A 144,179-nucleotide genomic window follows, 5' to 3' on the forward strand; every position below is an offset into this window, starting at 1 on the left:
GGATTTAAAGTATCTGTCTTTTAATCAAAAACTAGGAGTATTTTTCTCTATAAATAAAGGGGTTTTGTTCATTGTATTCTCAATAATCTGATGATCTCTCATCCTCAAGAGAAATAAAGAAGTCTCTCATTTTCTCTCTATTTATTCTTATTCTCACTTTATATTTTGTTGTTCTTTCTTTTATGTTTTATAACAACTTTTCAATAATTGACTATTTAGAATATGTTTACGATAATTATTAAATTTGAGCTATATCTTCTTATTCAGTTACTCTTCCCTTAAATATAAACAATTAATGTCTGGACAAAATAAAATTATTGAAGTATTATATAATATATATCATACAAAATGTTACTATGTATTAAGAATGAATAAAAAAATAGAACAAAATATTTATAATATAAAACAAAATGTTTCTACACACAAATTATCAATTATTATTTCTCATCATTCTTTTTACTTTCAGTTAGCTAAAGAGAATTAGAATTATATTTAGCAAGAATTTCACTCTATTTTTGGCTGTTAGTTTCATTTATCAATATTATTAACAATTATTATTTCTCATCACTTTTTAACAATTATTTCACACATATTAACAATTATTATTTCTCATCGCTCTTTCTACTTGGAGTAAGAAATATATTTAACAAGAAGTTCACTTTATTTTGCTATCAATTTGGTTAAGGATTGGTTTGGGGTGGACGAGGAAAATTTCATTGAGAAATAATGTGGTAATAACACTTATTTAATAACTAATATGTTTTAACATACTTAAATAATGCATTATAATTTGATTTAACATACCTAAATAATTTTCAAATTTTCTCATTATTATGAATGACACACTCATATTTTGAGAAGTAATAACTTTTTGAGGTGAAAATAAATCAGGAGTGCCACAAATTTAGAGTTGAAATAAAAGTACAGATCTTTTGAAAATATTTTTAAACAAAAATTTTATTATCTGTCTGAAATTCTTAGTTTGTTGAAATCCAAGAATGAATTTGGACAAAACTGCTTTTATGTGTCTTTCTGTTTGTTGCTACTACTTGAAGATGTAAGATGCCTGCTTCATGTTTCTTTGTTAAATATTTGTGTAGTATATGCTAATTAATTTTATTCTTCAAAATTAAAAATATAATTTATAGTCCAACATAATTATGTGACCTGTTAACACCATATACATGGAGATGAAAATATATGGAAGGAACAATTGCTTTCATATATTTGTGTAGTATATGCTAATTAGTTTTATTCTTTAAAATTAAAGAAATAATTTATAATCCAACCTAATTATATGACCTGTTAACACTATATACACGGAGATGAACATATACGGAAGGAGCAATTACTTGAGGCAGTGGAACGTGATTGTAAGAATTATACACTTGGTTGTCTTGAACGATAACTGCTAGCATGTTGCATTTACTTTTTATTTTTTTTATTTTTTCTAATAGAGTCGAATTGTGAAGATCAATTTGTTTTGTCAAGATCCGGAGAGAAATCTTTTAAGAGAATTTCAGTTATCAGCAACGTGACACAATAACCTACAAGACCTGATGCCCAAATAAGTTGCTTTTGATTTTTGATGCCTATAGAACAAGAATTTTACCTACTGGAGTAAAGTTGCTTTTCAGAGAAATCATATCACTTTCACATTGTGTGCATCTATAAATTGTGTTTGATTCTATGCATTTTTTATATTTTAATTTTTTTTTTCTGAATTGGATATATTCACTAGAAATCTTTTTATTGAAATTTTATCAAAAAATAAAATAGTAGACATGTAAAAAAATAATGGGAGCCAACAAATAGCATTTATATATTAAATAAACTAAAATTTCTACCTAGCTAATTAGTGTTACTTTTTAATGAAAGGGTGTCAATTGACACCCCTTAGCATAACGTGACACTGTCACTGTTTTCCTTACCCATGTCCTATTAATCTTGGTGTCAAATGTTCTGAGCTCGATATTGAAGTATAAATCATCTTTTGATTTTTATTTGCTATTTCAAATACAGATATGTAGCATATTTATTGTAATCTTACATATCTAATGTTACTTTAGTTTTCTAACTATAAATGTAATTCATTGACAGGTTTACAAGATGTATATTCATGTAACAGCTCTCCAACACAATTACAAATTGTTGTCAGTGTGATAAACCATAGAAATGGATAGTAAAATTTTAGAAAAAATCACCCATATTACAAAAAAATTACAAGAATTTTTCAAGAAATAAATAATTTTTGCAACTATTTTGAAAGAAAAGCTCATGTATTACCAATGAAACAAATTCATTTAGTTTTTAAGTGAGGCATGTGCTATGAGAAAACCTTATCCGGATTACATATTCCAACAAATGTCTAACACTATTTTCTCGATAAATGAATGTATAATTCTTTACTTTAATACTTTCAAAAAAATATGCAATTTTCATAATTTATGCTAACAATAAAGCATTAAATTTATCGGCAAGGGACACATTTTTTTTTTCTTTTTGCTCTTATATTTGCTGCAAATGAATAAGCTCCAATTTGGTCACTTATGTTGGAAAGAAGTTCAGGGATTATATCTTCTGACAAACGTTTAACGTCATAAGATGTCATTTATTGTTACACAATGCTTTTGTGTCTAATATTATTTATCTTGGTACTATGGTGACTCGGCTAATTATATTCTCAAGCAGAACTTGCTAAAAACTTTATTTCTTTTATATGGACTATATTCACAAGTTGATAGATATCATACATTTAAAAAGGCTTTTCATGAGCATATTAACTAGACAATAAATAATATTCCTTACATGGACAATAATACAGTAACTACAGTTATATATATCATAAAAAATGTTAGTACGAGATTTTAATTAAAAAATGAGGATATAAAATCTACAGTATATCACATATGATTCATATTAACCTACTTATAATCTCTTTCAACACTTTCCACGCATCGCGTGGGTACGTATACTAGTATTATATAATAATTATACTCTATGTACACAATGTAAATATTGTATAATCATATTACCCAATGTATAATTAGTGTCTAATATACACACACTAGTTATATACCTATTGTATACTGATACATTTTAAATAATCAAACATTACACGTTCAAGATACGTGCAATTAAACTAGTTAAATAAATAGAGTGACTTAGAAGAATCTAGAATGAATAAATTTGATGTAATCAAATAATAAAAATCCAAGAATATACAAGATTTTTTGCAAAGAAAAGAGCCATATTTATCTCTTGATTGCTAACCTAATGATTGTTAGACGTAAAAGGAGATCCATGAAATTAAGTTGGACATCACAACAATAATAAAGTCAATTTATACACAAATAAGGTCTATAATATCAAATAATGTCCCCACACTGGCATCACAATAATAATAATATTTCTAATCAAGAATAATATGCATATAAGCCCCACGCGGGCAACACAGTTATTCTAATAATCTAGAAATTCAAATTTCACAAAAAATCCCCAACCCATAGAATGTTGTACATGAATTGTTAGTTGTCCATCTCAATCTTAAGAAAGTTAAGTCATAACCTACGTTGAATTATCGCAAATATAGCCCAGACCCTTCAACGTGGAGCCTTTTCTCCACGAGCGGTCTTGAAATTGATTAAATCTATCATAAACATAATCTTCATGTAAAAAGGAGTCCAACAATAACTATATTGGCTATATTTATTTCAGATCCAAAAATAGTTTGTAAATCGATTTAGAATTGAAAAGGGAAAATCTAAAATTTTATATAAGAATCATGTTTCCATATAAAGAGGAGTTTAAATATGAAAACCAACTAAAAGGAGTTGAAATCGTACTTTAAATTAAAACAAAGTTAATTTTATAATTTATCAGGTTAAAGCCCTAAAATTCCTGTTTGGAATCAAAGATATGAAGTTGTTTTGAAGATGAAATCTATAAAAATGGATGAAAATAGGATCTTAGAGATTACCCTCGGAAGATTGAAGAAAACTCTCTTCAAAATTGTCAAAAATTGAGCCCTCAGAGTCTAATAATGGTGAAAATGGGATTTTGAATGAGAAAAAAAAATTTAAATTCTGCATAGATATAACATTGGAAAAAAACACATGTAGCCAATCCCACTAATGTTAAAAACTTTTTATAGCTTGATACATGTTTATAAAAAATAGCTATAGATTATTCAAATAAGAAGATTACTTTTTTTTTTTTCCAAAACAAAATCCTTAAAAAGAGGGAACGATATTCAATTTGTTATTTCCCAACAATCATCCGTAAACATTCTGTAGCTATTATATCATTTATCATTATCTCTGAAAAAATTCAAAAACCCTGAACGAAAATGGTAAAAAAAAAATCACAAAAGTTTCAACAAGACTTTAAAAAATTTATACATGTATAATAAATGAATAAATCAGTGAATAAATGTTAAATAACGTATACACACTAATGGTATTCATTTATTATAACAGCTTAAAACTTGGGAGCAAATGACAAAAAAATATTATTAGATTTTCACCAAAATTTTTAGAAAGTATACAAAAGTATATATCTTATAATTAGTATGCAAGGTATACTCATTAATTATATTATATAATAATTATACACTAAGTACATAACGTAAATATTCTATAATCATATTACACAGTGTATAGTTAGTGTGTAACATATACACACTAGCTATATACTTATTGCACTAATTAATTTTGAATAATCAAACATTACACGACGAGGCACATGTGATTAAACTAGTTGAATAAATACAGTGGCCCAGAACAATTCAGAATGAAGAATTTTAATGTAATCTAATAATAAAAATCCAAAAATATACAAGGTATTTTTACAAAGAAAAGAGTCATAATTATCTCATGGTTGCTAGCCTAATGATTGTTATCCATAAAAGGAGATCCATGAAATTAGGTCGGACATCAACAATAATAAAGGAAATTAATATACAAATAAGACCTATAATATCAAATAAAGCCTACACACTCACATCACAATAATAATAATATCTCAAATCAATAATAATATGCATGTAAGCCCCACATGGGAAACACAAAAATTCTAATAATCTCGAAATTCAAATTTCACAATAAATCCCCAACCCATAGCATCTTGTAAATGAATTTTTAACTGTCCACCCCAATCTGAAGAAAGTAAAGTCATAATCTACCTCGAATTATAGAAACTCTAGCCCAGACCATTCAACGTGGAGCCCTTTCTTCATGAGCGGTCTTGAAATGAATTTAATCTATCATAAACGTAAACTTCAAGTCAAAAGGAGTCCAACGATAACTATATTTGCTATATTTATGTCAGATCCAAAAATAGTCGAAAAGGGTAAATCTAAAATTATATTTAGAAATCATGTTTCCATATAAACTAAAAAGGAGTTGAAATCGGATTTTATATTAAAAAAAAAGTCTTACAATTTACCGGGTAAAAGTCTCAAAATTCAAATTTGAAATCAAAGATATGATGTTGATTTAAAGATAAAATCAATAGAAGTTGATGAAAATAGGAGCTTAGAGATTACCCTTGGAAGATTGATGAAAACTCCCTTTGCAATTGCCAAAAATCAAGCTCTCAAAGTCTAATAATGGTGAAAATAGGATTTTGGATGAGAAAATGATTTAAATTCTACCCAGATATAACATAGGTGTAAACCTCATGTAGCCAAGCCTACTAATGTTAAAAGCTTTTTGTAGCCTTATATTAGTTTATAAAAAATAGCTATAGATTATTAAAATAAGAATATTTTTTTTTTAAATAAGAGGGAAATATATTCAATTTATTATTTCCCAACAATCATCCCTTAATATTCTCTAGATATTCTATCATTTATTATTATCTCTAAAATAATTTAAATACATAATTTAAAAACCTTAGAAAAAAATGGTAAAAATAAAACATTACCAGAGTTTCACCAAAACTTTAAGAAATTTATTCGTGTAAAATAAGTAGATAAATAAGCGAATAAATACTATATAAAGTATACACACTAACTATAATTTTTTATAACATATTAAACTTGAGCGTAAATGACAAAAAAATATTATCATATTTTCACAAAAAAAATTTACAAAAATTTATAAATTTATATATCTTATAATTAGTATGTAAGGTGTACTCATTAATTATGTTATATAATAATTATACACTAAGTACACAATGTAAATATTGTATAATCATATTACACAATGTATAATTAGTGTGTAATATATACACACTAATTATATACCATTTGTACATTGATTAATTTTAAATAATCAAACATTACATGTGCGAGATACGTGCGATTAAACTAGTTAAATAAATAAAGTTACCTAGAACAATTCAGAATGAAGAATTTTAATGTAATCAAGTAATAAAAATCCAAGGATATACAAGGTATCTTTACAAAGAAAAGAGTCATAATTATCTTTTGGTTACTAGCCTAATGATTGTTAGCTGTAAAAGGAGATCCATGACATTTGGTCGGGCATCACAACAATAAGAAAAGCTATTAATATACAAATATGACATATAATATCAAACAAAGCCCCTACACTAGTATCACAATAATAATAATATCTCAAATTAAGAATAATTTGCATATAAGCCGCATGCGGGAAACACGGTAATTCTAATAATCTCAAAATTCAAATTTCACAATATATCTGTAACACCCTGCATTTTTGAACTAGAAGTTGAACTGTTGCTCCTACATGTGTAAAATCTAATAGAAATTATTTCAAGTGAGAATAAGTGTCATTATCTTTATCCTCGTGTTTAAGGTATTTCCGAGGTGAAAAATCTTCATAGAAATCACTTAGAGCGAAGTTGAGATAAGAACCTTTGATTCGGCTAAATCTTTGTATTCAATTTTACAAGGGTCTACTTTGAACGTGTATAACTTTCGATACAAGTAGAAATTTATAGCTCAAGACCCACCAAATTGTAGATAATTGAGTCAGATTTCCAACGATACCAACTTCGCTTTAATTCGATACCCGAGCAAAAGGTTAGAGCTATTTTTGTGAGAGAGGTAGTGAGGTTGCATGATTAGCCCGCGTCACATGATCCAATGCCCGCCCCTATTTTACAGTTGTTGGTTCCGCTTTTTTAAGGGTATTTTAGTCTTTTCCTTCCTTATAACTCCCATCCTACGACTTATAACCCTCAAGGGTGTTAATTTTCTCCTATTTCATCAATTAAACATCTCAAAATCCTCTTATACACTCTCAACAATAAGATTAGGGTTTCTTCACAAGATCATTCCCAAAGATCAAGAATCAAGTTCTTAAGTCAAGATTTCCAAGAAACACATCAAGATTCGAGTTCTATCCTTTGAACTAAGTAATCTAAGGCACGTTGCGCTTTCCTAAACTACATGGGAAAGGTGAAATCATTTCTAATAATATTTTAAATGTTGAAAAATCATGCACTTATGAAGGGCTTTGAATTACATTAGAAAAAAGAAGGCATTGTGAATGTTTTGGTCTTGAGGCCTTCCCTTGAACTTGAATTTTTACTTGTATATATATATGTATGTGTGTGTGTGTATGTATGTTTTTTTTTTGTGTGTGTGTTTTCAGTTTTGAAATATGAATTGAGTGCATGAATAATAAATTCCCCCTCTCATTGTGTTATTTCTTGATTTACAAGTTATGGATTACTCAATTGCATGTCTTAAAGCATGAACCAAGAGTTTTACTATCATTTATGAACTTGATTTTGGTGGTGAATCAAAGAGAGGGATATTTTCTTATTTGTAAATGCTAAATATGATAATCGAAAGAATTGCATGATTGTTTTGAGAAATGGACCATTATTTGTTGAAATATGAAGAGAGAGAAACTTTGCATAGTTTGACATATTTTTTAAAATAAGAAATCTCTTGTATTGTTAAATATTTTTTGTGGTCAACTGACTTGATTGGATTTAAAGAACTAAGCATATTATGATATGGCAATTTATATGACTTGGAAGGCATGGTATGAAGATACCAGAGCAGATAATGACATAATAGACTCAGAACAGAATATGATTAAGATTTTATTCAGATTTTTTAGAATTTCATTATTTAAAAATGCATGTTTAGAATAAACTAAAGTTGGGCTTAAAAAGGGTCAGGTAGTTACCCGAAGAAGGCACGAGTTCATCTAACTCATTCTCTGAAGCTGTGTTTTATTGATACGGGTTTATTATGTCCCAAAAGAGGGATTATATGCTGGCCTAGTGTCCTATGGCATATTAGAATCAGAAACTTCAACCTTTGCGGCAAACTTGGGTTGGGGGCTTGGCCACCGAATCAAGGGAGGATTCCATATAGCCCGTGAAACATTAGAATTGTAAGGTATACCACCTAGCGCAGAAGTAAGACAAAGATGTTGAGTTGAGATTTATAGAAACATTTTAAAATCCTATTGATTATGCCCATGGATCTTCAAATGTTTTATGATGACATACTTTTCATGAAATGCTTTCACTTTATATACCAATATTTTGTTTTGGATTGTTTTGTGTACAGGTACATATGGATTGACCCCTATATTTATGATATGAGACATAGTCCCGTGGTCTTGCTAAGTAGTAGATTGGGTTTTCCGAAGTTTGTAAATAGTGAGCGTCCCTTATTTCAAATGGCCTTGTTGATTTGACATTGTTATTTTATTTTTGTTAATGGTCCGACTAGAGGCCTTGTCTCAGTTTTAGATAGATGTTGATTTCATATTGTTAGAGATTTTATGAACTGGTTTCATGTATTTTCAAGTTCTTATGAACTAAATATTGTATTGTTCAGCTGAAGTCAGAAAATGACAATGATTTTATTTGTTTACCTTTTCAGCATTTCATTATAGTATATGAATAGTGTGCATAATTGTCAGATAGAAATGAGCGCTTGGGCCTTCGTGGTTTGGGATACCCGTCGCGGATAGGGCCTTGGTTTAGGTCATGAAAAACTTGGTATCAAAGCACGATCCATGGTCCCAGGGTGTTTGCAAAATCGCGTCAGGTAGAGTCCTATTTATAAGTGTGTAGGACATTTAGAATGTTTCACTTTAATTCAAGTTCTAAATCATGCCATTGTGTTGTTCATTTGGAAGTTATCCAGATTCCTTCTTTATTCTAACTTTATTAACTATGTCTAATTGTCGAGTCAATTAAAGTGCAAAATCTTAGAGTCCAAATGAGGTTGTCCCTTCTAATTGAGTCATAAAATATAATGAAATGGTATAAGGAATTGATAGGAGTTCATATGTTCTTTAGATTATATTGATTTAAGCGTATACTCTTATCTATATCAATCGTGCTTTTGAGCCTGAGGTATGAAGTGTATTCAGTCCCTTTCTAAAATTCTTGTTGCAGATGTCATGCTTAAGGGTAGTTACATATGTCAGAATGTTGGAAAAATATTTCCACCCGAGTAGTACTATGTGTTAAGGCGTCATACCTTATTAGTAGTAAGATAATCCCAAAGTCACAAGCTTAGAAGTCAGAATGAGGGTGATTTTTGAGTAAAACAGCTCGTTTCGTTGTATAACCGTTGATTAACGGATGATTTTCCATTTTATAGTGATAGACTAATATGGCAACAATATTTGTAGATTGTATGGTAGTCTGTGGAGGAAGTTTGTGGTTATGATATTTATCATTCAAAATAGTGAAGGAGTCTAGATTGAATAGTGATGATGGTTATAGAAATCTCTTATAGGCTGTAAATGGAAATGTTTAGATTAGCCAATAAGTTATAAGTATAGGCCCATTGTTGTATATTGAATATTGAAGGTAGTTGTGGTGTATGCAAGGGTAAGTAACTATGATGTGAGAAAGTGGAATATGTCAGTAAGATCGTAATGAGTTATAATATAAGACTAAGGTCGACTATGTCTATTATATGACTTTACCCCTTTGACTTTCCTTTCTTTAGTAGTTATATACTAGCACTACATGTGAGGAGGTGGGTAGTGGATTTTGAGGTGTAGTAGTAATGTCATAGAGGGGTTGTGCTTGTAGGTAGTAGTTAAGTGAAATGAAGTATTTGGGTTGGTTTCCCAATTTGATGGACTAGTGAAATACCCTGAAGTTTCCTAACTAATTTCTCCCCAAGAATGTCAAGTATTAGTTTCTAAATTGAATGATGTTTATTCTATGGGGAATTTTTAAGATTTTTAATTTTTGTTGTGTGTAAAATTCAATAAGCTTTCCATCGATACCAGATTTGCCTAAATCCGACAACCGGGAAAGAAGTTATGTCGATTTAAAGGTTCAGTCGTAAAACACCATCATCTCAGTCAGTGGCGCATCTCGCCATAAGCCAAAATGAGATTTATCAATATCCAGTATGACTCCATAATTTCACCACGTAGTGGAGGGCTCCTAATTCCTAATTTTCAAAATCCAGTGAAGCTCTGCGATGACTCCACATCGCGCCATCGTCCAATTTCCCAGCTGTCAAATTCAAGTGACATGGTTCGATAGCACCGCGTCGCGCTAGGGGTCTAGGTCGGAAAATTTTTCACAAAATTTAAAAATGCATCCAGGGTTAATTGGGTCTTTTCCCATGATTTTAGTTCAGCCTTAAACACGAAATTTAACCCTACATGACCTAAGGATATCATTATTCACTCTATTTTTCCCCAATTTCTTCATACACTCTCAAAGCCAAGAAACACTAATCTTAAAAATTCAAGGGCAAGGATCAAGAATCTCTCCAAGGATCTTTGCGGAGTTACATTCTAAAGTATGTCATGTATTGATTCATGGGTTTCTTTCACCCATGAAGTTCAAGAATCTCTTTTCAAAATCAAAGATTTGTATATTTTTGAATGTTCATGATTTGATTGAATTGAAAATTGATGTTCATGCTGTTGGTTGGTTTCGTTCCATGTTATAGATTATTTATTTTCAAGAATTGATTCTAATATATGATGATTTACGCGATATTCATCATAAACCCTTCAATTTACAAGTTGTTTTATGTATCCATGATTATTAGATATGTTGATAATTGTATAACCAGAGCATGCTCCCCATATGTTTGATTAAATGACTATGTGAAGAAAAAGTTCCATACTAGTATGATAATATGAAATCCCCAATCATGTAAAAGTTATGTATGTCAAGTGTTTGATGAAATGCCTTAGCCAATGGATTATGGATTGTTGATATTGGTCCTGTATTCGAGAAAGTCATTCTTTGTTAGTTTCCTTCAATCGAGTCCTGGGGGTACTTGTACCCAAAAAATATAGCTGTGTGCTTAGAGTCAGTGACATGTTTCACGATATCCTCAGTCAAGCTATGATCCATAGAACTCAGTCAGTAATATGACTCAGGAAAGCTCAGTAATTTAGTAATCTCAATAGTATTCCATCAGTTAACGAAACTCCATGAATTCGGTGTAGTCCAGTTTAGTTAATCATGTTTAGTGTTTATTCAGATGGGAGTAAGAATTAGCACCGAGTGAACCCAAAGATGGGAACACATACTATCAGATGAGGGTCTGATTCTTAGAAGTCATCCTTGCGTTCCAGAACTATGTAGCCAGCATAGATTGAGACATCAACACTGTGAGATGAGGGTTGATGAGGTGGATAAACACTGTCAGATAAGGTTTCCACCATTCTCTTTTGGGGACACTGTCAGATCAAGGTCACTTACAGCTTGTCCTTACCGGTGGTGAGGTTTTGACACCCTTCCAATTGGACCCCAACTCATCTATAATGTGTTATTTGGGATATGTCGGTTAGATGACTACTTCCCACAGTCTTAGTCTCAGTTTCAGTAATAGAACTCAGATAGTTTTTCAGCATTCAGGACTGTCAGATATTGTCAACTCAAAACAGTACGGAACTTAGCTAGTTCCATCAGAACCTAGACTGTCAGATGTAGTCGACCAGTCTCAGTTATTTTAGTTATACTATTATCAGTATCTCATGCTATCAGTACTCAGGTTCAGTAATCATGTTATCACAAATTTAGTTATAGTTATGATGTATTCATATATGTATTCTCATGTTTATGCTATATAGTCAGTTAGTTCAGTTCATGCATATGTACCCTTTGCACTTAGCCTACCTCACATGCATACCAGTACATTCAATTGTACTGACGCATTTGCACTATGGTGTTTTATGCTATAGGTTCAGAAGCACGAGCTTCAGAGCATAAGTAGCTGCCGAATTTCGCAGTGAGTCCTCATCATTTGAGGATGATATTGTTAATTATTTCATTATCGTTGTTAGCTTTCAGTAGATGGAGTTAGTTGGAGACATGTCCCATCAACTCCTCATTCAGACAGTTAGAGGCTTTTCAGACTACCATGTTCATACAGTTTATTTTAGTTGTTTTGGGTATTTCATACCCCATCCAGATGTTATGTTTTATCAGTTATGTTAAATTTTTGAACCTTATTGCCTTTCAGCCTTTATTTCCGCTCTATATAGTATATTTTGCAGTGTTTAGGTACAGATATCAATCATAGGTTAGCTTGTGGTCCTTCGGGGTCATGAGCACCGTGTATGATTCCGAGTACCAAATTTGGGGCATTACAAACTTAGTATTAGAGCCTAAGGTTCAATAGAGTCCTAGGAAGTCTGAAAGCCTCATTTAGTAGAGTCTTGTACATGGGTGTGTTGCGTGCCACATTTATGTGCAGGAGGCTATAAGATGTTTTAGGAACAGTTTCCCTTCTTTCAGTATTAACGTCGTGCCTGTGAGCATAATCTCCAATAAATCTCTCAGTCTGGTCTAATTCGTTTCCCTCTTTCTTCTATAGAATATGCCTCCCAAAAGAAGAAATGGGAATCAGCCAGCCCCTCAGCCCGAAGATCCTTTGGGCGAACATGTTTCTCATGTAGGGTTTAGAGCTGCATTCACTACTCTTTCTCAGCCAGTTACCGCTTAAAATAACCGACCAGCTGTCTTTTTGACCAACCCAATGGCCAATTCAGCTGCAGCCAGGATTTGAGACTTCACCTGAATGAATCCTCCATCTTTTTTCGTATTTAAGTCAGATGAGGACCCTCAGGAATTAATTGAGAAGGTTCAGAAGGTTAGAGACATCATGGGGGTTACTTCAAGTGAGAGTGCTGAGCTAGTTATATATCCGTTGCAGGATATTGCTCACACTTGGTACAAATAGTGAAAGTCAGAGAGGTTAGTTGATACAGGACCTATTGAGTGAGAGGAGTTTGTCACTGCATTCTTAGATAGATTCTTTCCCCAAGAGTTGAGATAGGCTAAGGTGTTAGAATTTATCAACCTCAGGTAGGGAAACATGACGGTAAAAGAGTATTTTCTTAAGTTTACTCAATTATCCAGATATGCCCCTCATATGGTTGTAGACAACAGGGCTAAGATAAGTAAGTTTGTTTTTGGGGTGAATGATAGTATGGGGTGAATGATAGTATGGTCAACGAGTGTTGGTCTGCGAAGTTGAAGAGTGACATAAACATAGCCAGGCTTATGACTTATGCTTAGCAGATAGAGGAGAAAATGATTAAGATGAGGGAGAAGCAGAATAAGAGAGAAAAGATAGGTAGTTTCAACTTTGCTCAGCCTAAGTCAGAGGGAGGAAACCGTTCTTAGTTTCATCCTAAGTCATCTGTTCCAGCTTTTTCCTCAGCCAGTGCTCCAGCTTCTAAGTTCAAGGAAAGTAATAGAGATAGAGCGCCAGGCTCTAAGTCTCAGGGCAGTGTTAGCAGTGCCCGTACCCATCTTCTTTGACAGACATGTGGTAAGTATCATCAGGTTACTTACAGAGCTAGTAGTGATGTTTGATTTGGATTTGGAAAGCCAGGCCATAGAGTTAGAGATTGTACCAAGCCAAGATAGGGTCAGCGTAAGCTTTCCCCAGCTCAGTCTGGTCGCTCGAATCAGTAGGGTGCCACTTTCAGTGCTACTAGTGGGCAATGCCCAAACACATTTTATGCTCTCCAGTCCCGACAGGATCAGGAAAATTCTCCTAATATAGTTAATGGTACATTACAGATCTTTCACTTGCATGTTTATTTTTTACTAGATCCATGAGATTCTTTGTTTTTTGTTACTCCCTATATAGCAGTTTATTTCAGAGTCAGTCCCAAAATTCTAGCAGAGCCCTTCTCAGTGTCTACTCCAGTAGGTAAAACCATCATAGCCCGATGGGTATATAGGAACAATTCAGTTATGGTATCTGAGAAAGTCACCTTAGTAGACTTAGTCGAATTAGAGATGACTGATTTTGATGTCATTCTCGGCATAGATTAGATTCATTCCTACTATGCCATAGTCGAATATAGAAATAGAGTTTTCCAATTTCAGTTTCTGAATGAACCTGACCTAAAGTGGAGGGGTAGCACTTTAGATTTCAGAGGTCAGCTTGTTTTCTACCTTCGGGCAAGGAAAATGGTATCTAGAGGATGTGTCTATGATCTTGTTGAACTTAAGGAAACTAGTTTTGAAACTCCCAATCTTGAATCAGTCCCAATCGTGAATGAATATTCAGATGTCTTTGCTGATGATCATTCAGGAATTCCCCCGAAAGGGAAATAGACTTCGGCATCGATCTTCTTCCAAATACTTAGCCTATATCTATTTTACCATACAAAATGGCACTAGCAGAACTCAAATAATTGAAAGAGCAGTTGAAGGTTCACTTAGATAAGGGATTCATCAGACCCAGTGTGTCCCTATGGGGCGCACCATTCTTATTCGTGCGAAAGAAATACGGTTCTCTCTGAATATGTATATACTACTATCAGCTCAATAAATTCATGGTCAAGAACAAGTATCCACTTCCTAGAATCAATGACTTAATCGATCAACTTTAGGGTACCAGCTATTTTTCTAAGATAGAACTCCAATCAGGCTATTATTAGCTCAGAGTAAGAGAATGTGACATTTCAAAAATAGCCTTTCGTACTCGGTATAGTCACTTCAAATTTTTTGTCATGTCCTTTGGTCTTACCAATTCCCCAACAGCTTTCATGGACTTGATGAACCGCGTGTTCAAGCAGTACTTGGACATGTTTGTCATAGTCTTCATTGATAATATCCTTGTTTATTCCCATAATGAGTAGAATCATGCAGACTATCTCAGAATTGTACTTCAGACCCTCAGAGATCATCAAATATTCGCCAAATTCAGTAAGTGCGAATTTTGGATAATGTCAGTGGCATTCCTTGGTCATTTTATTTCTGGTGATGGCATTAGGGTTGATCCTAAAAAGACAGAAGCAGTAAGAAAAGACCTGTCTCTCCATCAAATATCTGGAGTTTCTTGGGTTTGGCTGGCTAGTACAGACTATTTGTTAAGGGATTTTCTTCTATTGAATTCCCTATGTCCAGATTGACTCGTAAGAGAGTCAAATTTTAGTGGTTAGATCCTTGCAAGAAGAGGTTTCAGGAGTTGAAGACCCCACTCACCTCAACTCTAGTCTTAGCTCTTCCAGATGGTCCAGATGGGTTTGTAGTGTATTGTGATACATCCAAAGTATGTTCGGGTTGTGTACTCATGCATCATGGTAAGGTCATAGTCTATGCCTCCGAACAACTTAAACCCCATGAGAAGAATTATCCTACTCATGATCTCGATTTAGCAGCCATAGTTTTTTCCTTAAAGATCTGGCGGCATTATCTATATGAAGTTCATGTAGATGTGTTATAACATCCCGAAAATCAAGTTCTGAGATGCCACACGGTGCTTAGGGTCACAAGTGACCCCAAGCTAACCTTTTTCATCGGTATAACTCAAAAGCAACTGATTAAAACATAGTTCTGAGAGAATAAAGCTGAAAATGTCTCAATACAGAATCTATTCAGTACAATATTGGAATTACAAGTTGATAATTCTACTAACACATATACATATACAAGAAGGAGACTGAATACATCAACCACTACTACTGTCTTTGAAGCCTCTACTAGTATTGTCTGTACATAGTCGAGTCATGACTCCCAACTACCATACTCAATACGACCGACGAAAGAAGATACCATGCTCCAAACTGAAATCGACCTAAGTCCCTGAACTGTGAGGACTCTATACCTGCTGATCGGAAACTGCAACTGAATAGAATAGTAAATGGGGGTCAGCACAAAGAGAATGTACTGAGTATGTGGGGGTGCATGCAACACTTTAAATAACATCATCAATTTCATGAAAACATGCATGCAGACAATGATGACTCACTTGGCTTGAGTTATATCAAATCATACTCTTCATACTTTCATAATAAATAGTTCAAATGGTAAAATCTCATAATCCATGTAAATCATCAAAAATCATAAATTATGATAAATCATCATAAATCATCATAAATTATCATATCATCAAAATTCATCATAGGTAATCATAATTCCTCATAACATCTCAACTCTTTGACTTAAATCTCAGAGTGACTCGGTAATTCAAGATACATGACTTTTATGGACAGGGGGTTTCCTATAATCGACAACCCCATGTGAGCTACGTAGAATACCAACATTTGAAACCCCTGTTGGCGGAAGCATCATACTCTTTGCCAGGGAGTAAGACCTTAAAACTGCAATAATCACAATCGGGCTCTCTGGCCAATAATATCATCATCAAACAACCCTACGGTGGCACATAGGTTTGGGGAAATACCAAATTTCCCTCTCGGTGCTAAGTACTACTCCTCTACAAGCTCAAAATGCATTAGGAAATCCACCATCATCATCACAAGGGTATATCATAGAGACCAAAAAAATATCTCAATTTATAATTCATCAACAATTTGTGGATTCCTAACCCCAACTTCGACTTAAAATATTTCAATCTTTTTCAATATCAACAAGGTATCAATGCATTGAAACATAACCGAATCGACATTTGGACAAGAATATGAAGACTCAATATGTAATATTTTCAACAATTCAACTCATCAAAATCATCCGGAAAAAAAATACCAAAATTCATCTCAACATCTATATCAAAATCAATCTTTCTCATAGCCAAAATCATCTCGACTCTGCGAATTCAAGGTCAATGTACTCACATGATTATTCTTTCAATTCGACAATTAAATCATGACAATAGCTTTTGAAAAGCACTTGAGACCTTCAATTCATAATAAGAATACATATCCCGTAGAACAACTCAAATCATGACTTTTATCTCAAAAGCCATTAGAAATATCAATTCATTGTAGTAGTATGCAATTATAGCATAAATTCTCAATTTAAGAAGTAGAGTAATGAAGTAATCATGTATATCCATATTGGAAAAAAAATTTCAAAGTCTTATAAATCCTTCATAAAGTAATTTGAGTGTATACCCATTTTCGAATATCATGAAATTTCAATAATAGAACTCAACCTTTTTAAATGTCAAAATGTAACAGTTTATCAAGTCATGACAACATCAATATTTTTGAGAAAATATCAAGACTCATGGTAACATCTCAAACGTTATATCTCAATATGCTCAATGATTCAATTTCGTCATAAAGAAGCTTTAAGCTTATCATAAATCTCAAAATCATTCCAAGATACCATTTCAACATATATCTCGAAATCATTCCAAATAAAAATATGAAATATACAATTATAGATATCAAGGCATCTCATGTCTCAAAAATATATTCAATAATTCAAATCGTCATTGGAAAGCATAAAGCTTGACACATCTCAAAATATTATTCCAAAATACCATCTCGACATACGTCCCAAAATCATTCAAAATACCACCTCATGGTAAAAGTGTGTAATTCACAATGATAATTATTAAATCATATCATGAAAACATTGAGATAATCATATAAATCAAAGTTTATTCATTCAACCATCATAATCTCATAATCGAATTATTTAGACATAATCTCACATGCAAAATCATGTAAAACCATAATAAAATTAAAGCTTTGCGCACAAGAACGGAAGATTGCACTTGTTCAAAATCCCTCATACCTTGAAGTTAACTTCTTGATTACGAAATCCTGTTCGAACAAATAGTGGGTGCTCCTCGAAGGTCTTGAAATGAGGAGTTCATTTATCGGATTAATTTTGGATTTCTACGGTGAAATTGAAAGATATTTGGAGCTCAAAATGGACCTAGGGTTTAGTTCTCTCAATATTTTTGATGGAAGAACATGAATTTTATGGCTCAATATAGGTATAAATGGACAATTTTTGTCCATGAAGTGAAGGCATAATGACCAAAATGCCTTTAAAAATCAAATAATTTTTGAATCTGTCCTTTGGTGGACTGTTTTGATAGTCTGAAGTAGATCAACCATAACGTTTAATCCGATATCCAAATTGGATGAAACCAGTTTCATTAGAAAGAGGACTCTCATATATTTCCATTGATATATAGTATCTCACCCAGATCATTGTGTACGAGGAGTAATGATCGTTTAAAGTTGACCTAAAAATTCACTTTTGATAGGCTGAAGTAGATCGACCATAACTTTTTGCTCCGATAGAAAAATTGGATGAAACCAATTTCATCGGAAAGAGGACTCGTAGAGCTTTCTGTTGATATATATTAGATCACCCAGATCATTATGTACAAGGAGTTATGATCGGTTTAAAGTTTGATCAAACATACGTTAGGCCTCAGTACTTTTTTTCTGCACGTTTTACTGTTCATAGTTCGATCGGAATGGTCTTAACTCATCGCTCGAGTGTCCGTTTTTGATGATCTATATTTCATTGGAAAGATTATTTGATACTCTACGCAATGGTAGGTCAACATCTTAGAAATACTATACAGAAAATTTATGGATTGCTCTAAAGCATAGAACTCAAGACATTTCTCACAAAATCTTTACGAAGAAAATTTCCCGAGGTATTATATGTGTTCATAGATCATAAGAGCCTTCAGTATGTCTTTTATCAGAAATATCTCAATCTTCGTTAGAGGAGGTGGTTAGAGCACTTGAAAGATTACGACATGAGTGTCTTTTATCATCCGGGCAAGGACAGTGTAGTGGCCGATGCTCTCATAGACTATCTATGGGTAGTGTTGCTCATGTTAAGGACAATAAGAAGAAGCTAGTTTAGGAAGTCCATCAGCTTTCCAGACTAGGTGTTCGCTTAGTTAATATAGAAGAGGGTGACATATAGGTTCAGAGTAGTTCAGAATCATCTCTAGTTTCTGAGGTAAAAGACAAGAAAGATAGATATCCTAGTCTAATCAATTTGAAAGAGTCAGTCAAGGATTAGAAAGTAGAGGTTTTCTCCCAAGGAGGAGATGGTGTTCTGCGTTGTCTGGGTCATCTTTGTATTCCAGGTATAGCTGACTTAAGGCAATTAATTCTTGTAAAAGTGCATGGTGCACGCTACTCGATTCATCTAGGGGCCATTAAGATGTAACGCGACTTACGGGAGATTTATTGGTGGAGTGGGATGAAAAGAGATGTTCCAGAGTTTGTGACTAAGTGCTCTATATGTCAGCAGGTAAAGATAGAGCATTAAAAGCCTAGTGGGTCCATGCAGGAGTTCAATATTCCTACTTAGAAGTGAAAAGAAGTGAACATGGACTTTGTGATGGGTTTTCCTTGTACTCATCACCAACATGATTCAGTCTGGGTCATTGTAGACAGAATGACCAAGTTAGCTTATTTCTTTCCAGTCCATACCTCTTATTTAGCCAAGGATTATGCCAAACTCTATATCAGAGAGTTGGTCAAATTGCACGGTGTTCCGTTATCTATTATCTTAGACAGAGGTACCCAGTTCACCTGTTATTTATGGAAAGTGTTCCAAAAGGGTCTTGGTACCCAAGTTCATTTCAGTACAGCCTTTCATCCTCAAACAAATGGTCAAGTAGAAAGGACTATTTAGACCCTAGAAGATATGGTAAGGGCGTGTACAATTAATTTCAAAGGTAGTTATGATGAACACTTGCCTTTGATTGAGTTTGCATAGAGCAATATCTATCATTCCAGTATTAAGATGGCTCCATTCAAAGATCTCTATGGTAGGAGGTGTAGATATCTAGTCGGTTGCTTTAAAGTTAGTGAGGCTTTAGTTATTGGGCCTAACTTAGTATTCGATGCCTTAGAAAAAGTCCAGTTGATTAGAGAAAGACTCCGGGCTGCTCAGACCCGACAGAAGTCTTATGCAGATGTGCATAGAAAGGACCTCGAGTTGGAGGTTGGTGACTATGTCTATATTAAGATCTCTCCCATAAAGAGAGTGAAGAGATTCGGCAAAAAAGGGACAGCTCAGTCCCCGATATATTGTCCCTTTAAAATACTCAGTCACTTCGGCAAGGTAGCTTATGAGCTCGAATTGCCTTCAGATCTAGATTTAGTTCATTCAGTCTTCTATGTCTCTTTGCTCAAGAAGTGCATAGGTGACCCAACTGTTGTAGTCACTATTCTGAGCATAGATGTTTAGAATAGCCTCTCTTATAAAGAGATTCTTATTGAAATTCTTGACTATCAGACTGAGGAACAAAGAAGTCCCTCTAGTCAAAATTCTTTGGCAGAATCAGTCCATTGAGGGAGATACTTGGGAAGCAGAAGAAGACATGCATAATAAGTATCCTCACCCTTTCCCGGCTAACTCAGATCAAGCTCAAGGTAACAATTCTCCTTAAGCTTTTCAGTTTTCATGTCCAGATTTCAGTTACAAACTTGGTATCAATTTTATGTTCATAATTCTATTATAAACTTGGTACTAAGTACCATTGCATATAATCATATGCTAATGGATCAGATTAGTCATGTGTTCATGCATCAAATATGTATTCTCCTAGTGGGAAACTCAGTTATTAGAAATCTCAGACATGTGTTTATGAGTCAGTTAAGTCATGAAATCATGCATCAGATATGCATGCTCAATAAAAATCTTACTAATGTTAGTCATGTTTTATTTGTTCATGCTTAGTATATACTTTAGCTCATCATTTCTCCCATCTCATTTAGTCATATTCGAGGACGAACATTCCTAAGGGGGAGATATTGTAATACCCCAAAGTTTCCTAACTAATTTTGTCCCAAGAATGTCAAGTATTATCTTATAAATTGAATGATGTTTATTCTATGGGAAATTTTCAAGATTTTTAATTTTTGTTGCGTGTAAAATTCAATTAGCTTTCCATCGATACCAAATTTTCCAAAATCCGACAACCGGGTAAGAAGTTATGGCAATTTCAAGTTTCAGTCATAAAAAATCATCATCTCAGTCAGTGGCGCGTCGCACCATAAGAAAAAATGACATATGTTAATTTCTAGTAAGACTCCACGATTTCACCGCATCGTGGAGGGATCCTAATCCCAATTGTCAAAATCCAGTGAAGCTCCGCGATGAACCCGCGTCGTGCCATCATCCAATTTCCAAGTTGTTGAATTCCAGTGACACGGCACGATAGCACCGCATCACACCAGGGGTCCAGGTCGGGAAATTTTTCCCAAAATTTAAAAGACACGTCTAGGATTAAATGGGTCTTTTCCTATGATTTTAGTTCTACCTTAAACACGAAACTTAACCTTACTTAACCTAAGGATATCATTATTCACTCTATTTTTCCCCAATTTTTTCATACACTCTCAAAGCCAAGAAAACCTAATCTTAAAAATTCAAGGGCAAGGATCAAGAATCTCTCCAAGGATCTTTACGGAGTTACATTCTAAGGTATGTCATGTGTTGATTCATGGGTTTCTTTCACCTATGAAGCTCAAAAATCTCTTTTCAAAATTCAAGATTTGTATATTTTGAATGTTCATATTTGATTGTATTGAAAATTGATGTTCATGTTGTTGGTTGGTTTCGTTCCATGTTATAGACTATTTCTTTACAAGAATTGATTCTAATATGTGATGATTTATGCGATATTCATGATAAACCTTTCAATTTACAAGTTGGTTTATGTATCCATGATTATTAGATGTGTTGATGATTATATAACTGAAGCATTCTCCCCATATGTTTGATTAAATACCTATGTGAAGGAAAAGTGCCATACTAGTATGTTAATATATAATCCCCATTCATGTTCAAGTTATGTATGTCAAGTGTTTGATGAAATGCCTTAGCAAATGGATTATATATTGTTGATGTTGGTCCTGTATTCAAGAAGTTCATGTTTTGTCAGTTTCCTTCTATCGAGTCCTGGGGATACTTGTACCCAAAAAATATAGCTGTGTGCCTAGAGTCAGTGACATATTTCATGATATCCTCAGTCAAGCCATGATCCATAGAACTCAGTCGGTCATGTGACTCAGGAAAGCTCAGTAAGTCAGTAATCTCAATAGTATTCTATCAGTTAATAGAACTCTATGAATTCAGTGTAGTCCAGTTCAGTTAATCATGTTTAGTGTCTATTTAGATGGGAGTAGGAATTAGCACCGAGTGAACCCAAGGATGGGAACACACACTGTTAGATGAGGGTGTGATTCTTAAAAGTCATCCTTGTGTTCTAGAACTATGTAGCCATCAAAGGTTGCGACATCAACTCTGTCAGATGAGGGTTGATGAGGTAGATAAATAGTGTCAGATGAGGGTCCCATAATTTTTTTTTAGGGACACTGTCAGATGAGGGTCTCACTCACAGCTTGTCCTTATCAATGTTGCGGTATTGACCCCTTTCCAATTAGGGTTATAGATTGGACCCCAACTCTACTATAATGGAGTATTTGTGGCATGTCAGTTAGATGACTACTTCCCACAGTCTTAGTCTTAGTTTCAGTAATAGAACTCAAATAGTTCTGCAGCATTCAGGACTGTCACGTACAGTCAACTCAGAATAGTACAGAACTTAGCTAGTTCCATCAGAACCTAGACTGTCAGATATAGTTGCTCAGTATCAGTTATTTCAGTTATACAGTTATCATTATATCATGCTATCAGTACTCAGGTTCAGTAATCATGTTATTACCAATTAAGTTACAGTTATTATATATTAATACATGTATTCTCATATTTATGTTATATAGTTAGTTAGTTCAGTTCATGCATATGTACCATTTGGATTCAGCCTACCTCACATGCATACCAGTATATTCAATTGTACTGACGCATTTGCACTATGATGTTTTATACCATAGGTTTAGAAAGACGAGATCTAGAGCATTAGTAGCTGCCAAATTTAGTAGTGAGTCCTCATCATTCGAGGATGATATTATTAGTTATTTCATTATCTCAGTTAGCTTTCAGTAGATGGAGTTAGTTGGGGATATGTCCCATCAATTTCTTATTTAGACAGTTAGAGGCTTTTCAGACGACCATGTTGAGATAGTTTATTACAGTTGTTTTGGGTATTTCATACCCCATCCAGATGTTATGTTTTATCAGTTATGTTACAGTTTTGAACCTTATGGCCTTTCAGCCTTTATTTCTACATTATATAGTATATTTTGCAGTGTTCAGGTACAGATATCAGTCATGGGTTAGCTTGTGGTCCCTCGGGATCATGAGCACTGGATAGTGTTCCGAGTACCAGATTCGAGGCATTACAACTAGTATAGTATGTGTCATACATTATCGGTGGTCTGAAATTGATACTAGACTATAGGCTTTAACTTTAGATGTGGATTGTGGTTATAAGAATAGAAGCTTAAGAGTAATGCTGCGTATTTTATGGGAATAAATTTGTAGGCTTGATGTGAGTTTTGAAATAGCCTAGGTTGGAAACTTGTGGAATAATGAGTGGACAATTGTGATGTATATGTATACATGAGGACAAGATTAAAACGATAAATTATGGTTGAATCATAAAGTGGATAAAAGCGTAAGTGTACAAGAATAAGTTGAACTCCGAGGTAGCATGTTGTTAGATAATGTGTGATGTGTATGAGTGTCAAGTGTACCTAGATTTTATTCTCGAATTTCATAGTATGGAGAAGTCTGGGAGTTGTTGCATAGCGTTATTTAGAGAGTTGAGTTAATGAAATATGGGTAGACAATATGCACCTTTGGAATAGTTTTATAAATGTTGTTGAGTTGTAAGTTATGTGATTACAGGTGTAATTCTAGTATTCTAAGGAGTTGAAGATAGGGTATTAAGTGTATAGAAGAATTGATGTCCATACCCATGATAATATCAGTCATAAGTCGTCGCATTTAGGGGTTAGAGTAAATTACAATATATGTTCCTGAAGGGGGATATTCTAGAAAGCATTTAGTATCTTTATATTAATATTATTGAGGGGAGTTTATGTTCATGTGTATGTTGATATCCCCCATTGTGTTGAGTGTTGTGCTTGTAGACTTAATAAGAATCTATGTACAAAAGTTTAGGAGTGTGACTTTGCTCTAAGGGGGTGATGATGCATTAAAGTAGTTCCTGAATTTTCTTGTGGTGTCAAGTTTCAAGTAAGAATCATGATAAATCAATTCCTATTCAAGCAAACTCCTCCTACTTCTATTTGAATGGACATCTATAAATGTTTTATGCATTCAAGTCTTGCCTATGTATAAGGTTGAGCTCTCTATGCAAGTCATTTCATGTTTCGACCTCCAAACAAGAAGTAGTAATGTCCCTCAGTGATCCAATATTCCAAGAATCCAAGCTATATGTTATGTTGCTTATGATACATACAAAATCTATGTCTCACAGAATGCTTGGTTCGAAGAAACTATGCTTCTATATGTCACCGATTCATTATATGTCAGGTTAAGCCAACGTGATAAATTTTATGCTAACTCATGGAAAAATTTGAGTTCTTTAAATGATGATCAATCGCTTCAAGTGGAAATCCTTATCTTAGTTGTTAAGTACATAAATATCGGGTTTATAATTAATAGCTCATGATATGTGCACCCATGTTTGACACTATATTCTTTCCTAAGAAATCATGTTGTGTTGTGTTTATGCCGAACGACTCTTTACTTATGATCCAGACACTTGTTATATGAAGCATTTCATGTCTATTCTATCGTATCTTCACCTCATGTCCCTCCTTGAGTAGTGCAATAAGTATTGGTTATGGTTTAATAGTGTGACATCCATTCATGATGTTTATGCTCGGGTCCCTCAATGACCCTCCATATGCTAGTATAATGGTGGTGATGTTTTAGGTAGGGGAGTAGATGTTCTTAAAGGTGAGAATTTTGTATGTGATTTCTTCAGCTAAAATTTTAGGAGAAGGGGGAAGAAGGAGATGAACATTCGCTATGTGAAATAGTTAGGAAGGAGATATATGGAAAAAATCTTTGGGAGAATTATTTAATTTGCTGGTCTTAGTGGGGGGAGTCCATGAAGTGGGTGTAGTAATTACAGGCTTGAATGTTGTGATTGTTAAAAGAAATTGTAACACCCTACAAATGGGTCCGTAGACGTCACACGGTGCTCAAGACTACAAGTAGTTTCAAGCTAACCTTTTTAGCCTTCTACTAAAGTTGTAACTCATAATACAGGAATCTAAGCAGACAAAACAATACTGAACTACTGAATACTGTCTGAACTAAACTAGAATTAACTAAACACAATGTTTGAAAGTTTTTAACTAGAAAATATTAATAACCGACACTGTACATCTGAAATGTATCTAATAGTCGGATAAGACTCTAACACTACTAACTAGAGAGTCACTGGGACAGACCCCCAGCTGACTCGAGCTGACTGAAAATAACTAAATAAACTACTCTGAAAATCTAAATAACTGGATCCCCGAACTATAAGGACTCACCAACTATCGAGATGTAGATAAATATGCTCGTGGTCAATCACCCTGCTGGAACTGAGCACCTAAACCTACATTATTAAATAATGTAGCAAATAGACATATATTTGGATCAGTACATTTGTAATGTACTGAGCATATGAGGGTGAATGCATAAGTAAAATAGTGATGGAATGTATATCTTTCTCATAAATAATGCATGCTAAGTATAAATGGCTCACCTTGGCTTGAGTAATTAAAAGCTAAAATCATAAAGCATGAATGATAAAATATACTATATGAATATTGTGAGCCACCACCCTTAGTTCTCAGTCTGTACTTGAAAGCTGATTTCAAATCATGGATGCTAAGTGTAGGAAGGACTCACTTTTATCATATGAAAACTAAAAGCTGAAGTTCTGTAAGTAATGTCTTATGTAGGACTATATCTGAGTAAATTTGTGAGCCTTTACACTTAGTTTTATAAAAGCTGTTCTGTTATTTTATTTTTAAGACTTAGGTTTAGGGAGGTTCTTCTAATCGACATACACTATATGAGCTATCATAGTATCCAACGTCTAGTTCCCATAAGGGAAAGCCTCACGTTGGGGATAGGTTTCCTACTCTTGCCTAGGAGTATAACTTGAGCTAAGTGATCACAATCTGTATCTGTCATCCATATACATTGGAATAATCCGAATCTGTATCTATGTTGGCTCGTAGTTCTGGGGCATGTGAACTAGGACACATACCCAAATCGGTGCTAAATACTATTTCCTTTAATTTATATGCTCATTCTATAGGAAATCCACTTTAAGACTAACATAAGGGTTTACAATGAAAACCAGTTATGCATCTGTTTACTTTAAACTATAATAAAACAAACTTTGTGGATACCATATCTTAGCTGAGGATCAAAAGATCAAATTTTGTTCAAAATTTGAATATGAACTAGTCTTATGGTGCTTAAAGGCATAATCTTCTTGAAATATCAATACTTATACTTAGGGCTTAAAACCCACGCTTCAAACACATATCAAATCACCACAAAGTTCGTACTCAATAATAAAACATTGAAATTCTTTAATAATTCTAGTCAAGATAATGAAATTTAATTCTCAATCCATAAAATCATGCCACACACATAAAGGTGTGAAAGAAACATGGAACTCAACATTTAAATCACTTGTAACATAAACATCTTTAAACAATGATAATTTGGTATGAACCCTATGAAATTCATATAATTTTATGTAAAATTCAACTCTAAAACTAGTTTTGGGCGCCTAAACCCTAAACCCTAAACCTTAAACCCTAAACCCTAAACCCTAAACCCTAAACCCTGAACCCTGAATCCTGAACCCTAAACCCTGAACCCAAAGGTGTATCATTGTTCATAACCCCACATACCTTATTTGATTATTTGAATGCAAAAGCTTTAACTTTGAATTCTTAACGATGTTCTTGAAGCTTCTTCTTGAAGTTCTTGAACCCGGAAACTTGAATTCTTCGTTATCTTAAAAAAATGGTGAAACCTTTGATTTCTTAGACTCAATATTGAATCTTTAGGGTTTTCTTGGAGAGAAATTTGGTGAATAAAGACCGTAATATGCTTAGAATAAGGTTAAATCATCTGTTTTCATGAGTTAAGGCAACAATAATTGACTTAAATGCCCTTTTAAAATTTAAAATCGCGACTGGAGTCCAATTTCGCTCCTCAGTGCGATGCGGTGCTATTGTGATTCATTACTAGAAATGGACGAGTGAGAATTTGTACTTCACCATGACGCAACATTATCGCATTGCATCACTAGAAAAGGACTGTAATACCCCACATTTTTGGGCTAGTCTATGAACCGTCGTTCTTACGTGTATAAGCTATAATTCACGTTATTCCCATGTGAATATAAGTTCATGATATTTATCCTAGTGTGTGAAGTGCTCTTGAGGTTAAAAATGTTCATAGGAATCACTTAGAGCCAAGTTGAGCTAAGATCATTTGATTCATCCAAAATTTGATATTTGATTCTATAAGGGTCTACTTTAAATGTATATAACTTTTTATGTACATGGAATTTTACTTCTCATGAACCACCAAATTATAGATAATTGAATTATCTTTCCAATGATACCAAATTAGCCAAAATGCGATACCCTAGTAAAAATTTATGCCATTTTTCGTGTGAGGCAGTAATCCGACGTGGTCTGAACGCATCGCGTCGACTGCGCCCCGACACAAAAAACTGAAGTGGATCCAAAGTTGTTTTACATGTTAATTTAGTTCCTAAAAGGTTTAGGGACACTTTGGTCAATTCCCCTCACCCAAATACGACTCTATCACTTAATTTCATCCCCAAAAATATTAGATACATTATTAATCATCTTTTTCTCTTCAACAAAACCCAAGCCTCCTCAAGAACACCAAGAACTCCATGAAATTTTGTTTAAGAAAAGAATCAAGAATCAAGAATGCTTTTAAGATTGTGTTTCTCCTTCAAGATCAAAGATTTAAGGCATGTAGGAGTTTATCCATGGGTCCTCTTTCACCCGTGGAGCCCAAAACTCAAATTTCAAGATTAAAGTTATAATCTTTACATGTTCCCATGAATTTTGTTTATAAATTTTCATGAATCTTAAACTTTTATCATGTTTTCATGAAATTGTGGGTTATATGAAACCTTACATGTTTGAATGGTATTGTTTGCCAAATTTAAACTCCAATCGATGATTTTAGAGGTGAAATCATGCTATTAATACTATTTTTAACTACTCCCATTCTTAGCCTAAACTATGAATTACAAGTGTTTGATGAAATACCTACAAGAATGATTTTGAACAAAGGCTTACATATCATGTCCTTAGAGTTTTAATTGGATTCCATGGTGGATCCTATATTCAAGATATTTAGAAATAATTCCTTATTTTAAGTTCATGTTTTCCACATGTTGTGATGAAATGCCCATGTCCTATTTCATGTGAATTTTATGTAATTTCCCCAATTCACGGTGTTGGTTATGAACCCATGCTATGCTCTCATGTTTTAAAGATATTCCTATGTCTAAATATTAATCTCTATGTGCTTGATAGAATGCCTATGTGAATTGAATAGGGTAATTATGACATGTTACCATGTGTTCTCATCCATGTACAAGTCCATAACCTCCAAGTGTTTGACAAAATGTCTAAATGAAAGCATTGTTGACAATTGACTATTGTTATGGTATTATGATCATGCCATGCTTTACTTTTATTCTATCGAAACCTGGGGGTATTTAATACCCAACAATTTAGCTGTTTACCTTGAGCCAGTGTCAGTTATAGAATTGTATCAGTCACATCACGATAAGTAGTACTATCAGTCAGTTATAAAACTCAGTAGAACTTAGTCAGTTATAGACCTCAGAAAAGTCTTAGTAATCTAAGTATCAGTCCAGTCTAGTTCAGTATTTAGTTCATACCTCAGTTATATTCAGTATTCAGTTCAGACCTCAGTAGTATTCAGTATTCAGTTCAGACTTCAGTAGTATTCAGTATTCAGTTCAGACCTATATAGTATTCAGTCAATTAACAGAATTTAGTAGTATTTCTATCAATCAACAAAACTCAGTGAATACAGTTCAATTCAGTTAAAAAGTACAAATAGTAACAGTTCAGTCAAGCCTAGTACAAACTAGGAAATTAGTTCAGTGTCTATTTATATGGGAGTAGGATTCAGCACCGAGTGAACCCAAGGATGGGGAATCACCTATTAGTAGAGGGTTTGATCCTTAGAAGCAATCCTTGCATTCTAGAACTACGTAGCCAGCATAGGTTGAGACATCAAACCCGCCAGATGAGGGTTGATGAGGTGTTTTAACCTGTCATATAAGGGTACCACCATTCTCATTAGACTACCTTCCAGATGAAGGTACCTTTTTAGTGTCATTAACTATGGCATGGTACTAACACCCTTTCAACTGGGGTTATAGGTTGGACCCCAATTAGTTTAAGAGGGGAATCCCACAGTTACAGTTTCAGCTTCAGACTCAGGATGGAACTCAGTTCTATTCCATAAATCAGGAATGTCAAAAATAGTCACCCAGCTTGGTACAGAACTCAGTTCAGTTCTATAGATTCAGGACTATTAGATACAGTCAATCAACTTTGTACGGAACTCATCATAGTTCCACAAAAATAGGACTGTCAGATACAATATCCTATTTATCAATAATAAAGTATCAGTAAACTCAAATATCAGTTAATCATTTATCAAAACTCGGTATACATTCTCCGTTATAGTCTTAGTTACAGTCTCAGTCCCAGTTTCATTCTGATAATCATATCAGTAACTTAGTTCAGTTTCAAGTTTGCTCGACTATTGTGTACAGTTATTAATTATTCAGTTATTAGTATTCAGTACCTTAGTTTACAGACTATTTTAGAATCATGTTATGTGCTTGGTCTTACATTCTCAGATAATATAGTCTTTACAAATTCATGCTTAGTTACCTCAGGTTACTCAGTCAGTCCCTTTCTCATATGTATAATGCTCTATAGTTTTAGTCTAGTTATTCAGACTAAGTACAGTTCAGTTTTACATTCCCAGTATTTAGCTTCAGTTATACTTATATCATTGAATTAAAGTTTTACAGAACCTGAATGTAGAGAGTCACAATCTTATCAGAGTATGTTTGTCACTCATGCTTTGAGATATTTCAGTTTTCAATTTATTACAACGTATTGGTGAGTCTACTTAAACCTAGCATGCATGTTTTATGATTATGTATGAAATCAAATTTACTTATTTCATTAACCCTTCCATACTCAGTACATTCCAAAAGTACTGATCCATATATATGTCTGTGTGGCTACATTTTCTCATAATGTAGGCACCAGTTATAGCCTACGCATCCCGATCAGACAGTTGCAGATTCCAGCCTACAGATGATGAGTTCTCCTACTTCGGGAACTCCAGGCAATTTTAGTTCATTTACAGTTTATTTAATATCATATGTATTGATTAGTGGTAGTTGGAGACATGTCCCAACAATCTATACTCAATATAGTAGAGGCTTCATAGATGTCAGTCAGAGTCAGTTATGTAAATTTTAGTTTCATCCTTCAATTTTATCAGATTGTAAAGGTTTATCAGTATTGTATCTATTTTAGATCTTTAGTATGACTATGTTTCCGCATAGTAAACAATTATTTATTATGCCATAATTCAGTTGCTTAACAGTATGCCAGTTCATTGGTTAGGTTGGGATCACTTGTGGTTCCAGGCACTGTGTGACGTCTCGGGATAGATTTTTGGGGCGTTACAAGGATGAGTGAAAATTTGCTCTTCACCACGATTCGTTACCTGTTCCACTGTGATTTATGTAGCTACTGTCTCACATGAAAAATGACATAACTTCTCACCTGGGTATCAAATTAAGGAGAAATTGGTATCATTAGAAATATGACTCAATTATCAATAATTTAGTGGGTCTTAAGCTGGAAAATTCTACATACATCAATAATTATACATTTTCAAAGTTGAACCTTGTAGAATCGAACACCAAACTTTGGACGAATCTAAGGTTCTTGGCTCAACTTAGATCTAAGTGATTTCTATGAACATTCTTCACCTACTAAACACTTCACACACTAGGATATGAAATGAACTAGGAAAAGTATGAGGTATTACAGCAACCCATATACTATGTGGTTATATTCCCTAAATTAAAACTTGAGGGTGTTTGATGGTAGTAATAAGGTGAAGTAATCTTGTCAATGGGATAGCTTAAGCTAGTACCTCTTTTCTCCGAGTTAGGCTGCAACATAGAATTATTATGTAGTGGGACACAAAATTGTCGTTAGAAGTGCTATGGGAGTATTGTAAGTTGGAAATAATGCAGTATGTTATTTGTTGTTTGGGGCATAATTAAGTAATGTCTCTAAGTTTAAGTCTATTCGTTGTACCTTGTAATGAAGAGAATGCTTCTAATCCTATGTCTCATGAAAACTATTATGATTCATAGAACTCATGTGCAAGATCATCCCTGTGTAAATTCTTATTACCTCGTGCTTCATGCTTACATGTTTCACTAGGGGTTATCATGAAGCTCATTTGATGCCTTTGTATATTTCATTGAGGAAAAATGTTTAATGAGAGATTATGTTCTTTATTAAATACTTCTAGAACTTCAAAAAGTCCCTACCTATCATTCAAGATGAGTGATCCCAAGGGGGAGATAATGTAACACCCCGCATTTTTGAACTAGAAATTGAACTGTTGCTCCTACGTATGTAAGCTATAATAGAAATTATTCCAAGTGAGAATAAGTGTCATTATCTTTATCCTTGTGTTTTAAGTGCTTTTGAGGTGAAAAATCCTCATAGGAATCACTTGGAGCGAAGTTGAGCTAAGAACCTTTGCTTCGGCTAAATCTTTGTATTCAATTTTATAATGGTCTAATTTAAACGTGTACAACTTTCGATACAAGAAGAATTTTTCAGCTCAAGACCCACCAAATTATAAATAATTGAGTCTGCTTGCCAATGATACTAATGTCACCTTAATCCAATACCCGAGAAAAAAGTTAGAGCCATTTTCATAAGAGAGGCAGTGAGATTGCAAGATTAGCCTGCGTCGCACACTCCAATGCCCGCCCCTATTTTAAAACTGTTGGTTTCGCATTTTTAAGGGCTTTTTAGTCTTTTCTTTTCTTATAACTCCCAGCCCATGACTTATTATAACCCTTAAGGGCATTACTTTTTACCTATTTCATCAATTAAACATCTCAAAATCCACTCATACACTCTTAACGATAAGATTAGGGTTTCTTCACAAGATCATCCCCAAAGATCAAGAATCATGCTCTTAATTCATGATTTCTAAGAAATAAATCAAGATTTGAGTTCTATCATTTGAGTTCTATCATTTGAACTAAGTAAGCTAAGGTACGTGGATCTTTCCTAAACAACATGGGCATAGTGAAATCATTTTTAATAATGTTTTTAATGTTTAGAAATCATGTATTTATTAGGAGCTTTGAATTACATTAAAAAAAGGATGCATTGTGAATGTTTTGGTCTTGAGCCTTTCCATTGTACTTAAATTTTTACTCATGTGTATATATATATATATGTGTGTGTGTGTGTGTGAGTGTGTTTTCAGTTTTAAAATATGAAGTAAGAGCATGAATAATGAATTTCCCTCTCTCATTGTGTTATTTCTTGAATTACAAGACATGGGTTACTTAATTGCATGTCTTAAAGCATGAACCAAGAGTTTTAGAATAAACTTGATATTGGTTATGAATCGAAAAGAGGGATATTTTCTTGTTTGTAAATGCTAAATGTGATAATTGAAAGAATTGCATGATTGTTTTGAGAAATGGACCATTATTTGTTGAAATATGAAGAGAGAGAATCTTTGCATAGTTGGAGATATGTTTAAAATTAAGAACTCTCTTGTATTGTTAAATATTTTTGGTGGTCAACTAACTTGATTGGATTGAAAGAACTAAGCATATTATGATATGGCTATGTATGGACTTGCAAGTTTTGGTATGACGATACCAAAGCAGATAATGCTATAACAGACTCAAAACTAAATATGATTTGGATTTTATTCAGATTTTTCAAAATTTCATTATTTATAAAAAGATGTTTAGAACAAACTAAAATTGGTCTTAAATAGGGTTAGGTGGTTATTCGAAGAAGGCATGAGTTTAACTAACTCATTGCCTAGAATTGTGTTTTGCTAATACGGGTTTAATATGTCCCAAATGAGGGATTATACGCTAGCCTAGTGCCCTACGACATATCAGAATCAGAAACTCCAACCTTTGTGGCAAACATGGATTGGGGGCTTGGCCGCCGAGTCAAGGTCGGATTCCATATAGATCGTGGAATATCAGAATTATAAAGTGTACCACCGAGCGCAAAAGTAAGATAACGATGTTGAGTTGAGATTTACAGAATCTTTTTAAAAACCTATTGATTAGGCCCATGGATTTTTAAATGTTTTATAGTGACATACTTTTATGAAATACTCTCAGTTACTATATATACCAGTATTTTGTTAAGGATTGTTCTGCGTACCAATACATTTGTATTAACCCCCTATAGTTTAGGATCTGAGACTCAGTCTCGGGGTCCATATAAATAGTAGATTGGGATGTCGGAAGTTTGTAAATGGTGAGCCTCCCTTATTTCAAAAGGCCTTGTTGATTTGACATTATTATTTTATTTTGGTTTATGGTCCGACTGGGGGCTTGTCCCAGATTTAAACAGATGCTGGTTTTGTGTTGTTAGAGATTTCATAGACTGGTTTGTTATATTTTTGAGTGTTTATGAACTAAATTCTGTATTGTTCAGTTAAAGTCAGAAAATGACCATGATTCCATTTAATTACCTTTTCCGCATATCATTATAGTATATGAATGGCGTGCATGATTGCAAGATAGAAAAGGGCACTTAGGACTTCATGGTTCGAGATGCCCGTCGTGGCCAGGGCCTCGGTTTGGGTCATGAAAATATCCCCAACCCATAGCATGTCATAGATGAATGGTTAACTATAACATCCCGCAATCTTCAAGATAGAATTCAAACCTTCGTTCCTACGCATGTAGACTCGAACCCAATGATTCCTTGTTAATATATTTGTGATGATAAATTCTATAGTGTGGGAATACCTTTTAATATGAATTGAAGTCACAAATATCTCCTAACTCAAAGACGAGTTGAGAACGCTTCTATTGGTTATATTTCAGTAAACGTTTCAGCTTGGGTCAACTTTAAACAACTATTACTCCTTGTACATAATTAATTATGTGGCCTAATATATACCAAAAGAAAGATCTTTAGTCCTCTTTCCAAAGTAACTGGTTTAACCTTAATCCGATATTTTAGTGGAAAGTTATGCTTATTTTACCTCTACATGTTCATCTATCATTAAGGTGACGACTTGAGGTGATATGCCATCAACTAGTGAAAACTTATCAACCAAGTCCCCAGCCTTAACAAGAATATGATCAAACTAAGCTACAAAGCGACGACTTGAGGTGATAAGCCATTAACTAAGTGATGACTTATCAACCAAGTCGTCACCCTTAAAAAATAAGGGTAAAAATCAAACTATGAGTTGACGACTTAAGTTGATAAGCCATTAACAAGTTGATAAGCTATCAACTAAGACATCAACTAAAAATTGTAAGACTACGTAAGATGCTAGGTTCGTTAGAACTCATTCTTGCATGTAAAAAGGGGTCGAGGACTTAGAATATTTTACTAAGTGTTAGGGCTTAGTTATTTTTAGAGCCCTCGAATTTTAATTCAACATTCCCTATTTTAAAACACAAATTTCAAAGTTGATTCATGACCAGGGTCACTTGTAGGTCATCAGATGCGAGTTTTGGATTTTTCGGACTAGTGTATGGGTGAGTTTGGATGTACAAAACATCAAGGGGTCATGATAGGGCCACGCCAAATGGGCCAGTTGACCAGGCTCAGGGTCGCACCGTAAGGGCTACTGGACCCGAGCAAGGGTCACGCCTCCATCTTACATTTTTAATCTATGTTTCTGGGGGCAAATGGGTTATTTTCCCCTTACATTATTCAGCCTTAACACGATATCAAGCCTCCTAAAGGGCAATTTCACTCACTACATAAAAAATACTCTTAAGAACAAGCCCTAGTTTCATCAAGCTCAAGTCTAAGTTCAAGAAATCCTCTACAATTTCCATGAAATCAACAATCAAGGTATGTTAGGTGTTTATCCTTAGGTCTTTTTCCACCCTTGTAGTTTAAGAAACCTTTTTAAAAGCTTGAGTTATAATTCCCATGTTATGAATTGAATTACGCTCATGTTTGTGTTGTCGTATGAATTTCAAGTTAAGATATTTTGTGAGTTCCATGCAATAATGTTATCATATGTGTTGAATTATGAATCTCCTATGTTAAAACTCTTGAAATTGCAAGTTTTCATTGTATTCATGATGCTTATGTATTGATCATTACCATGTGAATTAATTATGTTCCTCAAGTGTTTGATAGAATGTCTATGTGAATTGAATAGTGTATTTATGACATGTTTTCATGTGTTCTCATTCATGTACAAGTTCATGACCTCCAAGTGTTTGAAAAAATGTCTCAGTGATTGAATTGTAAACAATTGACTGTTGCTATGTTTTCAAGATTGGTTATGTTTTATTAATGATGCTATCGAGTCATGGGGGGCATTTATTACCAGAAATCTAGCTGTTTGGTTGGTTGCAGTAGTTATAGAATAGCCCCAGTAAAGGTCAAGAATAGTAGTACTCAGTCACTAACAGAACTCAGTAATATCAGTCCAGTTCAGTCAGTCAACACGATCAGTGTTAGTTCAGTCAAGCCTAGTATAGTCTAGTAATCAGTTCAGTGTCGATTAAGTTAGGAGTAGGATTCAGTACTGAGGAAACCCAATGATGGGGGAATTCTTACCAGCAGAAGGTTTGGCCCTTAGTAGCAGTCCCTATATTATAGAACTACGTATCCAACATAGTGTAAGTTGTCCTCCTGCCAGACTAGGTTGACGCCACCATATTTATTTCATGAGTTTTCCTGCCAGATTAGGGTTGACCTAGCATTGTTAGTATCCCTTGGCAAGGTGATAAGACCCTTCCAACAGGGGTCATAGGTTGGACCCCAACTCAGTCTATATCAGTTAGATAAACACTCCATCAGTTACTATTTCAGTCTTAGTATTCAGTAAAGAACTCAGACAATTCTATAGAACTATGTTTATCAGTTACCAGTTACACAACCGTCAGAATTTTGTATCTCAGTATTAGTCTAAACTTTTAGTTACCAGTAGTTAGAACTCAGTACTTTAGTTTCAGTCTAATTCAGACAGACATTATATGCGCAGTATTAAATATTCAACATGTTCAGTAGTTACAGTTTTGCATGTACTCTTATCTAGTTACCTCATAATGTTTATTTATTCAAATATTATTTTATGCATATGAACCCATGTATAGCAGCCTTACATCACTTAGCATACCAGTATATTCTATGTACTGACATATACTCTCTCTTTTGCGCTATGATATCTCATATCATAGGTTCGGACGCTCAGGGTCCAGACCGTACTTAGCAACTTAGGATATCAGTGGCATATTTAGTAGTGAGTCCTCATCCATCAAGGACATTATTTTATTTTAGTATTTCAGCAGATTTAGTATGCTCAGTAGTTGGGGTTAGTTGGGGAGTTGTCCCATCAATCCTACATTCAGACAGTTAGAGGCTTTCACACTAGATTACTTTGACAGATGTTCAATATTTTCAGTATTATTATCAGTATTCAATATTTGTTTTTAGATTATGAAACTTATGGCATTTTTGGCCTAACTTCCACATATATTTTTAGTGCTCAATGCTGGTATCAGTCATGGGTTTTCTTGTGATCCTTTGGGGTCGTTAGTACCGTGTGACATCTAGGGTGTAGACTCAGGGCGTTACAAACTTGGCATCAGAGACTAAGGTTCTAAAGAGTACTACAGTGTCTGAAATCCACGTCAAGTAGAGTCTTGTAGATAGGTATGTAGCGTGCCACACTTATGAATAAAAGGCTATGAGGTGTTTTTAGAAAAGTTCTCTTCTTTCAGCATTCATATCGTATGAGTGAGCATGAGATCAAGCTAAACTCTCTGTCTAATCCAATTTTCCTTTCAATTTATAGAACATGCCTCCGAAAAAGAGCAATGAAAGATGAAATAGAAACTATCCAGCACCTCCGCCCGTTCAGAAAGATCCCCTGAATGAGCATGTCTCTCATAAAGAATTTAGAGGACCTAACCTAGCCCATTCTATAGTAGCACAAAATGAATTCCCAGTTATTGTTTAGGCCAACCCCGTGGCCAATACTACTGCAGCTAGAATTTGGGACTTCACCCAAATGAACCCTCCTATATTTTTAGGGTTTAAGTTAGAAGAGGACCCACAGGAATTTCTTGACATGTTTCAGAAGGTAACAAACATTATATGGGTAACCATAAGTGAGAGTGCTGAGTTAGCTGCCTATCTGTTATAAGATGTGGCTCATACGTTGTTTAAGTAGTGAAAGGTAGATAGGGCCGTAGATGCAGGGCCTATAGAATAAGAGGAGTTTTCTATTACCTTTCTTTATAGGTTCTTTTTGTTGGAATGGAGAGAGGCTAAGGTGTTAGAGTTTATCAACCTAAAGTAGGGCAACATGACAGTGAAGGAGTATTCTCTCAAGTTTAATAAGTTATCCAGATACACTCCTCATGTGGTAGCTGATAATAGGTCTAAGATAAGCAAGTTCATATTGGGTGTATCTGACAGTGTGGTCAAGGAGTGTAGGACTGCAATAATAATTAAGGAGATGGATTTGTGTAGGTTGATGGTCCATGCTATATAAATTAAGGAACTAAAGACTAAGGATAAAGAGAGGGAAATCAAGAGGGCTAGAATAGGTATCTTTAGTTTCGCTCAGCCTAAGTCAGAGGGTGGTAATTTTCCTTAGTTCTTCCTGAAATCTTCAGTCCCAACTCCGTCCTCAGCTATTGCTCTGGTGCCTAAATTCAAAAATGATAATAAGGATAGGACACCAGGCTCTAAATCTTAGGGGAGTTTTAACAGTGCTCGAACAAATCCTCTTTGCTAGAAATATGGAAGATTCCATTAGGGTATCTGTAGAGCTGGTAGTGATGTATGTTTTGGATGTGGCAAGCTAGTCCATAGGATCAGAGAGTGTCCTCAGGTGGGTTCATAGAGTCATCATAATCATTCCCTAGCTCAGTCCGGTCACCCATCTCAGTAGGGTGCCCCTTCCAGTGCCACCAGTAGGCAATGCCCAAATAGGCTTTATGCACTTCAATCCTGATAGGATTAGAAAATTTATCCTAATGTAGTTACCAGTACATTATAAGTTTACCATTTATATGTTTATGCTTTGCTAGATCCAGGAGATTCTTTGTCCTTTGTAACTCCTTATATAGCTATTGATTTTGGAATTAATGCCGAAATCCAATCAGAGCCCTTCTTAGTCTCTACCCCAATGGGTAAGTCTATCATAGCCCAGCGGGTATACAGGAACTATCCGGTTATGGTGTCTCAAAAAGTTACTTTAGCAAACTTCGTAGAGTTAGAGATTATGGATTTTGATGTCATTCTCTGCATGGATTAGCTCTATTTATGCTATGCCTCAGGTTATTGTAGAAATAGAGTTGCCCATTATCAGTTCCCGAATGACCCTATCCTAGAGTAGAGTGGTAGTACACAGCGCTTAAGGGACAACTTGTTTCATACCTTAGGGTGAGAAAAATAATATCCAAGGGGTCTGTCTATCATTTTGTGCAAGTCAGTGACTATAATTTTGAGACTTCTAGCCTTGAGTCAGTTCCAGTCACAAGTAAATTTCTAGATATGTTTCCTGAAGATCTTCCTTGAGTTCCTCTCGAAAGGGAAATTATCTTCCTTGAGTTCCTCTCGAAAGGGAAATTAACTTTGGAATATACCTTTTTCCTTATACTTAGCCATCTCTATTTCTCTATATAGAATGGTTCTAGTTGAACTTAAAGAGTTGAATGAATAGTTAAAGAATTTCTTAGATAAGGGATTCATCAGGCCTAGTGTCTCCCCATAGGGTGGACTAGTTCCATTCATGCATATGAAAGACTGTTCTCTCAAAATATGTATTGACTACGTCGGTTGAACAAATTCACCATTAAGAATAAGTATCCACTTCATAGAATCGATGACTTGTTTGACAAACTTCAGGGTGCCAGTTACTTCTCTAAGATAGACCTAAGATCAGGCTGTCATCATCTTAGACTTAGAGAATATGACATTCCGAAAATAGATTTTAGAACTCGTTATGGTCACTTTAAATTTCTAGCCATGTCATTTTTTCTTACCATTACCCCAACAGCTTAAATGGACTTGATGAACCAAGTGTTCAAGCAGTACTTGGACATGTCCGTCACAGTATTCATTGATGACATTCTTTTCTACTCCCAGAGTAAACAGGACCATGCAAACCATTTCAAAATAGTATTACAGACTCTCAGAGCCCATCAATTATTTTCCAAATTTAGTAAATTCAAATTTTTTCTAAGGTCAGTATCTTTCCTTGGTCATATAATTTCCGATGATGGCATTATAGTTGATCCTCAAAACACCAAAGCAGTGAGAAACTAGCCCAGACCCATATCTCTATTAGATATCAGGAGTTTCTTAGGTTTGTCTGGCTATTGCCGATGGTTTGTTGAAGAGTTTTCATCTATTGGATCTCCCTTATCCAGATTGACCCTGAAGAAAGTCAAGTTCCTGTGGTCAAATTCTTGTTATAAGATTTTTTAGGATTTGAAGACTCGACTCACTACAACCTTCATTTTGACTTTTCATGACGGTTTAGATGGATTTATTGTATGTTGTGATGCTTCCAGAGTTGTCTTGGGGGGGTTTTGATGCAGAAGGGTAAGGTTGTGGACTACACCTCTAGATAGCTTAAGCCCCTTGAAATGAATTATCCCACCTATAATCTTGAGTTGGAAGCTATTGTGGTTGCCTTAAAGATTTGGAGGCACAATTTTTATGGGGTACATGTTGATGTGTTCACACACCATAAAATGTATTTTCCAAAAAAGACCTGAACTTGCATCACAGAAGGTGGTTAGAGTTGTTGAAAGATTATGGCATAAGTGTTCTATATCATCCAGGAAAGGTCAATGAAGTGGAAGATGCCCTCAGTAGGTTTTTCATGGGTAGTGTAACTAACGTTGAGGATGTAAAGAAGAAGCTAGTTCAGGAAGTTCATCAGATTGCCAGACTAGGTGTTCATTAGGTTGATTTTGGTGAGGGTATTATTTTTGTGCAGAATAGTTTAGAGTCTTCTTTAGTTTCTGCGGTAAAGGAAAAGCAAGAAAGGGATCCTAGTTTAGTTAATCTAAAAGAGTCAGTCAGAGATCATAAGGTAGAAGTTTTCTTCCAAAGGGGTGATGGTGTGTTACGTTGCCAGGGTCAACTTTGCATGCCATGTGTAGCTAGATTGAGGAAGAAAATTCTCGCAAAAGCACATGGTGCACGTTACTTGATTCATCCAGGGACTATGAAGATGTACCCATGATCTGCGAGAAGTTTATTGGTGGAGTAGAATGAAGAGAGATATTGTAGAGTTGGTAGCTAAGTGCTCCACATGTCAGCAGGTTAAGATTGAGCATCAGAAGGCCAGTGGTTCCATGTAGGAGTTTAGTATTCCCACATGGAAGTGGAAGAAAGTGAACATGGACTTCATGATGGGTTTGGCTCGTACTCGTTATTAGCACGATTTGATTAGGGTCATTGTAGATAGGATGACCAAATCAGCCCATATCTTGCCAGTTCATACTTCCTATTTAATCGAGGAATATGCCGTGCTCTATATCAGAGAGTTGGTTAGGTTTCATGATGTCCTATTGTCCATCATTTTAGATAGAGGTATGCAGTTTATATGTCACTATTGGAAAGACATTCAAAAGGGTCTTGGTACTGAAGTTCACCTCATTACAACCTCCCACCCTCAGACAGATGCTCCAATAGAAAGGCTTATTCAGACTTTAGAAGATTTGTTAAGAGTATGTGTCATTGACTTTAAGGGAAGTTGGATGAAAACTTACCTTTAATTGAGTTAACGTTTAATAATAACTATCATTCCAGTATTTAGATGGATCCGTTTGAAGCCCTTTATGGGAGGAGATGTAGATCTCCCACTAGTTGGTTTGCGGTAGGTGAGGCCATGGTAGTGGGGCTTGACTTGGTGTTTTATGCTTTAAAGAAAGTACAGTTAATTATACAGAGGCTTAAGGTAGCCCAGAGTCAATAGAAATCCTATGCAGATGTTAGAAGGAAAGATCTCGAGTTTGAGATTGGTGACTTTGGGTATTTGAAAATCTCTTCCATGAAAGGAGTGAAGAGTTTGGAAAGAAGGTGAGGCTTAGTCCCCGATATATTGGTCCTTATAGAATCCTGAGTCATTTTGGAAAGGTATCTTATGAGCTTAAGTTACCTGCAGACTTAGCATCAGTACACCCAGTGTTTCATGTCTCCTTGCTAAAGAAGTGCATTTGTGACCCAATAGTTGTATTCCCCATAGAGAGTGTAGATGTTTAGGACAGTCTCTCTTATGAGGAAGTCCCAGTTGAAATCCTTGATCATCAAATTTGCAGACTATGGAACAAAGAAGTTCCTTTGGTCAATGTTCTTTGGCAAAATCAGTCTGTTGAGGGAGCTACATTGGAAGTAGAGGCAGACATGCGAACCAAGTATTCTCACCTTTTTTTGCAAACTCTGAGTCAGCCTAAGGCAACAATCTTTCTTAGATTTACTCCATTCCATGCTTAGTTACAGTTGAATAACATTCTCATTTCATTCATGAAACAGTTCAGTCATATGTCATGTCTTAAGAATTTAGTCATGCTTCAGTGATACATGTCAGTATGAGTACAGTTCCTCAGTTCTTCTTAGTATAGTTAGTCTCATTTCAGGACGAATGTTCCTAAGGGGGAGATATTATAAGACCCCGTAAGTTACTAGGTTTTTTTCAGCTTATTCTTTCGTGTTGAAAGCGGTCCAGGACTTAGAATAATTTACTTAGTGTTAGGACTTACTCATTTCTAGAGCCCTCAAATTTTGATGAATTTTAATTTGACTTTCCCGATCTTAAAACACCAATTTCCCTGTTGATTCATGATTAGGGTCACTTGTAGGTCATCTCAGGCGAGTTTTGGATTTTTCAAACTAGCGTAAGGGTGAGTTTGGATGTCCAAAATAGTAAGGAGTTGTGATTGGGCCGCACCGCAGGGGCCAGTTGACCAGGCTCAGGGTTGCGCCATGAGGGCTGCTTGACCCGAGCAGGGGTCACACCGTGAGGGCCGCTTGACCCAAGCAGGGGTCGTGACTTAATGGGGACCCCATCCAATATTTTTAATCCGGGTTTGTGAGGGAAAATGGAACATTGATATCGTTTTCTACGAAGTGCTATTTCGGTAACATTGTTTAATTAAGTCTTTGATTATCGATTTTTCAATTTATTTCATTTGAATTAACTTAATGAATAGGGATCCAGCACCATCTTTTGGTCTTGGAATCTCTCAATTACACAATATCAAACAATTTAAAGAAGTTGTAATGGTATTTTTGACAATGATTCTGATGATTTTAGTGAAAATAGATCCAAGCACAAAAATGATCCAACTATGATGAAGAATTTGCGTAAAAAGCATGCAAAAAAGACTAAGAAAAAAGAAGTGCATGTTCCTAAGAAAAGAGGATCTAACAGTTCTGGAGTTAAAGTTCCTAGTAAAAGCAGAAGAGTTATTGATGTTACTTATAGAGATGTTCTTCCAAATGTGTTTGCATGTTCATATCTTGATAATAACTAGACCGAGATACATATTTATGTGTATATAATACTTTTTTTGACATCATGTATCTCTGGTTTTCTATTTGTGTATATATATATATATATATATATATATATATATATATGTCTTTTAGTTTTAGTGAAATAAGCATACCAAAGATACATAATAATAAGATTAAAGATACATTTTGTGTATGAGAGTGTATTGTATGTATCTCTCATTATTTTTTTTCGATTCAATTATCTATACCAAAGATACATATTTTGTAAAATAATAAATACATTTTTTACATTTTGTATCTGTGGTTTTGTGTTAATGTAAATGTCCATATATCTTGTTAATTTATTATTTTGATGTTTGGAATTTTTTTCAGTGAATGAGTTACGTTATAAAGGATATTCCACATCATCCTCTAAGATTTGGAAGTTCTTGTAATTTAAAGTTTAAAGATGATATTAAAGAGGTTGTCAGTCAAGAAATGACTGACTTATTTACAAAGACAATTTTTGAATGTTATTTCAACAACCCACTGTCCAATTACATTGGATAAATTACCCAAGTGTCTACTAATGCTTCAGATTGACCATGAAAATAAAGATGTGATGCATGTATTTGTCATAGGCAATATTCTTAGATTTTCCATCTTTGAATTTGCCTTGATAACTAGTTTGAAGTGTAATGGTAATGTTGAAGATTTTAGATATGAAGATTCATCTCCAAGTAGGCTGATGTAAAGTTATATTCCCCAATCAACAAATGGTGTTGATAAGGAAACATAGGTTGAACATTTTCTTAGAGGAAATTTTGATAACATAGAGGATGCTCTCCAGATGGTAATATTATACTTCATCCACTCATTCATTTACTCACAGCAAAATGTTGCTCCCATTCCATATTCCGATTTTTAGATGGTGGATGATGGGAAGTATGAATTATTTTCGTAGGTTAAAGTCACTTCCTCCTAGTAGGTGGCATCACTTAGACAAGATCTTTTATGAAAAAGCAGATGTATAGGTTGGGTAGAATCTCTCAGGTTCTTAATGTGTGGATGTTTGTAATCTTCTCAAAAGTTAAAATCACCATTGCTGTCAAGCAGGGTAATCATATACCCTATATTTTCAATTGGAGGGTTGTCGCAGTCTGACAACAATATAATCAGTTTATGCCGGAATGTTCAGCAAGGTAAGATAGTGAATGTATGTATTTCATACATTGTGATAAATTATTTTTTGTTTTAATCATTATTCTTTTGTTATGGTAAATATTATGTGAGACAGTGTTCATATTCAAACATTGTTCCTATTGTGGAGGAGTTGGAACAACTTAATTTTCTACCAGAGAGTATTTCATCTGGTACATCTTCAATCCCATCATCAACTGGTATTCCAGTCTAAATGGATTACACAGTTAATGAACCCTGAGTCACCACAGAACATGACAGTTTTGAAGACTTCAGTACCACACCACTATAAAATTTGAAAAAGAATTCGATTCATGTATCTCGTATAGTTTCTGCACCTTAGTCCAAGAAGGAAAAAACTGCTGCTATAGGAAGAACCATAGACAATATAGAACATAGACAGAGTTGAAAACAGACTGTAGGTATTTCAAAATCACCATCTGATAAATTTGTCATACCAAAAAAGTATTCTCCATCGTGTTATTTTCATGCTAAACAAACATCGCCACATCCATCAGATCCAGAACAAAAGAAAAAAGATGTTGATGAATCTACCAGCACAACCAGTAAGGAGCACTTGGTTATAGTAAACTTAAATTCATTAAATTCGAAGGTAAAGAAAAATGTCAAGACATACGTAAGAATCGGTATATTTAAGCCTTATTAGTTTACTGTTTGTACATTTATTAACTAATCATCTATACTTGTTTATTAAATGTATCTTCAATTTAATGATTCAGAGCGACTTTTGAATGATAAATTATCTGAAGTTCTAAATCCTTCCAGTTGAAGAATGAGAATATGGAGAAGGTAACACTCTTTAAAACATAAAACAATTATTAACGACTATAATTGTGTTAACTTTGCTGATCATATATATTTGTAGGAGAACATTGGAAAATAGAGCCCGTAAGAAGGTGAACATTCAGATAATGTATGTGATGTTGCAGGCCCTAATAATGCAGACAATCCACAAATTAATTCGGACAAACCTGCTGATATGGAGAGAGCCAACGTCAACCAAGGACCATCACCTGTCAAAGATAGTCAATTACTGAAATGGTAATTTCTCATTATATTTATATACATATTTAAATTAATCATTCAATATAGTTTTTCTCCTTCACAAGATATTTTTACATGTTTTATATGAAAAAATTAATGAATACGAGATATATATAATATGATTGCGGTTGTATTATCATAGGTAATAAAGGGCAATTCGATGCACTAAAGATTCCGCTATGCGCAAGGTATGGGGAAGGGCCCCACTATAAGGGTGTATTGTACGCAGTCTTACCTTGTATATTGTCTTATCATAGGTAATATAAGATACATTTTTATTATTTCGTATGTTATATTTTTTTTATGTATCTCGTTTAATAACTGACTTTACATAAGTGTTTTTTCTTTTGTATCTCATATATTTTAGGTGATGTAGTAGTAAATAATCTTATTCCCCGAAAAAGATTTTATAGGAAAACATCAAAAAATAGAGCAGCAAGAAGGTGAGCATTCAAATGATATCGGTGATGTTGCTGCCCTAGTAATGCAAGTAGTCCACAGATTGACTGGACAAACCTATTGAAATAGCGAGGGCCACATCAACCAAGCACCATCAACTGTCAAAGATAGTCAACATGCTGAAAGGGTAATTTCTAATTTCATTTATATACATATTCAAATCAATTATTCAATATAGTTTTTCTCCTTGACATGATATTTTTGCATCTTTTATATTAAAAAATAATGAGTAGGAGATACATATAATATGATTGTGATTGTCTTATCATAGGCAATACGAGATTCATATTTATTATTTTGTATCTCATATTTTTTTTTTATCTTTCTCATTTAATAACTGACATTACATAAGTGTTTATTATTTTGTATCTCATATATTTTAGGTAATATAGTAGTAAAGAATCTCATTCATTGAAAAAAATTTCGGCCAGTTAATCAATTACACTTTTGAGTGTGAATTTAAATATTTGTAACTGTACCCTAGAATATTCCGGATGCAAGTATTGAGCAAATAAATGACATTGTTGTTAAAGAAATAGAATCGCTTGAAAATATTTCTCTAGTTTCAGTGACTGATATGACTTTGACAATTTATATGCCTCGACCAACAACTCCGAATAAGTATTTTATTAGAGATACCGCAATTTTATCTGAATTTTGTACTCCAAAAAAGGTCATGTCTGATGACAAAAAGACACCTGGAAAGCATAATAGGAAGCCATCTAAGATGTACTATTCTTTTATTTTGATATATTTTGGATCAAGTTCCAAAGGAAAGTAAAAACTGGTTTCTACAAAGCATAAAAAATATCCTTTTGAAGGCTATGATATTGCTGGAGAGTCTTCAATAGAACTGATAGAAATTTTCCAGAAATGGATAAAAGAAGGTCTTTACAAGTAACACTTGAACAAGTAAGTACACCAATTACTTATTCTAAATTCAAATGCAATCTACAGTTTTTTTTTGAAATACATGGTAATATCATGTTTCAAAAAGTGCGAGTCTTGGATTTTGACAACTTGATTTTGTAGTTGCATTTTCGAAATCGAAGAACTGGTTCTACCTTATGTATGAACCAAACAAATGCTGGAATGATGAGGTATACTCATATCTGATATCTTAAATTTTAAATAGTCACATCATCAAAGGACATTTTCTATAATATATGTATTGATGATTTTATGCTAATTTTGATGATTTATTGAAGTGTATAATATAAGGATGTTATATTGACAGTATAATATGGTTGAATTATTAAAACTAATGAGCATGCAAAGGAATTCTTTCCTATCAAATTTATTGTTTTATTGAAGTATAACACTTCAACTTTTTTTTTTTTAAATGAAATGTGGTTGAACTGTTATATGTGGTTTGTGGTTTTATAATGAAAAGAAAGAACATTATGGTGATGATAAAACAAGATAATGGAGCACCCAAATAGACATTGTTATGCATTTATGTTGTATGAGACACATACTAACAAAATTGTATCTAAGTCTTTTACAATGTATCTACTTTATTATTACTGTTTTCTTATCCTGCATTATTTCTTAAATTAATCCACATACATAAAAATATTTTTTTATATCTCTTATTAAATTATTACAGTATCATGCTCTAACATATAGTCCATTCGTTTAAACTTTGAACAATATGTGGATGCCATTTTCTACTACTTGAGGAAGAAGTACAAGCAGAAGAATTTTTTAACTAATAAATACACCACTGCTGACTATATTTTTAAAGTATACATTGATAAGGCATATATGAATTGCTATCATGCGGATGGTGGTATGAAACTTCCACTCAAGATACATTTTCATAAACTAATTAAGTTGCTCGAATTGAGAAGTCACTGATTAACACGATCAAGGGACTGAGTACACCCGTTGGTCAGCCTTGGTACCTGATTAATGAGATCTTTATCCCCATAAAATTTGATGTTCTACTGGGTACTGACAGTCATTGCTTTAAATGAGTGATGCATTCATTTGTATGATTAGATGTACTCAACACATAATAGGTCTCAATCAAGTGAGGTTCAAAAGTTGGCTATAATGCTTCCAACTTACTTTTAGTATAGTATTTTTTTGAGAAACAGCTAACCACTGATTGGGCTGCACTTGAATCTTACATGGAAACGACTGAAAATGATCCAGTCCAAGTGAAATATAATACTGGGATAGCACAGCAAGATAGTGGAAGTTTGTATGTATAACATTACTTTTTTCATTGCTTCATTTTCGTTTACAAGTATATATGTGTTTTTAATTTAATTAGTAACAAATATACAAGAATTGTGGTATTTTTGTAGCTGTATTTGCTGAGTATATGAGCGTGGGATTAGGCATACCATCTTCAAGTATTGATGCATAATACCATCGTTTGAGATACACAACACTTTATGCAAGTATGGGCCTCAAAAGGTGGAGAATGAATACTTTAGTGAGAGTAACGATCCTCCGAGGGAAAGGAGCAGCTTCATACCAATAGGAAAAGGCCATGTTCTGAATGTTGAGTAGTTGTTTATTTTTTGGATATTAAAAATTTTATAATGTTAGTAAATTCTTTAAGTGGGGTTATTTTGGAATGTTTAAAAAATCATACATTATCTGTTTTAATGATAAACTAGTTCTAGTTTATCAGTGTTATTTGCATATGGCTATTGTAGTTTCTGTTATATTATTGTTTTGCTATACATTTTAGCTACATCTGACAGAGACATGATTTTATAGTTGTATGTTACATTGTGTGAGATATATGTTTATTATTTTGTATCTCATACAATTTATTATGTATCTCTTTTACTAAATAGACTTGTATAAGTGATTCACGTAATGATAGTAACTAACACACAATATATATTGAATCATTATACCATGTTATGTTATTACATTAACCAAGCAACATTGAAGTTACTGTTTTTATAGAAGTTTGTTACGTTGAGATAATTTTAAACTTAAACATTTCGTAATATAGTACATACGCTTTGTAATGTGTTTTATTCTTTACAAAAGATATATATATATATATATATATATATATATATGCTTATATCTCTTGTTAAATCATAACTTAATTATGTATCACTTACCATTTTTTTCATTGAAACAAATTTGTTTCTAAACTCAATAATAATGATATATCTTTTATCAATATAGTACATAGGCTTTTTACTATGCACAATATATATATATCACAAGAGATACAATCTATATAAGCTTGTATCTCTTATTAAGTTTGTAACATAGGCTTGTACAATCTATAGTCCTTTTAACCATGCAACGTTCATCTAACTCTTTTTATATGATTTTGTTACTTTGAAATAGTTATTAAATACGCCGTTTTTTAAGAAAGTACCCAAGCTTTTTAATGTGCATAGTTTATCTTTTTCAAGGGATAAATACAATAATTTTGTATCTCTTTTCATCTACATACTGTACTAGAACTTTTCTTTTTCAACTCAATAAATACTCAAATATTATTTGCTACTTGTACCTATTATATTTGGAGAATTTATAAATAATAAGTTCTATACATAAATTAATATTATAAAACATGAAAAAATAGATTATAAAAACATGTCTGATGAATTAACTGCCGAAAGAAAATAAGTTATTTCGCAAATTGTTATTTATAAATGTCTGAAAAACAACAACAACATCATAAAAAATGAAGTTTAGAGATATGCAAGACATTAAATTGCTAGATATTATTCAAAATTATTCATTAGTGGACAATAAGGTCACTCCTCCATTGAAAAGAAATTACAAGTACGCCTGTTGTGACCTTCATAACCACATCTCCCGCAACAGTTACTGCTCGATGTCACAGTTTCACTTGATTTCTTGTGCCTTAATTTCTTTGGCCTTCTAGGTAGACGTCCATAACTTCTTGTGGCACAATCGAATCCTTTGGCCTTCTAGGTAGATGTACATAACTTCTTGTAGAACAATAGAATCCTTCTTATGTATCATTGAAAACATCGATACTTCGTACATCTTCCTTAATATTTTTAGATAGTAATACTCGGAGCAATAAGGCTTTGTATATGTTACATGCTTGCTTTTTGGAACTACTATAGCGTGTTGACATGTTATCTCGTCCAATTAAAATATTCCGCAACTGCAAGTCCACCGGTAAAGACATACTATGTATTTCCTCTCATCATAAAAAATAGAGTACACGTATGATAATAATGCACTAACCTACAAGATTAATCATAATATATTAATACGTAGATACATATAGATCTTCTTTATTATCTTTATGTATCTCTTGAAAAAACATAATTCATGAATTTATTAAAGAAAGTTTCAAACTAACTTTATTAATTAAACGGTGTCCTATAATATCAAAAAAACATTACATAATATTAAAAATAAAAGTAAACAACTTAACTAATCTTAAGCCGAGAAGATTTTAAAATATTTATCTGAAGAAAGCCTTTGAATCAATTACTTAGTGATGTGTTTGTAGACGATGCTCTTTCTCTATTTTTTCAATTCCACTTAATAAATAATTTCCTAGCCTGTTCTAGGAATTCTATTATCGGTAACTCACATGCTAGGTTTGGTTTTCAATTTATACACTCCGTTATATTTGAAGTCATCATTCGCCCTTGGTTAAAAGTTGCATACACGCGTGCCTATTTTTCAACTCCAACATTCTCAACATAAGACTTTACCCTCTGATCAATCTTGCCAACTTGATTGGAAAAAAATAAAAATCATCTTTTCTGTACGCCTAAGTTATAGCATAGAAAATATCACTAAGTCTATCTTTACTATTTCTGATGTTTGTGCACACATTCTTCTCCACATGCCAAATGCATGCAAGGTGCGACATATTTGGATATACTACACTGACGACCTTTATTATGATTTTGCTACGGTCATACATGACACACATACTGTCAAGCTCTCCAAAAGAAATTCTAATTTGCTAAAACAACCAAGTCCAAGAATTATCATTTTCAGTGTCCACAACACCATACGCAATCGGCAAAATGCATCTTACAATTTAAATATAAAAATTTTAATATCACTAATATTCTTAAACTTTTTATGAAATCTAACCCAGAAAAATCAACTAACACAAATTAAACTTTGAATTACATCACCAAAAAGTATACATAACAACTAATATTACATACCTGCGCCATTAAGAGTGTTTGTAGAAACAAATGTCCTTTCATATGCTCCACTCAAATGTGTCGCATCAACCACAACTACCAGCCTGGAAAAATGGAATCCACTCTTTAATGGTTGTAATGCTATGAACAGATACATAAATTTATTATCCTTATATTTATGCATTTATTATCCTTATATTTATGCATTCTAATATGGGATCCTGGATATAAAGAATTTTACATGTATATGTTTCTAGCCATTTGACGATAACCATCTGCAGGTTTCCCCCTTAAGATTTGAATTGCACATTCTTTGGACCTCAATGACTTGTGTTAATTAATATCTACACTGAATGTATTTTTAATATCTTTGATTATGTCATTCGACGTGTGTATTCTCTTGTAATTTACAAGTTTTGGAGAGGTAAAACCAGTAACAAACCCAACCATAGCTTGCAGTTGTGTAAAGACTCTATCTTTCAATGGGCATGTGTGATCATCTCAAAAAATTAAACTTTAAAGAGGTCGGTCCTTGTAACGCCCCAAAATCTCCTTTCGAAATGTCACACGGTGCTTAAGGCTACAAGTAGCCCCAAGCTAACCCTTTGAGCCTGTTACTACATATAATAACTAATTTTGAGAAGAAATAAATAAAACACTAGAACTGTCATATCAAATGATAGAAAATACAAAGAAAATACTTGGTCCAAATGACCACAATACTGAAAATCTCAACATACTAATAATCTGATAACTAGTCTAACAAAGCCTCTACTATTCAAGTCTACTAGAGAGGCATTGGGACAGGTCCCCAACTAACTCAAACTGAATTAAAAGGAATAATATGTCTACTAAAACACTAAAATGTCTGAAGATAGGTTTTCAAACCATGAGGACTCACCACTGTGGAGATGTAGACAAAGGTACTCAGAAATCACTGACGAGGCTGGGACTGAGCACCTGAACCTACAGTATTAGAAAATATAACACATAGATGTATATGTGGATCAGCACTTGGAAATGTACTAAGTATATGAAGGTGTATACATTTACAGATAATTTGGGTATGAACCCTAATATGAAATTCATGAAATCTTAACTTAAAAAATAGTTTTTGATCACAAGGATGAAAGGGTATCCTTGTTCATAAACTCCACATGCCTTAATAGGTTTGATTTGATGTAGAGAACTTGACTTCAAAATCTTAGGAATGTTCTTGAAAACTTTTCTTGGAATTCTTGAACTTAAGAACTAAAATTCTTTTTTATCTTGAAGATATTGTAATAAAGTTTTAAATATCTTTGATGGAGGAACCTTAATTAATTGATTATCTTGAAGAAAATTTGATGAGGTTCTTGGTGTTCTTAAGGGGGCTAGGGTTTTCTTAGAGAGAAAAAGATGAATAAGAATGTGTATAATGCTTTTCGGGGATGAAATTAAGTGTTATGGGTGAATTTCGGCGGGGAAAAGTGACTAAAGTACCCCTAGACCCTTTAGAAACTGAGTTAGTGTGTGAAACAGTTCTATAATGCGCTAGCCAATGCGTCACGTCTCTATCAAGTTGGCTTACTGCCTCACACGAAAAATATCATTACTTTTTGCTCGGGTATTGGATTTAGGAAAAATTAGTATCGTTGGAAAGCTAATTCAATTATATACAATTTGGTGGGTCTTGATATGCAAAATTGCACATATATAAAAATTTATAGATGCTTAAAGTAGACCTTATAGAATCGAATACCAAACATTGGACGAATCAAAGGCTCTTAGCTCAACTTTGTTCTAAGTGTTTCTTATAAACATTTTTAATCTCTAAAGCAAATCAAACACGAGGATAAAGTTCATAAAACTTATATTCACATGGAAACCATTTAAATTAGAGCTTACACTTGTAGGAATGATAGTTAGAATTCTAGCGCAAAGATGTGGGGTGTTACAAAGAATTTGTTTCAAAAGGTGGAATAATAAACAAATTATATTTTTTCGTAGGATATTATTGAGTTTTACCATTATTAATTAGGTTAATTACTAAATTAACTTTAGCCATTACATCTCTTAAATCAAGCAAATTAGTTTATTTACTAAATGTATTTGTAGGATGTATCTCACATTACTTATATGTATCTGCAATGAATAAAAAGTGCGATAATCTAAACTTTAATAAAAGCAAAAATTTTAGGTAAATAGTACTCCCTCCGTTTAAAAAAGAATGACCTACTTTGACTTGACACAAAGTTTAAGAAAATAAAAAAGACTTTTGAATCTAGAGGCCTTAAATTAAAGTTGTGTCAAATGTACCAAAATGCCCTTTAATCTTATGGTCCTAAACATGCCGTGTGAAAAGTTAAAATTAAAGTATTGCCAAAAAAAAAGGGGGTCATTTTTTTAAACAGACTAAAAAGGAAAGTAGTTCATTTTTTTTTAAATGGAGGGACTAGTAAACATGTCGGTATATAGGTACATATTACTAAATGCTTTTTCTACACTTATATAAGTTTATAAAAAATAGTCATAGATTATTCAAATAAGAAGATTAATTTTTTTTTACAAAAATCTTTAAAAATAGGGAACTATATTCAATTTGTTATTTTCCATCAATCAACCCTTAATATTCTATAGCTATTATATCATTTATTTATCTCTAAAAAACTTTAAATACATAATTTAAAAAACTTAGACGAAAATGGTAAAAAAAAAAAGATTACTAGAGTTTCAACAAAACTTTGAGAAATTTTTACGTGTATAATACATACATAAATCAGCGAACTAATTATATTCATTTTTTTATAACAGATTAAAGCTTGAGCATAAATGAGAAAAAACTATCATCAAATTTTTGCCAAAATTTTTGGAAAATTTATAAATGTATATATCTTATAATTAGTATGCAAGGTGTACTCATTAGTTATATTATATAATAATTATACACTAAGTACACAATGTAAATATTGTATAATAATATTACACAATGTATAATTAATGTGTAATATATAAACTCTAGTTATATACCTATTGTACACTTTTATCTTATGAGTCTTCTTGATAGTTTATGGTTAACAAGTTGTCTTCCTGCTAGTTTATGGTTAACACAACCTTTGTTAGTACCCGTGGCACGGTACTAGCACCCTTCCAACTAGGGATACATGGTGGACCTCGATCAGCTCAGCTTTAGGGCATGTCGGTAAGATGATATCTCCTACAGTTTTAGTTTCAGTACTTAGTTATAAATTTAGTTCAATCTTTCTTGACCATAGCATATAGTTTATCAGTCATTTAGTAGCCAGATTTCATTATTTTAGTTTACAAACTTTTTCTAAACATGTTTTATGCTTGGTCACGCATTCTCAATTTTTATAGTTTACATGCATTCTTACTTAGTTCCTCATGCTATATATTTATTCAGTTATTAATCATGCATATGGACCCATTCATATCAGCCTAACCTCATTTAGTATACCAGTACATTCAAAGTTCTGATCACATACTCATTTCTTGTGTTGTGATGTCTTTTATGATAGGTTCGGATGCTCGAATTCCTGATCATACTTACACTTTCCAGTGTATCATCATCATCACATCAGCAGCCATGGTGAGTCCTCATCCTTTGAGGATGAGTTATCTTATATTCAGTTATATTAGTAGTTCAACTATTTATTCAGAGTTAGTTGGGGACTTGTCCTATCAACTTCACCGTCAGATAGTCTAAAGGTTTTCAGACTAGTACAGACACTCAGTCAGTTTTCAGTTGTTATTATCAGCCATTTTTAGTTTTGTTTTACAGACATTATCATAACTATGATTTAAAACTTTATGGCATTTTTAAATTAAATTTTGCATATGATTTTTAGTTATTAATTTTTCCTAATGCTCATAGAAGGTACCAGTATTATGGGTTAGCTTCTGGTCACTTGTGATCGTAAGCACCGTGTGGTGTACAGGGTGTACTCTCAGGATGTTACAACCTTGGTATTAGAGCCTAAGGATTTAAAGTGTCCTAGGGAGTCTGAAAACCGCATTGAGTAGAGTCTTGTTCATAGGTGTGAAGCGTGCCACACTTATGGACAAGAGGCTACAAGATGTTTTAGGAAACATTTCCCTTTTGTTAGTATTCATGTCATTCAAATGAGCATGAGCTCTACTTAAAATCTCTTACTAATTCAATCTTCCTTCCGTTTACAAATCATGCCTCCTAGAAAGAACAATGGAATAAGAAATGGGAATTATCCCTTACCTTCAACCATTCAGGATTATCCCCTAAATGAGTGTGTCTCTTATGCCGAGTTCAGAGCTGCATTCACTAATTTGGATCACTTTGTAGTATCTCATAATAATCAGAAGGCTACAATCCTAGCCAATCTATTTGCTAATTTAGATGCATCTAGGATTCGGGACTACACTCGAATGGATCTTTCTTTGTTTTTGGGATTCGAGTCTGCTAAGGATCCGTAGGAGTTCCTTAATTTGGTTAATAAGGTTACTGGTATTATGGGTGTTACGTCTAGTGAGAGTGTAGAGTTGGCTACTTACCAGTTGTAGGATGTAGCTCACTCATGGTATAAGTAGTATAAAGAGGATAGGAGCACAAATACAGGGCTAGTAGAGTGGGAGGAGTTTTCCACAACCTTTTTAGATAGGTTCTTTCCATTAGTGTCGAGGGAAATATTATGGTGAAAGAGTATTCCTTTAAGTTTACGCAGCTAGCTAGGTATGCTCCTTATGTGGTGGCTGATAACACGTCTAGGTTGAGTAAGTTTGTCTCTGGTGTAGCTGATAGTATAGTCAAGGAGTGCAAGTCTGCTATCTTGATTAAGGAGATAGACTTGTCTAAGCTTATAGTCCATGCCCAGTAGATTGAGGAAGAGAAAGTTAAGAAAAAAGAAAGAGAGAGTATGCAGTCTAGGATAGGTAGTTTCAATTTTGGTCAGCCAAGGTCAGAGGGTGGTAATTATTCCCAGTTCCATCAAAAGTTTTAAGTCCCAACTCCATATTCATCTAGTGTACCAGTACAAAAGTTTAGTAATGATAGTCGGGATAGGGTACCAAGCCACAAGACCCAGGGTAGTGAGAACAATAGTCGTACAAATCCTCTTTATGGGATGTGTGGCAGGAATCATAAAGGTATGTGTATAGAAGGCAATTATATGTGTTTTGGATGTGGAAAATTAGGCCACAGAATTAAAGAATATCCTAAGGATGGTCCACAGAGTCAGCACAGTCATCCTCCAGTTCTATTTGGTTGTCCACCTCAGTAGGGCGCCTCTTCCAGTACCACCAGTGGTCAATATCAGAATAGACTTTATGCACTCCTATCTCAACATGATTAGGAAATTTCTCTTGATGCGGTTATGGGTACGTTACAGTCCTTTCATATTCTTGTGTATGTTTTACTAGACCACGGAGCTTCATTTTATCTTGCAACCCCTTGTATAGTTGTCAACTTCGGCGTCAGATCCAAAATATTAGCAGAGCCCTTCTTCATGTCTACCTCAGTGGGTAAATCTATCTTAGCTAGGCGGGTATACAAAAATTGCCCAGTTACACTATCCCAGCAAACCACTTCAGTTGATTTCAGAAATAGAGTCATTCAATTCCAGTTTATTGATAACTAGTTAATGAATGAAAAGGTAGTACCTCAGTTCTTAGTAGTCATACGTGATTTTAGATACCTTCTCAGAATCCTATGACATCATATGATCAACAATTAGAAGCATGAAACTAAGAGTATAGCAACAGTAGTAGAGTTGGGATAGTGCTATCTGAATTCGGGTAGATTATATTTCATGGGGCTTGTTGTATGAAAGATGAATCGGTAGGCTTGAAGCAGTGCATGCAAGAATTTAAGTTTGTGGATTTGAAACATATGTTGAGGATGTGATATTCGTAGGCTATGATGAAAGTAGTATAGTTTTTAAAGATTTGGGGATATCCATGTTATGTGTTAGAATCTAAGTTTGAATCTTTGAAGGTTGAGCTAATAGAAAGAGGAGTTGAAAATTCTAAGTTAGTCAATTTTAAGTTGTTACATAATAATTATTAGGGATATAGAGGGCTAAGAGTTGTATCTCAGAATGAATAACTAGTAGCAAGTTTTACATTATCAGGCATAGTCATTCAGGGTGAATTTACCCATTATGCGTATTATTATACCCTAGATTCTAGAGAAAGGTGGTGGCAGTTTAGTTTCGAGATACTGATTAAGTTGTTCCCAAACATAGAATGATAACTTTAAGATAAGGGGGAGATGATAGGTCAAGCAACCAAGCCAGGATCTTAAATTCTAGTAGTGATGCTAGTGTATTGTAGCACATCAGTAGGGGAGGAAGATGCCCGACCCATTCTTATCTCAGTACAATATTTTTCAGTCATCATGATATTGAATCATGACTCATGTACTCATGGTTTACAGTATGTTCAGTTTTAGTACTCATGCTACACTCTTAACGATCGGCGAAAATTCAGAATTTTGTTATGTATATCCTAAGATTGGATTTCTTTGATGAATTGACGTAGTTGATACTCTATTTCTCAGGCCTAAGTTTTGGAATCTAGATACTCAATCATGATTCAGTTCGTAAGTGTCCCATGCATCATCATAGTCTTTTCTTAGTATTTCAGCTAAGCCAGTCTCATTCGAGGATGAAAGTTATCAAGGGGAAGATATTGTAATACCCCGAGAATCCAAACCAATATTAGAATAATACTTCAACCTCATGAGAAATAAATTATAGTTATTTGGTAGTTTTACGAGTGAGTTTGACATATATTAAGATGTAACACCCCAAATCAGGTACTTGGAATGCTACGTGATGCTTATGACCCCAAAGGACCACAAGCTAACCCATGACTGATATCTGTACCTGTATACTGCATAAAATACTTTATAATGCAGAAACATGACCTGAAAGGCCATAAGGTTCAATACTGACATGATCTGAATAACATAACATCTGTGTGGGGTAACAGAATACCCAAAAAAAACTGAACATGCTGTAGTCTAAAACATGATAGTCTTGAAAGTCTCTAACTGACTGAAATATCTCTGTAAGGAGTTGATGGGACATGTCCCCAACTAGATCCAACTAATAAACTGATTAATGAGATAATAGAGAAATAATTATGTCCTCGAAAGATGAGGAATCACTTCTCACTCTGTCTGCAGATATCTGAAATCTATTGTTGCTCTGAAGTTCGTGTCTCTGAACCTATGGTATAGGACACCATAGCACAAATGCATTAGTACTTTGAATGTAATGGTATGCATATGAGGTAGGCTGAATGCATGGGGTTCATATGCATGAACAATAATAATAACTGGCTAACTATCATGATCGTAAGAATACATGCATGAGACATAACAACTGACACTAATACAATGATAACATGATTATAAAATCTGAATATAACTGATAATATAAGTGATTGTATCTGACAGTCTTAAATATGATGGAACTATCTGAGTTCTGTACTGTATCTAACAGTCCTAAAATCTGAAGAACTATCTGAGGTCTTCTACTGAGACTGATTGACTATATCTGACAGTCCTAATTCTGTAACATGAAATTTTGGGATGTAATTAGCTAACCGACATGCCCCTGATACGCCATTATGGATGAGTTGGGGTCCAATCTGTAACCCCAATTGGAAGGGTGTCAATACCGTGCCACCGGTAAGGATAAGATGTGGGCGACTGATAAATGACAGTGTCCCCTATACAAGAATGGTGGAGCCTTTATCTGACATTGCTTATCTACCTCATCAACCCTCATCGAACAGTGATGATGTCTCAAACTATGCTGGCTATATAGTTCTGGAATGCAAGGATCACTTCTAAAACTCACACCCTCATCTGATAGTGTGTGTTCCTATCCTTGGGTTCACTCAGTGCTAATTCCTACACCCATCTGAATAGACTCTAAATATGATTTATTGAAATGAACATGGGCTAAGTTACTAAATTCCGTTGACTTACAGAATACTAATGATATCTGACTGAGTTCATAAGATCATAGAGATTTCCTGAGTCATAAGATTGTCTGAATTCTAAGGATCATAGTGTGACTGAGATTATCGTGAAAGCATGATATGGCTCTAGGCACACAGCTAATGTTTCGGGTACGAGTAACCCCAGAACTCGATGAAAGAAAACTGACCAAGCATAACTTACTTAAACATATAACTAACATCATAATCCATAATACATTTATTGAAGCATTTCATCAAAACATGTGATAGGCATAACTTGTACATACATGGGGATTTCACGGTATCATACTAGTTAGGCACTTTTCCTTCATCTTGGCATTTAATCAAACATATTGTAGGCATTGTACATGTAAATATCATTGTAAAATAATTTAACACCATGGTTCAAGTCTAATTTAATCATTCAAGGGCTTAGTCATAGGTTTGCATGAATCTATATCTATAATAATTTAACCCACATAGAATTTATCACCCTACATGGAGTAGAATTCAATTTCTCATTATCCACATGAACAAGAGCATCCCAATCATAAAATTTATAAGAAAATCTATAAAGTTGAATTTAGAAAAGAGATTCTTGGGCTTCATGGATGAAAGGAGTTCATAAATGAACATTATGCATACCTTAGGTCGTGATTTCATGAGGATTAACGCTGAAACCTTCTTGAATTCGAATCTCCAATAGAAACCATAGCTTGTTCTTGAGAGAAAATTGAAAGAAACTAGTACATTTTGGGATAAGAATAGCTAAATAACGTGTTATTGGGTTTAAATAGGGGTAGTAAATTGGCCCTTTTAACCTTTGGATGCTTCTTTTAAAATTGTAAAAATTTCCCGAACTAGACTTTTAACGTGTCACTAGATTTTGACAATTGGAAAATTAAGGGATGGCGCAACGTGAGGCCATTGCATTGCCACTTACTTTGTGACCTGGAACTTTGGCATGACGCGGGGGAAATTACGCTCAGACACTGGAAAATGGACAATTCTAAATTTGGGCCTAGCAAAACGCATCATAATTGCGGACCCCTACAAGAATTTTCCAAATACCATTTTCTCTTGGGCGCGGTGCACCACTGACTAATATGGTGTTGTTTTACAATGAGAACTTAAAATAGTTGTAACTTCTGACCTTGCTATCAAATTTGGGTGAATCTTATATCGATGGAAAGCTTATTGAATTTCCCACATGACAAAAAGTAAAAATCTTGAAAATTCCTCATAGAATAATCATCATTAAATTTAGAAGCTAATACTAGACATTCTTGAGATAAAATTAGCTAGGAAAAAGTTTAGGGTACTACATATATCCCTCTTGAGAACATTCGTCCTCAAATGAGACTAACTGAGAGGGGATAAAAGACAATCGATGTACATACTAAACATGAATAACTGGAACATGATCTCATGACTAACATGACTGACAAGTTTAACATATAATACTGAACATGCATATCTGATACATGTGTAACTGATTCATGAATGCATGAATGAGTGTTCTGAAGAACTAAGTTTCTCACAATAAGAATGCATGTCTGATGGATAATTACATACCTGAACTGATACAAGAGTGCATGACTGAATATGCAATGGTACTTGATACCAAGTTTATAATGGGAACATAAGCATGAAATTGCAAACTAAGTTTGTGATGAACACTGAACATGAAACTATGTAAGCTTAAGGAGAACTGTTACCTTGAGCTTGATCTGAGTTGGCGAAGAAGAGGTGAGGATACTTGGTACGCATGTCTGCCTCTGCTTCCTAAGTAGCTCCCTCGACGGACGGCTTTTGCCAAAGAACCTTAACTAAAGGGACTTCTTTGTTCCTCAATCTACGAGTCTGATAGCCTAATATTTCGACTGGAATATTTTTATAAGAGAGAGTGTTCTGAACTTCAATGCTCTGAATAGGGACTATAACTGGTGGGTCACCTACACACTTCTTGAGCAAAGAGACTTGAAAGACTGGATAAACTAAGGCTACATCTAAAGGCAATTCAAGCTCATAGGATACCTTGCCAAAGCAACTGAGAATCTTAAAGGGAATGAACATATCGGGGACTAAAGTTTCCCTTCTTGTCGAATCTCTTCACTCCCTTAATGGAAGAGATCTTTAGATAGACATGATCACTAATCTCAAAATTGAGATCTTTTCTATGAACATATGCATAAGACTTTTGTCATCTCTAAGCAGCCCGGAGTCTTTCTCTAATCAACTGAACTTTTTTTAAGGTGTTGAATACCAAATCAGGACCTATGACTAAGGCCTCACTAACTTCGAACTAACCTGTTGGAGATCTACATCTCCTACCATAGAGAGATTCGAATGGATCCATCTGAATATCGGAATGATATCTGTTGTTGTTTGCAAACTCAATCAAAGGTAAGTGATCATCCCAAATTCCCTTGAAATCGATTTCACACGCCCTATATATATATTCTAACATCTAAATGGTCCTTTCTTCTTGACCATCTGTCTGAGTATGAAAGGTTGTACTAAGATGAAATGGGGTACCAAGACCCTTTGGGAATGCTTTCCAAAAATGAGAGGTGAACTGGGTACCTCTGTATGAGATAATTGATAATGGAACACTGTGCAATCTGACCAACTCCTTAATATAGAGTTTGGCATAATCCTCGGCTGAATAAGAGGTATGAACTAGAAGAAAATGACCTGATTTGGTCATTCTATCTATAATGACCCATACTGAATCATGCTGATGATGACTTCGAGGCAAACCCATCACGAAGTCTATGTTCACAACTTCCCACTTCCAAGTAGGAATACTGAACTCCTGCGTAGGAATGCTAGGCTTTTGATGCTCTATGTTAACCTGCTAACATGTAGAGCACTTAGCCACAAACTCTGCAACATCTCTCGTTAACCCACTCTACCAATAGACTTCTCACATAGAGCGGTACATCTTTGTGGCCCTGGATGAATAGAGTAGCATGCACCATGCGCTCTTGTAAGAATTCTCTTCCTTAAGTCATATACACATGGAACACAGAGACGACCCTGACAATGGAAAATACTATCTCCCCCTTGGGAGAAAACCTCTACTTTCAATCCTAAACTGACTCTTTCAACTTGACAAGGCTGGGATCTCTATCTTGCTTTTCTCTCACCTCAGAAACTTGAGATGATTCTAAACTACTCTAAATCCATATATCACCCTTATCTGTATCAACTAAGAGAATGCCTAGTCTGGAAATATGATGTAATTCCTGAGCTAACTTCTTCTTATTATCATCCACATGAGTAAAACTACCCATAGACAGTCTACTGAGAGCATCGACCACTATATTGGCCTTTCCCAGATGATAGAGGACACTCATGTCATAATCTTTCAAGAGCTCTAATCTCCTTCTCTGATGAAGATTGATATCATTCTGAGAAAAGATATACTGAAGACTCTTATGATCTGTGAAGACATCTACATGAACTCCCTAGAGATAATGCCTCAAAATTTTCAAGGCAAAGACTACGACTGCTAACTCAAGATCATGAGTAGGATAATTCCTCTCATGAAGTTTAAGCTATCTGGAGGCGTAGGCTGTGACCTTACTATGCTGTATGAGGACCCAACCCAAACCTACTCTAGATGCATCATAATACACTACGAAACCATCTGGACCATCTAGAAGAGCTAATACTATAGGTAAGGTAAGTCGAGTCTTCAACTCCTGAAAACTCTTTCTTCTCAGTCAATCTGGACATAGGGGATACAATAGAAGAAAATCCCTTAACAAACCATCTATAATAGCCAGCCAAACCCAAGAAACTCCTAATATATGATAGAGAGATAGGGAGAGGCCAGTTTCTTACTACTTCTGTCTTTTGAGGATCCACTCTAATGCCATCACCAAAAATGATATGACCAAGAAATGCTACTGACCTTAGCCAAAATTCATACTTACTGAATTTGGCGAATAACTGATGATCTCTGAGAGTCTGAAGTACTATTCTAAGATAGTCTGCATTATCACACTCACTGCGGGAATAGACCAAAATATCATCAATGAAGACTATAACAAACATTTCCAAGTACTGCATGAACACACGGTTTATCAAGTCCATAAAAGTTGTTGGGGAATTGGTAAGACCAAATGACATAACTAAGAATTCAAAATGTCCATACCGAGTACAGAAAGCTATTTACAAAATGTCATATTCTCTAACTCTGAGCTGATGATAGATGGATCTGAGGTCTATGTTAGAGAAATAACTGGCACCCTGAAGTTGATTAAACAAGTCATCGATTCTGGGAAGAGGATACTTGTTCTTGACCGTGACCTTAATGAGTTGACGGTAGTCTACACATATCCTAAGAAAATCATCTCTCTTGTGCATGAATAATACTGGAGCGCTGCATGGGGAAAAGCTGGGTCTAATGAATCCCTTATCAAAGAGATCCTTCAATTGTTCTTTCAGTTCTCTAAGTTCTGTTGGTGCCATTTTGTATGGCCGAATAGATATAGGCTGAGTATCTAGAAGAAGATCAATGCCGAAGTCTATTTCCATTTCGGGAGGAATTCCTGAAAGATCTTCGGGAAAGACATCTGAATATTCACCTACAACTGGAATGGATTCAAGGCTGGGAGTTTCAGAACTAGTGTCCTTAACTCAAAAAATATGATAGAAACATCTTTTAGATATCATTTTTCATGCCCGAAGGTAGGAAATAAGCTGATCTCTCAACGCTGAAGTACTACCCTTCTACTCAAGGATGGGTTAATTTGAAAATTAAAACTGGACTATTCTATTTTTGCAGTCGATTGTGGCATAGCAGGAATGAAGCCAATCCATGTTGAGAATGACATCAAAATCAATCATCTCTAATTCAACTAAGTCTGCTGAAGTGACTTTCTAAAATAACATAACCGGGCAGTTTCTGTATACTCATTGGGCTGTGACGGTTTTACCTACTGGGGTAGATACTGAAAAGGGCTCTGCTAGGATTTCGAGATTGATTCTGAAATCGCCTGCTATATAGGGAGTAACAAAAGTCAAAGAAGTTCCTGGATCTAGCAAAGTGTAAAAATGCACATGAAAGATCTGTAACATACCAGTAACTATATCAGGAGAATTTTCCTGATCCTATCAGGACTGAAGAGCATAGAGATGATTTGGTAGTGCCCACTAGTAGCACTGGTAGTGGCATCCTATTGATTTAGGTGACCGAACTGAGATGAGGAGCGGAGATGACTCTAATAACCTGACTAAGGGCAGTATCTGACAATGTGGTCTGGCATGGAACAATCAAAACAGACATCGCTACTAGCTCTGCAAGCACCCTTGTGGTTCTTACCACAAGTCTTACAAAGGGGATTAGTTCGGGCATTTCTAACATTGCCTTGAGACCTAGAGCCTGGTGTTCTATCTCTGTTACCCTCTTTGAACTTAGAAACTAGAGCACTGGCTGAAGAAGGGGCTGGAACTGATGACTTAGAATGAAGCTGGGAATGGTTTCCTCCTTCTTATTTAGGCTAAGCGAAGTTGAAACTACCTGTCTTCACTCTCTTATTCTGCTTCTCCCTCTGCTTGATCTTCTTCTCCTCTATCTACTGAGCATAATTCATAAGCCTTCCTAAAGTCATGTCACTATTCAGTATGGCAGATCTACACTCATTTACCATACTAACATTTACCCCTGAAGTGAACTTACTCATCTTAGCTCTGCTATCTACAACCACATAAGGGGTATATCTAGCTAATTGAGTAAACTTAAAATAATAGTCTTTCACCATCATATTTCCATGCCTGAGGTTAATGAATTCCAGAACCTTAACCTCTCTAAGCTCTTAGGGAAAGAATCTATTTAAGAATACAGTGATAAAATTCTCCCACTCTATAAGAATGGCATCATCGGACCTCTCTAACTTTTACTATTTAAACTAAGTATGAGCAACATTCTGCAATTGATATGAAGCTAGCACAATACTCTCAACAATAGTCACCCTTATGATGTCAGTCAAGTTTTGAACCTGATCAATAAATTCCTGAGGGTCCTTATCTACCTTAGACCCGAGGAAGGATGGAGGATTTATTTGGGTGAAGACCTGAATCCTAGCTGCCACTGAATTAGCCACTGGGTTAGCCAGAATGACTGTTGTCCATTCATTTTGAGTGCCAACTAACTGAGCAGGAGTGTTGAATGTGGCCTTGAACTTCGCATGAGAAACATGATATCCCAAAGGATCTTTGGGCTGAGGGGCTGACTGATTTTCGTTTCTTCTTTTAGGAGGCATGTTCTGTAGAAGAAAGGGGGACACAGTTTATACTGAGAGATTGACTTGAGATTATGCTTACTGGCACTACATGAATACCGAAAGAAGGGAAACTGTTTCCTAGAACATCTTAAAGCCTCTTGCAATAAATGTGGCGTGCAGCACACCTATGTACAAGACTCTACTAGATGCGGCTTTCAGACTTCCTAGGACTCTACTGAACCTTAAGTTGTGATACCAAGTGTGTCATGCCCCAAATTTGGTACCCGAAATGCCACATTATGCTCATGACCCTAAAGGACCACAAGCTAACCCATGACTGATATCTGTACCTGTATACCACTTAAAATACTTTATAATGCGTAAATATGAATTGAAAGTCCATAAGGTTCAATACTGAACATGATCTGAATGATATAACATCTATGTGGGGTAATAGAATACCCAAAACAAAACTTAACATATTGAAGTCTAAAACATGATAGTCTAGAAAGCCTCTAACTGACTAAACTGTCTGAGTAAGGAGTTGATGGGACATGTACCCAACTAACTCAAACTAATAAACTAATTAATGAGATAATAGGGAAATAATCATGTCCTCAAAAAATGAGCACTCACTTCTAACTCTGTCTGTGGATATCTGGATTCTACTATTACTCAGGAGCTCATGTCTTTGAACCTATGGTATAAGACACCATAGAGCAAATGTATCAATACTTTGAATGTACTGGTATGCATGTGAGGTAGACTGAATTCATGGGTTTGATATGCATGAATAATAATAATAACTGACTAACTATCACAAGTGAGAGAATACATGTTTGAGCAATAACAACTAACACTAACACTGTGATAACATGATTACTGAATCTGAATATAACTAATAATATGAGTGACTGTATCTGACAGTCCTAAATCTGATGGAACTATCTAAGTTCTGTACTGTATCTGAGTTGACTGTATCTGACAGTCCTTAAATCTGAAGAACTATCTGAGTTTTATTATTGAGACTAATTGACTATATCTGACAGTCCTGATTCTGTAACATAAAACTGTGGAAAGTAGTTATCTTACCGACATGCCCCTGATACGCCATTATGGCTTAGTTGGGATCCAATCTGTAACCCCAATGGAAAGGGTGTCAATACTACGCCACTGGTCAGGACAAGCTGTGGGTGACCCTTATCTAATAGTGTCCCCTATACAAGAATGGTGGGGTCCTTATCTGACAGTGCTTGTCCACCTCATCAACCCTCATTGAATAGTGTTGATGTCTCAACCTATGCTGGCTATATATTTCTGGAACGTAAGGATGACTTCTAAGAATCACACCCTCATATGATAGTGTGTGTTCCCATCCTTGGGTTCACTCAGTGCTAATTCCTACTTCCATCTGAATAAACTCTGAACATGATTTACTGAACTCAACATGGGTTGAGTTACTAAATTCCATTGACTGATGAAATACTACTGATATCTGATAACTGACTAAGTTCATGAGATCATGGAGATTTATTAAGTCATAAGACTATCTGAAGTCTAAGGATCATAGCTTGAATGAGAGTATCGTGAAAACAAGACATGACTCTAGGCACACAACTAATATTTTGGGTATGAGTACCCCCAGGACTTTATGGAAAGAAACTGACCAAGCATAACTTAGTTGAACATATAACTAACATCATAATCCATAATACATTTATAGAATCATTTCATCAAAACATATGATAGACATAACTTGTACATACATGGGTATTTCATGGTATCATGCTAGTTTGGCACTTTTCCTTCATCTAGGCATTTAATCAAACATATTGTAGGCATGGTACATATAAACATCATTGTACAATAATTAAACATCATGGATAAATTCTAATTTCATCATTCAAGAGTTTAGTAATAGGTTTGCATGAATCTATATCTTTAATAATTTGACCCACATAGAATTTATCACCCAACATGGAGTAGAATTCAATTTCTCATTATCCACATGAACAAGATTAGCCCAATCATGAAATTCATAATAAAATCCATAAACTTGAATTATTATTGGGATTTATGGACGAAAGGAGTCCATGATGAACACTATGCATACCTTAGTTTGTGATTTCATGAGGATTGACGGTGAAACCTTCTTGAATTCGAATCCCCAATTGAAAACCTAGATTGTTCTTGAGAGAAACTTGAGAGAAACTAATATATTTTGGGTGAAGAATAGCTAAATCACGTGTTATTGGGTTTAAATAGGGGTAGGAAATTGACCCTTTTAACCCTTGAATGCGTCTTTTAAAATTGTAAAAATTTCTCGAACTGGACCTTTTGCGTGACACAGTACTATAGCGTCGTGTCACTGGATTTTGACATTTGGGAAATTAAGGGATGGTCCGATGCGAGGCCATCGCGTTGCCACTTTCTTTGTGACCATGAAATTTGACGCGACGTAGGGGAAATCGCGTTGACACACTGGAAAACGGACAATTCTGAATTTGGATATTGGCGCGATGCACCATAATTGTGGACCCGAATTTGCCAAATGCCATTTTGTCTTATGGCGCAGTGCGCCACTGACTAATATGGTGCTGTTTTATGATTTGAACTTGAAATAGTCGTAACTTCTGACCCGGTTATCGGATTTGGGCGAATCTTGTATCGATGAAAAGCTTATTGAATTTTCCACATGACAAAAAGTGAAAATCTTGAAATTTCCTCATGGAATAACCATAATTTAATTTAGAAGCTAATACTAGACATTCTTTAGATGAAATTAGCTAGGAAAAAGTATGGGGTATTACATAAGGCCTCAAATAACTCTGAGCTATTAGACGAATCAAAATATCCCTTACTGATTGAGTTCTTGAAAAAGATATTGATATAGTCAACTTTAAATGATCATATCTTTCGTAATACTATGAGTTTTTTTTATCATGACTAACCAACAGATAGATAATTGAATTAGCTTTCCACCTATACAAATTTAGCCCTAAGCTGATATCAGGGTAAAAAGTTATTCCCATTTTACTAGAGAGTTGTTCGACTGCAGAGGGGCGATGGCTAGGTTGACGAACGGCCAAGCCAAGCCATCAAATTCAGGAAGTGAGCTAATTTTTATGCGATAAGCTAATGGATTGAGTGACAGTTAGTCACTAGTGTGACGGTCTGTCACCCAAAACCATTAACCACACTCGTTAAGTGACTTAATGTCAATTTTAATGAGATTTTTGGGTCATTTTTCACCTTTTTTAACCCTTAATTCCATCAACTTAAACAACATAACTCCTCATTCATCCTCAATATCAAAGTTAGGGTTTCTTTCAAGGTCATTTCCCAAGAATAAGATTCAGACCCTTCTTCAAGAAAACTCAAGAATCCAAGCGTTACTATTCAAGAACCTTCAACCCTCCTTTAAGCCTTAATTGCAGATTCAATATAAAAAATCATGCTACTACTACATGTTAAAAACTATTCCCTTGTTTAAGTCATGCATTGCAAGTGTTTGATTACCTAATAAATCTATTTCATACGTCAGATATCCCCCCCCCCCCCCCCCCATACAATTGGTATCAAAGCCGAGTAATTCAAAAAATATGGAAGTGAGATATATGTTAGAGTTATTAGAATTTACCTATAAATTATTAAATTAATTATGCGAAGACCATTTAAAAATAGAGAAGCTTTTAGAAAAATTAAAGAATCTTTAATTAGTAATTATTCAAAATATATAAGTCTAAATAAAACAAAAGAAAACCCACAAAGATTAGCCTACTTAATTACATTAATATCTAGTATTGAATCAAAATTAATAATCCATTTAAAATCTAGAAGAATGAAACACATATCACCTAATTATGATAAAATTAGATTTAGATATCCGCCAAGGTATTATAAATATAATTTAAAATGAATAAAGTACAACAATACAAAGAATTAAAACAAATTATTTCTGAAAAACGTAAAGAATTAAAAATAAGAATAAAAAGACTACATTATAATATATTTGCCGGAGTTAGTAAAAATTCAACAAATACACAAAAAGATGAAATATCAAAATTGGAATCACAAATAGATAGTTTAGAATATATATATATATATCAACATGAACTATTCACAATAAAATGAACAAAGAAGAATTTATAATAGATGAAAAAATATATAAAAACCACGAAGGATCAAAAATAAAAATAGTATTTTCTAATCTAGGAAGAAGATATAAGAAAATAGGTGAACATTTATATCTAATGTTAGAAAAAGAAGAATTAAAATTAGAAGATAAATTGACAGCAATGGTAAGAATAGAAAGAGAAAATGAAGAAATAGATAGGAAAAAGGAAATAGAAAAAATAAAACAACAAACTACGGAAGAAATACGAAAAATAGAAGAAACTAAAAATAGTAGAATTGCTGAATTAGAAAAAGAACTACAAATGTTAAAAGAGCTGTATGAACAAAGACAAAAAGAAAAAGAAGAAAAAGATAGAGAACAGAAATTACTGAACGAAATAAATCAATTTAAGGAAAAATTGGAAATAAAAAACAAAGAATTAGAAATAAATAATATAGATGTTGAAGAGACAGAGACAGATAATTATGATTCCGAAGATAGTGAAACATATACAGAAATATTAACAAATACAAAAAATTTAGAAATCAATGAAAAACAAAAAGAAATTAATGAGGAAAACTTAGAAAGTACCCACACAGAAATAAATACTCTTAATAAAAAAGAAGATGAAAATATAATACCTAAAACAACAGAAATAAGAAAACCTATGTATTATAAGAATAAGTTTAAAAAATATAATGAATATGACAAATGGATACCAAAACAAATAATTAATAAAAATTATAACTTTATAGACCTAGACTGTGTAATAGATACAGAAAAAATAATACAATTATGGATATGATATATGACAAAATAATTATTAGATAATAATATAAATATAACAGATGCACCAGAATATATAGAAAGAACACTAATAGGATCAGTAAAACTATGGTTTTCAAATTTAACTGAAAATAGCAAAAAAGTATTAAGAACTAATAAACCTATAGAAGGAACATCTTCAACAACAACTAAACTAACCCCTATAGAATTATTAAAAAAATATGAAACAGCTATAAAAGATGAATTTGGTAGTACGACAACAATAGAAGAAGAACAAGATGAAGAAAGAATACAAATAGGAATTTAATGTTAAAATTAGCAATATGTAATATGTGTTATATAGATGAATATACTTGCGCATTTAAAGAATATTATTACAAAGGAGCATATAGTATAGAAGAAAGTAAAGAGATAAGAAAATTATATTTTACTAAATTACCCGAGCCATTTAGTTCAAAAATAATAAAAAGTTGGGAAGAAGCAAAAATAGTAGATACGTTAGGAGCAAGAATAAAATTTTTTACAACAATGGTATAGAAACTTATGTGAAAAATATAGAGAAGAATTAAAAATGGAAAAAACATTAATAAGAAATTTAACATGTTGCAACAATAAAATAGCACCCCAATTTGGATGTGAAGAAAGATATTATAAGAAAAGAAAAAGACATAAGAAATATAAGAAATATAAAAAATCAAAATATAAATATAAGAAACCAAGAAAAAGATATTATGTAAAAAATTATAAATACAAAAGACCATATAGAAAGAAGAAATCTATAAAAGAATGTACTTGTTATAATTGTGGAAAGATAGGCCATTTAGCTAGAGATTGTAAATTACCTAAAAATCCAAAAAATAAACAAATATCAGAAATAAAAATAGATAATACAGAATATATGCAGATAGATTATATAGATTATGAATTAGAAAGTGAGGATAGTATATATGAAATTTCAAAAAACGAAACAGATAATGAAATAGATAGTGAAATAGATGAATCAAATGACTGAAGAAGATATAAAAATAATAACAAAGAAAAAATATTTAAATGATGAAGGAACGGAACAAAAAATAATATTTGATAGTAACATATTTGATGAAATAAAAGGAAAAGAATTAGATTTAAGTGTAGAGAAAATATTTAAAATACCAACAATAAAAAATATTTTTACTAGGAAAAAGGATGAATATTATGTAGTATGCCAAAAAGAACATGTAATAGACTGCAGATATGCAAAAGGCAAAGCCAGTATACCACTAGTAACAAAAAGAATAATTAATAAAGAGATAAATGATATAAAAAGTAAAGGAGATCCAATAAAGTATGTACACCTTGGAGGTACAGAGATACTAATAAAAGCATGTTTTAGAGAAGGAATAGATACACCAATAGAATTATATCTAGCATATGATAAAATTATAAAACCTATAGAAAAAAAGCATAATAACTGCCGTAAAAGGAAATCTAATATACCAAAAATTTAAATTTATAATAAGTGCAAATTATTCAGTAGCAGTAACAGATAGAAATATAGATAAATCACTCGTATTATATTGGAAAATATCAGGAATAGAATTAACCCCAGGAAGTAAAATATTTACAGCAAGATGCAAAAATCTATATGTATTAACAACAAAACATAAAATAACAGGAAAAAATAAGATTAACAAAATACGAATAGAAAGCCCATTCGAACAAATTGTAAAAACAATAATTATAATGATTATAGCTATAGAGACATAGATACAGAAGAAAATTTAGAAATAGTAAATGATAGAATAAGTACAACGAAAAGAATAGCTGATGAAAAACCAGAATCATCAAGCTCATCAAAAAGAACAAGTTATGAAACAAATTCAATAAGTAATTTAAACCAATATTACATAACAGGAAAAATAAATGAAAAAGAATATCTAATACTTTTGAATACAGGACAAGAAGAAAATTATATAGCAAAATATCTAGTAAAAAATGAAGAAATAAAGACTGATAATGATATGTGCCCAGATCTACTAAGAAGTTTAATAAATAGTAAAAATATAGCAGAAAAAGAAATAATAATAGGAGTTAGGAAAATAAAAATAGAATTCGAAGTAAAGGAAGAAATGCAAAAAGCAGATATAATATTAGGGATAAAATGGTTAGAACAAGTAAAACCATATAATATAGAACATACACAATTAACCTTAACATATAACAAAGAAAAGTTATTCTTAAAAAGATCCTTAACATGAAATGAAGATATATGTATTAATGAAGATAGTAATAGAAGGATATTACAGTAGATATTATACGCCTATGATGAATACAGGAGCAGAAGCTAATTTATGTAGATATAATTGCTTACCAGAAAGTAAATGGGATAAATTAAAAACACCAATAATAGTTAAAGGATTTAATAATGAAGGAAGCTTAATTACTTATAAAGCTAGGAATGTAAAAATACAAGTATGAGATAAGATATTAACAATAGAAGAAATTTATAATTATGAATTAACATCAAAAGATATACTTTTAGGAATGCCATTCTTAGATAAATTATACGCACATATAATAACTAAAACAGACTGGTGGTTTACAATACCATGTAAGCAGAAAGTACGAGCAAAAAGAGTTAATAATAAAATAAGAAAGAAAACTGATTGGATAAAAGGAAGTGAAAAAATTACACAAAAGTTAGAAAATATAAAAAATACTGAAGATACAATAGAACAAGTAGTATTTTTGATAAATAAAACAGAAATAACTATATTTTCAATAAATAAAATAGAAATAATTCAAAAAAAATTAGAACAATTATATAGTGAAGATCCATTAAAAGGATGGGAAAAACATAAAACTACTATAAAAAATGAATTAATAGATAAAAATAGCATAATAACCCAAAAACCATTAACATATAATTTTGACGATTTAAAAGAATTTAAAATGCACATAGATGAATTATTAGAAAAACAATATATACAAAAAAGTAATAGTAAACATAATAGTCCAGCATTTATAGTAAATAAACATAGCGAACAAAAAAGAGGAAAAAGTAGGATGGTAATTGATTATAGAAATTTAAATGCAAAAACTATAACATATAATTATCCAATACCAAATAAGATATTAAAAATAAGACAAATACAAGGATATAATTATTTTAGCAAATTCGATTGTTAATCAGGATTTTACCACCTAAAGCTAGAAGAAGAATCTAAAGAATTAACCGTATTTACGGTACTACAAGGATTTTATGAATGGATTGTATTACCATTTGGATATAAAAATGCACCAGGTAGATATCAACATTTTATGGATAATTATTTTAAACAATTATCTAATTGTATAGTATACATAGATGATATATTATCATATACAAAAACCAGAGAAGAACATTTAAAATTATTAGAACAGTTTACAGATATAATAGAAAAATTGGGAATAAGTCTAAGCGAAAAGAAAGCTGAAATTATGAAAAACCAGATAGAATTTTTAGGAATACAAATAGATAAAAGTGGAGTAAAAATACAACAACATATAGTACAAAAAATAATAAATTCGAAAGAAGAATTAGATACAAAAAAGAAAGTACAATCATTTTTAGGATTAGTAAACCAAGTAAGAGAATATATTCCAAAATTAGCAGAAACTTTAAAACCACTACAGAAAAAATCAAAAAAGGATGTAGAATATAACTATAATGAAGAAGATAAAAAACAAGTTCAAAAAATAAAATTTCATTGTAAAGAATTACCAAAATTACAATTTCCAGATGAAAATAGAAAATTTATATATATCGTAGAATCAAATGCTAGTGAATATAGTTACGGAGGAGTACTTAAATATCGATATGAAGCAGAAAAAATAGAACACCATTGTAGATACTACTCAGGTACGTTCAATGAGACAGAAATAAAATGAGAAATAAATAGGAAAGAATTATGTTCATTATATAAATGTTTATTAGCATTTGAGCCATATATTGTATATAACAAATTTATTGTACGAACAGATAATACACAGGTACGTTGGTGGTTAACAAAGAAAATACAAAATTCAGTTACAACAAAAGAGATTCGGAGACTAGTTTTGAATATATTAAATTTCACATTTACAATTGAAGTGATCAGTACTAACAAAAATGTTATTACAGATTACATATCAAGACAAAGCTACACAGACTGAAATAATAGAAGAAGATACTCTAGAAAAAATACTTAACACCCTAACTACGCTTTCAATGAAAGTGGACAGTATGGGTAATGAGATAGAAAAGCTAAAGACTAATGAAGATAAACTGAAGTCTATAGCTACAAATCAGCTAACTCAGTAGTGTGCAGAGCTATGTCGATCAGAAGACATTAAAGTTCCAGAGCTAGAAGGAGACGTTGGGACACTCCATAAAACCCATAACATTTATCAATCTACTTCTGCAGGTACAAGCAAAGGAGTTAATCGACCAAGATACCAGAATATGAATATGAATAAAATATTTGAAAAACCATTTACACCAAAAATACAAAAAGACCACTTGTTCATACCCCCTCAAGTTAGCACATATCGAGATAGCCTAAACCAAGATAAAAAAGTTTACAACTACACCGCCCAAAAATACATAGAAAATATCTACAGAGTACAAACTTTTCTAAACCATAACCCCAGAGCTACAAACATCAAAGAACCAAACACCAACTATATAACCAAAAAATTACAAGGATATAACAAACTAATTGCACTACCTAAAACTAACCCAAGCCTAGTAAAAACCTGTTTTGACTATGGACTATTAAACACCATATATATCCAAGACGGAGAAGAATTAACAGCTATGGAAGAATTATACAAGATATTCACCACCTACAAAAGGATAATGAAAGGAAATTTATTTTATATAAAGTGTTATACTGAACCGGCAGAGATACTATATGATGAAATAAAACCAGTTGTACAAGTTGTAAAGATAGGACTAACTAGAGATATGATCATACCAGAAGATATTACACAGCAACCGGAGATACCCAGAATTGAGATACCCGACTTCTACACAAATAAATGACTTATTGGACTAGCTACGATTATCCAAGAACTAGCAAATAATTATACTAATGGAAACCCAATATGGAACTATTATTCGAGAGATCATCAAATGATTTACTCTAACTCAAAAGAGCTACGACAAGAAAATATGGAAGATGTCAGACAATGGATAATGACTTTACTCAACCCAGAAAAACAATCTACCGCAAGAGCAATTAAAAAGGATTTATTTCAGACGGACTACTGACAAGATATTGTAAAATAATTGAACACAAATATCCAGATCACCAATGTTCAAGGTGTAATGGAGAAGATAACATTATTCTAGAAGTACATCTAGAATAAAAGAAGACAAAATGCCAGCTGGAAAGATAAGATAAGAAGTAATAATGGAGATATAACAGATACGACAAAATCAACGGAGACAAGATATTGAATTATTGTTGAATTATTGTACAAAGTCTTTAGACTTTACGTAAAATTTGTAATAATTGTAGATTTTTAGGCTTGTAGGTTTGTAGAAAATTAAAGGCTAGTTAGTAGCCTCCTTTTTTGACTTTTTGTTAGCTTTTAGCATTTTAAAACGTGTAAAGATTGATTGTAGATTTTATTCTATAAATAAAGGAATCCGAAGGCATTGCAGAGGCAAGCCTTCATGCGTTGAAGCAAAAACTCTCTCCATTCCACAACAAATATTTTACTCAGTTAATTAAATAGACATATTTCAATGGAAAAAGCTATGGAGGAACAAACTTCAGAAATATCAAAACTACCCGAACAGGTATATTTATTTATGATTATGAATAGATAAATTCATAATTCCCAACAATCATGATATGATAAAATAAATTCATATTAGTTACTTTATAGTAGAATTATTCGAAAGAATAATAGTTAAGAAGTTTATTAACAAAGCGGAAACGGAGAAAGATCCCTAAGAACTATGCCATCCTAAAGGTGAAACCAATGAGGCAAGAAGCCGTGGCGGGGAGTAACCAGAGTAGAGACGCTATTTAAGGGAAAAAGTATCCAGATTACCAAGTTAATAGTGACCGAAGAACATATTATTTAAGAATAATCTAGTATATAGTAAGCTAAGATGACCATATTTTGTTATGTACATGGTTGAAGGGAATATTTTGAAAAAGCAATTTTATGAAAATGAATAATTATTTATCTGATGTGATGGTAGATAAATTTAAAATACTTATTTTGTATGCACTTAAAGATATAAAAGTAGTAGATATAAGAAAAATCATATTAGAAAAAGCATTTGGTAAATATTACATGACTAGAGTAAATTATATACCATACCTACCTAATTACTCTTACAAATACTTACCATGATAAATTACATAGAAATTTTAGAAAAAGATATAAGAAACATACAGTTACTAGAAAAACAGATAAAAATAAATATAGACAAATACATGGAAACTAAAGATAAAAAATAAATAGAATTTCTTAATAAAAATATGCAAGAACTACTAAGGCTAAAACAAACAACTACAAAATATTTTAATAAAACCAATTTTAAAATATAGATTATCTTAAAGTTTTAATCTTATATACACTTAAAGATATAGAAATAATAGATATTAAGAAAATAATATTAGAAAAAGTAATAGACTATGAAATTGAAACCATAAATTGGCTAGAACAGTTATACAAAGAAATTTACCCAGAAGGATATTATACATATTAAGAGATGTTAGTATATATTAGAAAAACTAGAGAAAATCAAGAAAATCTAAATAATGAAATTAATTATAGAAACCAAATTAGGAAAATAATGGAAAATCTAAAAGAAAAATTAATATGGATAGAAAAAACCTTAGAAAATTTAGAAAAAAGTACATGTGATAGTTTATATAATTTTAAAAACTCACTACGAGAAGAACAACACAAGATAATAAATAACATTGAAAATCTAGAATTAGATATACATTACAGTACAGTTAGGATAAATTATTATACAGAAATTTGTAACTCTGGAATTACTACAGGATAAAATAATAAACAAATTAATGAATATATCTTACGAAAAAAGTAAATCATTAAAAGATATTGAAACAAAATTTAAAAAATATCCACGCACAAAAACAAATAGATTCATTAGATACCTAATAAATCTATTTCATACGTCAGATACCCGCCCCTCCTACAATTGTATTATATGTTTACAATGAAATTACATGTTTACAATGAAATACCTCCTTGAAATATTATGAATCTAGACCATGTATTAAGTTTCCAAGAGCTTTGATAGAAAGAGTTCTTACACATTTAAAAGGTTAAGTATATTTATCTATACCTTGGTAATTTGATTTTAAGTTATGATTTCAATTATTTTCACATGGAATGTATTATTGTGTGTTTTAAATATAGTGATTTCCATATCATGTTCATGTGAATTCATAATAAAACCCTCACTTTATGATTTGGTCATGTGATTGTGCTAACTTATCATGTTTAAAAGCACCCCATGTTAAAGTCTTGACCCCTACGTGTTTGATGAAATGCTGAAGTGAATAATTGTGAACAATGATTTCCTTTCATAGTTTCAAAGCTTTCATGTGTCCCCGTTGTTATTGTGATCGAGTCCTAGGGGTTATGAATACCCAAAATTTAGTTGTTTACTTAGTCTCAGTATTCTCAGAACGGTTTAGACACGTACGAGCATTATCAGTTATGTCAGTTATCATGTCAGTCAAACCTAGATTAGTTCAGTAATCCGAGTCAGTTCCTTCTTATGTTAAACTTAGTTCAGTCCCTTAATCAATCTCAATTCAGGTTGTATCAGATGGGGGCATTCCTGTTAGTATAGTGTTTGACCCATATTAGCAATCCCTGAGTTACAAAACTACGTAGCCAGCATAGGTTTGAGATGTGTTCCTGCTAGTTTAGGATTGACATATATCTCTTGAGTCTTCTTGATAATTTAGGGTTGTCAAGATGTCTTCCTGCTAGTTTAGGGTTGACACAATCTTTGTTAGTAACCGTGGCACGGTACTAGCACCCTTCCAACTAGGGTCACAGGTTAGACCCCGATCAGCTCAGCTTTGGGGTATGTCGGTTAGATGATACCTCTCATAGTTTTAGTTTCAGTACTCAATTAAGAATTTAGTTTAGTTTTGATTGACCATAGCATATAGTTTATTAGTTATTCCGTTACCTGATTTCAGTATTTTAGTTCACAGACTATTTAAGAATTTGTTTTATGTTTGGTCATGCATTCTTAGTCTTTACTATTTACATGCATTGTTACTTGTACCTCATGCTATACATTCAATCAGTCATTACTTATACACATGAACCCATGCATATCAGCCTAACCTTATATAGCATACCAATACATTCAAAGTACTTATCGCATACTCGTTTCTTATGATATGACATGTTATATCATAGGTTCGAACGCTCGGATTCTTGATCGCACAAACACTTTCCAGTGCATCAGTAGCAGCAGTCGTGGTGTGTCCTTATCCTTTGAGGATGAGTTATCTTATATTTTGTTAAGTTAGTAGTTCAACTATTTAGTCAGTCGGGGTTAGTTGGGGGCTTGTCCCATCAACTCCACAGTCATACAGTTTAGAGACTTTCAGAATAGTACAGACAGTTAGTCAAATTTTAGTTGTTATTATCAGCCATGTTATCAAAATTGTCTATTTATTTTACACATATTATCATAACTATGATTTAAAACCTTATGACCTTTTTAGTTAAATTCAGCATATGATCTTTTGTTATAAGTTTTACCCAGTGCTCACAGCAGGTATCGGTATCATGGGTTAGCTTGTGGTCACTTATGACCGTAGGCTCCGTGTGGCTTCTAGGGTGTACTCTCGGGGCGTTACATTATGTCGGAATCATAACAATAATAAAGACAACTAATATACAAATAAGGCCTATAATATCAAATAAAGCCCCTACACTACCATCACAATAATAATAGTATCTCAAATCCATAATAACAAGCATATAAGCCCCACACGGGCAACATGGTTATTCTAATAATCTACAAATTCAAATTTCACAACAAATACCCAACCCATAGCATGTGGTACATGAATGTTTAACTGTCCTCCTCAATCTGAAGAAAGTTAAATCATAACCTACCTCGAATTGTTGAAACTCTAGCCCAGATCCTTCAACGTGGAGCTTTTTCTTCACGAACGGTATTGAAATGGATTAAATCTATTATAAATATACTTCATGTCAAAAGGAGTCCAACAATAACTATATTGGTTTTTTTTTTTTCGAATCCTAAAATAGTTTGTAAATTGATTTGAGATCGAAAAGGGTAAATCTAAAATTTCATTTAAGACTCATATTTCCATATCAAAAGGAGTTTAAATATGAAACCCAACTAATAAGGAGTTGAAATAGGACTTTAAATTAAAGAAAAATTATTTTTATATTTTATCGGGTCAAAGCCCCAAAATTCAAGTTTGAAATCAAACACATGAAATTGTTTGAAGATGAAATCAATAGAAATTGAGAAAAAACGGAGCTTAGAGATTACCCTTGGAAGATTGATGAAAACTGTCTTTGAAATTGTCAAAAATCGAGCACTCAAAGTCAAATAATAGCAAAAATGAGGTGTTGGATGAGAAAATAATTTAAAGTCTGCCCAGGTATAAAATAGGAGGAAAAACTCATATATTCAAGCTCACTAATGTTAAAAATCTGTAAAGTTATATGAGTCTATGCAAAATAGTCATGGATTATTCAAATAAAAAGATTAAGTTTCTTTTAAAAAATCCTTAAAAAGATGGAACTATAAAGAATTTGTTATTTCCAAACAATCATCCCTTAATATTTTCTAGCTATTATATCATTTATTATTGTAAAAAAACTTAAATACAAATTTTCAAAATCTTGGATGAAAATGGTAAAAAAAAACATTACATGAGTTTCACCAAAACAGTAAGAAACTTATACGTGTAGAATAAAAACATAAATCAGTGAATAAATATTATATAACGTATACACACTAATTATATTCATTTTTTATTATAACAGGTTAAAACTTGAGCGTGAATAACAAAAAAATATTATCATATTTTAACCAAAAATTTTAGAAAATCGATAAATGGATATATCTTATAATTACTACATAAGGTGTACTCATTACTTATAGCATATAATAATTATACACTATGTACACAAGGTAAATATTGTCTAATCATACTACACAATGTGTAATTAGTGTGTAATATATGCACATTAATTATATACCTACTGTAAAATGATTATACACTGATTACACAGTGTGTAAATAACTTATTTTCTCCACTTTTCATCTTCTTTTAATATTTACGTTGATTACATAAGTAACAACTAAAGTTCCAAATATTCCAATTTTGAAGTCAAAACTCATCTCTTAATGAAGAAGCTTGTGATAATTATGAATAATTTCTATTGATTCAATTACCATCCATTTATTGAACTTGCTTCTCAACTATTTTGATCTTTAATCTTATTCGTGGAAATTCCTCTATTGAAGAACAATTGATTTTCTGAGAAAGAAAAAAGAACAAAAAGAGGAGAAGAAAATTACGAGGGGTGGGTGGGTGGGGGGTGGAGGGGAGGGGGTGTATGGTGGGAAGAGGGAATTGAGACAGAGAAAGAATTATTAATATTGATATGGAGAGATATATGCTACCTAATTAAAAGGATTTGTATTTATCCTTTTATATAAATGAACGACTAGAATAAAAATAAATTATTAATTAGTTTGGATATTAATAGTAAACATGAGTGGAAGCTGATTATAGTGGAATTATCATAATAAAGTATGACAATTTTTAGTTTAAAATTTATAAGACATCTATTTGGCTTAATTTACCCTATAAAATACCCTTTGCGAACACAAGCCCGACGCTGTGTATGCAAAGACCAACCCAACTCAAATCTTGTGATTGTGGTCGGACCATCGCGATCGCAATGTAGACTGACTCGAGCCCAGACCAAATAACCCTTCGCAGATGTGGTTGTAATGACCTGAATTTGGGAATTTCTATTTTTATATGTTTCGAACATTTTGCCCTTTTGCGTTGTTTCTACACGTTGAATTTTATATCATGTTTACACGAAATTGTTGTTGTTATTAAACCCTACACATTTGAATTGTGTTTTTCGCTGATTTAAGCCTTAATTGGAGATTTAGTATAAAAAATCATGCTACTATTACATGTTTAAAATTGTTTCCTTGCTTAAGACATGCATTGTAAGTGTTTGATGAAATGCCTAAATGATTGAGTTTTGAACAACGACTACTTAGTAAATATTTACAATGAATTACCTCCATGAAACTCTTATAAATCTCGACCATGTATTACGTTTCCAAGAGCATTGTTAGAAAGAGCACTTACTCATTTGAAAGGTTAAGTATGTTTATCTATACCTTGGTAATTTTATTTCAAGTTATGATTTCAATTGTTTTCACGTGGAATATTTTATAGTATGTTTTAAATATCATGGTTTCCATATCATGTTCATGCGAATTCAAAATAAAACAATAACGATCCGAGTTGGGGCCCTGGCCGCAACGAGCATCCCGAACCCTAAAGGCCCGGGCGCCCCTTTCAATCTGGCAATCATGAACACCATTCATATACAACAAGGAAAAATGTGGAAAGTAAACAAATAAAATCATCGTCATGAGTTCAATCTAACAATATGGAAAGAAATCCATAAACATCAAGAAAACATCTACTTCAGTTTGCAACATCTCTAATACATCAGAAATTAACAACTTGTCTGGAACTGTGACAAGGCCCCGCGTCGGACCTAAAACTAAAATAAAATAACAATGTTCTAAGAACAGGCCTTCTGAAATAAAGAAGGATGCACACTTCTGTCTGATAAATCTATGGCTAAGCGGGGCCTCTGGTGTAATACCTCGGGAAATTTTGTGTGTAAACGTGTTGGGTTCTATCTTCTAGAATGAATTATAAATTTTTCGTGAGGAATGTCTTAGATTATGACCCACCATTGGGTAGAGTATCAAATAATATTTCCAATGATATGTGGATCATCCAAAACAGACACCCGAGCGACGAGTTATGAACATTCCGATCGAACCGTGAATAGTAGTGAACAGTAAAACATGCAGGAAAAAGTACTGAGGCCTGGCGTATTTTTCCTCCAACTTTAAATGATCATAAATCCTTGTACATAATGATCTGGGTTATTTACTATATATCAACGGAAAGTTCTGCGAGTCCTATTTCCAATGAAATTGGTTTCATCCAATTTGTCTATTGGAGCAAAAAGTTATGGTCGATCTACTTCAGCCTATCAAAAGCAAATTTTTTGGTCAACTTCAAATAATCATAACTCCTCATAAACAATAATATGGGTGATATACTATATATCAATGGAAATATATGAGAGTCCTCTTTCTAATGAAATTGGTTTCATCCAATTTGAATATCGGAGTAAAACGTTATGATTGATCTACTTCAGAATATCAAAACATTCAACCAAAGGACAGATTCGAGAATTTTTTTATTTTTAGAGACGTTTTGGTCATTCCCGCTCACCCAAAATCTATCCAAACCCTATATTAAAGCCTATTAGAAGCTTTATATGTTATATTTCATCAAATTTCCTCAAAAAGAAAACACTAAGCTCCTACATCCAACTTCAAGAACCTCTAAAGTTCACCATTAATTCTGCAAATTTATTCAAGATTCTAAGTTCCTAGTTCAAGAACCCCAAAAACCATCATTCAAAGGCACGATTAACATCTCAAAAATGGGTATCAATCTAAAGTTCATCATTCAAGGTATGTGGGGTTTTTCAACAAGAACTCTCTTTTGTTCTTGTGCCCAAAAGTAATTTTCCTTACAAAGGCATGATTTTTATTTGATTTTTACGAATTTGAAGCATGAACCCATATCTTATGATGATTATTATGAAATCTTGATTTTTATGATTTTGAAAGATGAATTTACATGTGTGGAGATATAAAGCACGAATCTTGAACGATATTTATTATGATTTTGATATTTGGGTCGTGAATCCCCATTGAAAATTGTGTTTTTTTGAGAAAGTGTGTGTTATAAGCACGTTGATGTTGAATATTTGAGATATTTTGAATGATTTATCCTTTTGGTCTTAATGGAGTTTTTTTGAACTCGAGTGTGAAAGAAATCCACAACGTGGTTGATTTTAATAGATGGGAAGCATGATGGCTCCCGATGTATATTTATATATTACTGAAATTATTTTGTTATGGATTGTCTTTGAAATGATCTGAGCTAAGTACGGAAGAAATCTTTAGCACCGAGTTGGAGGTATAAAGCGACCTTACTTTCCTAGAACTACGTGCCCCTGTAGGAGTAGGCCTAAGGCTGATTTATATAGTGATCACTAGTTTGTGTGGATTTGAAATCCATAGTCCTACTCCGATGGCAAGGATAGGACGGATCTCCCCAACGTCGGTTGTACGTTGGACTCCATGTAGCTCATATGGTTTATGTCGGTTATAGGATCTCCTAGTGTGTGTGTGTTTTCTTGTGTTTATGGTGAATGGTGAAGTAATTTGAAAGTGGAATTGTGAAAGTTATTCTTTCAAAAGATTTAAATGATATTTACATTATGAGAATTGATATTCTTGATGAACTGAAAGTTATTGACAAATTATATGATGACTCATATGTGTTATTGTACTTATTTCATCCTCTCATGATTATGATGATTTTCTTCGGGCTATGTGAGCCTTTCATACATCTTGCATATTTATTATAAATATTTATGATGATGATGTTTATACAACTGCATACACCTCCATATACTTGGTTCCTTTCTACAGTACTGACCCACATCTTCGGATATGGGTTGTATTTTCTTAGAATGTAGGTTTAGGTGCTCAGTTATAGGTTCAACAGTGATCTTTGGGCATGCTATTCTACATCCTTTGTTGTGATGAGTCCTAATGTTTTGAGGACGTGGTGTCTGATGTTGGTTTCATGGAATTATTTACATTTGATAACTGAGTATGAGTTAGTTGAGGCATGTCTCAATGGCTTGCTGGTTTTATTGATTTTCTTAGAGGCTTGTCAGACTATTATAGATGTTGGGAGTTGAATAATAAGTCGTATTTTATTCTCTTGTTGTCAGACTAGTATAGGTACTGGCCCAAGCTGTTACTGCAAATGTTTATGACAACCCGACCCCGGCTCCACAGTAATAGGGAGGTGATTCAGATACTGTCAGGATCCGTGACTTAATGCGGATGAATCCGTCAGAATTATATGGGTCCAAGTATGATGAGGATCCACAGTTGTTTTTAGAGGAGGTGCGGAAGATTACTCAGGTGATGCATGTATCTGAGGAACATAGTGTAGAGTTGGTTGCATATAGGTTGAAAGACCTTGCTTATGACTGGGTTGTTGCTTAGAGGAAAGGTAGAGCTGTCCCTACAACTTGGCAAGAGTTCCAGGATGCATTCCTGGATAAGTTTTTCCCTTTGGAGAAGAAGAAGGAGAAGGTGGAAGAGTTTATGAACCTACGACAGGGCTCTATTACTATTAGGGATTACTGTCTAAAGTTCAATCAGTTGGCCAAGTATGCTCCAGACTTAGTGGCTGATAATCGGGCTAGTGTGAGTAAGTTTGTGACTTGAATGTCTAGTTATGTGGTTAAGGAGTGTAGGTCTGCTATGCTAAATAGAGAGATGAATATTTCTAGGCTGATGACTCATGCCCAATAGATTGAGGCAGACAAGATTAAGGAGAGAGATAGAATGAGAGGGAATAAGAGAGCTAGGTCCGAGCAGCACGGACAGGGTCAGACTAGATCACAGGGAGGGAGTCGCCCTCAGTATCAGGATCGTTTGTCTATGCCTGCACCGTTATCTGCTAGTACTCCCGTGCCTAGAGGTAGGTAGGAGAAAGGTAGCAGGTAATATACTTCAACGTCCCAGTACAGTACTAGTAGTAAGCCAAATCATCCTCTGTGTCCTAAGTGTGGTAGGGCTCATTCGGGAGAGTATTGGGGTAAAAAGAGAGGTTGTTTCCGGTGTGGTGACATAGGTCACAGAGTTAGAGATTGTCCATAGGATGGACAAGGGCGTCGTGACTATCGCCCTCAGGCCTAGACTAACTCTGTTAGTGCTCCAGTTCCAGCGACTCACCCAGCCCCAGCTCAGGGCAGCTCTTCTAGCAACGCTGACGGGCAACGCCAGAATAGATTCTATGCTTCACAGGTATGCTTCGTATATTTTAAGTTGATGTCTATGCTTTGTTGGATCCTAGATCCAGTTTCTCATATGTTACACCTTTGATTTCTGTGAATTTTGAAATGAGTTCTGAGGTTATTCCTGAGCCTATCCTTGTTTCTACCCCAGTGGGTGATTCGATTGTTGCCCTGAAAGTGTATAAAAAGTGTCTTGTTACCGTTCTTTATAGAGTCTAGTTGGCTGATCTGATTGAGTTAGACATGGTAGATTTTGATGTGATTCTAGGTATGGACTGGCTGTATTCTTCTTATGCCTCTATTGATTGTCGGACTCGAGTGGTCAAGTTTCAGTTTCCGGGTGCATCCGTGTTTGAATGGTCTGGGAATTTTTTGGCACCCAAGAGTCATTTTATCTGTTACCTCAAAACTAGAAAGCTTATTTCCAAGTGGTGTATTTGCCATTTGGTTAGAGTCAAAGACACTAAGTTTGAGACTCCAACTCTCCAATCTGTTAACATCGTCAATGAGTTTTCTGATGTCTTTCTGGATGATCCCCCAGGGATACCTCCTGATAGAGAGATAGAGTTCGGGATTGATCTTCTTCTTGATACTCAGCCCATTATAATTTCTCCTTACTGTATGGCCCCTGCAGAACTTAAGGAGTTGAAAGAGCAACTCAAAGATCTACTAGATACGGGTTTCACAAGGCCCAGTGTTTCTCCTTGGGGTGCTCCTGTGTTGTTTGTGAGAAAGAAAGATGGCTCTTTCCGTATCTGCATTGATTACCGCCAACTAAATAAAGTCACCATGAAAAATAAGTACCCCTTCCGAGAATAAATGATTTGTTTTACCAATTGCAAGGTGCAAGTTATTTCTCAAAGATAGACCTTCGTTCCGGCTATCATCAACTCAAAGTTAGGGAGTGTGACATCCCAAAAACTATTTTCCGAACTTGTTATAGCCATTTTGAGTTTCTTGTTATATCTTTCGGGTTAACAATGCCCCAGGATCTTTCATGGACCTCATAAATCGAGTGTTCAGACCATATCTGGATATGTTTGTCATAGTGTTCATCGATGATATACTGGTGTACTTTCGTAGTAAGGATGAACATTCTGATCATCTCCAAACTGTCTTGCAAACCCTTAGAGATCACAAGTTGTTTGCCAAGTTTAGTAAGTGTGAGTTTTGGCTAAGGTCAGTTGCTTTTCTGGGTTATATCATTTCTTCCAAGGGTATCAGAGTTGATCCCCAAAAGACCGAAGCTGTTAGAAATTGGCCTAGACCTGTTTCTCCGACTGATATCTGAAGTTTCTTGGGTTTAGCTGGATATTACCACCGTTTTATTGAGGGTTTCTCCTTTATAGCGTCTCCTATAACTCAGTTGACCTAAAAGAAAGTGAAGTTCTTGTGGTCCGAATCTTGTTAGAAGAGTTTTCAGGAGTTGAAGACTCGACTTACTTCAGCCCCTGTTTTGACTTTGCCTGATAGTGTTGATGGTTTTGTGGTGTACTGTGATGCTTTGAGAGTTGGGTTGGGTTGCGTATTGATGCAGAAGGGTAAGGTGATATCTTATGCTTCTAGACAGTTAAAACCCTACGAGAAAATTACCCCACCCATGACCCTGAGTTGGCTTCTGTTATGTTTGCTTTGAAAATCTGGAGACACTATTTGTATGGTGTCTATGTTGATGTTTTCACTGATCATAAGTCTACAGTATGTGTTTACCCAGAGAGAATTGAATCTTAGGCAGAGACGATGGTTAGAATTATTAAAGAACTATGATATGAGTGTGCTGTACCATTCGGGCAAGGCGAATGTTGTGGAGGATGCCTTAAGTAGAGTGTCTATGGGTAGTGTTCGCATGTGGTAAAAGGTAAGAAAGAGTTTACTCGTGATGTACATCATTTTGCTAGATTGGGGGTTAGGTTGTTTGACTCTGCTGAAGGTAATATAGGGGTTCAAAGTAGTTCCGAATCCTCCTTGGTTTCGAAAGTGAAGGAAAAGCAATACTTAGATACTAGTTTAGTCAGACTGAAGGAGTCAGTCAAGGACCAAAAATTAGAGGTTTTCTCCCAATGGGGAGATTGTGTGTTGAGATTTCAGGGTAGATTGTGTGTCCCGAATGTTGATGATCTGAGACAGAGGATTATGGCTGAAGCACACGGGGCGCGATATTCTATTCATCTTGGTGCCACCAAGATGTACCGAGACTTGCGGGAAATCTATTGGTGGAGTGGCATAAAGAAAGATATAGAAGCATTTGTAGCTTAGTATGCAACATACCAACAGGTTAATGTTGAACACCAAAGACCTGGTGGTATGATGCAAGATTTTAGTATTCCCACCTAGAAGTGGGAAGAGATAAATATGGACTTCATAATTGGTTTACCTCCTTCCCGACGCCATCATGATTGCATTTGGGTTGTGGTTGATAGGTTGACTAAGTCTGCTCATTTCTTGCCTGTTCATACTTCATATACTGCTGAGGATTACGCAAGATTGTATATCCGATAGCTAGTCAGACTGCATGGAGTTCCCTTGTCTATCATTTTGGATAGGGGTACTCAGTTCATTTCATAATTTTAGAAAGATTTTCAGAAGGGTCTTGGTACCCAAGTGCTTTTGAGTTCTTCTTTTCATCCATAGACCGATGGTCAGGTTGAGCGGACCATCCAGACCTTAGAGAATATATTGAGAGCTTGTGCACTTGACTTTAAGGGAAGTTGGGATGATTACTTACCATTGATAGAGTTTGCTTACAGTAACAGTTTGCACTCTAGTATTGGCATGGCTCCGTTTGAAGCCTTATATGGGAGGAAGTGTAGATCACCCACAGGTTGGTTTGAGGTGGGTGAAGCGGCTGTGAGTGGTCCTAATTCGGTATTTGAGGCAATGGAAAAATTCAAGTTGATTAGGGAAAGGTTGAAAACTGTGCAGAGTGGTCAGAAGTCATATGCAGATGTTAGAAAGAGAGACCTTGAGTTTGAAGTTGGTGACCTAGTGTATCTGAAAATTTCACCCATTAGAGGGGTGAAAGATTCGGTTTGCCATGTTGGTAAGGTAGCTTATGAGGTCAAGTTGCTTTCCGATTTGTCCTCTGTTCATCCAATATTCAATGTCTCCATGCTTAGAAATCATATTAGCGATGTTGTGGTAGTGGATTCCTCTATGAGTGCTGACATTCAAGAAAATCTTTCTTTTGATAAGATTTCTGTTGAGATTCTTGATTTTAGTGTCCGAAGACTAAGGAACAAAGAAGTTCCCATGGTCAAGGTGTTGTGGCAAAACCAATCTGTTGAGGGTGCAACTTGGGAAGCTGAGGTGGATATGCATTCCAAGTACCCGCACCTATTTTTCGTGAACTCCGATCAAGCCAAAGGTACCGTCTTTCCTAAATCATGCACTTTTGATAAAAGTTGCAGCAGTTCAGTTGTCATTTATTATGTGTTAAGCTGTAGTTTCTTGAATTTATGCATTCTATGTTGCATTCGGAGTTAGAAACAATATGGTGATGAGTCTAACCAATGGTTTCAGCTATATGCTCTATTCCCTAGCTAATCTTGGCATGTATAGCATCATTCGAGGATGAATGTTTCCAAGGGGGGATAATGTAATACCCCGGGAAATTTTTTGTTGAAATTTTGTGCGTAAACGTGTTAGGTTCTATCTTCTAGAATGAATTACAAATTTTTCATGCGGAATGTCTTAGAATATGACTAACCATTGTGTAGAGTATCGAATAATCTTTCCAACGATATGTGGATCATCCAAAATGGACACCCAAGCGAGGAGTTATGAACATTCCGATCGAACCGTGAATAGTAGTGAACAGTAAAACGTGCAGGAAAAAGTATTGAGGCCTGGCGTATTTTTCCTCCAACTTTAAACAACCATAACTCCTTGTACATAATGATCTGGGTGATCTACTATATATCAACGGAAATCTCTTCGAGTTCTCTTTCCAATGAAATTCATTTCATCCAATTTCTCTATCGGAACAAAAAGTTATGGTCGATCTACTTCAGCCTATCAAAAGGGAATTTTTGGGTCAAATTCAAATGATCATAACTCCTCGTACACAATAATCTGGGTGAGATACTATATATCAACGGAAAGATATGAGAGTTCTCTTTCTAATGAAATTGGTTTCATCCAATTTGGATATCGGAGTAAGACGTTATGGTTGATCTACTTCAGACTATCAGAACAGTCCACCAAAGAACAAATTCGAGGATTTTTTTTATTTTTAGGGGCGTTTTGATCATTACCCCTCACCCAAAATCCGTCTTAAACCCTATATTAAAGCCTATTAGAAGCATTATGTGTTATATTTCATCAAATTTCCTCAAAAAGAAAACCCTAAGCTCCTACATTCAACTTCAAGAACCTCCAAAGATCACCATTTATTCTGCAAATTTATTCAAGATTCCAAGTTCCTAGTTCAAGAACTCCAAGAACCATCATTCAAAGGCACGATTAACATCTCAAAAATGAGTATCGATCTAAAGTTCATCATTGAAGGTATGTGGGGTTTTTCAACAAGAACTCTCTTTCGTTTTTGTGCTCAAAAGTAATTTTCTTTACAAAGGCATGATTTTTATTTGATTTTTACGAATTTGAAGCACGAACCCATATCTTATGATGATTATTATAAAATCTTAATGTTTATGATTTTGAAAGATGAATTTACATGTGTGGAGATATAAAGCATGAACCTTGAACGATATTTATCATGATTTTGATATTTGGGTCGTGAATCCCCATTGGAAATTGTGTTTTTTTGAGAAAGTGTGTGTTATAAGCACGTTGATATTAAATATTTGAGATATTCTGAATGATTTTACCTTTTGGTCTTAATGGAGTATTTTTAAACTCGAGTGTAAAAGAAATCCACAAAGTGGTTGATTTTGATAGATGGGAAGCATGATGGCTCCCGATGTATATTTATATATTACTGAAATTATTTTGTTGTGGATTATCTTTGAAATGATCTGAGCTATGTCCGGGAGAAATCTTTAGCACCGAGTGGAAGGTATAAAGCGACCTTACTTCCCTAGAACTACGTGCCCCCGTAGGAGTGAGCCTGAGGCTGATCTATATAGTGATCACTAGTTTGTATGGATTTGATATCGATAGTCCTACTCCAATGGAAAAGATAGGACGGCTCTCCCCAACGTGGGTTGTACGGTTGACTCAATGTAGCTCACATGGTTTATGTCTGTTATAGGATCTCCCAGTGTGTATGTGTTTCCTTGTGTCTATGGTGAATGGTGAAGTGATTTGAAAGTGGAATTGTGAAAGTTATTCTTTCGAAAGATTTAAATGATATTTACATAATGAGAGTTGATATTCTTGATGACCTGAAAGTGATTGACAAATTATATGATGACTCACATGTGTTATTGTACTTATTTCATCCTCTCATGATTATGTTGATTTTCTTCGGGCTATGTGAGTCTTTCATACATCCTGCATATTTTTTATAAATACTTATGATGATGATGTTTATACAACTGCATATACCCCCATATACTCGGTTCCTTTCCATGGTACTAACCCACATCTTCAGATGTGGGCTGCATTTTCTCGAAATGTAGGTTCAGGTGCTCAGTTCCAGTTTTGACAGTGATTCTTCGGGCATACTGTTCTACATCCTCTGTTGTGGTGAGTCCTCATTTTCCGAGGACGCGATGTCTGATGTTGTTTTCATAAAATTATTTACATTTGATAACTGAGTATGAGTCAGTTGGGGCATGTATCAATGGCTCGCTGGTTTTATTGATTTTCTTAGAGGCTTGTCAGAATAGTATAGATGTTGGGAGTTGAGTAGTAAGTCGTATTTTGTTATCATTTTGAAATTCTTTTATTCTTGGATGATGATTACTCTGTTGATATTTGAGGGTTATTTATGAAAACCCCGTTTATTTATGTGGAACTCAATGAAAATGGCTCAAAGGGTTAGTTGGGACTACTCGTAGCCTCAAGCATCGTGTGACGCTCCGGGACCCGTTTTTTGGGGCGCTATATCTGGACTGAGCCTCAGACCTTAAAATATAGAGGGTCAATACAAACGTACTGGTATGCAGAGCAATCCAAAATAATGTATTTATATAGAACATAAGTGAGATAAATTCATAAAACATTTTACAAATTATATATGAAAACACTTAGGCACACCTTAAAGACCTTGAAACATTTCTTTGAAATAATAAACAACTCTTATGTTACTTCTGAGGTAGATGGTACACCCTACAATTTGTAATTCCATAGGCTATATGGAATCCACCCTTGACTCAGCGGGCAAACCTCCAATCCAAGTTTGCCGCAATGATTGGAGTATCACTATGTGGAGACACCCAAGACTACACAAAATGGTGCCATGATCCCCAATAAAATCAACATGTCATGGTAGTGCACAAGACTACAAAGAATGACTCCTAACCATAGTCCTAAAGTGGGACGACATAAATCAAGGTACACAAGACCACACAACTGGTACCATAACCTAGTGTCGGCAAATCACAGTTTCTAGAATTGAGTCTTTCAACTCGTACTTTCTTCGGATAATCATCTAACCCCCTTTAAGCCTATTTTTAACCTTTTATAAACATGCATCTTTCTTAATTCAAAATCTAAAAATCTGAATAAAAATCTGTATTTTATTCTGTTATGTGTTACCATGGCATTATCTGTATTGGTATAGTCATACCAAAACTTGTAAGTCATATTTATAAGCCATACAATATCATGTTATATTATTCTCTTTCAAAACATTATTTTCAGACCACCAAACTAGTCAAAGATTATAAGAAGATAAGAATTGTAAAATTCATGAAAATAAAGTCAAGGATACTCAATTCAATTCACAAACACATGGTGGTTAAGTATCTTGTAACAAATCATTCACTTCTCTTTGAAATCATCACTTTCATTGATGCAATTAAGAAATACACCCTTTCTTCAAGTCATCATCAAAACCAAGTTAACAAATAATAGTAAAGACATTTATGTCATGCTTCTTAATATGCAATCGAATAATTCATAACGATAGAGGGAGTATAAATCTTCGTGCTCTCAAATCAAATTTCAAATATTCAACCCACATATTAACGTATATGAACAAAAATCAAATTTAAAGGGGGAAGGCCTCAAGACCAAAACATTATCATCAATAAGTTTTCATAATGTATAATAGTAATTGTAAATCCAAACCCCTATGTAAATTCATGATTTCTAAACATTTATTCATCATTAAAACAATTTCACCATGCTCATGTAGTTTAGGAAAATCCCACGTACCTTATATTGATTAGTTTGATTATTGGAATCCTAGTCTTTACTCTTTTCTTGAAAATCTTGAAGTTAAATGGTTTTGAATTCTTGTTTTGGAGAAGAAGAGTTGAATCTTGTTTCTTGGAGAGGTGGTTAGGATTTTCTTTGATAAAAATTGTTAAAGAGGAATTTGATGCTTCTTGGAACTGAAATTTTATGTTATGGACGGATTTTGGGTGAGTGTAAGTGACCAAAGTGCCCCTAGACACATTTGGAGATGAAATAGCATGTGAAATTTTTTCGTAATACGCTGGCAGATGCGTCGCGTCGCTATTTTCTCGGCTTACTTCCTCACACGAAAAATGCCATAACTTTTCGCTCGGTTATCGGATTTAGGCGAAATTGGTATAGTTGGAAAGTTAATTAAGTTATCTAAAATTTGGTGAATATTGAGCTGCAAAATTCTACGTATATAAATAGTTATACACTTTTAAAATAGGCCTTTGTAGAATCGAATACAAAGATTTAGCCAAATCAAAAGCTCTTAGCTCAACTTCGCTCTAAGTGATTCCTATGAACATTTTTCACCTAATAATCACTTAACACACTAGGATAAAGGTCATGATAAATGCATTAAAAATAAAATAATGGTATAAGAGTTTACACACGTAGGAACGACGGTCCAATTTCCAGCTCAAAAATACGAGGCGTTACATTATCTCCTCCTTGGGATTATTCATTCCTGAATGATGGGTAGGGAAATTTTGATGCTCTTAAAGAATAGAATAATAAATGAAACCTCGCATTGAACATTTTTCCTTAACAAAATATGAAAATGCATCAAGCAAACTTCATCATAACCCCTAGTGAAACATGAAAGCACGAAACATAGATAATGAGACTTCACATAGGGTTGATCTTGCACATGAGTTGTATGCATCATAATCATCACAACATAAGGCAGGGGTTTGTTTGATGATCGTAGACCTAATTTATATTGGTACTAATCATGAAATAAGATTTCGTGGAAGATAGGATTAGAAGCATTCTCTACCTTACAAGGTACCACAAATAAACTTAAACTTAGAGGTACTAATCGTCTACACCCCAAACAATAAATAGCATACTTCACACTCGCCAACTTACCATTCTCCAATCACACATCTAACCATAAGAATTTTGAGTCCCACTACTTAGTACTCCTATGTTGAAGCCTAACTAGGAGTAAACAAGTGCTAACATAAGCTACGGGACCTGTACTTTACATCCCTTTAAGAATATTTCCTTCACCTTATCAATACCATCAAATACACTCAAGATTTAATTCAGGGAATTCTAACCACATAGTACACGGGTTGCGTTTATATCAATCACAACATTCAAGACTATCATTACTACACCAACTTCATGGATATCCCCTACTAAGACCAGCTAATTCAATCACTCTCACAAATATTTTCGCCATATTTATCCTTCTTAGCCATTTCACGCCACAAAAGTTTATCAGTCTCATTTTCCCTTTCCCCTATAACCTTAGCTCTAGAGTCACATTATGTTTTTTTTACATTCAAGAACATCTACTCCCCTACCTAAAACAACACCACGCTTCCACAACCACCATCATAATATCATATGGAAGGTCATTAAGGGACCGAACATAAACGTCATGAATGGAAGTAACACTATTAGACCATAACTCATACTTATTGCTTACTTAAGGAGTGACATGAAATGAAGATACGATAAAATAGACATGAAATTCTCCATATATCAAGTGTCTGGATCTTCAGTAAAGAGTCGTTCGGCAAAAACACAACACTACAGGATGTCCTTGGACAGACCATAATGGGAAAACATTGGAGCACATATCAAGATAAAATGAGGGAAAAAGACAAAATTACCCTCCCGGACCCAAAAATCAGTAAGACGAACTACGCACCTAACGCGTTAAGCGACGTGCCATGTCGGTCCCTACCGATATGATTCCTGGTGCGATGTGTCGATATCGTGTTGGCCCACTATTTTAATCATGCAAAACTTTCTCAAATGTCATTTAAAAAATCCAAAACTTTCCTGAGACACCCCCTTTTCACCCCTGATCATGAATCAACTCAAAAATCTATACCTCGGGGTTGGGAAGATCAATTTAAAAATTATGAAAATCAAGACCTCATAAATATTACTAAGTCTTTTAACAATTAGAAAATTTTTTAGGTTGTAAGCTCTCCATACATGCAACTAAGAGTGGTATTGGGTCGAGAATGCTACGGGGTGTTACATTACAACAAAGACAAACATTGCCACTTGAAGCGATTGCTCCTTATTTAAAGAACTGAGATTTACCATGATTTTACATACACTTTATCACTTTGGCTAAACCCAACATAGAATGAATCGATGACAAATAGAAACATGTTTCATTAGGACTAAGCATCCTAGGAGACATAGATTTTCATGGTTCATGAGCAACATAGCATATGGCTTGAATACATGAAAGATTGTATTACTGAGAGACATTATTGCTTCTAGTCTGGAGGTCAGATCATGAACGTAAGTCCATATAGAACTCGAATCATAGTTAAAGGCATGACTTGAACAGATGACGTATTACATTAGCAGTATACTCTCCTAAATTGAAGTAGGAGGAGCATGCTTGAGTAGAAATAGGTTTATCATAGTTCCTCCCTGCAGCTTTCCATACTGAGAACATTTGGGCACTCCCTTAATTCGCCATCTCCCCCTTAAATCATAGTCACAATCCTAGACTTATGGACATAACCCCTTATCAAATCTATATCCACCACTCTACATAACAATTCTAAATAAAAACACAAAAATTTCTTCTAGGAAATCCCCTTTTTAGGGACACTAATCGCAACTTTCTATAACCCTCAAAATCGTCGACTTATGACTAACGTTATCATGGGATAAGCGTTCATGCTTCTAAACACTTAACGTCCTATCTTCAACTTCTTAGGGTTCTAGTACTAGACCTCTAATCATATAACTTACAACTTAAAAAAAATTGCACAACTATACCAAAGCTACACATTGCCTACCTATATTTCCTCAAGTTCTACTTTAATGAACCTTATACAACAACTCTCCGACTTCTCCATATTACATAATTAAAAAACACAACTCGGTACACATGACACTTATACAATACAACCTTATCTAACAACATGCTATCTGAGGTTCAACTTATTCTTATATGACTATCACTCTTATCACCTTAATTACTCAACCACAATTCATCATTTTAACTCTAATCCTTATGTACATAAATATCACAATTATTCACTTCTTTTTCCACAAGTTGCCGACCTAGGATATTTCACACCTCCCATCAAGACTAATAATTAATTCTTATAAAATATGTATCATCAATCTCGTGCTACTATTCTCATCACTACACTTCACATCTAAAGTCCAAGCCTATTGTCTATCCTCAATTATATACCACCAGTAAAGCATACCACATACTATACTAGTTCATCAAATTGGGAAATCAATCCAAATATTTCAATTCACTTAGATACTACCTACAATCACAACTCAGCAATAACCTCACTATTACAACTCAAACTCTACTACATACCTTCTGACATGAAGTACTAGTTTATTACTACAAAAGTAAAGACCATTAAAGGGTGTAAAGTCACATATTAGGGATAGTCGACCTTAATTTCATATTATATCCCATTCCAATCTTATCAACATATTCTAATTTCTCATATCATACTTACGTACCTAACCATACATCACAATGATCTTCAAAACTCAATAAACACTAACGAGTCTCTACCTTGAACTTATTAAATAATCTACCCCTCTCTATTCAAACCTATAAATAATTTATAAAACCACCATAACTATCCATTCTGAGACCCTTCCCTATTTTAAAAAAATAATAATCATAGCCAGCCACTTCCTTCAAAGACACCCATACAATCTACAAATATTTCTACCATATTAGTCTATCACTATACAATGGCAACTCACTTCTCAATTCATGATTATGCCACAAAAACCATTTATTTACGCAAATATCACCCTCACTCTAACTTCTAACCTTGTGACTTTATGTCACCAACTTCTGGACCATCTCACTAACAATGGGTCATGACATTTTATATATTACTACTCGGGTGGAAATATAGTTCAAATATTCTGCTACACATTATCACGCTTAAACTTGACATCTACAATACGATACACTTTGGACCTTAGGATGAAAGGAACGAATTCATCATGATAAAGGCATACACTCGGATTAATAGGCCTTGAATCACTAATGTACTCTTTTCAAGTCTTTGTGCATATTCATAATTTTATAGACAACTCAGTCAGAGAGAACTACATCGCTGGAGGATCTAGACACTTGGTCTTGTATCGCCTCGACAATGAGGCATGGCCCAAGAACATTAAACAAGGAAGAAATTTGGATAACTTTATTATGGACGATGCTATAGCGCGAACTAAAGTATGAAAGAATAAGAAACAACTCCTAAATACCCGGTAGCCTCTTGATTATAAGTGTGGTGCAAAACACACCCATAATTAAGACTCTACTAGACAAGATTTCGCAGACACCCTGGAACCATGAATAGTTCTATGATACTAAATTTATCACGACCTGAGTTAGGGCCCTAGCCGCGACGAGCATCCCGAACTATGAAGGCTCGGGCGCCCCTTTCTATCGGGTACTCATGAACACCATTCATATACAACAAGGAAAAATGCAGAAAGTAAACAAATGAAATCATGGTCACATTTTTAGTTCAATCTAACAATATAGAAAGAAATCAATAAACATCTAGACAACATCTACTTCAATTTGCAAAGCCTCTAATATATCAGAAATTAACAACTTGTCTGAAACTGGTACAAGGGCGCCAGATGGACCTTAAACCAAAATGAAATAACAATGTTCTAAAAACAGGCCTTTCAAAATAAAGAAGACTTACCAGCTGCACACTTGAGTCTGATAAATCTATGGCTTAGTGAGGCATCTTCACTGAGCCTTAGACCTTGAAATATAGGGGGTCAATACAAACATACTGGTAAACGGAGAAATCCAAAATAATGTATTTATATATAACAAAAGTGAGAGAAATTCATTAAAAATTTTACATATAATATACAAAAATATATGGGCACACCTTAAAGACCTTGAAACATTTCTTTGAAATCATAAACCACTTTTAATGTTTCTTCTGAGCTAGATGGTACACCTAACAATCTGTATTTCCACGGGCTATATGGAATCTGCCCTTGACTCGGCGATCAAGCCACCAATCTAAGTTAGCCACAAGCATTGGAGTATCAGTATAGGGAGACACATAAGACCACACAACATGGTGCCATGATCCCTAATCAAATCATCATATCATGGTAGTGCACAATACAACAAAGAATGTCTCCTAACCATAGTCCCAAAGTGGGATGACATAAATAAAGGTACATAATACCATACAACATGGTACTATAACCCTGTGTCGGCTAATCACGATTTCTAGCATTGATTCTTTCAACTCGTACTTTCTTCGGGTAACCATCTAACTCTCTTTAAGCCCATTTTTAACCTTTTATAAACATGCATCTTTCTGAATTCAAAATCTAGAAATCTGAATGAAAATCTGTATTCTATTTTGTTCTGTGTTACTATGGCATTATCTGTATTGGTATCATCATACCAAAACTTGCAAGTCATATTTCTAATCCATACAATATCATGTTACAGTTTCTCTTCCAAAACATTATTGTTAGACCACTAAACTAGTCAAACAGTATAAGAGGATATGTATAGTGAAATTTATGAAAAACCAGTCAAGGATCCTTAATTCAATTCACAAACACATCGTGGTCAAGTATCTTGTAACAATCATTCACTTCTCTTTAAAATCATCACTTTCATTTATGCAACTAAGAAACACACCATCTCTTTAAATCATCATCAAAATCAAGTCAACAAATTATAGTAAAGACATTTATGTCATGCTTCTCAATATGCAATTGAATAATTAAAAATGAGTGAGTATAACTCTTCGTTCTCTCAAATCATGTTTCAAACATTCAACCCACATATAAACATATAAGAACAAAAATCGAATTTATGGGGGGAAGGTCTCAAGGCCAAAACTTTATCATCAATAAGGTTTCATAATGCATAATTGTAATTGTAAATCCAAAACCCTTGGTAAATTCATAATTTCTAAATCTTTTTCATCATTAAAACAATGTCACCATGCTCATGTAGTTTAGAAAAATTCCACGTACCTTATATTGATTAGTTTGATGATTGGAAACCTAATCTTGACTCTCTTCTTGAAAATCTTGAAGTTATATATCTTGAATTCTTATTTTGGAGAAGAAGAGTTGAATCTTCTTTCTTGGGGAGGTGGTTAGGGTTTTCTTTGAGAAAAATTGAGTAAAGAGGGATTTAATGCTTCTTGGGGCTGAAATTTTATATTATGGACTGTAATGCCCCGGAAAAAGGGTCCCGGAGCGTCACAGAGTGCTTGAGGCTATGAGTAGCCAAGCTAACCCTTTGAGCCATTTTCATTCAGTTCAACATAAATCAACGGGGTTTCGATAAATAACCCTTAAATATCAATAGAGTAATCATCATCGAAGAATAAAAGAATTTCAGAAAGATAACAAAATATGACTTATTAGTCAACTCCCAACATCTATACTAGTCTGACAAGCCTCGAAGAAAATCAATAAAACTAGTGAGCCATTGAGACATGCCCCAACTGACTCATACTCAGTTATCAAATGTAAACAATTCCTTAAAACCAACATCAGACATTACTTCCTCGGAACATGAGGACTCACCACAACAGAGAATCTAGAAAAGCGTCCCTGAAGAATCACTGTCAAACCTGGAATTGAGCACCTGAACCTACATTCCGAAAAAATGCAGCCCACATTCGAAGATGTGGGTCTGTACCATAGAAAGGAACTGAGTATATTGGGGTGTATGCAGTTGTATAAACATCATCATCATAAATACTTATAAGAAATATGAAGTATGTATGAAAGACTCACATAGCCCGAAGAAAATCATCATAATCATGAGAGGATGAAATAAGTACAGTAACACATGTGATTCATCATATAATTTGTCAATCGCTTTCAGTTCATCAAGAATATCAATTCTCATAATGTAAATATCATTTAAATCTTTCGAAAGAATAACTTTCACAATTCCACTTTCAAATCAGATCACCATTCACCATAGACACAAGGAAACACACACACACTAGGAGATCCTATAATCGATATAAACCATGTAAGCTACATGGAGTGCAACGTACAACCCACGTTGGGGAGAGCCGTCCTATCCTTGCCATCGGAGTAGGACTATCGATATCAAATCCACACAAACTAGTGATCACTATATAAATCAGCCTCAGGCTCACTTCTACTGGGGAACATAATTCTAGAAAAGTAAGGTCGCTTTATACCTCCCACTCAGTGCTAAAGATTTATCCTGAACTTAGCTCAGATCATTTCAAAGACAATCCATAACAAAATAATTTCAGTAATATATAAATATACACCGGGAGCCATCATGCTTCCCATCTATCAAAATCAACTACGTTGTGGATTTCTTTCACACTCGAGTTCAAAACAACTCTATTAAGACCAAAAGATCAAATCATTCAAAATATGTCAAATATTCAACATTAACGTGCTTATAACACACACTTTCTCAAAAAAATACAATTTTCAATGGCGATTCACGACCCAAATATCAAAATCATGATAAATATTGTTCAAGATTCATGTTTTATATCTCCACACATGTAAATTCATCTTTCAAAATCATAAACATCAAGATTTCATAATAATCATCATAAGATATGGGTTCATGCTTCAAATTCGTAAAGATCAAATAAAAATCATGCCTTTGTAAAGAAAATTACTTTTGGGCACAAGAACGAAAGAGAGTTCTTATTGAAAATGTCCACATACTTTGAATGATGAACTTTAGATCGATACTCATTTTTGAGATGTTAATCGTGCCTTTGAATGATGGTTCTTGGAGTTCTTGAACTAGGAACTTGGAATCTTGAATAAATTTGTAGAATTAATGGTGAAAGTTGGATATAGGAGCTTAGGGTTTTCTTTTTGAGGGAATTTGATGAAATATAACATATAATGCTTCTAATAGATTTTAATATAGGGTTTGGACGGATTTTGGGTGAGGAGAAATGACCAAAATGCCCCTAAAAATCAAAAAAATTCTCGAATCTGTCCTTTGGTGGACTGATTTGATAGTCTGAAGTAGATCAACCATAACGTTTTACTCCAATATCCAAATTGGATGAAACCAATTTCATTAGAAAAAGGACTCTAATATCTTTCCGTTGATAGATAGTATCTCATCTAGATCATTGTGTACAAGGAGTTATGATCATTTGAATTTGACCCAAAAATTCACTTTTGATAGGCTGAAGTAGATCGACCATAAATTTTTGCTCCCATAGACAAATTGGATGAAACCAATTTCATTGGAAAGAGGACTCACAGAGCTTTCCGTTGATATATAGTAGATCACCATGATCATTATGTACAAGGAGTTATGATCGTTTAAAGTTGGAGAAAAAACACGCCAGGCCTCAGTACTTTTTCCTACACGTTTTATTGTTCACTGTTATTCACGCTTTGATCGGAATGTTCATAACTCGTCGCTCTGATGTCCATTTTTGATGTTCCACATATTCGATACTCTATACAATGTTTGTATTAATCTAAGTCATTCCACACAAAAAATTTATAATTCATTCTAGAATATATAACCCAACATGTTTACGCACAAAATTTCAACGAAAATTTTCTCGGGGTATTACATCATCCCCCCTTGGAAACATTCATCGTCGAATGACGCTATACATTCCAAGATTGAATAGGGAATAGAGCATACAGCTGAAACCATTCGTTAGACTCATAACCACATCGTTTCTTACTCCGAATGCAACATTGAATGCATAAATTCAAGAAACTACAGCTGAACACATAATAAATGACAGCTGAATTGCTGCAACTTTTATCAAAAGTGCACGATTTAGGAAAGAACGGTACTTCATCTTGATCGGAGTTCGCGGAAAATAGGTATGAGTACTTGGATAGCATATCTTCCTCAGCTTCCCAAGTTGTGCCCTCAACAGATTGGTTTCGCCACAACACCTTGACCAAGGGAACTTCTTTGTTCCTTTGTCTTCAGACACTGAAATCAAGAAGCTCAATAGGAATCTCATCAAAAGAAAGATTTTCTTGAATGTCAGCACTCACAGAGGAATCCACTACCACAACATCACTAATATGCTTTCTAAGCATGGAGACATGGAATATTGGATGAACAGAGGACAACTCGACCTCATAAGCTACCTTACCAACACGGCTATGAATTTTGTAAGGACCAACATAACAGGGTCTAAGCTTCCCCTTCTTTCCGAATCTCTTCACCCCCTTCATGGGTGAAATTTTTAGATACATTAGGTCACCAACTTCAAACTCAAGGTCTCTCCTTCTAACATCCGCATATGACTTCTGACGACTCTGCGCAGTTTTCAACCTTTACCTAATCAACTTAACTTTTTCCATAGCCTCAAATACCAAATCAGGACCACTCACAGCTGCTTCACCCACCTTGAACCAACCTACGGGTGATCTACACTTCCTCCTATATAAGACTTCAAATGGAGCCATGCCAATACTAGAGTGGAAGCTGTTATTGTAAGCAAACTCTATCAACAGTAAGTCATCATCCCAACTTCCTTTAAAGTCAAGTGCATAAGCTCTCAACATATCCTCTAAGTCAGGATGGTCCGCTCAGCCTGACCATCGGTCTGCTGATGAAAAGCAGAACTCAAAAGCACTTGGGTACCAAGACCCTTCTAAAAAGCGTTCCAAAATTGTGAAGTGAACTGAGTACCCCTATCCGAAATGATAGACAAGGGAACTCCATGCAGTCTGACTAGCTCTCGGATATACAAGCTAGCGTAATCCTCAGCAGTTTATGAAGTATGAACAGGCAAGAAATGAGCAGACTTAGTCAACCTATCAACCACAATTTAAATGGAATCATGATGGCATCGGGAAGGAGGGAAACCAATCACGAAGTCCATATTTATCTCTTCCCACTTCCAAGTGGGAATACTAAACTCTTGCATCATACCACCAGGTCTTTGGTGTTCAACCTTAACCTGTTGGCATGTTGCACACTTAGCTACAAATGCTGCTATATATTTCTTCATACCACTCCACCAATAGATTTCCCGCAAGTGTTGGTACATCTTGGTGGCACCAGGATGAATAAAATATCGCACCCCGTGCGCTTCAGCCATAATCCTCTGTCTCAGATCATTAACATTCGGGACACACAATCTACCCTGCAATCTCAATACACCATCTCCCTCTTGGGAGAAAACCTCTACTTTTTGGTTCTTGACTGACTCCTTCAGTTTGACCAAACTAGTATCTAAGTATTGCTTTTCTTTCACTTCCGAAACCAAGGAGGACTCGGAACTACTCTGAACCCCTATATTACATTCAGCAGAATCAAATAACCTAACCCCCAATCTAGACAAATAATGTACATCACGAGCCAACTCTTTTCTACCTTCTACCACATGCGAAACACTACCCATTGACACTCTACTTAGGGCATCCGGCACAATATTGGCCTTGCCTGGATGGTACAGCACACTCATATCATAGTCCTTTAACAATTCTAACCATCGTCTCTACCTAAGATTTAATTCTCTCAGGGTAAACACATACTGCAAACTCTTATGATCAGTGACAACATCAACATAGATACCATACAAATAGTGTCTCCAAATTTTCAAAGCAAACACAACAGCAGCCAACTCAAGGTAATGGGTGGAGCAATTTTTCTTATGGGGTTTCAACTGTCTAGAAGCATAAGCTATCACCTTACCCTTCTGCATCAATATGCACCCCAAACCAACTCTCAAAGCATCATAGTACACCATAAAACCATCAACACCATCAGACAAAGGCAAAACAGGGGCTGAAGTAAGTCGAGTCTTCAACTCCTGAAAACTCTTCTCACAAGATTTGGACCACAAGAACTTCACTTACTTTTGGGTCAACCGAGTCATAGGAGACGCTATAGAGGAGAAACCCTTAATAAAATAGTGGTAATAGCCAACTAAACCCAAGAAACTTTGGATATCAGTTGGAGAAATAGGTCTAGGCCAATTTCTAACAGCTTTGGTCTTTTGGGGATCAACTCTAACACCCTCGAAAGAAATGATATGACCCAAAAAAGCAACTGACCTTAGCTAAAACTAACACTTACTAAACTTCGCAAACAACTTGTGATCTCTAAGGGTTTGCAAGACAGTTCGAAGATGATCAAAATGTTCATCCTTACTACGGGAGTACACTAGTATACCATCAATGAATACAATGACAAACATATCCAGATATGGTCTGAACACTCGATTCATGAGGTCCATGAAAGCTGTTGGGGCATTAGTTAACCCGAAAGACATAACAAGAAACTCAAAATGGCCATAACGAGTTCGGAAAGTGGTTTTTGGGATGTCACACTCCCTAACTTTGAGTTGATGATAGCCGGAACGAAGGTCTATCTTTGAGAAATAACTTGCACCTTGCAACTGGTCAAACAAATCATCTATTCTCAGAAGGGGGTACTTATTTTTTATGGTGACTTTATTTAGTTAGCGGTAATTAATGCACATACGCAAAGAGCCATCTTTCTTTCTGACAAACAACTAGGAGCACCCCAAGGAGAAACACTGGGCCTTATGAAACCCTTATCTAGTAGATCTTTGAGCTGCTCTTTCAACTTCTTAAGTTCTGCAGGGGGCATAGGGTAAGGAGGAATAGAAATGGGCTGAGTATCGGGAAGAAGATCAATCCTAAACTCTATCTCTCTATCAAGAGGTATCCTTGGGAGATCATTCGAAAAGACATCAGAAAACTCATTGACGACGTTAACAGACTGGAGAGTTAGAGTCTCAAACTTAGTGTCTTTGACTCTAACCAAATGGTAAATACACCCCTTGGAAATAAGCTTTCTAGCTTTGAGGTAAGATATAAAATGACTCTTGGGTGACACATAATTCCCAGACCACTCACACACAGATGCACCCGAAAACTGAAACTTGACCACTCGGGTCCGAAAATCAATAGAGGCATAAGATGAATACAACTAGTCCATACCCAGAATCACATCAAAATCTACCATGTCTAACTCAATCAGATCAGCCAACAAGACTTTATTAAGAACGGTAATAGGAAACTTTTTATACACTTTTTGGGCAACAATTAAATCACTCACTGGGGTAGAAACTAGGATAGGCTCAGGAATAATCTCAGGACTCATTTCAAAATTCACAGCAATCAAAGGTGTAGCATATGAGAAACTGGATCCAGGATCCAACAAAGCATACACATCAAACTGAAATATACGAAGCATACCAGTAATAACATCGGGAGAGTCCTCCTGTTCCAGGCGGGATAGTAAAGCATAGAATTTATTCTAGCGCTGCCCACTAGTATTACTAGAAGAGACGCCCTGAGCTGGGGCTGGACGAGTCGCTGGAACTGGAGCACTAACAGTCTAAGTCTGGGTCTGAGGGCGATAGTCACGATGCCCTTGTCCATCCTGTGGACAATCTATAACTCTGTGACCCATGTCACCACACCGGAAATAACCCATCTTCTCATCCCAACACTCACCCGAATGAGCCCTACTACACTTAGGACACAAGGGACAATTTGTCTGACTGCTAGAACTGTACTGGGACCTGGATGCATATGACATGCTACCTTGATCCTTCCTACCTCTAGGTACGGGAGCACTAGTAGATGACAGTGTTGGCATAGACGAACTATCCTGATACTGAGGGTGACTCCCTCCCTGTGATCTAGTCTGACCCTGTCCGTGTTGCTCGGACCTAGCTCTCTTATTCCCTCTCATTCTATCTCTCTCCTTAATCTTGTCTGCCTCAATCTGTTGGGCATGAGTCATCATACTAGAAAGATTTATCTCACTATTCAGCATAGCCGACCTACACTCCTTAACCACATAACTAGACACTCCAGTCACAAACTTACTCATACTAGCCCGGTTATCAGCCACTAAGTCAGGAGCATACTTTGCCAACTGATTTAAGTTTTAGACAGTAATCCCTAACAGTCATAGAGCCCTGTTATAGGTTCATAAACTCTTCCATCTTCACCTCCCTCATCTCCAAAGGGAAAACTTATCCAGGAATGCATCCTAGAACTCTTGCCAAGTTGTAGGGATAGCTCCCTCACCTCTACCTTTCCTCCAAGCAACAACCCCATCATAAGCAAGGTCTTTCAACCTATACATAGCCAACTCCACACTATGTTCCTCAGATACATACATCACCTGAGTAATCTTTCGCACCTCCTTTAAAAATAATCGTGGATCCTCATCAGACATAGACCCATAGAATTTTGGCAGATTCATCCGTATGAAGTCACGCATCCTGGCAGCAGCTGAATCACCTCCCTGCTGCTGTGGAGCCGGGGATGGGTTGGCCTGAACATTTGTATTAATAGCTTAGGCCAGTGCCTAAAAGGCTACCCAAAATTCACCATGAGACACATTTTCATTCAATGGATCAGCGGGTTGAGGTTGCTGACCATCATTATTTTTTCTCACTCAACGTGGAGGCATATTTCTAAAAGAGGAGAGCACGAATCAATAGCAAAGAGAGACAGTTTAAGAACGATAGACTTCTGAAAGAAAGAATCACACTTTTTCCTAAAATATCTTGTAGCCTCTTGCTCATAGATGTGGTGTGCTACACACCGATGATCAAGACTCTACTTAACACAGCTTGTCAGACTCCTTTGGACGCCTTATAACCTTAGGCTCTGATACCAAGTTTGTAACGCCCTGGAAAACGGGTCCTGGAGTGTCACACGGTGCTTAAGGCTACGAGTAGCCCCAAGCTAACCCTTTGAGCCATTTTTATTCAGTTCAACACAAATAAACGGGGTTTCAATAAATAACCCTCAAATATCAACAGAGTAATCATATCAAAGAATAAAAGAATTTTAGAAAAATAACAAAATACGACTTACTAGTCAACTCCCAACAACTATACTAGTCTGACAAGCCTCTAAGAAAATTAATAAAACCAGCGAGCCTTTAAGACATGCCCCAACTGGCTCATACTCATTTATCAAATGTAGATAATTCCGTGAAAACAACATCAGACATCACGTACTCGAAACATGAGGACTCACCACAACAGAGAATGTAGAACAGCGTGCTCGAAGAATTACTATCGAACCTAGAACTGAGCACCTGAACCAACATTCTGAGAAAATACAGCCCACATTCAAAGATGTGGGTCTATACCATCGAAAGGAACCGAGTATATAGGGGTGTATGCAGTTGTATAAATATCATCATCATAAATATTTATAATAAATATGCAGGATGTATGAAAGACTCACATAGCCCGAATAAAATGATCATAATCATGAGAGGATGAAATAAGTACAATAACACATGTGAGTCATCATATAATTTGTCAATCACTTTCAGATCACCAAGAATATCAATTCTCATAATGTAAATATCATTTAAATCTTTTGATAGAATAAATTTCATAATTCCACTTTCAAATCACTTCACCATTCACCATAGACACAAGGAAACACACACACAATGGGAGATCCTATAACCGACATAAACCATGTGAGCTATATGGAGTCCAACGTACAATCCACATTAGGGAGAGTCGTCCTATCCTTGCCATTGGAGTAGGAATATCGATATCATATCCATACAAACTAGTGATCACTATATAAATCAGCCTCAGGCTCACTCCTATGGGGGCACGTAGTTCTAGGGAAGTAAGGTCGCTTTATACCTCCCACTCGGTGCTAAAGATTTCTCCCGTACTTAGCTCAGATCATCCTAAAGACAATCCACAACTAAACAATTTCATTAATATATGAATATACATCGGGAGCCATCAAGCTTCCCATCTATCAAAATCAACCACATTGTGGATTTTTTTCACACTCGAGTTCAAAACAACTCCATTTAGACCAAAAGGTCAAATCATTAAAAATATCACAAATATTCAACATCAACGTGCTTATAACACATACTTTCTCAAAAAAACACAATTTTCAATGGGGATTCACGACCCAAATATCAAAATTATGATAAATATCGTTCAAGATTCATGCTTTATATCTCCACAAATGTAATTCATCTTTCAAAATCATAAACATCAAGATTTCATAATAAGCATCATAAGATATGGGTTCATGCTTCAAATTCTTAAAAATCAAATAAAAATCAAGCTTTTGTAAAGAAAATTACTTTTGGGCACAAGAACGAAAGAGAGTTCTTGTTGAAAAACCCCACATACCTTGAATGATGAACTTTAGATTGATACCATTTTTGAGATGTTAATCGTGCCTTTGAATGATGGTTCATGGAGTTCTCGAACTAGGAACTTGGAATCCTGAATAAATTTGCAGAATTAATGGTGAACTTTGGAGGTTCTTGAAGTTGGATGTAGGAGCTTAGGGTTTTCTTTTTGAGGGAATTTGATGCAATATAAGATATAATACTTCTAATAGGCTTTAATATAGGGTTTGGACGGATTTTGGGTGAGGGGGAATGACCAAAACTCCCCTAAAAATAAAAAATATTCTCGAATCTGTCCTTTGGTGGACTGTTTTGATACTCTAAAGTAGATCAACCATAACGTTTTATTATGGTATCCAAATTGGATGAAACCATTTTAATTAGAAAGAGGACTCTCATATCTTTCCATTGATATATATTTCCTCACCCAGATCATTGTGTACGAGGAGTTATGATCGTTTGAAGTTGACCAAAAAATTCTCTTTTGATAGGCTGAAGTAAATCGACCTTAACTTTTTGCTACGATAGGCAAATTGGATGAAACCAATTTCATTGGAAAGAGAACTCACAGAGATTTACGTTGATATATAGTATATCACTTATATCATTATGTACAAGGATTTATGATCGTCTAAAGTTGGACCAAAAATACGCCAGGCCTCAGTACTTTTTCCTGTACGTTTTACTGTTCACTACTATTAACAGTTCGATCGGAATATTTATAACTCGTCGCTCGGGTGTCCGTTTTGGATGATCCACATATCGTTGGAAATATTATTCGATACTCTACGCAAAGGTGGGTCATAATCTATGAAATTCCACACGAAAAATTTATAATTCACTCTAGAAGATAGAACCCAACACTTTTACGCACAAAATTTCAACAAAAAATTTCCCGGGGTGTTACATGGATGGACTTTGGGTGAGGGGAAGTGACCAATGTGCCCCTAGAAACATTTGGATTTGAAATAGCATGTGAAACAGTTTCGTAATGTGCTGGCAGACGCGTCACATTTCTATCGCATTTGCATACTGCTTCATATGGAAAATTCCATAACTTTTGTCTCGGTTATTGAATTTAGGAAAATTTGGTATAGTTGGAAAGTTAATTAAGTTATCTACAATTTGGTGGTCCTTAAGCTACAAAATTCTATGTATAAAAATAGTTATACATGTTTAAAATAGGCCCTTGTAGAATTGAATACAAATATTTAGCCAAATCAAAAGCTCTTAGCTCAACGTCGCTCTAATTGATTCCTATGAACATTTTTTACCTCATAATCACTTAAGACACTAGGATAAAGGTCATGAAACATGAATTAAAAATCAAAAATGGTATAAGTGTTTTTGCACGTAGGAACGATGGTATGATTTCAAGCTCAAAAATGCGGGTGCAAAAACCCTTAGTTTATGATTTGATCATATGATTGTTCTAACTTATAACATTTAAAAGCACCACCATGTTAAAGTCTTGACCCCCATGCGTTTGATGAAATGGTTAAGTGAACAATGAGTTCCTTCCATAGTTTCAAAGCTTTCATGTTTCCCTATTCTTATTGTTATCGAGTCCTAGGGGTTATGAATGCCTGAAATTTTGCTGTTTACTTAGTGTCAGTATTCTCAAAATGGTTTTGTCATGTACGCGAATTATTAGTTCAGCCAGTTATCATATCAGTCAAACATAGATCAGTTCAGTAATCTGAGTTAGTTCCTTCTTTAGTTAAACTTAGTTCAGTCCCATAATCAGTGTAAGTTCAGGTTGGAGTAGGATTCATCACCGAGAGAACCTAGGGATGGGGGCATTCCTTTTAGTATAGGGTTTGACCCTTAGTAGCAATCCCTGAGTTACAAAACTACATATCCAGCATAGGTTTGAGATGTCTTCCTGGTAGGTTAGGTTTGAAACAACCTTTGTTAGTACCCGTGGCAAGGTACTAGCACCCTTCCAACTAGGGTCACAGGTTGGGCCCCAATCAGCTCAACTTAGGGGCATGTCAATTAGATGATACCTCCCACAGTTTCAGTTTCAGTACTCAATTAAGAATTTAGTTTAGTCTTGCTTGAGCATAGCATATAGTTTATCAGTTATTCAGTTACCAGATTTTAGTATTTTAGTTTATAGACTTTTTTAGAACCTTTTTTATGCTCAGTTATGCATTCTAAGTCTTTATAATTTACATGCATTCTTACTCGTACCTTATGCTATACATTCAGTCAATTATTACTCATGCACATCAATCCATGCATATCAGTCTAATCTCATATAACATACCAGTACATTCAAAGTACTTATTGCACACTTCTTTCATGCGCTATGATATCTTATATCGTAGGTTCGAACGCTCATATTCCTGACTGTACTTAGACTCTCCATTGCATCAGCAGCAACAGTCGTGGTGAGTCGTCATCCTTCGAGGATGAGTTATCTTATATTTAGTTATGTCAGTAGTTCAGCTATTTAGTTAGTCGGAGTTAGTTGAGGGATTGTCCCATCAACTCCACAGTCATACAATTTAGAGGCTTTCAGACTAGTACAGTTAGTCTGTCAGTTTTCAGTTGTTATTATCAGCCATTTTATCAATATTGTCAGTTTTTTTTACAGATATTATCTGAACTTTGATTTTAAATCTTATGACATTTTTCAGTTAAATTCCGCATATGATCTTTTGTTATTAGTTTTACCCAGTGCTCACAGCAAGTACCTGTATCATAGGTTAGCTTGTGGTCACTTGTGATCGTAAGCACCGTGTAACTTCAAGGGTGTACTCTCGGGGCGTTACATTATGTTGGGATCACAAAAATAATAAAGACAACTAATATACAAATTAGGCCTATAATATCAAATAAATCCCCCACACTAGCATCACAATGATAATAGTATCTCAAATCAGTAATAACATGCATATAAGCTCCACACGGGTAATACGGTTATTCTAATAATCTCTAAATTCAAATTTCACTACAAATACCCAACCCATAGCATGTGGTACATGAATGTTTAATTGTCCTCCCCAATCTGAAGAAAGTTAAGTCATAACCTCCCTCGAATCGTTGAAACTCTAGCCCAGACCCTTCAACGTGGAGCTTTTTCTTCACGAGCAGTCTTGAAATAGATTAAATCTATCATAAATATCATCATTTCAAAATGAGTCCAACGATAAATCTATTGGCTATATTTATTTTGGATAAAAAAATAGTTTGTAAATCAATTTGAAATCAAAAAGGGTAAATCTAAAATTTATTTAAGACTCATATTTCCATATCAAAAAGAGTTTTAAATATGAAACCCAACTAAAAAGGAGTTGAAATCGGACTTTAAATTAAAGAAAAATTATTTTTATAATTTACCGGGTAAAAGCCCCAAAATCCAAGTTTTAAATCAAACACATGAAATTGTTTGAAGATGAAATCAATAGAAATGATTAAAATAGGAGCTTACAGATTACCCTTCGAAGATTGAGGAAAACTGTCTTTGAAATTGTCCAAAATCGAGCACTCAAAGTCAAATAATGACGAAAATGGGGTGTTGAATGAGAAAATGATTTAAAGTCTGCCTAGGTATAACATAGGAGGAAAAACTCATGTAGCCAAGCTCACTAATGTTAAAAATCTATAAAGTTATATAAGTCTATGAAAAGTAGTCATAGATTATTCAAATAAGAAGATTAAATTTCTTTTAAAAAATTGTTAGAAAGAGGGAACTTAATCAAGTTGTTATTTCCCAACAATAATCCCTTAACATATTTTAGCTATTATATCATTTATTATTGTCTCTAGAAAAACTTAAATACAAATTTTCAAAACCTTGGATGAAAATGGTAAAAAAAAAACATTACCTGAGTTTCACCAAAATATTAGATAACATATACGCACTAATTATATTGATTTTTTTATTATAACAGATTAAAACTTGAGCGTGAATGACAAAAAAAATTATCTGCTTTACACAAAAATTTTTAGAAAATTTATAAATGGATATGTCTTATAATTACTACGTAAGGTGTGCTCATTAATTATATTATTTAATAATTACACACTATGCACACAATGTAAATATTGTCTGATCATACTATACAGTGTAATTAGTGTGTAATATATACACACTAATTATATACCTATTGTAAAATGATTACACAGTGTGTAAATAACTTGTTTTTTCCATTTTTCATCTTCTTTTAATATTTACATTGATTACATAAATAACAACTAAAGTTCCAAATATTCCAATTTTGAAGGCAAAATTCAAGTCTTAATGAAGAAGCTTGTGATAATTATGAATAATTTATATTGATTCAATTTATCATCCATTTTTTGAGCTTGCTTAACTATTTTGATCTCTAATATTGTTCGTGGAAATACCTCTATTGAAGAACAATTGATTTTCTGAGATTGAAAAAAGAATAAAAAGAGGAGAAGAAAATTTTTAGGGGGGCGGGGGGCGGGGAGGGGTGTATGGTGGGAAGAGGGAATTGAGACACAGAAAGAATGAGTAATATTGATATGGAGAGATTTATGCTACCTAATTAAAAGGATTTGTATTTATCCTTTTATATAAATAAATGTTTAGAATAAAAATAAATTATTAATTATTTGGATATTAATAGTAAATATGAGTGGAAGTTGATTATAATGGAATTACCAAAATAAAATATGACAATTTTTAGTTTAAAATTTATAAGACATCTATTTGGCTTAATTAACCCTATAAACTACTCTTTGCGAACACATGCCCCAGGCCGTGTATGCAAAGACCAACCCAACCCGAGTCATGTGATTGTGGTCGGACCATCCCGATCGCGATGAAGACTAACTTGTGCCCAGACCAAATGACCCTTCGCGAATGCAGTTGTAATGACCTAAATTTGAGAATTTCTATTTTTATGTGTTTCTAACATTTTTCCCTTTTGCATAGTTGCTACATGTTGAATTTGGGATTTTGAGATGCTTGGCATAATTTCTGATGTGATCAAAATAATTTGTGCGAGTTTGTGGGCTTTAGAGGCTTGAGAAGCCATATAGATGATTTCAGCCTGTATTCACTGCTTTGAATGTCATAGGATAATTTGGAATGCGCCAATAGATTTAGAATGTGGAATTTGGATTAGTGGCGTGATTGATTCGGATTTGGGACCTTTATACCTTATTTCAAACCACCATTTAAAAAATAGTGAAAGGGAGTTTCGAGGGTCAATTCAGTAAAAAGATTTTTTTTCAAAAATCTGACATCATCATTGATTCCGAAACATTGAATTCATCCTAGTAGCATAATTCATTTCCATTCACGAAATTCTGAACAAATCCTAAGGGTGCGATCATGAACTTAACATTTTTTCCAAGTTACTTATAATAACCGGTTCCATCGTTACTAAGAATATCTGGGGAAAAGGCATATGAATCTCATTCATCACATATGTGAGGATCAATTATTTGGTATGGGGGTGCACTAATATCATATAATACTCTTAGCACAAAGTTAAGTTAAAATTATCCATACCGATTTAATTTTTGGCTAAGTTTAAACTAGAATCAACTTCCAATGAGCTTTCCTCCTAGAATATAAGGAGTTAAGGAATCCAATACCAACAAAATTAGAGAAATTTGAGTCCCCTAGTTAATGAAACTGGCCATTCGTTAATCTTCATTCTATGTTAAACATTATAACCGTTTTACTGAAGGCTATCCGTGTGAAAATGCAGAGCGCCCTATAGTGGATCAGGGTGCTATAGCTACGTGCACAATAGTTTATAAGCCATTTTTGATGATTTTAATCCCACAAGCCCAAATTTTCATTCCTAAGCCCTAGATGGGTGATTTTCTCTTGGTATGGATTGAAATTTTTCATTAAGGAAAATTTCTTCCGTCATCTTCTTCATTTTTCAATTATTTAATATCATAGAATCATTAGAGCAACCTTTAATGGTGGAATTATTTGAGATTTTAATCCTATGTTTGTGATATTTTGGAAAAAAACTTAAAGGTTGGGTTAATATCACCTAAAACCACTTCTAAATTATTCATTAACAATTCATAGTAAGAAACTGTGGTTCTAAAATATGAAAATTGATTGTTGGAGACCTTGAATTCAATAAAATATGAAAATTAATTGTTGGAGACTATAAATAATGATAGAATTAATGGGTTTGAATTTTCAAGTTATTTATTTAAAGAGCAGTTTATTAATTCATCTTGTAATTGTTATTATTAGATTATTTAGACTTTAGGAACGTGAAGATGAAGGAAGATAATCTATTGCATAACTTACTTGTTGAATAATTGGCGCCCATGTAGGTTATAGTTTACGTGTAGTAAATTGTGGTTAGTAATCGTATTCATAATATAGTTTTGACGAGTGAAATCATGCTTAAGCCTGCAAGCATGGAGTTTGGATGGATAAAACATGATTTTAATCAATAAGAGCCTAATTGTTTGTTGATATGTTAATGTATGAATCCTTGATGGATATTTTTTGTTTGTATGACCCTATGGTGGATTGAAATGTGACATATGTAAACCCAGATGGCAATGATATTGTGTGAGCTCATAATTTAGTTATTTAGCCTTATTATTATAAGAAAGATGAAAATGGTATTATGTGTGGTTGGAATATGGGATAATCTTACTTAAGGTTAATGATGAGGACTGATTATGGTATAAGGAGGCGGTGACATAAAGTAAGAGTCGGGGGTCAAGTTAGACTAAGGGTAAGGAAGTAAAAGCTATAAAGGTATGACTAAAGCTAGACTATGAGTTTAATTATAGAGTTGAATGACTGGTTAATGGAGTAGGTCTTAAACGTAGTATTGACTTGAATGTAGGGGTTGTTGGATAATAGTGGAATCCCTGATTTTTGCATAAATAAAGGATGAAATTACTGAATGAACTTATGAATGTTGAATTAGCTTTTAGACTCCTTGGGGTTTAATGCGAGCTCTTAAAATAAGTTCTTAGATTTAGTGATTATGAATTTATAATGCCTTATTTAGGAGTTGTTTACTGGCTGTCGGTCATTCTTGTGATTTCATGTGTTAAAGGATTATTATTGTTCACATGAAATGATTAGCTTGACTTTGCCCATCTGTTTAGAGTGTTTCTCTACTTTTCACATTGCATTTCAAGACAGTAAATTTTTGAATGATATCCTAAGTGTTAATCACATGTAATGAGGTTTTATTAAAAGCTTATTGAAATAAAACTTCAGGCACAAAATCAGGTCAAAAAGGGGCTCGTGAGGTCCTCTAACAAAATTCTAAAATATAATCCGTCACAAGGTACCTCGAAGGACAAGGAATGTGTGTTCAAAATTTGATTACCAACAGAGTCTCGAAGGGGTGCCAAATCAGCCCCAAGAGCTAAAGAAAATAAGAGGAGAAATTAAAGAATTTAATGAGGATTAGGGCGAAAACAAACGGAATAATGACGGAAAATGATCATTGCAGCGTTTTCAACCCAAGCCACGCTTCTAACCAAGGATCCCCATAATTTAAGCTCCCACGAGTTAAAAAATAGAGGTTTTAAGCTTGGAACAATGGCTGAAAATAAGAGAAAAAAAGATATATAAAAATATCAGCGATGATTGCTTAAGCCATCAAGGGGTCGGTTAAGCGGCTATGCTTAAGCTTTCAAGGGGTTTCTTAAGTGGTTATCCTTAAACCATTAAGGGGTCACTTTAGCCGTCAAGGGATTCCTTAAGCCATCTCACTAGCAACTTAGGCACCAACAATATATCAAGTCTGAAAATTCTTCGAACGGGCCCCCAAGATTCATTTGGGACTTCACATAAACAAACCGAATATGCTACTTCACTATTTTCAATATTCCAGACTCAATGATAATCTTGAATTTTTGAAAAAAGGATTCTTTTAAAAAATTAGTCCTCGGGACCCTTTCAAGGCAAACGTTCACTAGTTTTCAAATAGAGGGCCGAAATACAAAATAAAGGTTTCAAACCCGAACAAACCCCTCTACCAATCAAAATTCGACATTCTGGATCTAAATGAAATTGTTAGATTCACCATCGATGCTTGGATCACGAAATGTTGATCGAACTTAAAGATTCAAATTAATCCATTTAAGGATATCCAAAATCACAAACTCATAGAAAACACTACCGAACATATTGGGGATAATGTCAACCATTTCTCACAACTCGTAGATGATATAAAGCAACCACAGGGAAGGAATTGGTAAAAATATTGAAATTTCTAAATTTTAATATGAGGGTTATTACAACGACGATCCTTAGTAAAATATAGTTTGACTTTTTTATTGTTCAAAATAGATTTCACACGTGATATATAGAATTATACTTTGACTGTTTCTAATATTTAGTATTTTAAATTAGGTAAAATTTAATTCCTAAATTTTTCCTTATTTGAACTATATAAGAAATCTTAATATTTAAAATTTCAGGCATTTATAGTGAAGTGCAATTATAAAGAAGGACAATGATGAGATTGGAAGGTAACGTCCATTTTTACCATCAATACCTAAAAGAAAAGGGATGTATGGTGCAATAAATTTCCCCACTATGTGTGGGCTGTGAGGATGAGCTACCATAAGAATCTATTACATACTTCACTTTACATTTTATAATATAATTCTTCTTTATTGTATCTTGTTTTATTGATTGATATGAGACACACATGCAAAACACGTATACTAAATATATCTATATCTTTTAAGAAATTTCGCTTCAAATTTTACTAAAATAATTGGGTGAGTTCTCTGGTGTCTATCACATAGTTGTGTAAAATAATACCTGCTTTAGTTATGCACATTAGCATCAACTGGACACATGTTTGAGATTTTACGACTTATTGAAGTTAATTCATATAATTAATAAAAATAATATATTTTAAGTGGTTAACTTATCTGAATAATGAGTGATTGAAAATACACGCAAAAACATAGTAAAATTTTAGTGACAATATCTAATAGGAACACTTTTTCATATGTTCAGATCATTAATTGAAATATATCGTGTTTAAATAAAATTCACTTGCAAATTTAAGATGTTATTAATATATTCGACCGCGTCCTACGGAAAAAAAACATAAGTACCGCTATTTAGCTGTCGTTTTTGCAATATATGGGGAGATTTTGTTTTCCAAAGTGGTGCAAGACTTTTTTTCAAAATGCAGCAGAACACATTATATTCGTGTGCATATGATATCTAATCCTAACTAAAGTAGCATACTTACAATAAGCATTTTTAAAGCAGAAACCAAATGCATGTGTATGTATTTGAAGACATCGATCAATTATTTGTGTAACCAACTAGATTTAATATATGTGTTGTCAAACTGTATGCAGAATACGAATCAATTGTTTAGGAAACTATTATTATTTCCTTATACGGGTATGCAGAATCTATATATGCAGAACAACAACTTTAACTAGTTCAAGTTTAAAACAAGAACTCAATGAACTACAAAAAATACCCTCAACACAAGATCAAAGTGATCTTTCTTAGAAGTGTATTTTATTTTCAGATATCAAGATGAAACAGAAATGGTCAAGTCACCTGAATTCACGGACTTTCCTTAAGGAAATAATTTCCCTCACTGTACCTGAGGTTGCGGAATTTTCCTCCCAGGATAAAATGGCCAAACAGACCAACTGTAATGGTACCTCAAACAATTGGAATATCATCGAACTCACTTAACGGATTGAATGATCACACAGAGTATTTGTAAAGAAAAGAACAGAGTTTATTGCATAAAAATTCATATCAAAACCTGTGAATGAACGCAGGTTTATATAGCCTGTGAGATGCCTCTTCGAAAAGGTGGCATTGGTTCACTTAAATGGTGTGATGTTTATTCGGCCCATTAGACATTTGGCATTAACAATAGTACTAATGTTCACCGACGCTCGCTCTGTAAAATTGTCACGATTCAAACCTCGAATGGTGATGACACCTATCTCATCTTACCATGATAGGCAAACCAAATCAACACAAATATAATGGAAAAAAAACAATTCAATACGCTAAAGGAGTTAAATAACAATATTTCTCAAACTGAAACTCATAATGAACCGGTAATTAAGAAGTCAGAAAGATGACAACATCCAAAAATTCAGAAGTAACAAGTCAAGCCTCTAGAAAAGTGATACAATTGAAATATCTGCAATACCTCCAATATAGTGAAATGATAGAAGGAAGACAGAAGAAATCCGAAGAAGCCACTAAGTCACTGTAGCTTCCATTAAGCCTCGAAAGTTTGAAAATCCTTGCAAGAAAACGAGCTAAAATCAACACCCTGGAATGCCGGCTCAGTAACTACACATTAAATGTAGAAAATAAACAAGTGTGACTACTAATTCACATGTACTCAGCAACGACCGACCCAAATTCAAATAGATGGAAAGAATCATCTTGTACCAACCATCCAAAACAACCATAAAAACCTGCATTTAGGAAGGAATCACCTAGTCTAATAGTCAATATCATCAATTAATAATTCATATACAAATAACTCTTATTTCACAACTATCCAAGACAAAACATAAGCATTGGACCTCACAATCAACTTACCACACACCACATCGAGGTGACATAATAAGATGGATAATATGTGCATGGTGCATGCTATATAATCAAGTAACAATAATGCTGATGATGAGAATGGTGCAAGTCTGTTCTACCAGTATACATCCAATTCTCTATTATGATAGCTAGAATCCATGCGGAACTCGTGATGTCCATATACCCCCTCCGATTCCTGCTTTATTGGGCCCTCTGAAGAACTCAATATAGCTCCTGCCTGAAGGCCGTCGGAGAGTAACTCAACTCGGATCCCGCCCTAAAGCCATCGGAGAGTAATAAAAGAAAGTCTTGTGTCACAGCACCTCTCAATTCAGCCCGAAGGCAATAGGAGAAGAACAATATGATTAATATGCATGTGAAATCATATGAAATACAGGATAAATGCTTTATATAGAGGAGAATAGATAGCATGTACAATGACCAAATTTAAGAATATACTAAAATCACATTTCTTTCCAGAAAGTAGAAGTCAAACATCTTGCCTATCAGCGAATCACACCATCGAGCAACATTTAGTTAATTTACTACCATACTGTCAGTATATACAGACGCTATAATTAAGATGACAATTAGTGTCCGATTCCATTTCTGCCATAACACATAAATTAGTTCTGATAAGTCAATTTAGTCCACCTAATTCATTTTTTCACATTCACATAAACTCACTTTTTGTAACCTAAATGACCAAAATTCTCAGTTTTATTTTGTCAAATATTTTATAAACAGATCCAAATACTCAGAATATGAGTACAAATTTCTACTAGCATACACAAGGCACTTTCAATTATATTATATAAATTAATGCTAGCAAGTAGAGGAAAAATTTTAAACATGTCAATTGATTAGTTTTAACCCTACCAATAAACGGGTACCCACATAGATACTCGTTATCTCACCTATTCGGTAACCCTCATATATCCATTATTCTCCATACAAACAATTAGTACATAAATATTTTGAGAAAGAGTCTAAGACATTCTCAACTTATCTTAAGTGAACACCCGTAAAATCAAACCAAAAGGATTTTCCTCATGAATCTTCATCCAACGAATCCAATCTAGCCAAATATGAATTCTGTATGAGAATATGAATCTAAGGAAACTCATATTACTGTTCTTCTATTTTGAGTCCAAAATGTCAACCCTATGCCCACAAGGTCAAAACTTTAATTTTATTTAAAAGCCATGTTACTCATAACCCAAAGAGTTCAATTATGAAATTTCATCCAAAAAAAGGAGTTCAAATCGACCTTAAAATCATCGAGTATTATTCTTTAACTTTACAGAAAAAACTCCAAAATTTCAAGTTGAAAAACAAAGATTTGATGGTAAAATCATGAACTAATTAGTGGGGAACGATTAAATTATGATTAGACAATTACCCAATGGTTAAATCTTGGAAATCCACTTTAACATATCTCTAAACCAAACACTAATGCTTCAAAAATGGAGTTATGGGGTCTTTATTTATAAAAAGAAATTAAATACATGTCAAGACATATTGCTCATCGTGAATTTGATCAGCACCCTTGAGATCACGGGATTGCCCAACTTGGACCTATCGCATTTGTGAGGGTCCTGTTGAAGTCAGGAAGACTAAGAGAGACTTGAAATCTACCCTACTATCTAGTTTGGGATCCATTCATCTAGTGTTCCATCTATCAATATTGAAGACGTATATGGGTGATTTATCCTTGGTTGTGCCTCTTGAGAGTGTGGGTATTTCGGATTCCTTGTCTTATGAGGATGTCTCGGTGAAAATCTTGGATCGACGAGTTCGTTGGTTGTGGACAAAGTATGTGGCTTCGGTAAAGGTTCTATGGCGGTACCAAAAAGATGAGGAAGCTACTTAGGATGCCGAAGAGGATATAAAGTCCAAATATCCAATTTTGTTCCTCGTACCGGATAATCATGCTTAAGAAATATGATTTCTTTTCTATCTTTGTTTTCTGACCTTTTTAAAGAAAAGTGACGGTATTTCGTGTTAAATCATGCTAAAGGATATCTTGACCTATCGTTCGAGGACGAATGATCTTAAGAGGTAGAATAAAACATCTCTGGTGTAGGACATTCAAAATACCAAGGTTTTAACCCTACTACCCAGACTACGACTCACCCTATGAGTCGTAGGCTATCTTTACGTGGTACAATACCTATGTCATAGGGTGTCCAGTTAGGCCTGGCCTAGTTGCTCCTTTCGTTACGACATGAGGGAATAAGTTATTAGGACTCGTTACGAGTCATAACAAGTAATCATAGGATGACTAGTTTGTTTCCCCAATGTTTATGTCCTGAATACGATTGGATTATATGAGTTGTAAAGACTCTTAACGGGTCGTGTTGTAAAGTCGCCAGATAACCAGTGTATGTTTAAAGGGGTCCTGCATTGACAACGACTACGACCCTCTGAGTCTTAGGGTCACTTGAAGAGTCGTATTGAGGACTCATAGGGTTAGTAGGTTGGGTGCCTTAGGATATTGTCATGACTGCTAGTCTAGGCCATGACTCGTAGCCAGTCGTTACGAGTCGTAGTGTGATCTATAACGATTGGGTGATAAATTTCCCAGCTTTTCTTGTAGGGTATCTTGGTAATTTCCTACCTTCCCCAATTTGAACCTATGACTTAAACCTTTTATGGGACCTCATTATCATAGTAATCATAATCAAAACACTTTCAAATACTCTCTCACTTCTCTTAAGCAAAACACCTAGGCTTTCAAGGGAAGTGGTCCTCTAGAGTTTTAAGGATGGTATCATCCTCAAATTTCTTGGTAATTAAGGCATGTTTCTCTTTCCCAACACATGGATGGAGTTCTAAATGAAATTGGTTATTTATTCCCAAGGGTATTTTGTTGTGTTTTTAACTATGGGTTAAGGGTTTTTGATATTAATTGTTTGAATGTTTTTCCCATGATTACTATTGATATTTTATGCATTAAATTATTGGTTTGTACATTCATTGGGGTGCATGGGAATGGTATATGGAATAGGGGTACAAAGGATTCCCCAAATAATTGGCTTAGGTATTAAATTGATGATAACCTGAACCCACTTACATAATTGAATTTGGAATGTGAATTATCATTTGATTTGGCTTATTTTAAGATAACAAATGGTTTAAATGGCTAAATGGATAAGAAAGATTTCAACCTTGTGGGGTATATGGAAGTCCCCCAAGTAATTTTAATAAGGGAGTCTGTAGGGTATGAAGGAATCCCTAAAGTGTTGACTTAATACCATTGCTTGCAATCTATAGTCGGTTTGATGATACCAATTAGTGATGCCTTAATGATTAAATCCTTAATAGAATGGATGGGTTATGTGTTAATTGTTTTAATCGTACTTAAAAGGGGTTATGTAGCAATCTTGAATATATGAGTCTGGAGGACTGATATTGGAATCTCATATTTGCTGCCATGAGGGTTGGTCTAGATAACCGTGTGTCACACTATATATAATAGTATCATGGTTGGCGATCGGTGCAAGAGAATCCCCAACCTCTATAATATGTCTATATCATGTGGCTAACATGTACTGGGGCCCGACCAGGGGATTACAGCTGGACCCATATAGCCCATGGGTGGTTTTAGGACGTTCAATCTGCACAATCAAGGCTAATGTTTTAAAGTTCATGCTAAGCCTTGTTCCCTACCCTGATATTGGTATATGTATATGTATTGCTTATTATGTTTTGAATTGATTTTTAATGTTTTATGAATTGTTGATCATGGCATTTTTTAATTTCTTATCCTTAAGTTGCTTTCTAGCACTTAACCTGCTAACCGTCTTAAAATGTTTTTTACCTACGTGATACAGAAATGAGGAATTCTTCTACTCTTTCTGTGTAGTGACTAGGTGATTGTAGTATAGCTTCAGCTTCCATACTTCAGAAGATCCCATTTCGTGTTTTAGGTTTCCTTATGTCATTGACTCTTTCTTTTGGGCTTGTTTTTGGCTATTGTTCGGGCCATTACCCGCTAGATTATCTTTGATTTTGTTAGAGTTTTATTGGATATTACTATGGACATGAGTATTGGTATTGGTGTTGGTACTGGTTATTGGTAGTGATTGGTGGAGATTAACTTATCTTAGATACTTTTGAGCTTTTACTTCTTATCTTGTTATATGTTTTTAAATTATCTACTGCTAGGTGTATTTGGCTTGTTAGGATTAGGCAAAGGGGGTGGTCTCCAATCCATGGAAGACTTGAGATACCCGTCATGGTCAGGCCCTGGTTCAGGTCGTGATACTTTCTCTTTCAAACAACTTCCTTTGAGACAGGGGTCACCAATTAAAAATAAATCACAAAGAAGGGTATCACTTAAATGGAATTGATCAAAAGTGTTCTCAAGATGAAACTCTCTCCTTGACCTGTAGTGAAACGTTGGTTAAGAGTGGAAACACACAATGTTTAAATATCTTGGATTTTTTCTTTACTCACCTTCTTTAAAGATCACTCATTTTTGTTGGAGATACCTCCCACGCATAACTTGGGTCTAGCTGGTAGATTGTAAGTCCCCCAGAAAGATTTTCCATGATAGGTAAGGCTACCAACATCCTGAATCAAACCTTGCTTGTCATATTAATCAACCCCCGAGTCGGGTCTATAAAAATCACCACATTCAAAATTTTCACTAGGGTCAAATGGATAGAGTGTCCATAGACAAGTGTCTAGACAACAATCTTTTTCCTCAAAGGTATTACCCAAACAAAAGGATATACTTTCCATACTAGCATACACATAATCAAAAGCAAATAGCGAGTAAATAAAAGTGTCATGCAAATTAATTTCATTTATTCTATTCTAAAGAGCATGATCACTTTGATGGCCAAGAACATTCTAAAGTGTTATGCTCAAGAATTGGAACACTCAAAGAAGAATAGACAATTCGTACACAAAGATCACCTTTCAAACCTTCACATTCCTTTCCCATAAGATTATTTTCATCTTCCAAGAAGACATTTCCATCTTTAGGAGGAATGATGTCATCACACCATAGTGGATTATTAAAAAGAGAATAGCCCTCAAGATGATCTACATCATCATCATGACTTACACCACTAGGTAATTCACTAGGACTGATTTCATCATCTTTAAATAAGATATTGTACTTAAAGAGTGAAGGATCAATCCATAAAATGGAATTAGAATAGGTAAATTTACTCTCCAAAAGACAACTATCAAGTTTCAAAGAAGTTTCAAACACAAGGTCATTCCTATGAGCCAAAAAAATAATAAAGTCTTCATCAAGAGGTATTCTGAAAGGATCAATCCTATTTAATTGACAAACATTATCAACATTGTCACTCATTTAAGGTTCATCAATCATATCATAAACATCCTCAAGTTGCGGTTTAGTTTCACAATCAAGTTGATAAACACAATTTCCACAAGACAATGTACTATCATTCAACAAAATGGATTCAACACTAGGTGGACGGAAATTAATCTTACAAAAAGAGTCAATTTGGTCATCAATAGGATATACTAAAGTATCCTCACTCTCAATATTTAAATCATCAATAAGAGTTAAAGAATCTTTAGACTCGCATATAGGCAAGATATCTTTCATATTTAATTTGCTCCTATACTCACAATGATCATTCATATTTACTAAAGTGAAAAAGTTAGCCATGTTAACTTGAAGTTCTTGAGTAGATTCTTCTTTACCTTGGGGTGAAGGTCATTTACAATCTTTAAAAGAATCTAAGATTGTTCTCTTCAAATCTTCAAAGGTAGTATCCTTTTTTGGTGTATGTTCTACTCCGCATGCCATGTTGGTATCTACACACATGTCTTTACAAAGACAAGGACAAATAATGTCAGATTGTATTTATGGTAACCCCTTTACTCCGATCCTCGCGACCTCTCCTTTTTCCACACATGGATTACTACTTTGCACACCTTTATTCCTCTTAATATTTTGTCTCTAATTTTTACTAGGCTTGGAGCAAGTTATTATATTTCCTTGAGATTTGGGATGGATAGTGGAAAGAGCTAATTTCCACATTTTCCCATTACAATCTTAGGGAAATTTATCTCATTTAGAACTCTATGTCATGCAAACCGAATAGATCACAAGCATAAATGTGGACATTCCAAGTGGAAGGTGTCAGGTAACACACACTCATAGTACCCACCTCGGGTGACGAAAACCTTCCATGAAGTATGGGAAAAGCAAGGTCTCTCGAGTTATACCTAGATAATCAACCATGGAAGGAGTGATGTAGTTTCGATAACACCAATCACCAAGAACAAGTATGCATTCCTAAACCCCACAAATATTTACCTTTCTTTAGCAAATGTTTCTTCTTGGGTAAATAATGTAAAACATCATATACCCCTTTGGTACATGGGTATTCCTCATGAGCTCTTTCAAGGCACACCATGTTTGACCAACCTTTATTACAAGTTCCCACCATCTCAATATTGGCCCTTGAATGTGTTTAAGGGAATATGTGTCTTGTTCAACTTTGTGCATATCATAATCCTTGAGCATCCTTTCACACTATGATTCTAGTCAAAATAATCTTCTTGATCCAACTATCTATTAAAGATAGGAAGAGTAGGAAGATCATGATTTATGTTATATCCTACAAATCTACCTTTGTTCCCATTTCCAAACATTTGGGTACTAGAACAAGAAGGATAAGATGTGGTATTTCTAAGCATTGGATATGAACAGTCTTTTCTTCCTATGGGGAGATCTCTACTATAGGTAGAAAAACTAATAACACCACTTCGACTTTGATAAGAAGTACCACAAGATGAGGAATATGAATCTTCATAACTCACATATGCACTCTTACCATAACCATTAAAAGTTGCATAAGAAGGAAGGTTAGACCTTTCATCATCTTCATGATCAGAGTGGGAAGTTTAATACTCCTCACATGCCCCTTCTACCTCATAGGAATCATCACAAGGCTCTTGTTGATCTCCATTCTCTCTATAGGAACTAGGATTATTATTTGTCTCATATGGTCCTTCGGAATAATTTTCCTCATTCTCACACAACTCTTCATCATGGCTATATTCACAGCCTCCATAATCCCCATCTTCATCATAGCCATAACTTTTACACCACAATCATAGTCCCTTATGTCGTAGTCATATATATCCTAGGCTATCGAAGACATAATTCTTTGTAACTCCTTGTACCTACAAAATGAAAAAAAACAAGATTATTAGTAAAATCTCCTCATCACACACGCAATAATTCTCACCTTTGTAGACCTTACAATTGGATCGACAAATGTTGAAGGTTGTTTATACTCTAGTGGTACATAAGGTGTCAATATCTATTTGTGGCCCGAATGGATTCTTCTTGGAAATTGAAACAAAAACTCAAAAATAAACTATCGTAATTGAATTAAGAAACAACAACGAAAACAAAAGAGAAAAACACACAAGAAAGAATCGGATTAAAGAGCAAATTAATCAGCTAATAAATCAATTATTAGTTGTTAATTAGTGTTTAAGAATCAAAAAATGGAATTAATAATCCAAAAATTAAGTTCAATTGTTGAAACCTTGCAAAAAGTTAGTTGGAATGGCTTGTTGTGCGTTGGAACAAGCCGAAGCGGATGTGGGGCTGACCTTGAGCACTTGAGGCGCACCTCCAATACATAAGCTACTGTTTTCAGCTGCCTTGGTACTTCTTTATCATGTCAGGCGTAGATCCAAGGAAGATATAGGGAAGATTGGCCTAAATTCAGTTTGCACAAGGCCCAAAATGCGCTTTTGTGGTCTTCTCTTTTTCCTTTTCTCTTAGAATATTCTTTGGTACTCTGAATATGCTTTTTGTACCAACACTTTTTCCCACTTTTCTTTCTCTTTCTTAGATCAAACAGCAACATTTTGATAAATAAGGATCTTGAAGATTTGAAGACCTCAAGAACACTATGAACACCAAAAATTTCCAACTTTTTAACCGTTTCTCGGAATGCGATGAAATTTTGAACTCAAGCACTTTTCAACCTTCTAAACACAATCCCAACATATTTAGCCTCAATTTTCAACTAGTTGCTTCATATTTTTGAACTCACTTGATATATCGTAAAGCTTCAAGAACACAAATGTAAACCCCTACTTAGGATAAGGGTCCTACATCAACAAAACGTGGAATGATGATGGGTATATAAGTAATAAAATCCTTACTCCCTAGTGATGCATTTTAAAGCTGCGTGGGCCTAGGCCTATAGAGGAAAATATCACTAGAGGTTTGAGCTGTCGCAGGGGGCCTTGATGGTTTGGGTTCCCTATCGCAGCCAGGGATCCAGCTCGGGTCATGACAAAAATTATGTCAGAACTACTCCTATATCAGCCCTGTTGATGTGGGCCAGGGTTCAAACTAAGTTTAGGAAAATCCCGAAAAGGCGGGGCAAACCTCCATCCTGAGTATAGTCAATTTCCATTCAATTGTGCAAACCTCAGCGAGGACGCTGAGTCCATAAGGGGGATGTATGTAACACTCCAACTTAGCATAAGGAGTTTGACATCGGCAAACCTCAAGAAGATGCTGGGTATATAAGTAAGAAAAACTTTACTCTCTAGTGACGCGCTTAAAGCCGTGCGGGCCTGGGCCTAGAGTGGACAATATTTCTAATGGGTTGGGCTGTTACAGGGGTATCTCGAGCCTTGATGTTTTGGGATGACCGGTATGGTCGGGGCCCCGGCTCGGGTCGTGACAACAAAAAAGGTGAAATTTTGAAGTTTCTCCAATTGGCACCAACTTTTAACCCAATGTTCCTATCAATTGAGAGAACACTTCTCCAAAAATTTTAACCAAAAATCTGTTTAACTAAGAATTCATTTATTCAAGTTCAAGACAAGAATGGTGGGCTCTTTTCAAAGGTACTCAATCAAGCAACAAATCTCAAGGTTCCAACCTTAATAATACTAGATGGAGAAAATGTAGTATAGAAACATCAAAAATGACTCAAAAATACAATTTTTTTGGTTTTTTTTTTATCTAAAATGTTTTTGATATTTTTTTATTTTTTATTTTTCCAGAAAACAAGACCCAAGATTGACTTTGTGGGAATGAAATCAAACCCGACCATGATACCAAAATATACAAGATTGAACAACAGAAACTGAAAACAAATACAAACACTAAAGAATTGTCAAATTAAAATACGAAAAGTAAAGAGATAAAAGAATAGATTAATAAAGATAGATAGATAGATAGAAACAAACAAGACAAAAGAATTAAGAACTAAAGAGTAAGTCAAACTCTTAAACCCCTAATTCAACTATCAACAAGAACCAATCGCTTATGTTGACCGCAAGGGAATCGATAAACCCTTACAACCATCATTTCGAAGCAAAATGCAACATAAGCTTTTCCAAGCTCTAAAACACTGTTTCTCAAGAGTTTTTATATGTGATAAACATTAAAAAACTAATAAAATAGCCTAATATAGATAGTATTTATAGTCTTGGGATATTAATTACATAAGTGGTACCAAAAGTGACCCAAATCAACCAAAAATACAATGTAGCCCGCTTTGGCATTAGATTAAGAAGATGAGGCGCAACTTGGACTAATATGGGGAGTTTAAGCTTCTAGTTTTACCTACTTGAAGAAGGTGGGGCGCAAGTCCCTTCCAAGGGGCGTTTTAGCCCTATTGCGCCCTCCTTTGACCCATTCAAGGCCCCTTGACCCTTCCTGTATTCTTTGGGCACTCTAAAACACTTCTTAAATAGTATATAGATGTATTGGAAAACATTTAATGTCTTCAATATCATCGGAGTTTTTGTAGCCCTCGGGCTTGCTTCCTTGTTAGGGTTTTGGGATGAATTCGACTGTTAGCTCCAAGATATCTTCCACACACGGTGTTGTCCTCTTGAGAGCTTGAAAATGATTCCACAAACATATCCCTTCCTACCATAGATGACCATGGCTTGGTACCTTCATATCGACCTTGGGGTATAATCCTTGAAATTTCGAAGCCGTTTTGGATTGTCTCACAATCCAACTACACTATTGGCCCAAATTCAATATTTCAAAACTAATCACATCATCAAATTAACAAAGGGATATTTTTATGAAAGGATATTGATCAAAAGTAAACTCTAGGCAAAAAATCAACTTTGTATAGCTAATGAAATTGACAAAATTCTCATCCGATGCCTAAAGCTCCAAATTTTAACAAAAGTCAACTCTACCTACCTTAAAATCTTCCATAGCAAAAACAGACTCACATAAAACACAACCAAATGCCTCAGAAACTATACCACCTACTCCCACAGACTACAAACACAAACGTTCAACAAACAAGAAGGGTAAAACAATCAAAATACACAAAAATTAAATTTCACTATACATATTCTTACAAAAATGGTCCATAAGATTTCCCTTTTAATTACCTTGGACCTAAGATTTATTCTTGGGGGTACTGCAATAATATGTTGCTTGTTTGGTTTGTATAATTGTCATTTTGAATTCATTAATGGACACTTTGAACACTATGGCATCTGAGGTGTCAAAGCAATCTAAGGATTTCTTTGATGTGCAACAAGATGACTATCAATAACAACTAATCTCTATACAGAATGACCAAAATGTGGGTATAATAATGGCATCAATTTTAGTGTACTCAACCAACAATTTAGACATTGAGAATGTCTAAATGGAGGTAAGAATGCAAAGAGTTGGGAAAACATGTTGTGAGAAGAAAAGGTTACATCCCCTTTGAGCTTCAATAGCCCCTACATTTGTATCTAACTTAGCCTTGGTAGTTCCACCAATAGTTGCAGGACATGTTATGACTTAGATGAGTGCTCAAAATAATAACATTGCACACAACGATCATCTTCATGACCTTCGAACTAATAAACTTTGAGGTTGGACTATCTTACATATTTAACACTTATAGGAATTATAAGTTGCTGAAGGTAGTTATCTTTCACAACATATTCTACAAGATGCAGATTCTTTTGAGGAAATTGAAGAAGATGAATTGCTGGATAACTGTTTTTAAAATATTGCTACGGACATCGACATCTCTCCTAGACGACAAAGAAATAGAACATGCTAAAATTAAAAAAATATTCTAGTAGACAACATAAGTGAGATGATAAAGTCTATGAGGATTTTATGTCAAAACAACTACAGCTGAGATTGTCCAAATTAGAAAGTCATAAGGTTCAACAAAATTAAGAAGAAGAACTAAAGTACTTTTATGACCTGTTGATTATGTTGGAGGAAGTAGGCAATGGGAAGAACCAGATTGATAGATCGACAAAATCTGTAGAAGATCAAGAAGGTCATCACGGATTTTGAGCGGTTCGTCTTGAGATTGGTTTTTACATGCACTGACATTTTCAAGCATGTTTTTTACTACAAGATAAAATGCATGGCAAAACATAAAAAGAAACAGAACACATAACATGTTGAGTCATGTGATGCTATTGAAGAGAACATTTCTAAAACTTGTGGAAAACTTATGTTTAGATGTTATTATGAATTTGTAGTTGTTATCACACCCACTGCATTCGTGGGGCTGCCTAAAGAGCTATTGCAAAGAACATAGAAGAATCAATCCAATCCTCTCCTTTTTTGTCACAGGTTTAGCAAAATAGTAAATTCTTCCTCCAGAGTAGCTTTGCTACTCACTTCATAAATCTAGAGCTTTGACATGTTGTATCTTCTACTAGGGGTTTAATCATTAATATCTATGAAAGTTATTATGACAGCTTTATGAACTTTCTCACCATAATTTCTTCAATCTTTCTACTTTTCATCTTTAGAAACTATCAGATACAATCCAAATTGCCTCTGGATCTTTGGATAGGATATTTATGGTGCTATAGGTTCTTGAAGACATCTTAATATCATTAAAAGGGTGCAGGGGAGGCTGGATAGGTCTTGAGGTCTAAAGCTAAATGCTTGACAGAGGTCTTGTTCAAAAGAGTTGACAGCTTGATACTAATAATTTTTTTTTAAAAATATTTCAATATGATTGACTTAATGATTGAAATTGAAAAAAATATAAAAAGAATCAAAGAATGCAGAACATAAATTCTTTGTTATAAAATAATTGCTTTTCTACTTTTGAATACGCAATATTTTTAAAACAAATATTAACTCATAAACCTGTTATAAATAAACATTGAGTTTCATCATTCACTCATAAAAAATCTTGGGCTTAGAATGAAAAAAGATCCGTCTTGAAAGTTCTTCCATATTTAATGTTTGTTAAGTTTGAAAATTCAAATTAATTGAACCACAATATAAATACCGAACATCGGATAAGAAACCTTGATATATTTTGGGGCCTAAAGCCTTTGCTTAATTGCTTCCCAATGGTCGGCCAGAAAGATTTTCATGTTATGGTGATGACACCTAAATTTGATCAAGGGTCCTAGGAGGAGTCGAGGGAAACCTAGAAGGGTCTAAAAGGCCCCTTAGAAGGGATATGCACCCAATCTGCGTTAGAGGTGGACCCGACCTATTCTATTGGATCTAGATTAGGTCAAAATAGCTTTGTCCACTCTAGAAATGCCCTTGAAGAGTGCCACATCTTCCCTAAGAAAGCTAAAGCGGGCTGCCTTGCTTCATTAATACAAATAAGTTACTTATGGGTCCATTGTAATAAGTTAAACCCTAGACTATAAATAGATTAGCTTAGTCTTCATTTCATTACTTTTATTTTCATAATGAAGATATGTAAACTCTTGAGAGAGTGAGTGATAGATTGGAAAAGCTTTTGTTGATATTTGTTTAGAAACGGTGGTTGTAAGGGCTTTTCGATTCTATTGCGGTTGACATAAGAGATGACGTGCTTATTGGTAATTCATATGTTTTTTTTAATTTAATATACTCATTAGTTCCTATTTCTTTCTATCTTTTTGTGTCAATCTATCTATTTGTCTATCATCTATCCTTTTATCCTATTACTTTTCATCTTTCAATTTTGCCATTTCTTTAGTGTTTGTATTTGTTATCTTTTTCATAGATTACTCTCGTATTATTTGATATCAGAGCCGAGCTTGATTTCATTCTCACAAAGTCCATCTTGGGTCTTGTTGTCTTGAAAATTTTAAAAACATAATTTTCTTTACTATTCACGTTTTTAGGGTTTGGTCCAAATTTGATTGTTTAAATTAATTATTTTATTGAGTTTCTAGTGTTAGATTCTTGTTCTCTAACACTATAGGAGTCTAAGGATCGAATTTGAGAAAAAACGGAGCTATATTGAAGATTTTATCATTGATAAAAACTTGAGCTTGAAGAAAAGAAAGTGGGTTGAAAATCTTTAAAATTTGGTGAAAATTTTGGGCTGAATGATGTTTGGAATGACTTTAGAATGTCAAAAAGTTCCTTGATTCAAAATTTCAACTCATTCTGAGCTAAGGTGGATAAGTTGGCATTTTTTGCGTTCTTGGAAAAATTTATATCTTCAAGATGAATTTTGAGCAAAAAGTTGGTGTTTGATTCTCAAAATAGAAGGAAAAAGAGTGCAAAAGTTTTAGTACTAAAGAATCTTCAAAGGTTCCAAGAATATTTCAAGAGATAAGAACAAAAAAAGGACCACAACAAGTACAAACTGCCAACGAAGCAAGCTGCCTGGCTGACCTGCATTAGACCTGCCCTTGGTCTGTGTTTGGACTACTGCAGCAGCTCAAAAACAGCCCAAGATAGTGGGTTCTGTATTTGACATATTCTTGGCCTGCTCTAGGGCTGCTCCAAACCTTATAAAGCAGGTCAAGACAGCCCCAGATGCACTTGGCATGTGCTAGGGATGCACCCAAGCAGCCTTAATCCCTGTCAAACACACTTCAAACGCATCTCACCAACACAATTTAATACTACAACACTCTAGCTCAGGTTTTATTCATCTAGTTTCATTTCTTGATTCCTAAGTTAATCTCTTGATTCTTAACATTCTCAACAACTAGTAATTCATATACTAATTGATTGATTAGTACTTGGGTTCATTTCATTCTTAATTCTATTTCATTGAGTTTTTCTAGGTTTAAATTCATCATAGCTTCATGGCTCAAGTCCATACATATTTTCCTTGAGTCATTTCAAACAAAAATTTATTCTAGTGACAACTAGCAACTGAAACCTTATGAACTACCGAAGTATAAAAAATTTTCAGCAGTAGCCTATCTAATTGTCAGGCAATCAAATGTGTGTAAACACGAGTGATTATGAGCATTTACTTTTCTAATGTTAACACTGTTGTTGTCTTTGTTGAGTGTTTAGTTGCTAGGTATAATGGCTATGAACCAAGATATCAAAATATCGTGGGAAGAAACATGTTGAAAGTCATATATAAAAAGATTGAGGGCATGAACAGATTATTAGACAAGATAGAAAGTAATCTAACCTCCACAGAAGGTAGTGTATAAAACATGAAAAAAAGCCAATCAAACATGGAAGGCACAATTACAAGCATAGAGAAGTACTTAGATTCCATAGAGAGAATTCAAGATGCCCCAACCCATAGGCAAAACTTGATTATCTTAGAAGGGAATGATGAGCAAGTGAGTAGGAAATATGAGATCACGAGAGGATTCTAGGAAGTAATGAAGAAGGAGTAAGTTGAGAACAGGTAAAAAGAGATATCACATGAACAAGGAAAGAAAGACATGGCTCGAAGGCAACAAGAGTTGACTAAGATTGATGAGCCAAATGGTTGCTTGAAAGTTGTGGACAAGGAACATTTACTTGTGGGACTAGTTAACTGTAAGACCCCACAGAATTCTAAGCTTAACTCAGTCTCTTAGAGCTTTATGAGGAGTTCCAGACTTAGAAAATTTTAACTGTGTATTCATACTTAGAGTTATCTTAGCCTTCGTAATTTGGAAATCATTTTTCATGACGCTTATGACTTTTAAATATCGTCTTTTTGGTTGATTCATGATCCGGAATGTTAGTAGTTATTTTCAAACAAGTTTTGAATTTTTCAGACCTCTTTTGATTTAATTTTAGGAGTCCAAACCAGTGGGTCAACGTGATCTCTACGCGCCACATCACTTATCGCATTGATAAATTTTGTTTCCAGCTTCAAGTGTCAAATTCTAGTGAGTCAACGCAAACTCAATCCAGTGCATCAGCCATAGCGTCAACCCCAGTGATGTAATTCGTTGGCCTACGCATTATCGGACCCATTTTCATTCATTAAAAAGCCATATCCTCAGGGGTAGTTGTGTCTTTTCCCACCTTATGTCAGCCTCCAAAACAAAAGATTAAGCCCCTTTAGAGGGAAAATCCATTCATTCTTCTTAAAATTTCTCAAGAAGGAAACCCAAGGACCTCTAATTTATGATTCACTCTTCAAGAACACTACCTCATTCTTCGCAAATTTGAATACCAAGGTAAGTGAATTGTTCATCCAAGGGTCTCCTTCCACCCTTGGAGTTCAAGAAACTCTTTTAAAATACAAGTTAATTTATTTCATGGATTTCATGTTTGATCTTAAATGTATTAATGATTATGATATTAATGGTGATCTAATTCCATGTTTTGTCCCAAGTTTCATGCAAATTAGTTAAATGTGAATAAAATTTTGTGAACTACATGTCAAGTTGAATGTAGAATCTATGATATTACTAGATGTTTATTGATATGTGAAATACCCATGCTCCCCAAGTATTTGTAAAAATGCTTATGTGAATTGACTAGTCCAAGCATAACACATCATTATGTGATTTCAATCATGCACAAGCTCATGCATAATAAGTATTTTAAAAAAATGTCTAAGTGAATGCATTATTAGCAAGCTAGTACCATTATTCTACTAAAGTCATGCAGTGATTTACTTTTTATGCTATAGAGTCCTGGGGGTATTTAATACCCAACAATTTAGCTGTATATCTAGAGCCAGTGTTAGTTATAAAATAGTATCAGTTATATCACTATCTGTGGTTCGATAATTATTTCAGGACTCATTTAGTAATCAGTTCAGAAACCCGCGAGCTCAGTTCAGTTCAGTTAGTTAAAAAAATTAATAACAATTCAGTACAGCCTCGAACAATTTAGAAATCAGTCTAGTGTCTATTCAGTTGGGAGTAGAATTCAAAACCGAGTGAACCCAAGGATAGGGACTCATCTGCCAGTAGAGTGTGTGATCCTTAGAAGCAGTTCTTGCATTCCAGAACTATGTAGCCAGCGTAGGTTGAAACATCAACTTGCCAGTTGAGAGTTGATGAGGTTTTTTAACCTACCAGTTGAGGGTACCACTGTTCTTATTCATAGCACCTGCCAGATGTGGGTGACTCAGCTTGTCTTTACCCATGGCACGATATTGACACCATCCAGCTGGGGTTACTAGTTCTACCCCAATCAGATCAGAGAGGGGCATGTCGGTTAGATGATTACTTCCCATAGTCTCAGTTTCAGTTCCAGTCTCAGTATAGAACTCAGTTCAGTTCTATAGAAATTAGGAATATCAAACACAGTCACCTAGTTCAGTATGAAACTCAGAATAGTTCCAAAGAATCAAGATTGTCAGATACAGTCACTCAGTTAATAGTGATACAACATTAGTAAACTAACATATGAGTAAACTAGTGATTCAGAACTCAGTATTAAGTGTTACCATAACCTTAATTACAATTTAAGCATTCATGCTTGTACTCTCTTTCAGTTATGTTCATGTTATTCAATCAGTTATTGTTCATGCATATGAACTCATACATATCATCCTACCTCACTTAGTACACCAGTACGTTCAAAGTACTGACGCACACTTTTCTTTTGAGCTATGATGTCTTATATCATAGGTTCAGACGCACAGACTCCTAATCATACTAGTAGCCCTAACCTTTCAGCATTAGATTTAGTGGTGATTCTTCATAGTTCGGGGATATGATTATTACTTTAGTATATCAATTTATTAGTTTTTAGTAGTCGGGGTTAGTTGAGGGTTTGTCCCAACCACTCCTTATTCAGACATTTAGAGGATTTTAATACTAGAGTAATTTTTTAGACAGATGTTCAATTTACAGTATTGCTTTTCAGTATTCAATAATTGATTTTTAGCTTTGAACCTTATGGATATTTTTTCCTAAATTTTGTATTTTAAAGTATTGATACTCAGTTATTGCAGAAGGTACTATTCATGTATTAGCTTGTGGTCTTTTGGGATTATAAACACCGTGTAGCATCCGGGGTACAGACTCGGGGCATTTTAAACTGGTATCAGATCCTATGGTTCAACAGTATCCTAGGAAGTCTGAAAGCTGCATCACGTAGAGTCTTGTGCATGGGTGTGTAGTGCGCTACACTTATGGAAAGGAGACTATGACATATTTTAGGAAAAGTTTCCATTCTTTTAGTATTTATGTCATGCGAGTGAGCACAAGCTCAAGTTAAACTCTCTGTCTAATCCAAGTTTCTCTTCTGTTTACAGAATATGCCTCTAAAGAGGACTAAGGGAAGAGGAATGGGAGACCATCCCACACCTCAGCCCGTCCAGCCAGATCCTCTGGATGAATATGTCTCCCACGCTAAATTCAGAACAACTTTTACCATCCTAGCTCATTCTGTGGCAGCTAAGAATAAATGCCCAGCTATTGTTCAGGAAAACCTTGTGGCCAATACTATTGCAGCTAGGATTCAGGATTTTACCTAAATGAACCCTCCATCTTTTACTAGGTCTAAGTCAGATGAGGACCCTCAGGAATTTCTTGATCAGTTGCAAAACTTTACAGATATTATGGGGGTGAATACTATTGAGAGTGCTGAGTTGGCCACATATCAGTTTTAGGATATGTCTCACTCATGGTTTAAATAGTGAAAAGTAGAAAGGGTCATAGATGCAAGGTCCATAGAGTGGGAGGAGTTTGCCACTACTTTTATAGATAGGTTCTTCCCACTGGAGTTGAGGGAAGCGAAGGTTTCAGATTTTATTAATTTGAAGTAGGGCAACATGAAACAGAAAGAGTACTCTCTAAAGTTTACTCAATTATCTAGATACGCTCCTCAAGTGGTGGCAGATAGTAGATCTAGGATGAGTAAGTTTGTGTTTGGGATTTCTAGCAGTGTGGTTAAGGAGTATAGAAGATCAATGCTGATTAAGGAGATGGACATATCCAGGCTCATTGTCCATTCTCAACAGATAGAGGAGGCTAAGAATAAGGAGAAGGTGATGGAGAACAAGAGAGCGAGAACAAGTAGTTTCAACTTCGCTCAGCCTAAGTCAGAAGGTGGGAATCATTCTCATTTTTGCCCAAAATCCTCAGTTCCATCTTTATGCTCAGCCAGTGCTCTAGTGCTAAAATTTAGAGATGGCAACAAATACAGGGCGCCAGGTCCTAAGCCTCAAGATAGTGTCAACAACACCCAAACCAATATCCTTAGCCAAAAATATGGCAGAAACCACTAGGGTCTCTGCAGGGCTGATTGTGATATCTGTTTTGGGTGTGGCAAGCTAGGTAACAGAGTCTGAGATTGTCCCCAGTTAGGTTCCCAGGGTCAGTATAACCATCCCTCAGCTCAATTCGGTTGCTTGAATCAACAGGGTGCCACTTCCAGTGCTACCGGTTGGCAACACCCAAACAGACTCTATTCCATTTAGTCCTGGCAGGATCAGGAAAGTTCTCCTGAAGTGGTCACCGGTACATTGCAATTTTATCATTTATATGTTTATGCTTTGCTAGATCCAAGAGCTTATTTATCCTTTGTAACTCCATAAATAGTTTTCGACTTCAGAGTCAGTCCCGAAATCATAGTAGAGCCTTTCTCAGTCTCTACCCAAGTGGATAAATCCATCATAGCCCGGCGGGTATATAGGAACTGTCCGATTATGGTATCTCAGAAAGTCACTTCAGTAGGCTTAGTAGAATTACAGATGACAGATTTTGATATCATTATCGGCATAGATTGGATCAATTCATGCTATGCTTCAGTTGACTGTAGAAATAGAATTGTCCAGTTTTAGTTTCCAAATTAGCTTATCCTAGAGTGGAGAGGTAGTACTTCAGCACTTATGGGTCAGCTTTTTTCCTACCTAAGGGCAAGAAAAATGATATCTAAGGGATATGAATACCATCTCGTTCGAGTTCAAGATGCTAGTTTAGAAACCCCTAATCTCGAATCAGTGTCAGTAGCATATGAATTCCTAGATGTATTTCCTGAAGATCTTTCTGGTGTTCCTCTTGAAAGAGAAGTTGACTTTGAAATAGACCTTTTTCTAGATACTCAGCCTATCTCTATTCTGCCATATAAATTAGATCTAGAAGAAATCAAGGAGTTAAAAGAAAAATTGAAGGATATATTTGATAAGGGATTCATCTGACCCAGCGTATCCCCGTGGGGTGCACCAATTTTATTCGTGCATAAGAAAGACGGTTCTGTCAGAAAGTGTATTGACTACTACCAGTTAAATAAAGTCATGATTAAGAACAAGTATCCACTTCCCAGTTTGATGACTTATTTGACCAACTTTAGGAGGCCATTTACTTATCTAAGATAGACCTTAGATCAGGCTATCATCAGCTCAATGTCAGGGAATGCGACATCCTAAAAATAGCCTTCAGAACTCGATATGGTCACTTTGAATTCTTTGTTATGTCATTTGGTCTTACCAATGACTGAAAAGCTTTTATCGACTTGATGGACCGTGTATTCAAGCAGTATTTGGACATGTTCATCATAGTATTCATAGATGACATTCTTGTCTACTCCTACAGTGAAAATGACCATGCAGATCATCTCAAAATAGTATTACAAACTCTCAAAAACCATAAGCTATTCGCCACATTTGATAAATGTGAATTTTAGCTAAGGTCAGTAGCTTTTCTCGGCCATATCATTTTTGGTGATGGCATTAGAGTTGATCATCAAAAGACTAAGGCGATGAGGAACTGGACCAGACCTATTTCTCCATCAGACATCAGCAGTTTCATGGGCTTGGCCGGCTACGACCGATGGTTTGTTGAGGGGCTTTTATCTATTGCATCCCTATGTCTAGGATCACTTAAAATAAAGTAAAATTCCAGTGGTCAAATTCTTGTGAGAAGAATTTTCAGGTGTTGAAGACTCAACTCGCTACAACCCAGTTTTGAGTCTACCAGATGGTATAGATGGCCTTGTTATGTATAATGATGCTCCAGAGTTGGTTGGGGTGTGTTTTGATGCAAAGAGGTAAGGTCATAGCCTATGCCTCTACACAGCTTAAGCTCTATGAAAAAAACTATCCAACTCGTGATCTTGAGTTAGCAGCAGTAGTATTTGCCTTAAAGATTTGGAGGCACTATTTGTATAGAGTACACGGTGATTTGTTCACTGACCATAAGATCCTGTAGTATGTAAGCTATGAGAAAGACCTAAACCTCTATTAGATAAGCTAGTTAGGATTATTGAAACACTATGAAATAAGTGTTCTGTATTATCCGAGCAAGACCAATGTAGTGGTTGATTCTCTAAGTACAATGTCTATGGGTAGTGTTGCTTATGTTAAAAATAGTAAGAAAAAGTTAGCTCAGGAAGTTCATCAAATTGCTCGACTAAGTGTCCGCTTAGTCGATTTAACAAAAGGTAGTGTATGGGTATAAAGTATTTCAGAATTATCCCTAGTTTCCGAGGTGAAGGAAAAGAAAGATAGGGATCCAAGTCTAGCTAAGTTGAAAGAATCAGTCACAGAGCGAAAGGTTGAGGTTTTTTCCCAAGAGGGAGATGGTGTTCTACATTATCAGAGTCACCTATGTGTGCCAGATGTAGATAACCTAAGACAATGGGTTCTTGCAGAATCATATGGTGCACGATTCTCTATTCAATCAGGGGCCACTAACATGTACCATGATTTGCGAAAGATCTATTGTGGAGTGGGATGAAAAAAGACATTGTAGAGTTTGCAACCAAATGGTCCACATGTTAGTAGGTTAATATCGAGCATCAGAAGCCTAGTGAGGCTATCTAGGAGTTCAGTATTCCCACTTGTGATGATTTTACCTCATACTTGTCGTCAGCATAATTCAGTTTTGGTCATTGTAGATAGGATGACCAAATCAGCTTATTTCCTACTAGTCCATAAGTCTTTTTCAGCTTAGGACTATGCCAAACTCTATGTCAGATAGTTGGACAGATTGCATGGAGTTACATTATCTATTATCTTAGATAGAGGTACGCAGTTCACCTCTTATTTCTGGAAGCATTTCAAAAGGGGCTTGGTACCTAGGTCCACCTCAGTACAGCCTGTCAACCTCTGATAGATGGTCAACCAGAAATGATTATTTATACTTTAGAAGATATACTATGAGCGTGTGTGATAGACTCTAAAGGTATTTGGGATGACCACTTGCCTTTGATTGAATTTTTATATAACAATAGCTATTGTCCCAGCATTCAGATAGCCTCATTTGAGGTGCTTTATAGAAGGAGATGTAGGTCTCCTATTATTTGGTTTGAGGTAGGTAAGGCCATAATGGTAGGTCCTAACTTGGTATTTGATACCTTGGAAAAGGTTCAGTTGATCAGATAAAGGCTTAAGACAACTCAAAGCAGACAAAAACCGTATGCTGATGTGCGCAGAAATGATCTAGAGTATGAGATTGGTGATCACGTATATTTGAAAATCTCTTCTATGAAATAAGTGAATAAGTATGGCAAGAAGGGGAAGATCTGTCCCCGATATGTCGGTCCTTACAAAATTCTCAGTCATTTCATAAAGGTAGCTTACGAGCTTGAGTTACCTTCAGACATAGCTCAGTGCATCCAGTGTTTTATGTTACCTTGCTTAACAAGTGCATGGGTGATCCAACAATCGTAGTCCCAATATAGGGCCTAGATATTTAGAACAGTCTCTCTTAGGAAGAGGTCCTAGATGAAATCCTTCACTATTAGATTCCCAAACTGAGGAACAAAGAAGTTCCTCCATTAAAAGTTCTCTGGCGGAACCAGTCGGTTAAGGGAGCTAGTTGGGAAGCAGAGGCAGATATGCAGACCAAGTATCCTTACCTCCTCTCCACAAACATAGACTCAACCCAATGTAATAATTTGCTTTGAACTTATTCAGTACCACGCTTAAATTTTCCTTTATAGACTTGGTACCAGTTACCATTGCATATTTAGTTCTATCTACATGAATTAGATATGCATGTTCAGTATGAGAAACTCAGCTTATTAACAATCCCAGTCTTGCATCATGAATCATGTTCAGCTATGTACTCATACATCAGATATGTATGTTCAGTATGAAATTTCAGCATATTAGTAGTGTCAATTATGAAATCATGTTGCAGTTGTGCATATCCAGTGTCTAAATTTAGTCTATCAGTATTCTCAGCCTACTCAGTCTCATTCGAGGATGAATGTTCCTAAGGGGGAGATATTGTAAGACCCCACAGAATTCTAAGTCTAACTTTGTCTCTTAGAGCTTTATGAGGGGTCCCAGACTTAGAAAATTCTAACTATGTATTCATACTTAGAGTTATTTTAGCTTTTCTAAGTTGGTAATTCTTTTTCATTACCCTTATGACTTTTAAATATCGACTTTATGGTTGATTCGTGATCAAGAATGTTAGTAGTTATTTTCGGACAAGTTTTGGATTTTTCGGAACTCGTTTGGTTAAAGTTAGGGAGTCCAAATCAGTGGCTCCGCACGCTCAATGCGCCGTATCACCTATACCATTGATAAATGTTGTTCCCATCTTTCAGTGTCAAATTACAGTGAGTCAATGTGGCCTCAACGTAATGCGTCGGCCATAGTGTAGACACCACCGACGCGATTTATTGGCCTGCGTGTTACTGGATCTATTTCCAGTCATTAAAAAGTCGTGTCCTCAAGGATAATTAGGTCTTTTCCCACCTTATATCAGCCCCCAAAACAAGAGATTAAGCCCTTTTAGAGGAAAAATCCATTTATTCTTCTCATAATTTCTCAAGAAGCTACCTTAGGACCTACAATTCAAGATTCAACGTTCAAGAACACTCCTTCATTCTTCTCAAATTTGAATACAAAGGTAAGTGAAGTGTTTATCCAAGGGTCTCCTTGGACTTCAAAAAACTCTTTTAAAATTCAAGTTAATTGATTTCATAGATTTCATGTTGGATCTTGAATGTATTAATGATTATGAAGTTAATGGTGATCTAATTCCATGATTTTTCCAAAGTTTCATGCAAATAAGTTAAATGTGAATTAAATTTTGTGAACTACATGTTGAACTCATGAATTACAAGTTGAATGAAGAATCCATGATATTACTAGATGTTTATTGATATGTGAAATACCCATGCCCCCCAAGTGTTTGCAAAAATGCTTATGTGAATTGAATAGTCCAAGCATAACATGTCATTATGCGTTTTCAATCATACACAAGCTCATGTATATCAAGTGTTTGACAAAAATTTCTTAGTGGATGTATTATTAGTAAGCTAGTACTATTATGTCACTAAAGTCATGCAGTGATTTACTTTTCATGCTATCAAGTCCTGGAGGAATTTAATACCCCACTGTAAATCTAGAGCCAGTGTCAGTTATAAAATAGTATAAGTTATATCACGATCAGTGGTTTGGTAATCATTTCAGGACTCAGTTAGTAATCATTTCAGAACCCAGCAAGCTCTATTTAGTTTAGTCATTTAACAGAATTAATAATGAATTAGTCCAGCCTAGAACAGTTTAGAAATTCATCCAATGTCTATTCAGTTGGGAGTTGGATTTTGCATTGAGTGAACCCAAGGATGGGGACTTACCTGCTAGCAGAGGGTATGATCCTTAGAAGTAGTCCTTGCGTTCCACAACTACGTAGCCAGTGTAGGTTGAGACATCTTCTTGAAAGTTAAGGGTTGATAAGGTGTTTTAACCTGCCAGTTGAGGGTACCACTGTTCTCATTCAGAGCTCCTTCCAAATGTGGGTGACTCATCTTGTCTTTACCCGTGGCATGGTACTGACACCCTTCCAGCTAGGGTTATAATTTGGAACCCAATTAGATCAGAGAGCGGAAGGTCGGTTAGATAATTACTTCCTACAGTCTCTATTTCAGTTCCAATTTTAGTATAGAAATAAATTTAGTTCTATAGAAATCAGGACTGTCAAAGACATTCACTCAGTTCTGTATGGAACTCAGAATAGTTCCACAGAATCAGGAAACTCTATTAGATACAGTCACTTAGTTAAAAATAATACAACATCAGTAAACTTAGATATCAGTAAACCAGTGATTCAGAACTCAGTATTCCATATTACCATGACCTCAGTTACAGTTTAAACATTCATGCATGTACTCTCTTTTAGTTATGGTCATGTTATTCAGTCAGTTATTGTTCATGCATATCATCCTGCCTTACTCAGCATACCAGTAAATTTAAAGTACTACTGCATACTTTTTTTTATGTTATGATGTCTTATATCATAAGTTCAGACACACGGACTCCTGATCATACTTAGCAACCCAGACCTTTCAGTAGCAGATTTTATGGTGAGTCCTCATAGTTTGAGGACATAATTATTACATTAGTATTTTAGTTTATCAGTTTTCAGTAGTCAGGGTAAGTTCGGGGTTTGTCCTATCAACTCCTTATTCAGACAGTTAGAGGCTTTTCAAACTAGAGTGAGTTTTTAGACAGATGTTAAATTTTTAGTATTCCGTAATTGATTTCCAGTTTTGAACCTTATGGCTATTTTCACCTAAATTTTGCATTTTATAGTATTATTATTCAGTTATTGCAGCAAGTACTAGTTATGGGTTAGCTTGTGGTTCTTCACGAACATAAGACACATATTACATTCGGGGTAGAGACTAGGGGCGTTACATTAATAGAAATACCTTGTCACCCATAAATACTAGCATTTTACCTAACATCAACCCTTCTTTTATGAAGTTTTAAGAACGTATACTTCCAAAGGAGTATCCAAAAAGAGTTCCTTACAAACACATGCTTTATGATCTAATGGAGTTCTTGGCTAAGAATTCCAACTTCGGGAATTATGATGAAGAAATGACTCAAGGAAGTAGACTTGAAATTCTCTTTTATGATGAAAGCATCCCAAAGGAGCAAATGCGCTCTCTGATGAAGACCATGGTGAAGACAATTCCTCTCCTGAGCTACAAGGTGACATTGTTATCTTTTACACTTCTTTAAACCTAGAATGTCGTGATGTCTCTAGTAGCCACATGAGTGTAGTTGGTGGATTTCCTAAAGTAGATTTTTATCAGTCCTCCCTTTGTGATACTCTTGGTTTGCTAAGTTTCATGATGATCAAGTTCTTGTTATAAGTAAGCAAGAACTAGTTGATTCTATAAATGAGAGAATTGATTCTTCAAGTAAGATCAATTTATTTTCACGTAGTGCTCACACTTATGACATGAATGAGGTCCCATCGCTAAGTGATGAGAGTAGGCACACACTAGTTTACACTTGTTAAAACAAAGGTGATTCACTATTTTCATATGAGTTGTTAACAACTAAAGAAGAAGTGTATAATGATCAACTTAGTAGTGAGTATACTCTACTACTTAAGCATGTGTGTGGCATACATGGTGAGCCACAAGTTAGAGATAGTGTTGATAGAGTTGATCATGTGAATGGAAATATTGTGAATCATGACATGTATCATTTTGAGAGTTAACTTTAATGATTAAACTCTTTACCTTTGAAAAGTAATGCTCTCTCAAAGAATGATGTCTCGGGTCAAAATAATGAAATCGCTCTTTCCATGACACCTAGTGATGTGCAATATGATGTGTTTAAAAGGAATTATAGTCTGCTTAAGATTCTCATGTTATCCCATTTCTTTAAATAGATTTAGAATATAGGATTGGGTGAAGATTGTGCTAACTATTCAATTCTTAAAAGTGATCTCTTATTTTTAAAGAAGAATGATCAATTGGGACATGATATCTTGGACTTACTTGAATACTTGAGGAACCCAAC

This window comes from Capsicum annuum, unplaced genomic scaffold (assembly GCF_002878395.1).
Source record: "Capsicum annuum cultivar UCD-10X-F1 unplaced genomic scaffold, UCD10Xv1.1 ctg998, whole genome shotgun sequence".
NCBI classification, from domain to species: Eukaryota; Viridiplantae; Streptophyta; class Magnoliopsida; order Solanales; family Solanaceae; genus Capsicum; species Capsicum annuum.